General features: G+C 40.8%; 15 protein-coding genes and 1 non-coding gene across 22 annotated transcripts; 11 read left to right on the top strand and 5 right to left on the bottom strand.

The window, feature by feature from the left end:
• Nucleotides 1–858: 858 nt before the first annotated feature.
• LOC148912057 (ribosomal L1 domain-containing protein 1-like) lies at nt 859–4,218 on the top strand (the record flags this gene model as incomplete). Its single annotated transcript, XM_089027932.1, is given in 6 exon segments — nt 859–973; nt 1,425–1,573; nt 2,030–2,128; nt 2,258–2,279; nt 2,755–2,857; nt 3,878–4,218. Coding segments are annotated over 6 exon segments (829 nt in total), but the record flags the coding sequence as incomplete, so codon positions are not given.
• A 14,339-nt stretch (nt 4,219–18,557) lies between these two features.
• Nucleotides 18,558–21,864, top strand: LOC148912056 (uncharacterized). 2 transcript variants are annotated; one of them, XM_089028349.1, is made up of 7 exons: nt 18,558–18,607; nt 18,796–18,885; nt 19,144–19,209; nt 19,441–19,508; nt 20,231–20,293; nt 20,581–20,768; nt 21,017–21,864. In XM_089028349.1, exons 3-7 carry the CDS (start codon nt 19,159–19,161, stop codon nt 21,724–21,726), a joined length of 1,080 nt encoding a protein of 359 aa, XP_088884475.1. In that variant the 5' UTR covers nt 18,558–18,607; nt 18,796–18,885; nt 19,144–19,158; the 3' UTR covers nt 21,727–21,864. The 2 variants fall into 2 exon arrangements, with proteins under 2 accessions (XP_088884475.1, XP_088884476.1); XM_089028350.1 differs by lacking the exons at nt 18,558–18,607; nt 18,796–18,885; nt 19,144–19,209 and having other exon boundaries at nt 19,465–19,508; nt 20,195–20,293.
• A 2,764-nt stretch (nt 21,865–24,628) lies between these two features.
• On the top strand, nt 24,629–25,667 carry LOC148912055 (uncharacterized). Its single transcript, XM_089028134.1, has 2 exons — nt 24,629–25,001; nt 25,363–25,667. The coding sequence occupies exons 1-2, from the start codon at nt 24,669–24,671 to the stop codon at nt 25,474–25,476; spliced, it is 447 nt and encodes a 148-aa protein (XP_088884260.1). The 5' UTR covers nt 24,629–24,668; the 3' UTR covers nt 25,477–25,667.
• Nucleotides 25,668–26,315: 648 nt separating this feature from the next.
• LOC116304097 (uncharacterized) lies at nt 26,316–34,717 on the top strand. The gene is made up of 6 exons (XM_031713754.2): nt 26,316–26,857; nt 26,979–27,150; nt 27,787–27,956; nt 28,227–28,371; nt 28,509–28,565; nt 33,779–34,717. Exons 1-6 carry the CDS (start codon nt 26,489–26,491, stop codon nt 34,555–34,557), a joined length of 1,692 nt encoding a protein of 563 aa, XP_031569614.2. The 5' UTR covers nt 26,316–26,488; the 3' UTR covers nt 34,558–34,717.
• A 701-nt stretch (nt 34,718–35,418) lies between these two features.
• On the top strand, nt 35,419–39,170 carry LOC148912054 (52 kDa repressor of the inhibitor of the protein kinase-like). The gene is made up of 3 exons (XM_089027931.1): nt 35,419–35,818; nt 36,272–36,331; nt 36,784–39,170. Exons 1-3 carry the CDS (start codon nt 35,419–35,421, stop codon nt 39,168–39,170), a joined length of 2,847 nt encoding a protein of 948 aa, XP_088884057.1.
• Nucleotides 39,171–39,451: 281 nt separating this feature from the next.
• On the bottom strand, nt 39,452–41,673 carry LOC148912053 (uncharacterized). The gene is made up of 4 exons (XM_089027930.1): nt 41,366–41,673; nt 40,985–41,132; nt 40,500–40,704; nt 39,452–39,987 (listed from the first exon to the last, which is right to left on the bottom strand). The coding sequence occupies exons 1-4, from the start codon at nt 41,671–41,673 to the stop codon at nt 39,665–39,667; spliced, it is 984 nt and encodes a 327-aa protein (XP_088884056.1). The 3' UTR covers nt 39,452–39,664.
• Nucleotides 41,674–45,736: 4,063 nt separating this feature from the next.
• LOC116291081 (uncharacterized) lies at nt 45,737–54,069 on the top strand. Of its 6 annotated transcripts, none has more exons than XM_089028262.1 (17): nt 45,747–46,252; nt 46,433–46,564; nt 46,845–46,874; nt 47,870–47,914; nt 48,611–48,664; nt 48,770–48,829; nt 49,298–49,354; nt 49,661–49,702; nt 50,181–50,213; nt 50,501–50,567; nt 50,654–50,678; nt 50,782–51,111; nt 51,313–51,339; nt 51,742–51,808; nt 52,217–52,309; nt 52,570–52,597; nt 53,461–54,069. In XM_089028262.1, the coding sequence occupies exons 2-16, from the start codon at nt 46,519–46,521 to the stop codon at nt 52,593–52,595; spliced, it is 1,002 nt and encodes a 333-aa protein (XP_088884388.1). In that variant the 5' UTR covers nt 45,747–46,252; nt 46,433–46,518; the 3' UTR covers nt 52,596–52,597; nt 53,461–54,069. The 6 variants fall into 6 exon arrangements, 4 of the variants coding, with proteins under 4 accessions (XP_088884388.1, XP_088884387.1, XP_088884386.1 ...); XM_089028261.1 differs by having other exon boundaries at nt 48,767–48,829; nt 51,316–51,339; XM_089028260.1 differs by having other exon boundaries at nt 45,748–46,252; nt 48,767–48,829.
• A 3,778-nt stretch (nt 54,070–57,847) lies between these two features.
• Nucleotides 57,848–68,554, bottom strand: LOC116298713 (uncharacterized). The gene is made up of 18 exons (XR_016119388.1): nt 67,913–68,554; nt 67,688–67,799; nt 67,368–67,588; nt 66,730–66,788; nt 66,409–66,481; nt 65,991–66,182; nt 65,479–65,652; nt 65,267–65,388; nt 61,479–61,622; nt 61,234–61,336; nt 61,028–61,111; nt 60,547–60,727; nt 60,275–60,364; nt 59,950–60,015; nt 59,649–59,715; nt 59,460–59,522; nt 58,988–59,175; nt 57,848–58,740 (listed from the first exon to the last, which is right to left on the bottom strand). It is a non-coding gene; the product is annotated as an uncharacterized LOC116298713 (transcript).
• Nucleotides 68,555–69,934: 1,380 nt separating this feature from the next.
• On the top strand, nt 69,935–72,568 carry LOC148912052 (ribosomal L1 domain-containing protein 1-like). Its single transcript, XM_089028538.1, has 6 exons — nt 69,935–69,993; nt 70,205–70,347; nt 70,671–70,785; nt 71,242–71,390; nt 71,846–71,944; nt 72,183–72,568. Exons 1-6 carry the CDS (start codon nt 69,943–69,945, stop codon nt 72,319–72,321), a joined length of 696 nt encoding a protein of 231 aa, XP_088884664.1. The 5' UTR covers nt 69,935–69,942; the 3' UTR covers nt 72,322–72,568.
• Nucleotides 72,569–73,150: 582 nt separating this feature from the next.
• Nucleotides 73,151–76,360, top strand: LOC148912051 (uncharacterized). The gene has a single exon (XM_089028524.1). It carries the CDS (start codon nt 73,661–73,663, stop codon nt 76,151–76,153), a length of 2,493 nt encoding a protein of 830 aa, XP_088884650.1. The 5' UTR covers nt 73,151–73,660; the 3' UTR covers nt 76,154–76,360.
• Nucleotides 76,361–76,388: 28 nt separating this feature from the next.
• Nucleotides 76,389–78,224, bottom strand: LOC148912050 (uncharacterized). Its single transcript, XM_089028539.1, has one exon. The coding sequence runs from the start codon at nt 78,122–78,124 to the stop codon at nt 77,468–77,470; it is 657 nt and encodes a 218-aa protein (XP_088884665.1). The 5' UTR covers nt 78,125–78,224; the 3' UTR covers nt 76,389–77,467.
• An 82-nt stretch (nt 78,225–78,306) lies between these two features.
• On the bottom strand, nt 78,307–79,092 carry LOC148912049 (uncharacterized). Its single transcript, XM_089027929.1, has one exon. The coding sequence runs from the start codon at nt 79,024–79,026 to the stop codon at nt 78,307–78,309; it is 720 nt and encodes a 239-aa protein (XP_088884055.1). The 5' UTR covers nt 79,027–79,092.
• Nucleotides 79,093–79,110: 18 nt separating this feature from the next.
• LOC148912048 (uncharacterized) lies at nt 79,111–81,061 on the top strand. Its single transcript, XM_089028532.1, has 2 exons — nt 79,111–80,723; nt 81,039–81,061. The coding sequence occupies exon 1, from the start codon at nt 79,386–79,388 to the stop codon at nt 80,427–80,429; it is 1,044 nt and encodes a 347-aa protein (XP_088884658.1). The 5' UTR covers nt 79,111–79,385; the 3' UTR covers nt 80,430–80,723; nt 81,039–81,061.
• Nucleotides 80,708–82,415, top strand: LOC148912047 (uncharacterized). The gene is made up of 4 exons (XM_089027928.1): nt 80,708–80,723; nt 81,039–81,208; nt 81,308–81,471; nt 81,632–82,415. The coding sequence occupies exons 1-4, from the start codon at nt 80,708–80,710 to the stop codon at nt 82,413–82,415; spliced, it is 1,134 nt and encodes a 377-aa protein (XP_088884054.1).
• Nucleotides 82,416–101,961: 19,546 nt separating this feature from the next.
• LOC116290437 (uncharacterized) lies at nt 101,962–103,915 on the top strand. Its single transcript, XM_031697468.2, has 2 exons — nt 101,962–102,823; nt 102,981–103,915. Exons 1-2 carry the CDS (start codon nt 101,962–101,964, stop codon nt 103,913–103,915), a joined length of 1,797 nt encoding a protein of 598 aa, XP_031553328.2.
• A 14,764-nt stretch (nt 103,916–118,679) lies between these two features.
• LOC148912046 (uncharacterized) lies at nt 118,680–119,953 on the bottom strand. The gene is made up of 3 exons (XM_089027927.1): nt 119,823–119,953; nt 119,294–119,391; nt 118,680–119,143 (listed from the first exon to the last, which is right to left on the bottom strand). Exons 1-3 carry the CDS (start codon nt 119,951–119,953, stop codon nt 118,680–118,682), a joined length of 693 nt encoding a protein of 230 aa, XP_088884053.1.
• Nucleotides 119,954–129,782: the final 9,829 nt, after the last annotated feature.

Raw genomic sequence — 129,782 nt, 5'->3', positions numbered from 1 at the left:
CTAAAGGTAGAATAATCTTCTTAACCGCAGGGCTATTATAAACGGTTAGGTTCATTCTTATTGATAAAGGTGAGTCCGCTGGTAGACCAAAGGGGGAAAACAGACTTCTAAAATCTGAAAACTATAATTTATTTATGGATTTCATTTTGCACCTCAAGGGATATTGCTTATGCTGGAACAAATATGAGAAAGCTTTATCTATTTATTGTTTACTTGTAGTGCCATCAAAATTGGCACACAGGTCTAACAGAAGAAGAGAAGTTTACTGCCCCAAAACATAATGGAAAACTCGCACAAGCATTAGGCAAATATCACCTCGTGGCTGGAAAAATATCAATCACTGAAAATAACAACTCAATTCAGTGTCTTTACTATTTAAAACTCTCCCAGAAGGACCAATAGCGATATAGTCAGAATGCAACGCACGACAAGCCGAAAAAACCGAGAAGGCCACATAAAAGAAAAGAAACAACAGAAGGAAAAGAAAGGTTAACGAGAAAGAAAATGCATCTGACTCAGAAGGGAAGAAAGCTAGTCTGAATGTGGCTGTTTCGGCATTTTAAAAATGATAATACGAAAAATGAAATTCAAAACATTAAGACAGGGAAGTTAGGATATAATGATTTTCCATAAATTGATTCCATGTCAGCCAACCTATAGGGTAGGATGACAGATGCATGGTGGCCAAGGCGTGATTATTTTACACCTCTGAACCAGGCATGTAGTGGAGATTTACCCCTGGCAGAGTTTCATAGTTTCCATAATCACCATCAACTTTTTGAAAACTCAGGGAAATGGCAACAGTGCAGTTATTGTTGTTAATACGGACAATGCTAACCAATGAAATCTTTATTTCAGAGCCATTAGTAATTCACTGCATCCAGATGACTCTGAGGTCTGTCTTATTACTAAATCTGAAGGCAAACCTGTCAAGGAACTTCTGCAGTCGGCTGGGGTCACTTCTGTTAAGAAGGTATGTTATAATATTATTGACATTATGGGATAATGCTTACTCATTGCTATAGAAATGAAACAGTAATGACAAAAGGGTAAAGTATACACCTTGAAAAGATGAAAAATCTTACTGACGTTTCGGATGCTAGTCCTTCGTCCAAGTAAAAGAAAAAGAGGTGGTAGAAAGGAGTGTTTATATGATGAGAATAAGACAAAAGAAACCAATGAGAACAAGGTAGGCAAGGAAACGAAAAAACAACAAAAGAATGGGATAGTTGAAAGCAAAGCATTTATTATTCCCGTTGGGACTAAGTGTGCCTAATAGGTGAATAATGCCACATTTTTAAATATAAATTAAACTTAATAATTACAAGAAAATAAGGGATTAAGAATTTGTCCATAATTCTATGGGTAAGGTGTTACACTTAATACATATTTATAATATCCTAATTATTGCCTTGGGTTTTTAGGTTATCAGTCTAACAAAACTAAAGAAGAATTACAAGTCTTATGAATCCAAAAGACAGTTAGCAAGCTTGTATGACTTGTTCATTTGTGATGACGTTATCTACCATCTATTGCCAAAGTTTCTTGGGAAAGCTTTCTACACTAGAAAAAAGTGAGTTAACTGAGACTACAGAGGAGGGCCGGTGATCATATCACGCCAGATTTTCCCTTTTGCATACTAGTCTCTTATATTTTTCAATCCTAGTCCTCAATCCCTGACACTATGTGGTACTTGGTTCTAAGATTGCCTGGATTTCCAAAAAAGTATTATGGTTTTAGTTACTAGAATTAGAATGTATTATCATTGACTGTAACATAGGATGCATAGATGGTGTAACAGTGAGAGTGCTTGCTTCTCAGCAAGGGCCATCTGGGTTGAATTCCCTGACTTACCCTCGTGTATATGAAGAATTTTTTGTTGGTTCTCTATCACTCTTCAAGGGTTTTTCTCTGGTTTCCTGTTAGGCTCTCTGTCCACCATGGAGTGGTAAACCTGATTAGATTTAGATAAGATAATACTGCAGAGTGTCGATATTCACAGAATCAATACTATCAAATTACTTTTTAGATTTCCTATTCCTGTCAGTTTGAAGAAGAAAGACTTAAAAGGAGAAATCAATAAAGTCTTACAAAGCACATACATGTCTCTTGGTCATGGCTCTTGTAGGTGAGTAGTCTAAGTCTAAAGGTAGAATAACTCTTTTTAACCTGATCTCAAATGTAATAGCTAGGTTTTTAAATTACTTTGTCCTGTACATGTATTTTGTGTAATTAAAAGCATTTTGGTTTTGTTTAGGACTGTAATGAATTCCACGCAGGTGAGATACAATCTGTGATTAGATCCAAAAGAAAGTCCAAAGTCTTTGACGAAAAAGCTGTGCTTGGAGGAATTTGTTGACATGAATCACCAACTGTTGGATTTATGAACACAAAAGTAGGGGAAAAGTAGGAGTTTTGTGATTTCTAAATCTTAATCTATAATTATAGCTAAAAATTGTGTATAAACTACTTTTTCAGGGATTCATATTCAATTTACATACCTCAAAAATTCTATACAATACTGAAAACTGTGTTACTATTTTTTTAGGATTTCCTTTTCAATTTACTACCTCAAAAATTTTCTAAATAAAAACTCTGGCAATGTGTTTTTTATCTATGACATTGGTTGTATCCTTCATAAACATCTTCAGGTAAAATATCATACCATATACGGTATATGAATTTAATTGCAAGTGTATATAAATAACATTATATGCGTAATATATTGCAAATTCATTTTTCATATTCTTATAGTTATTTTGTTGTCTTGAAGAATGGACCTTTAAATACCATGTTGGACCAAGTTACGCTATCTTTACCGAGTTTTCATTGTTTTGGCCACAAATACTCATGTCAGGTATGGCAATTAATATATGACATCTTATTAATTATTAATTATTAATTACAATGGATTGTTATTCTATGCATACATTTCATTTGTTATCTCATATTTGAAAAATTTCACCTGTCACATTAGTAGTATAGGGGATGGGGGTTCCAGCGCAATCTCAATACAGGGTTTACCTGTGTCAAATATTTCACCACGGAAACAACCCGTCCCAAGTGTGGTTGGGGGCAACAGCGCAACCACTTAAATATGTTAGTCTATATATGGAGTGCGAAGAATGTAAAGAGTTTGCTTATGACTTTTGTGTAAAGTGCTTGAAACCCAAGTTTGTACCCACTAAACCAAATAAGTATATTTGTTGTGGTAAGAAAATGCGAATAGAAGAAGATACTTCAGCACAGTGTTACGAGTGTGGTAAGAATATTCGTAATGCCGTACCAAATGCTACCAGAGAGCAATATTACGCCAATGGAGGTCGTAAGAAAACACCTTATAAGAGAATAAAATACTTTAGGGACTGGATGAGTCATATCCAAGGTTATCGACCGGTATATTTAGACAACGAAGTAAAGAAGAAAATCATAGACCACTTAGAAGAGCCAACCCCGCAAAGTCTACGGAAAACGCTGAAAAAATTAAAGCTAGGGAAATATTACAAAGCTATTCCCTATCTTCTGTCTGAAATTACCGGTAACTCTATTCCTGAGGTTTCTGATATGACAAGAGCTGAGTGGATGTTTTGTTGGTTGGATAAGGATATTCCTTATTACCCTGACGTAATTTACGAAATATTTTACAAAATAGACCCCAATCATCCACTGTTAGCATGGATACCAAGGAGATGACCGGCGCTCAATATGTAAGTAAAAGCCCGCTGCACCCTTTTCAAAGCAGATGCTCACTGAGCTAGCTTTCTTTGAAGCTCTTCTTTTACTTCCTGGTAGATCTTTTTGCGAGATTCCTCGGAAAGATCTCTTACGACTGTTTTTTTGTTGCCAGACTTTAGTTCCTCGTATTTCTTTTCCTCAGCCAGGATCAAAGAGAACTCTACGTCGTCTATTTTACGGTCGCGTAATGCCTTTGAGACAAGGTCGGCGATTGTATTAGCTTTAGCTCTAGACAGAGCTATTGTTGTGTCATGCTTGGATATTTTGCCAGACAACGACTTCATAATGCTGGTGCTAATAGCCGAGACAATGCCGCAGACTGCACCAACGCCGGCCAAAGGAACCCCAACGACGACGCCAGGACCCGTCAAAGAGGTAGCAACGCCGGAGCCTGTTAACGCGACAGACATAGACCCGGTTGTTATTGCGATTTTGTGCAGCGTGCTCCGGGCTCTGGCGTATTTCTTTCTGACCTTTTCATAGTGCTTTGTTTGCCCCTCCAAGTAAGCCAGGATTAAGTTAGCCTTATTCAGACGAAAGTTCTCTGCATTTAGTTCGTTAGGACCCTCCTTGGGTAGATCAGGATACAACTGAGGTGCTGATGGTATAACATCCATTATATATACTAATGTACGAGGCTTTTGGGAATGATATTGAGGAGCAGCCACATCATGACAACCGGGATTACTGGAACTGGAGAGCGTTTAGGAAGATGTTTCCGCATGCAGACCCCAGTAAGTTCGAAAGAAGGCCCGATGGGATTTACTTCAACGGCTCCAGGACGTATAGCAATGCAGACTTGGAGCCAACGAAGGAGGTACCCAAGCATGAGAAAAGGAGAGAGGTGCAGCATTTGTCAATAAAGAAAGAGGCGCAGCCTAATTTTCCAAGGAGTCTGTTAATGACCAACCAGGATTACCCATTTTACGATGCCGAAGGTGGCGTCAATAACTTCGATAAGATGGTAACGCATTTGCAGATTCCAGTGGGTAAGCAAACCTTTGACGTAGTAATAAGGGATATCTTTAAGGATTTTAACCTTACGCACACTTCAGGAAAAGAAGCCCACGAATGGTTAAAGGGGCCTAACTTTAAGTACTGGCCGCAGCAGTTAAACTTTGCCGTCTGGGCGGCTACGAAGGGCTGCGGAGTTGCCGCGGATATGTTCGACATTGCCTTTCTAAGGTTCCACGTTGCCTTTACTATGCGGCGCATATTGAAGGAGCTTAACGTACCATTACCGGGGGAAGAACCATTCAATCGAATGAATAACCACTACGATTCCGCTGCCCTAGAAAGACTAATGAATGAGTTTAAGCCGCAGCAAAGAGACTTTCGTTATCGGGAGGGCGCCACGCATGGCTTGGGCATTATCTATGCTTGGCATGTTGACGGCGTGCGTCCAGCAGACATGTATCATCAAAGATACCCCGGGGTCCTAAAGTTTTACGACTTGGGCGGTCGCAAGAATGACGTTACGCTGATCGATAGGATTGAGACAATTTATCCCAGTCCTTGGGATCCATTCGTATTATTAAGAGGAAAAGGCCTAAGAAACCTAGCCAGGATCAACCGCAGCATTGAAGCATTCGTCTACTGCACCCTGGGAGCGCAGGTAAATACCCGCAGCCCCATTGTTGCTTCCCAAGGTGCTTCGCGGGAAACGCAACAAGAATTCCTAACCCTGTTTGAGTCCGCAATAATAGAAAATGACACATCCAAGTCAGTTCAAAGATATCAATTAGCGGTGCAGCAATCCAAAGTGCGGTTAGATTACGCCTTGAGTCCTGGTTGTTGGTTAATGCCAAGTAATTTGGTCATCAACGCCAATTCCGTTGTGGGTTACAACAACAAACTTCAACGAGCTACTAAGAATATGAAGTTTGGGGTGAATGACGTGAACTCTGACATGACCAAGGGCATTCCTCACTTCGTAGAGAAACCAAAGAAGGAACACGAAACGAAGCTACCCGTAGTTAAGAAACCATCAAAGCATATTCCCGCGTTACCAACCATACCCGAGGAATATGACCATGACTTACTAAAAGCCGGCTTAACAGCCGCAAGCATTGGTCTGAGCTATTATATATGGCGATGAACAACCCCTACGTAGCTGGAGTAGATTGCGTTTACACGACTTACACAGGCGAGAAAAAATACAACCAGGCATCTTGGGTGGACGTCACCGGAATGTCTGTAGATTTGAACTACTCAGGGAAGAAGTTAATCCTTTGTAGTATTTGCATTGGCACGAGTAGTCACGCCAACGTTGGCTTTAGGTTCCTGGATGAGAATGGCATACTGCAGCCTATGAGAAATAAGACAAACAACAGAGAGCCTTCGCATTTCTCCGTAGAGCCCAACCCTGGCAGCGCCGAAAACATCTCGGTTTGGACTTTCCACATGGTTGCCGATTGCCATGGGAAGGTAAAGCTGCAAATGAGAGTAGACGACACGGGCGTAGTAACGATAAATAGCATACATGACCAACGAGATCGACCTCATAATCACGCTACCATTAGCACTCTTACGGTGGTTAGTCTTTAGAAGGTAACTTTGTTGCCTGACCTTCTAACGAAGGGGACTTGTTCCCTGTAATATATGAATCCACATGCGAAGGAAGCTTGGTTTCTTCATTACTTAGAGGATGAAACCTATGCGAAGGACGAATGGTTTGACGCCGGTCTGTGGGTAAAGGTTGGGGGCCTAGGATTAATCATGTGCACTATTAGCATTTCGACGGGGTATTCGTGTAATGTCGGGTTTAGGATCATTGATGAGGCCAACCGACCATTGCTGCCTTACAGAAAAAAGATAAATAACAGGCATCCGGTTCACTTTCCTTCGGAGCCCAACCCGACAAGTGGAGAGGACTTGACGCCGGTATCTTTCCATATGATAGTCAACTGCCAATATGTGAAGCTTCAAGTTCGCCCCAGTGATGCTGACGGCGGGGATCCCAGTCAGTATGCCGGCCGCGTACGAATAAATGCCGCCCCGACCGTTAACCCTCCGACGGATGCTATTTGGAATCATAAGACCATTAGCACCATGAGCGTCCTGTCCTTGATACCAAATTATCAAGGCGGCGCGAATACTATCTTTACTTATCCCAAGTCAAGGACGCCTCGGATGCTTGACGAGAAGGATAAGATTAACCCCGCATCTTCTTCAGGAGTACCACTCCAATAGCGACAACCAAGATCCAAATGTTATTCCCCACGAACTTCAACAGTTTGCCGCCGGCCCTAAGTGCCAGGCCGAGAACACTACCAAGCAGCCCAGGCAAGCCTGGCTGCCATCTTTTTTCCCAAATCCGTCAGTCCTTTGCCTAACCCCTTTACGCCCGCGCCTGTAGCCTTAAGCGTGGACAAGACTACTCCTACTACGCTGGAAATAGCGACCGCAAATGCCAGCGGAAGACCATACTTCAGAAGGGCTCTTTTTACCTTTTCCTTGGTGGTAAACCCCAACTCCTTTTGCAGGTTTTCCTTTTGCGCCTGCAATTCCGCAACTCTTACCTGAAGGGTTTCTAATTCCTTTTGGGCTGCCTCCTTTTCCTCTTCGGAACGAGTTAGGTCATTTATTATCTCTTGCTTCTGCCTTCCTTGTTCCTCCATGTCTTCCAAGGCCTGGGAAACTTGCCTAAGTTGTTCTTCTTTGGTGTTGATTTTAGTAATTAACTGCCGCCGTTCCTCTAAAGAACCGGCTATGGTGACATGCAAGTTTTTGGCTTCTTCCTTACTCATATCCAACTCGCTTAAGGTGCGTCCGAGGTTTTCCTCGATTTGGTTTTTTTGACGCCTAATGTGAGTTAATTCGTTTTCTAATTCAAGTATTCGATTGTCTTTATCCTCGAGTTCTATGTCGTGTATATCGTTGAGTACTTGGACTTTTCTATTGTATTCCGCTTCCGTTTCTTCCAACGTTTCTTGTAGCCCTTTGGCGTGTTTTTCTAACGCAACCCTTTCGTTTAGGGTTGCCAACCTTTCTAACGCACTTCGGGTAGCCTGCTGAAAGCCTTTTAATCTTGCTATGTCGGCCCTAACTTCGCCATTTTCGTCGAAAAGGGGTTGTGGTTTCGTCCAACGGTTAGCATCGGGATATCTCATGTCTTGGACGCTTATGAAGACTCTACCGCTGCGCTCGGTAAGCCTTACTTCGTCTGGGTTAAGGTTAGGATACGTATCTCTTAGGCGCTGCGCGGCTGAGTTTATGGCGCCTAAGTTCTCTAGCTCTATGTGCTCGGACGTTCCCGCCAATATGTTCCCGCGTGCTAGAGGATGTCTTAGGGCCTTTGCAATTCTATTTCTTAGCGGGAAGCAGCGGTTCTTCGTCACCGTCGTTTATGTCTTCCTTACCTTCCTCAGTGGTGGGGTCAAAGTCAGTAGTTTCGTCTACCTCCATTATATATGATAAGCTCAGAGTTAAACCCCAACGTATTACCTAAGCAGGTTGGCGGACTAAAGGCAGAACGCACCTTTCACCGGGTCACCTTTACCCCCAGCAGCGCAAAGCCAGGAGAAACCTTGTACGTAGGCGTACCCCGCCTAACGGATAACCTAGTATTGGTTCCTGGCACCTTGGCTCTAAGGTTTGACCTAACAATACAGCCAAGCACGAAAATAGAAACTTACGCAGTAAATGACCTAGGCCGTAACATAGTCTCTAAGATGAGGGTCAAGTTCGCCGGGGAGACCCTGCTGGATCTAAACAGGTACGATCTGTATACCACGTACAAAGATTTGTGGTTGACGGCCTTCGACCGCGCGCAAAGGATAGAACAAGGAATTGGTAGCGTCATTCTTCGTAAGGTTCGCAGTGATACTAAGACGCAGCCAACGGACTCTGGTGACGCAACCGCAGTAGCAGACGCGACGAGGGTAAAGACCGCCTATGGTAGCAAGTACGTTATCCCTTTGGATTTCGAAGTAATCACGAACCATGGTGCGTACTACCCCAGGCAGTTAAGTGAACTACAGTTTGAAGTAACCTTAGCAGACACTACTAATATCCTAGAGATGGACGCATCTGGGACAGCACTTACCGGAAGTATTCATCCCTATTCTGTTACCAACTTAGAGCTACAGTACGAAACGGTATACAGCGAAGAGCTGGCCCGTAGTGCTGGCATGGAATATAGCGCCGGAAAGGCATTCCTTTACGACCACGTAGTAATGTACAAGCCAATTAACTTCCTGGATAAGACGGACGAGATAATCAATGAAAGCATCAACCTCCCCCGAAGAAGTCTTACGGGGTTAATGCTGGTGTTTGCCAAACCCTACGAGGCTGGTAAGCGCAACTCCGAAGCCTTTCACAACCCCAACATTACTAACGTAAACGTAAGCATCAACGGAGTTACTAACAAGGTCTACTCCCAGGGAATAAAGCCCGCAGACGTGTACAGGGAAGCCGCGCGTAAGTTTGGTGACCAAATTAGCCCTGAGGAATTCTTCACGGATAAGTACGCTCTGTGGATCGACATGCGCACCACCAACGATGAATCTATACACGGTCAAGGTCTGCGGTTGCTCAACACCCAAGACGGTATCACTTTGGAGATCAAGCGCACAAAGAATGCCTCCGCAGGCGATGGCGACAAGATATATGGATATATCTTCGTGGTGTCTTACGCGCAGCTAAGCATGGAAAGGAACCAATTGAAAAGCGTTGCGTATTGATGACTTCGTTCCTCATTTATCCTAAAAAAACTTTAAGATATTCGTAAGATATACGATGTTACGCGTATTCGAACGTGACAATACCAAACTGCAATGCATAACGCAAGGCGACAAACTATACTTCAAAGCGAAGGAAGTGGCAGCCGCGTTAGGTTATGAACGTCCAAAGGATGCTATCAAAGCGCACGTTCGCGATAAGTACAAGGTAAAGCTCAGCGAACTTAGAGTAGAGGCGAATCGCCTCCCACTTCATTCACAGCCGCATTCCCTGTATGTCAACGAATCTGGCTTGTATCAGCTGATATTCAGTTCTAAGATGCCATCTGCGGAGGCATTTCAAGATTGGGTCCTCGAAGAAGTTCTCCCTACGTTACGTAAGACCGGTAAATATGAATTAGACCGTCGTTTTAACAGCGCAAATAAGTTAGTCTTTAAAATAGAGAACGAATTCGATCTGCATAAGAAAGTCGTCAATTACATACGTAGGTTTTACCCCCAAATGCTCGTAACCCCTGGTCTAGGCGAACTGCAGGACTCAGATGGCAGGCGTGTAAAGTGTTGGCAGAAAGGGTACCAAAGAGGTCAACCCGATCTGTTAATACTGAATGCACACATGCGCTACCGAGGTCTCTGCTTGGAGCTAAAGACACCAAAAGGCAACGGGGTATTATCCGCAGATCAACATTCACTCTTACAACGATATGAGGAGAACGGCTATAAGGTGTTAATCAGCAACGACTACGACGTCGTCTGCCGCACCATTGCGGATTACGCACAAGGGCTGCGCATTCCATGCAGATGGTGTTGCAAGCGCTTCAAGTCTACGGAGACTTTAGATACGCACTTAAGGATATTTCATAGGATATATGATCGTTCAAACGCATTGGAGGGAACTTACGGAAGGCAAAGCATATGACATAAAAAATTACGTCGTCTTTGAGGATATCAACCGCTTGCGGCTGGTATTGAAAGACGAAGCAGGTAAGGAATACTCCTTATGGGCGCCTGACAGAGTTAGGTACGTAATTCAAGGCGAAGAATTTACCCACCTGCGTTCGCATGGTAAGCAACAGGGTAGGTGGGTGTTTGACGTCGAAAGGAGGGTTACCCAGTCTCCTCTCTGTGGTTGAACTTCGTGATGAATCAATGCATCTGCAACCGTCCGCGGCACCAATGGTCCATAAAGTCGCCGCCTAAGTAGATGCGCCGGCAGTAAAGACAGTCGTACCTTTCTTCAAAGGAGAGGGTGACTTTTTTTCGATCTTCTTTGGCTGGTCAGCACGCTCTTTGACTACTTTGACCTCTTTCTTAAGGGGCGCTATACAATCTTCTGATATCTCGCAGGTAATGCAATCCATGTATATTCAAAGGGGAGGAACATCCATGCGCAGGCTGGTCTGATTTCCAAGGGCGTTGTTGTTGTTCTTCTAATGATGTTTGCAAGGGCTGATTAAATTATTGAAGGTGTTGTTGTTGTTCTTTGTTAGCATTGTTGGACTTGTTTGCTTGTTTTGTTTTTGAAGGTGTTAACAATATCAAAGGAACATTAATATCATCAAAGAATAACAAAAACAACCCTTTTGGAAAATCAGCCAGCATCACCATAGGCAACGAAGAACAACAACAACGCCCTTGGAAATCAGCGCAGCACTTGCAAACATCATTAAAAGAACAACAACAACGCCCTTGGAAATCAGGCGGGGTCGTAAAAAAGTGCCAGGCAACGCTGATCACTTCTTTCGACCAACGTTGCCAATTCTTTGAGCCTATTCAAAGGCTTTCACGTCCAAATTCTTAAGGCAGTTGACTACATGATCGCCCTTCCTGGGACAACCACACTCGTTACAGATACCTTCCCAGTGAGATCTATTAGTCCACTTTACGCCTTCTTTGAACGTAAAGAAGGGAACTAAGCTACGCAGACGCATCTCGTCCGCACAACACTTCCTTATGTACTTTTCCTTATGTTCGCAGCGCTCCATTATGTCGCCGCATTCGTAACAGTCAATATCTTCTAGATCGTATTTATCCTTATTGCGTCGATAAACGTCTTCGTGCCTTTCCATATGCTCCACCATGTTAGTAACGTTCCTACCGCAAAGTTCGCAGCCGCTACCACAAACGCTGTGTTGAATGTGGTATTCCAAGCGCTGTCGGGAACTAAACTCTTTCTTACGATCGTCGCATTTGGTAATGCACACCTTACAGTCAATATGGTTTTGTAGCCTCTTCGCACTTTTGAACACCTTATCGCACATGGTACACTCCATACATATAACAACATATTGTTTACCTCATATGCGATACGTTAACAAAGTTTAGGGCGGATATTGGATGAAATCCTTCACAGACTCTTTCACCCAACCGGCTAGGGTTATCATAGCACTAAATCGTTCCACGCGCCTTAGACCACACATCTCGTCGTACAGATCCCTTACTTTTTCCTTCAGCCGATCTATCTCCTCCCTTTGCATCTCTATCGTGTCGGACTTATCTTCGAGTTTGTTAACCATCGCTCTGACTGCGTCCACGGGCTCCATATATATCAGGGAATAAATTCCCTTCGAGAAGGCAACTTGTTGCTTGAAATATATGGATGGGTTCCATTAGATATAATGGAACCGAATCACATGCCTTGTAACGCTCTGATAGTAGGACCCACCGGCTGCGGAAAGACCCAGTTCGTAGTAGAGCAGCAGCTATTAGGACCCTTTAGATACCGTTTCGACTACATAGTGCTACTTTGCCCCACATACGTGAATAACCGCACCTGGACGGGCGTGGGCGCGAAAGATGACGACTTCTTCGTGGATATCTTAGACCCCAACGAGTTATCTGGACATCTTAAGTTCTGGCATAGACAATTTCCCAAGAATACGCAAACCTTGCTAATATTGGATGACATTGCCTGCAGGGATGACGTAAAAAGACGCACGTCGGAGCTCGTTAAACTCGCCTTTAGCGGCAGGCATGCCAATATTAGCGTTTGGTTGCTCTCGCAGCAGCTTACCAGCGTCTCTAAGCCTTTTAGAGAAAACATAGGTTCACTTGTCGTATTTTATACTCCGAGCAAGTCTGATCTGGAAACCATCTTAAGCGACTACGGTGGCGAGATATCCAAGGAACAGTTACACGAATACATGCGGCATTTAAAGACGCACCAACATTCCAAGATGATCTTCTCTTTGAGGTTTCCGTATTCCATAAAGATCTCCGATCTTTAACTCCTAATGTATATGGAGATTGAGCAGTTGATAGATGAAGTCCCCACACAGCTAGATGAAAGTAACCTTAAGGAACAACTTAACATCCTTGTGTCTTCTGGTAAGTGCAAAGAAATGATAGGCAAGGAACTTACCCATGAGCAGGTCAATAAGTTGTCAGAGGAGGAGGTTAAGAAGTTCCATAAGAGGTACGAGGCCGCCCTTGCGAGTAAGACCACGGACGCCGTAGCAGACTCCGCTATCCGACTTGCCACCAAGCTTCTTGGACTTGCGCTGCCCATAGACGACGTGGAGCAACTGCGGAAGGACATAAGCGAGGACTATGTCATATCCCAAGAACTTAAGATAACCTGCGGGTGGTTGTCTTTGAAGTGCGGTAAGTTAATGGCAGTCGCCTCTGCGGCTTTGCACGTAGCTCAGCATGTCGACTTGAAGGAGGTACTAGGTTCCTTTGGAACATCTTGGAAGGACTTCAAAAAGGACAGAGAAGTCGAAAAGGTCTTCCAGGCGGCACTTGCTGAGGTACCTGATCGAGTCGCCTCAAGTACTTAGTCAAGTCGTCCTCAGGAATTACCCAGGTCGCCTCAAGTACTTAGTCAAGTCGTCCTTAAGTACTTGCTCAGGTCCTATTAAGTCCTTCAAGTCCTTAGATATAAATGAGTGAAGCTGAATCGAAGGTGGAGGAACCCGAGCAAAAGATTACCAAGGCTAAATCTCCAGGCAGAGTCGCGGCGGGGAAGAAGCTCGCTGAGATGAACAGGAAGAACAAAGCAACGAAAGAAGAAAAGGTGGAGGACGAAGGCGAATCCTTCATTAATCCGGGCTACGTCATCGGCGCGTTAGGAGTTGCTATAGCAGCAGGCAGCCTCTACTTACAATGGCGGGCTACGAAGCCAAAAGTAGAACCCGTGCATGTGACGCAGGAGCCTAGAAGCAAAATACCCGTAATGGAATAGCGGAATAACCTTCTCGCTCTGTAATATAATGTCAACCGCGTTATTGAAAACTGTTGAAGAGGCAGCTATCATTACTTCCATCGTTGCTGGTATTGGTTGGGTAGGTAAGAAAGTGCTCAAAGAAGACTTTACTGAAGACCCAAGCAAGAGCTTCGCTAATTTTGCTAAGATGACCGCTGCCGTGGGCAGGGCTATCATGGTAAAGGATTACCTACGGAAGGAAAAGTACATCCCTAATGTATAAATGGCTACCTTGGTTGCGGGTGGAGTTATTGCAGCTTTAGCATTCACTGGAGCTAATTATGGCGGTCAATATTTGGATAGATTAGTTAGAGGCGATCACAGCAGCGCTGCCGAAAGAAAGAGACACGACTTAGCGCTGGAGAAATATCAAAGGGACGTGGCGGCTTGGAATGAAAAAAGACAAGCTTACAGGGATTGGTTGGACAAGAATTACCAAGACAAAATGCAGGCGGATAAGAACTTCGAAAATACAGACTACGCCTTCAAACTTTATGCTCAGGCGCACCCCGACTTTAGAATTAGAAAGCCCCAGTTTAAGAATTACTACCAGCCTTCTAAGAAACAAAAAGACAATGAATTGGTATTCGTAGGAGTTGCAGGTCTGGCCGGAGGCGTAGCTTTGGCGTATTTAGTCTAAGCTGCCTCTAGTGACGCGAAGCATGAGCGTCTAATATATATGATCGTCTTTTTGGAAAGCGACAAGAATAACTTTACCACGTATTTAAATCCCCCCATCAAAGCCTGTAAGGTCCGACTGGTTAGTTGCTCTTTGTACAATTCTTGGTATAATCTAGTCAATGGTATGGTCACCGTGCATAAGGGGTCTAACAATTATCAAGGCGTACTGCTACCCGATGGACATTACACGCCAATCACCCTTGCTAAGGAGCTCGCCAAACGCGGTTATACTCTCACCACGGGATTGCCGCATGAAATGACCCTCAAGCATAATCTACCAAACGATTTCTCGGAAACCCTAGGAAAATACGACGCATTGGGGTCTTTACTAGGTGTTTCGGGTAAGACGATTACCAACACGGCCATACCTGTGACATGGAAGTCGCATCCTTTTATGAAGTCTATTGCGACTTAGTTTATAGTTACAGCAATGGGAAAAAGTCTTCTCTTATGTCTAAGTTCCTACCCAAAGGTAATCCATTTGACCTGGTAGAATACACCCCCATTTCTTTGAGCTATGACTTGTCTAATTTGGTAGAAAGCATAAACATCACCATCAAAGTGGACGGAGACACGGTGGATTTCAACGGGCGAAAGATCAATCTCGTCCTATCCTTCGATTGAATCAAATTTATATAATGGGTTGAACTGAGGACAAGCTCAAAAGGATTTACTATGGGCCTGAAGGCTATTGGAGAGGAGCGTCAGCTATCAAAAAACTTGCGGCCGCGGCCAGGGTATCAGAAGAAACGGCTAAGAACTGGTTAAAAAAACAAACATTCTGGCAGGTTTATCTTCCCGTGCCCAAGTACATTCCCAGGCCCAGCTTCACCGTAAATGCCCCCAATGAAGTTCATCAGGCGGATTTGCTTTTCTTACCGCACGACAAGGTGAGAAGAAATACCTATAGATACGCTTTGACCGTAGTCGATATCGCAAGCAGATACAAGGACGCCGAACCCATAACCAGCAAGGATTCTTGGGAAGTCGCAGAAGCCCTAGGTAGGATTTATAAGCGCGTCTTGAAATGGCCCAAGCTGCTGCAAGTGGATGCGGGGACGGAGTTCATGGGCGTGGTTACTAAGACCCTGAAAGACCACGACACCAAAATTAGAAGAGCCGAAGCAGAGTACCACAGGGGTCAGAGCATTGTTGAAAGATTCAATAAGACCCTGGCCGAGCGTCTCTTTGGGTACCAGTATTGGAAAGAGCTGGAAGATCCCTCCAAACGCAACAGGTAATGGACTCAGAGGCTCCCCCAGGTCATCGCGGCTTTGAATAACGAGGCGGCCAGGGCTACGGGAATGAAACCCAAGGATGCCATAAAAAAGAAACACGTGGAACACAAGTCCTACGTCAGAAGTTCGAGGGCGGTCTTCCCCCAGGAAAAGAGATTAGGCGATGTCACGGTTCGATATCTCTATGAGCCGGGTGAATTAGAAGGAGGATCCAAAAGAGCTACGGATCCTAATTGGTCTTTGGAAACTTACCAGATCCGAAGTGCGATAGCTAAGAAGGGTCAGCCCATCTTGTATTATCTTCATGATGGTCCCACACGTGGGTTCGTCAAAGAAGAACTGCTTATCGTGTGATGTCCGAATGCTATCGTATGGATACCATCATCACACATCCATCTCTTACCATCAAATGCGGACAGAGACACCTTCTCTTGCCTAACGTTGTGTATCTGATGCCGTAGCTGCGCAGGGAGTTCATTTGGTGGCGCTGCTCCTTGCGCGTGTGCAGCACGTTTAAGTAGGACTCGTGCGTGATGTCCTTCTTAACGACGTACTTTTTTACGCCTTTGGCTTTCTTCTCCGTGCCGTCCATTTTGAGAACGCTGTACATCTTGGGTTTCAGACCCACGTATTCCACAATGGGCTTACCTCACATCTCGTCCTTCATCTTCCCAATTACTTTCTTATTCTTCGCGGAGTAAAGGAAGTGTTCCTTTGGGTAGGCGCTGGTGTCGTACTCATCGAGGTCCTCAAGGCAGTCCTGGTAAACGTCTTCCGTCTGCACTTCGAGGATCAAAGAGTCGGTGTCCGTGTACAAAAGGTGGCAGCGGTCTCCATACTTTAGCTTTAGCTTGTCGTAGTAGAACTCGTACATGAGCAGCTTTGACAGATCCAGCACCGTAAAGCCTGTGTAGACGGGCTTGTTCAGGAACAGGTTCGCCTTCTTCATGTGAATCACGTAGAAGTTCAGCATTTCTACGTAGCGCACGAACCCTGGCTGCGACACGTATGCTTCTGCTTCTTCGCGGGTTCCTGGAATCTTGATGCTAACACGCTTTCGGATGTTTTCCATCGTCTTCCCAAAGACGGAGTTGTTCATTAGTTTGAACAGATTCTTTTCAAAGTCGTTTTTCGCTGCTGTGCGTGTCTGCGTGTTAAAGTCGATGTAGGGCTGCATCCATGGCTCCTGTGTGAACTTCAGCACGCGGTGGATCCTCTTGACGCGTAAGCCGTGGCGCACATAGAACTGCAGGTTGCGGTAATGAACGACGTACTTTCGCTTGTCCATCAGGTTCATCGTTAGCTTCCTGTAGGGCTTGTATTTGGGACACATCTGCTGCTGCAGCGGAGACAGCTGCGCAAATGGTATCTCCACGGCCTCTGGTGCTAAGGGAAACTCGTTGTGGGCATCATGCAGGTGCTCGGGGTATTCCAGATCCACTTCAAGGATGAATCCTTTGCGGCTGTCCGGCCTCACACGCAGGTAGTAGTCTATCTCCCGTGGCTCCACCCATTCAAAGTCCCTTACTGGTAAATGCTGCGACATTGCCTAGCCGTATAGGTTGTTGGCGTCTAAGTAAAAGATGTAGGTGGTTGGTGTGTCTGTAAAATAATCTACTAAGATGCTTAATCCATGAATAGTGCCCACCATGGTAGAAGAGGTGTATGCGCTCTCCTTTACTCTTTGACAACACTAGTGGCACTATTGTTTGATCTCGGACCCCGTAAACGTTAATGGCTAGGTCATTTTCCTCCTCGAATATGGGAATATCTATCAACTGCATTGGAAACTCTACTCCATCCCACTCCAAGTCGTCTGTTGGGTACTTACTTGGTCGACATGGGTCCTTATCTACTGGATACAGCGCCGATCGTATGGACCACATAAAGCATCTGTCGTCGTCGTTCTTCACGTTAACTATGGCTTTCTTCCTTTCTATCCACGTTGGTAGTGGCACGTAACTTCCTCCTCGTATTGGTACGTACCTGGCCATGCTAACCTCCATACCTTCTACCTCCGCTACTATCCAACCTGATCCTTCCCTCGTGTAGTTAGACAGCGTCTCCATTATCGCTTCTAAGGCTTCACTGAGTGACCTGCTCACGTTCGTGGACTCCAAAATAACTAACGACTTCGATCGCAGCATTGCTGTCGTCGTCACCTCGTCTTTTGATAGGCTTACCTCCACCATTATACTTGCTTTCAGCGCTCCTAGCTCATCTAAGCCTTTTCGAAGCGTTCTCTTAACCTTCCTTTCTGACTGACGCCAAAACTGTCTAACGTCAATCTCACCGTTACCGGGCATTGACACCGTTTCGAAGTTGCTTTGGGATTCCATCTATATAATAGGAAATATCTTATGCTTCATTCCAGCTCCTTTTTAAATCATCGTAGTCGTACTCACAGTCCTGGCAGTGCCAAAACAATTTAACCTTAGTCTCAAACTTCTTACCACATCCACAATCATAGCTTGGCAGGCATTTTGTCTTCATCTTTAAATGCTTCTTCAAGTCTGCTACTTTCTTGAAAGTTCTCTTACAATCTTCGCACTCCATATATAGACAAACATATTTAAGTGGTTGCGCTGTTGCCCCCAACCACACTTGGGACGGGTTGTTTCCGTGGTAAAATATTTGACACAGGTAAACCCTGTATTGAGATTGCGCTGGAACCCCCATCCCCTATACTACTCACATTCTGTTATGAAATAAAGTTTAAGGTTTTCTTACGAGTATACCAATTTCTCTAAATTTCATGGTTCATCACAAAATATGTGTAAAGAATGGATTTCCTTCAGTTCTCTTATTCTTAGTTCAATGGACGCACTGAGTGTTGATTATTTCTTAAATGACTTATCTACAGTAGTCTTAATCGCTTCTGTTCAAGGTGAAGTATGGCCCAAAGAGATGCAAAGGAATTGGCCTGTCAGATGGGGAGGCAATGGAGAGGTTATGGTCCTATTTGAGAAGATTTTCTGCAATCACAAAAGAAATGACTGCCTCCCATAGAATAGATATGCTTACCTTGTGCCTTGTACACTACATGGAGCGTTCTAAAGCAAAACTTGGTATAAATTGATTGATAAGATAAATATAAACTACTTTAACTATTTAGTTTACTCATTGTGTTGTTAATGTCATTATTTTATGTTACAACTTAACTTTCATGCATCTGGTGTTATGAGTACAGAGCAATTTGTAGACATATCATTTACCTTTAATCAGAATTATAAATTTTGGTTTTGATTTATTACAGGACCGTTGTTGGTTACCAGAATTAAGAGAGCAAAGAAAAGCTTGAAAAATTCTGAAGAAGAATTAAACAATATACTTGCTACTCTATCAGGTTCTATAGCCAATTATATTATAGAAGTTATAATTCAGCTTTTTCTCCTTAGAGTTCACTCTTAACAATATAAATCTGGACATGTCAACATTGCGAGTGCTTGTCCTAAAATCCAAAAAACATTATCTAGCAGTATGTAGATTGAATGTCAATGTATATTTTTTCACAATAAGAACTCCAGCATATTGTATACGCACCCCTAAATATTTCATTTCAGATTTATCGTTGGTGTAATGTTTTTGTTAATGCTGTCTCTAGGTATTTCAACTACCGATGTTTCACAATGGATTTACAAAGAATCAACTAGTGCCTTGGAACAGAAAGGTTTGCAATTTACTTTGTTTATAGTTGTTTAGAAATAATAAAATACTATGAATTTTATAATCGTATATTTGATGTATAATTATTATGGATCAGTGCATTCCTAATATTATTTTCATCTAGGTCATTGCAACACAACCACTAAGATATACTTTTTTGCAGTCAGTTGCTCAGTACATTAAATTTTACCTTTTTCTATTGCTATATAATAATTACCTATTCTTTTGGTTTCAGATTCATCAAATCCCATGTCCTGGAAGGGAAAACTATGTGTCTAAACTTCTGGAGCTAGAAGAATTAAGGTTTGGCAATAGCTAATTAATGGAAAATAATTTACTTAATTAGTTTATAGTTTCATCTAAGGCTCGTAATTTACTTATTACGCATGTTCTTATTTGATATCCGAGCCCATCCCACACGGCGCACTGCTACATCTATCTAGTACTACTTTTTCGTGGGATTGCCAGCTCACTAGATACACTGTGCCGACGAGGCCCAATACAGGCCGAAACAGCTGTCCACAGTTTCTAGTTGAGCTGGCTCATTTTTTACGCGACTTGAAGTTGTGAAAGGCTTGTATGGCACTCTTCTTCAGTCGTTTCATCTAAGGCTCGTAATTTACTTATTACGCATGTTCTTATTTGATATCTGAGCCCATCCCACACGGCGCACTGCCACATCTATCTAGTACTACTTTTTCGTGGGATTGCCAGCTCACTAGATACACTGTGCTGACGAGGCCCAATACAGGCCGAAACAGCTGTCCACAGTTTCTAGTTGAGCTGGCTCATTTTTTACGCGACTTGAAGTTGTGAAAGGCTTGTATGGCACTCTTCTTCAGTCGTTTCATCTAAGGCTCGTAAGTTACTTATTACGCATGTTCTTATTTGATATCCGAGCCCATCCCACACGGCGCACTGCCATCGTCTATCTAGGAAAATAATTTACTTAATTAGTTTATAACTATATTTTTACTCTTTTCCTTTAGAACGTGATATGCTAAACAAAAATATTTGATTGACAGAAATGAAATGACAAATACCGACAATATTGATTCTGTAGTGGTCTTAGCACGAACCTTTAAAAAGTAAGTTTGAAATTTATTTCTTTTATGACGTGTAGGAGTTTACCATATGTTAATAAATTTCCAAAATGTGTTAGTGCTTTCAAAAAAAAAAGGGCCTGTACTACCATAAAATCGATTTATATTAAAGTAAGTATCAAAAGATCAACTATTATAGGTGAAATATACTTACTTCCCTGACAATAATAGTGTTTCTGGAATATGAAACACCATACTTAATGACATGTATATCATTAGAGAAGAGAGGCACGACTTAATGATTTCCAATTATTTTATATCTATATATTTAGGAAAGATGCAGAGATCAAGAAGCTTGAAAAAGGAGAAAGAATTAAAAAAAGGTGGCTTGTTTCAGATGCACGTTTTCATAGTATTGCTGAAAAGGTTTCTTTGCAGAAACAAAAGGAGTTGAGGGAAAGTCTTCTAAAACTTGCTCAGGAACGCTGGTTTTTGATTAGTTTAAAATCAAAATATGCAGGTAAAATTTTTTGCAAAATATGTATAACATTAAAAATAGTAATAATAAATTACATACTGAAATACTTGCAACTGTACAATGTCACTCTAACAATACTCAGTCAACCAACCACTTCCCCCTCCCCTCCACCCTTTATTTAAACAGACACATATAGACACAAAATATAAACCAAAAGTATATTTATTTGCTGTTAAGTGTTGTACCTCCGTGTATGTTTACCTGTATTTTTTATTTTTTATTCTTTTCAGATGGGCAAAGCATTGACAAAAAGCTTTCCAAGTCTATCACCAAGACAACAAAGGAAATTCGAGTGGTGGTGAAAAAGTTCAACAGCAACATCCCTTTGTTAGCTACTGCTGAATACAAGACCATTGATGTCAAATCTGCTTGTGATCCAACCTCTCCTATCTTCGGCCAAGATCAACAAGAAAGTGCTGCTGCATTTCCCCTTTCAATAAAAAGGAAAGCTATGGATTTCTATCTATTAGCCCAGCGCTCTAAAGAAGAAATTGCATTGCTGACCCAAGAAATGCATCAGACTTTAAGTTATTATAATGACCTGAAGCATTCATTGTCCATTTCTTTAGATCAGCCAGAAGCGAATGTTGGCACCACTTCCTCCCTTGGTGTACTGAGTGCCATTAAGCATCAGCTATTTCTTTTAACCAACATAATTGCCGAACTCACTCATTTGTTCTCCCCCTATATTGTTGTGGATGAGACAGAAGGGCGAAATACTGTAGAGGGTGTAAAAATAAACGATGCCGAAGGAGTGAGTGGTGATGAAGATGATTTTAGTAGTGCTAGTGATGATGATAGTGAGGATGATGATGATGATGATGATGATGATGACGACACTGATGATGATGATGATGATGATGACAACGATGATGCAGATGATGACAACGATGATGCAGATGATGTTAACAATGAAAGTGATGATGATAGTGATGCATGAGTAACTAAAACAATAACAATGTACATAATTCCTTTTATTACTTGCCAATAAATAAATATTGTTAATATAAAACTCTAATAAGGTGTTTAACATTTACATATGGTTGATTGATATTCAATAAATCGATCGAAAGTATAATGTTACTAGTCTATTGGGCAGTGATAGAGTCAGAGAGCAAGGAGTTCATAGCGATTTTACTCTGGAACAGGGTCAGGGTTCAGAGGGCTCAGCGGCATATCCCTACCCTAAACGGGCAACTGTTTTACAGTTCGACGCATGCGTGCAACACCGTATTTCATATTAGTGAACTCAGAGCAGCGACATAACGTATGAACATAGGGAAACTCAACGGAGCATAAAAACTTTTAAATTTACACTCATTTGATATCATCCAAGTGGGTCTGTGTGGTTTTCTACCTCAAAACACAATGAGCACTATAATGTGGTTTTAGAGCATTATAAAAAAACGCACATCACTCTTCCATGTTACAAGGAGAGTTTTTTCTGAGCAAATGTGGCCTCCTTTTATGTTATTTGATTTTTTTTTTAATTATAAACAAATACTTCTATATAGCGGGTCTACAGAGTGGGCCATCGAATTAAGTTATGCATATGTCTATATGTTGGGCCACTCTATAGAAATCCCAGGTGTACGCATGTATGATGAAAATTTGTGTTGCTATATAAACTAGTTTATAGAGTGCGGCGGGGGAAAGGTATGTTAGAACTTGATGGTAGGGTGGAAGGAATTAAGGTGTGTAATGAAAGTGTTTAGGGTTGAGGTGCCATGTGTCCATATCATGAATATATCATCAATGTATTTTTTCCATTCCATTTTTCGTCTTCTACACCCTCTTGAACAATACTTTCCTTCCTTAACTCTCCTCTCATCTCAGTCCTATATAACTAGATAAAGTCAGAGGGCAATCACTTTTCATGATCAGTAGCAAAAGCGGAACATTTCATTCGACATTATTACAAGAATTAGTATAGTTTCGCTCCATTACCTACGGTATTAGTCATAAAAGACATACGTATTAAAAAAAAACGCAATCATATTATATTAAGAGGTTGTGAATACCTTTGCACCGGCAAAGCATCATAGATGTTAATAACAAAATTAACACACACAAAAACAAAATTCGCACAATTAAGATGTAACCGTTTTCACATATAATTTTAATCGATTCGAGTATTTAGCGAAATATTTAAACTAAATACAGTTTTTCAGTACTTTTTTATCGATAACTTGCTTTTTACGCCTCGAAATAAAGAGTTTGTTGAGGACGATAACAAATATCTTGTTCTTCCATATAGTGCTTAATCGGTCATATACTGTTACATAGGCCTTAAGTAATCGTTTTGGACGGGTAACGTTATATGCTGCAAATCATCATTTCCGAGCTAGTCAGCCATAAAAACGCTACAACCTAAATCAACACAGCCTTGTCTTTCCCTCAATAGCATTCAAGGGTCAAAGAACCAGCGTTAAAGGATTTTTGTTTCAGTTTTTTTAATATCAGTAACAAAATTATTAACACATACATAAAAACAAAATTAGCACAACTGATCTTAGTCTATGTTTGAAAGTCAAGTATAATTAGCTATGATTAATTCTTACCCGAATTTTAAAGTAAGCATGTGAGTTCTACATCTGACAGGAGTTTTATTTTCTTGTATAAAATTTAGATGCTTGGCCTATTTAATATATAAGCGCCATGGGTAGGATGCACAGGAAACTGTTAATTTTTACTCACGATTATATTCTGTGAAAAAAAGAATTGTGCTTTTCATAATTCTCTAAGCGTTTCTAAGCAAGCAATTATATAGAACTGTTTGTCATTTTTCCCCTTCTAAATAACACCGAAGTAGTAAAAAACCTATTGAAACCTGTTGATATCTGGAGTCAAACTTGTACGAGTTACCTAAACTTTGCTATTAGATCATTACCAAGTTCATTATACTCGTTGAATCTACTCAAACCGACGACTGCTAAAATAAACGTATACGTACGAGCAATTTCTCTTGTCCGACACAATCTTAACTGAAATTAAATGAACAAACTTGACCTTCTGGAGGGTGTATAGTGTGTTATTTGTGGGATGCGTAGCGTCATTTACGCAGTGGTGCAATCGATGCTACATGGGACACAAATAACATATATTTGCCACGCCCAAGAAAATCCATTCACATTTTTTTTGCCTATCAGGAGGGCCGTTTGTTATTTGGCCTTCCTAGTGGATCAAAAATGAATATTCCATTCCACACGACGCACAAGGGGAATTCCCATTCCATACTTTATCCCTACAATATTCGTCAGTGCATTGAGAGTGAGTAGAAAAAAATGCAGTTTAATTAACTGTGATCACCCCCAAAACATTTTTGTATCCGCTTTATGGGAAACAAGGCGGGGTTACAGAAGCTGATTGTGAAATAATGGTGTATATGGCAGTGGATGAAATGCAATTTATACATGGGAAAATTGAAATGACAACACTTATTTTAGAACATCATCTGTGTACGATTATTAACCTAATACAATAACGCAGTATCAGACATTTTCAGATTTTGCTGATTTTCTTTCTTCAAGCAATCAATCTCTTTATTAAATGTGCCGTTCTACTAGGCCACAAGTGAGCTAAAGTGACAAGTGATACTAAATTGGGGACACCTAAGTAATTGCATTAGTTACAATACACTTAGCCGATTACTGATAGTATAGCGAATATTCTATGGTATTAGAACTGATTATGCATATATTATATTATGTAGTATATTGTTGGTTGACTTATTATAAGATCTATAAATTACATATGGAAAACCGGTGGGGATATACATCGACATAGTAACCGCTTTAATTAAGGTCGCTGACCAGAAGCATAGTAGGCTCTAATATCGATAACACCAGGTGAATTGCTCGTGTGAAGGAATTTCATTTCTAAATGTTCTTCAACTACAGGCCGCGGTTTGAGTACAGTGCTTTCCTTGGGCAGATAAGGGCAGAAGGAAGTGTCGCGAGGGAATTGGGTCTAGAAAGTCGTGCGAAACTCCTTGAAAATGTGGAAACCCTTTTACAGTCTTTCCATCAAGGATATGGTGGCACCATAACAAAAACAAGGGATGCACTCAAGCCTACTAACGGTGATTCGAAAGAAATCATAAAAATGAAAATGAGAAACGAGGCAAAGAAAGTTCTGAATGCGCTCGAAGGCCGAGTTGATGATGATTCTTCGAGCACAGAGGAACTTGATGAACATCAAGAACACTTACATCATGTAAATACACCAGAACATTCCGCTAACGTTAACTCTAAGAAGACGTACAGATACAGCGATCATATAGCGATGATGGTGTTATCATAGAGATAATGCCTCAAACTTTGTTTATAACCTCTTACTGTTACCATAGTGATGATCCCTCTCCATCAAATGAACACCTTGTAATTAAAATCTGTCTTGATTTTGACAAGAGAAAGCAATGATGGAGACTTAATTTATATATCTTTGATAATTTATTAAATTTATATTCATTGATTTTTTATAATGAATGTGCATTCTTTTTGTAATATTAAAATATATAATTACATATTTCTTTTATGTCAGTCATTTTGATTAAAATGGGCACATTGTTTTCCAGATTTGTAAAAAAGACTTCACCCACATTGGAAACCATTTAAAGTTTATTCATAAACTCAATAAGGAAGAGATCAAGAAAATAAGACTTCAAAGGAAGAGAATAAAGATTAGGTGAGATATATATGTTTCTTTTGATAATTAGTGTGCATTAAAGCCTTGTAATTAAGGATGTGTTTATATACAGTTGACTCTCTTAAAACGACCAACCACTCTCGTATGCTACCAGCTCCTATATAAGCGACCAAAACCTTATGAAATTCCTGGGTGGTTCCACAGTAAAATGTCTCTCTCCTACTAATAAGGTGACCATCTACTGTAAGTGATCACTTTTACCTTGTCCCATTGGTGGTTGCTTATGATGAGAGATTCAACTGTATATCATAATTTTCTCTATCATTCTGTACATTTTGGCATTTGTTTTTTTGCAAAATGTTGTCATTACAAAATGCTATAATTCTTCTTTTCAATTTCAAGTTTATAAACAATATTGACATTGCATTCTATGATTATAGTCATTCTATAACCTGAACCAATTAATCATAAGCACTCTTTATGCCAGTATAATACAGTTGTATAACTATTCAATTAATTTTGTGTTATGTTCTAGAAAAGAAAAGGCTGGAAAGAGACGATTAAGACCCTGCCCGATAGAGTCATGTAACTGGGAAGGTTATAGGCTTGATTACCACTTACCCCACAAGCACAAACTGCAAAAAGGTTCAAATAAGTACAAGGCTCTTTCCTCATTATTTGCAAAAAGAGATATGTCCTAATTATACAATATTGTCACAGTAAATATTTTATAGAACAGTAATCTATTAATACTCTATTAAACATACTTATCCACACATAGAGTGGATTACATTTTTAGGTTTCGTATACATGGGGTTTTACGTAATACACATTTGCAATTATTTCTTACAAAATAATAAACAAAATCAAAAATTGCATGTCAGGACTTATCTAGTGTTTCAAAAATCTGCCTGAAGAAATGTGCAAGGTATATATATATACATATATATACAGTCAATGTCATAAATAAACCTTGCCCACCGAAAAAAGACATTTACACCACCCGATCCTCTTCTTGTTAACGGCTAGTAACCGTCTTAGTTAACTAACAAAACATGGTTAATAACCGTGACAGACAACTTCCTCTACTTGCCGGAAGTTACGTTGTTACGGTTTCAGCCGTGTCGGCAAGGTTGCTGAAACTCATCCAAACAGAACAGATTATTTTTACGTATACTTTAGAGACTGCATCAGTTATTGCTGAAACTCATTCAAACAGGACAGATTATCAGCGATTTACGTATACTTTAGAGACTGCATCAATTATGGCAGAGAAACGAAAAAGAACAATTATTTCGGAGAGTATTAAAGAAATTTTAGAAAGGGAATATCAAAACGGATTGAAGTCTTCTGCTGGACCAACAAATAAAGCAAAAATCGCCCGTTTGAGCGCAGAAACTGGCCTTTCAGATAAGCAAATCACGGTAAGTTTTCCTTTTATATTTTCATTATAGAATTCTTTTATAGCCACAAGTCTATAGTTAATGATATTCATCTTATATATAGGTGTGTATTCTTAATATTTTTACATTGGTGGTCTTTTAGTATTGGATCGGGAACTACCGGAGTAAAACATCTAAAGCGGCGAGTGAGCAAGCCAGCGTAGCTGAAGGAGCCGGTGCTTCAAGCTCTGCCACGGACGATCCAGTGTCGAAAGTGCCTTTCTTTCGAAAAGCAAACTCTTGGAATATTTTCTACAGTTATCACGCTAAACAAGGTGATTTTATATATGATCCTTAAACCTAAAATCATCGCACGTGCAGGTCGATAAGTGATCTGCATGATTACTTCAAATTACCTTCAGTTTCAATATAGTTCGAACATTTTTTTTTTTTCAAACGCTACTGTTAAATTACTAAGATATTGGTTGTATCCTATTAAAACATGATTTTTTTAAACCTTCTTACAAGTACTGTGTATCCACGGGCAGTGTGAAACTTAATGTTCTTTTAATTACCCGATCACCAAACTTACTCATTTCAAGCCAGTTGACAAATTGTACTATGCCAAAAGTATGTTTTATAATCCTTAGGTTCAAATGTGTCATAATGATAAATACTGTAAGGAAATCTAGTCAGTGTATCTAGTACAGATCTATAATCAAAAAGTCTTATAAATAGAAATCATATCACTTTTTGTTTCCCCTTTACAAAAATTAATATATCCCACGGTGTATATCCCACATAAATTAGTATTAATAGAATTAGTATCATTACTATTGTTGTTGTCATATTATTGATCATTATTAATTATCATTATTGCTATCCTGAATCACTATCAATATCATTATCAACATTTATTTGATTGATCTGTACAGACTTGAAGTGAAAACTGATTTATTTTAATTTAAAAGATCCCTATGCCTCCATGGAGATGAAGGAGAGAAATGTAGCCATTAAAACACTCTACATTAATCAAACTGAAGAAGAAAAAAAGAGGTGGCAAATGGAAGCTAGAGAGGTCCAACAAAATCCATATAGCCCTGAAGTTGTAAAAAAGATGAAAACACAGCTTCAGTCCCAGGTAACTTTAATTGATCTCATATATGTTATTATTATATAAAAATGTTACCATTTCTTTCTATCATATAAAGGATTGATAAAGGCCTTGGCTCTTCATCCAGGAAGAGAATCAAACTATAATTATTCAATATCTGCCTCAAGCTCATAATATTTCATTCAACTAAATAAACTCAGACAATATTTAAAGCTATCAATTAATTCGTCTTGTCTTGTTTTGCAGATGCTATTGATGCAATGTGTGCATATATTAATGATATATATAAAATTGCAGTTTCAGTTTCTGGAAAAGGCTGGAGTGAGAGCAGTTTGTCTTTTAAACGACCAAAATGACACAATATGGAGCCTTTGGAGTTCAGATGCTGATCACTTTCTAGATAGCCATCCTGAAGTAGAACATGCCTATAGAACATTTTTATGTGAGTTATAAATAATAAGTTTTAAATGAAAATTTTGTTATTTGGGAAAAATTACTATTGACATATGAGCATATTATATATATATGTATTAAAGTATTTTAGTGTGACTGTTTTGTTTATGTATCTTTTCATTTCAGCTATCCCACAAAAGTACTCAAATAACCATGTGAAAGAACTCTTCAACACGAAATTTGGTAACTGTTTAATTAAACTTCTAAAACTCATGTTTATAATTAATACACTTTTACTTTTAGTCCAATCAGCCTTGTTAATTTTGTTCGAGCTAGGACACCAAAGTATGTGATGTATAAAACATAAGTTATATGATGATACACACTTTACTTGGAATGTGTTATTCATCAGATGTTCTATGCATTAGCAAATGTATCAGTTTTACCAGTTTATAATTTACCTTTACTGAAACCATTAATTTGTATTTTTCCTTGGATGCTCTTTACATGTGGGAACCCCAGGGAGGGGGGGGTTGTACTCCCATATATTGACTATGTACTGATAATAGTGATTAATGTACCAAACATTAACAAAAACACTCTTTAGTAATTACTAGTTGTTGGGTTACCTGTGTAAGTGCCTGCCTTAGGTCAGCGGAATCTCACGTTTTGTAACGACGGCCATGTTTGTGTAAGCACATGGTTTACTTGAATAAAGCCTACTTTCACGGCTTAATCGTGTATATTCTTCACTACAATTTATTCAAGTAACCAAAAATGGATAAAGTTTTACGTTCTGAACGTTTCGGCGTCGATCCAAGGGATACTGGAGCATCCAAAGCGTGGATACACTGGAAACGAACTTTCGAGAATTTTCTCTCAGTGCTGCCCGATGAAGGTCTCAATAAATTCGGAGTGTTAACCAATTTCGTTTCACCTGCAGTCTTTGAGTACATCGAAGGATATCCAAGCTACGAATCCGCTATGCAATCGCTTCAAAATGTTTACGTTAGACCGACTAACGAAATTTACGCGAGACACGTTCTTGCAACTCGACGACAACAGCCTGGAGAGACACTGGACCAGTATTTACAAGCTCTAAAGGTGCTCAGCAAGGAATGTAATTTCCAATCTGTTACGGCTGCTAAATACTGTGAAGAGAACGTCCGGGATGCCTTCATTACTGGGTTGCAATCAAATCAAATTCGTCAGCGGCTTTTGGAGAATAAAACTCTTGATCTAAAGACAATGTTCGATCAAGCTAGAGCTCTTGATTCTGCCATGCGAAGTTCTGAAAGCTACGCAGTTTCTCAGCCATTCAATGCTGCAGCCGTAGGTGTGTCACCTGAAACCACATCGCCAGCGTCATCTCAACCTGACCCCAATCTCTTAGCTTCAACACTGACGACCGGTGGTCCCAAATGTTTCTTCTGTGGAAATACTAAGCATCCCCGTGCCAAATGCCCAGCTCGTGATGCTGTGTGCCATAAATGTCAGAAGAAGGGGCATTTTGCACAAGTCTGTCGAGGGAAACCGTCAAAGCCTGGTGACGTCTCTGCGGCCCTCTGGCCACCATCACTTGCCTCAGTTGGGACCCCGCAAGCTCTTAAGGCCTCATCTGCTACTGTCATAGTCAATTCAGGATGGAATGTGAAGGCGCTCTTTGATAGTGGTAGCAGCGAAAGCTATATTCACCCAAGTTTAGTAGAAGCAGCTGCTATTCCTGTTAATCCTTCTTCTAGTACAGTGTCCATGGCGGCATCAGCATTATGTACAAAAACCGAGGGATTCTGCACCGTCAACCTTAACTACCAAGGACACAGCTATGAGGAATTTCGCCTGTCAATAATGCCCGGCCTATGCTCTGATCTCATTTTGGGACTTGACTTCCAGTCTCAACATGACCACGTCACGTTTGAGTATGGTGGAACAAAGCCACCCCTATCTGTCTGCGGCCTAACTACGTTAAACATCGACCCGCCCTCACCCTTTGCAAACCTTACATCAGATTGTCATCCAGTTGCTGCTAAATCCAGACGCTACAGTGCAGAAGATCTCACATTCATCAGTGGAGAAGTGGATCGATTGCAAAAGGAAGGCATCATTGAACCCAGTCAGTCTCCGTGGCGAGCCCAAGTAGTTGTAACTAAAGACGAGAACCACAAGAAACGTCTGGCTATAGATTACTCACAGACCATCAACCGATTCACACAGCTTGATGCATTCCCATTGCCAAGAATCAGTGACACTATCAACGAAATCGCTCAGTTTAGAGTTTTCAGTACCCTTGACCTGCAAAGTGCCTACCACCAGATACCGTTGAAAAACGAAGACAAGCCTTACACTGCCTTTGAAGCTAAGGGCAGACTCTATCAGTTTACCCGGTTACCTTTTGGAGTAACCAACGGGGTAGCATGCTTCCAAAGAGAAATGATGAGACTAGTCGAAGACCATAATCTGAAAGGAGTATTTCCCTACCTGGATAACATAACTATCTGTGGAAAGGATCAGTCTGATCATGACATCAACTTGAAATCCTTCATGGATGCTGCACGAAATGCCAATCTTAAGTTCAACGATAGCAAGAGTGTCTTCTCCACGCGCCGTCTTCCTTTACTTGGTTACGTCATTGAAGAAGGTACCATTAGTCCTGATCCTGAAAGGTTACGGCCCTTGAAAGAGCTTCCTCTGCCACACAATTCAAGATCCCTCAACAGATGTCTTGGACTTTTCTCCTATTACTCACAATGGGTACCAAATTTCTCTGATCGAATAAAGCCCATCACAAGCTGTAAATCCTTTCCATTGCCTCAGGAAGCCAAAGAGGCATTTCAAGGAATAAAGAAGATCATCGCAGAAGCCATTGTTTCAGCCATAGATGAAAGTATCCCCTTTGAAGTTGAGACAGATGCTTCGGAAGTAGCACTGGCAGCCACTCTCAACCAGAATGGGAGACCAGTGGCCTTCTTTTCGCGTACTTTGCAAGGAAGTGAGCTAAAGCACTCTGCTGTCGAGAAGGAGGCTCAAGCTATCGTTGAATCTGTAAGACACTGGAGACATTTTCTCACCGGTCGCCACTTCGCTCTAAAAACTGACCAACAATCAGTTTCTTACATGTTTAACCAACGACAGAAAGGGAAGATCAAGAATGACAAGATAATGCGTTGGAGAATCGAGCTCAGTTGTTACAGCTTTGACATAGTCTACAGACCCGGTAAAGAGAATATGGCACCAGACACCTTGTCCCGAGCCAGCTGTGCTACGACTACTCACGATTCCCTCTACAAGCTTCATGAATCACTATGTCATCCAGGCGTTACCAGACTCTGGCATTATGTTCGAACGAAAAACTTACCGTTTTCACTAGAAGAAGTCAAGAAAACAGTAAGCGCCTGCCCTGTCTGCTGTGAGTGTAAGCCCAAGTTCTACCGGCCAGAAGAAGCTCATCTCATTAAGGCTACCCAGCCATTTGAAAGAATAAACATTGACTTTAAAGGCCCTCTACCCTCCAACAACAAGAACAGGTACTTTCTAAACATCATTGATGAGTATTCTCGTTTTCCGTTTGTCTTCCCATGTCCTGATGTATCCACTCCCACCGTTGTGAGGTGTCTTACCACGCTGTTTTCTCTTTTTGGCATGCCGGCCTATGTGCATTCAGACAGGGGAGCATCATTCATGAGTCGAGAGCTACGAGAGTTCCTGACTAGCAAAGGTATTGCGATGAGCCGCACTACAAGTTACAACCCCGCCGGGAATGGACAGGTGGAGAAATACAATGGCACTGTCTGGCAGGCTGTTACAGCTTGCCTGAAGTCCAAAACCCTCCCAGCCGAGTACTGGCAAGATGTCCTCCCTGATGTCTTACACTCAATCCGTTCTCTGCTGTGTACTGCAACGAACGAGACGCCTCATGAGCGTTTTCTGGGCTTCTCTCGTCGGTCCTCTACTGGCAGCTCCATCCCTACTTGGCTGTCTGTACCTGGTCCTGTATACATCAAGCGTAACGTTCGAAACAGCAAAATGGACCCCCTCGTCGATGAGGTTGACCTGCTCCAGGCGAACCCACATTATGCTCATGTTCGCTACCCTGATGGGCGGGAGACAACAGTGTCTACGAGAAGTCTCGCTCCCCGAGGTCAGCCGATAAGTGAAGTCTCACCTGTGCAACCAACACCAGCTGAAGCACAATCTGCCACACCCCAACCGGCTGAAGTCCAACCTGCAACAACGCCGCCCGCTGAAGCACTCTTACCTGACAACGGTGCCAATCACGGAACTACCCATGAAAGTAAACAGGCCCCCATTGTACTGAGACGCTCTCAGCGGGGAAGTCATCCCATTGATAGGCTTAATCTTTAGGAAGGGGTGAATGTACTGATAATAGTGATTAATGTACCAAACATTAACAAAAACACTCTTTAGTAATTACTAGTTGTTGGGTTACCTGTGTAAGTGCCTGCCTTAGGTCAGCGGAATCTCACGTTTTGTAACGACGGCCATGTTTGTGTAAGCACATGGTTTACTTGAATAAAGCCTACTTTCACGGCTTAATCGTGTATATTCTTCACTACAGACTATATGGGAGTACACACAAAAATAGTTATATTCAGGGTTTCTACTTTTGTATTGACCAAGCAAAACTGGTTTATATTATGAAGATATAACTAGCTAAAAACTAGTGTGAGCTGCGTCGGTGTTTCTAATGAAACAGTAATGATGAAAAGGTAAATTATACACCGTGAAAAGAAGGACGAAGGACTAGCGTCCGAAACGTCAGTAAGTTTTTTCATCTTTTCACGGTGTATAATTTACCTTTTCATCATTACTGGTTTATATTATGGTTGACAAAAATAAAATATGCTAGCTTACATGATAAATGAAACAGAAACTCAGTACAATTAATGATATCTTTTGTTATAAACAGGATCTTCAAACTTTTTGTCATAAACAGGGTACCCCTTTCAGAATCCCAGCAGAACACCCCTACCCAAATCCTGGCAGATACCCCTAACCCCCACTTGTTGGAAACACAAAAATGGTGCCTTCAACTTGCATTTATAAGTATAAACTCAGTTATTCCACATGTCATTTAGTTGAGTGTAAATTTTCTGTAACAAATAATCTGTCATAATAAATAAATATACTTTATATGTATAGTTCTATATAATTGTTTAACTCCATTCTTGTTATTAGTCCATGGGTTATTTTTGAGTGTTTCGATTAAATGTAGCCTGCATTGAGGCTAATTTAATGGTGTGTACATGAAAATACTTTACACACTTTTCTAATGGCTAGTATTAATGTCAACATGGTGTAACAACTAATAATTATTGCTAATTTGGAAATATTTTTTGATTTAAAGTATTTGATTTATATATAGATATTCTTGCTTCTGATTATTTTAACAATAAAAAACCTATAATTGATTATCTATTTTATGTGTTGTTCTTCAGCCGAGAGTCTTAATAAGCCTGGAGCGGTAGTTTCTTACACAAAGTACAACCAGGGAAAGTTTACAGTGGAGGGCATGCCAGCAGGAGTACCATTCCAAAAGCCCAATGTGTATGGTGCTACCCAAATTAGCAAAATAATGGAAAGTAAAGAGGCCATCAGGTTCATAATAAAGGATAAGGATTCACTGTTGACAAGGAACAGAAAGCCATGTGAAAAAAAAGATTTTATTCATTCTCAACAAAGCCAAGTGCTATTGAAAGTAGTTGACGAGGAGGTGGTTCGTAGTCTATTAAATAATGAAAGAAAAGGTTGCGAAAGTGACTTAGATGTCACTATTGCACTCTCCCTTGCTGAGAAGAAAATCTTAGCTTCTTGCTTAGAATATTTTGACACTGATGGTCAAATACTAATTAAGGAAATATGTAAAGTAAATAATCAGTCTATCAGTGAAGAAGATATAGTCGTAATACCATGTTATGCAGACACAACAACAGAAGAAATATTCTGGTTGTTTCAAACAAAAGAAACAGAGTTACACAAAAAGAAAATTTCAGGACGATGGCTGGAACTAGTTAGTGAACCTATGAGTTATAAAATATGGTCATCACAATTTGAGGAGATAGAAAAAGGAAATGCAGTCCTAAGAAAGGATGACTTTATAAGGTTAGTACCAGGAAGAGACTTTCATGTCAATCAGTCAACTCATTACGTAACATTCACTTCCCATAGTTTAAATGATATAGATACATTCATGCGTTGTTTATTTAATCTAGATTGATTTTATCACATATATGTCAGGCACAGATCCTGCAGGCAAGTTCAGAATTGATTCATTGTATTTCTTCACAAACAAGATTTCAAATACTTATTAAAAATTTAGACACAAAGATTCGAAATAATTTTCAATAACATGGAAACTTTTCAACATTATTGGAGAAAAAAACACTCAAAAATAATGATTTGTAAATATTATAATATAACTGGTCCTAATACATCAAACATCTTAATGTAAATCATTATAAAACATTTATGCAGGATCTATGCCTAATATATATATACAGTCAATGTCATTAACATTGTTCACCGAAAAAAGACATTTACACCAGTGGCGGATCCAGGGGTAGTGCGACGGGGTCCGCTGCACCCGTTTTTTTTTTCAATTTTTTTTTTTTTTTTTTAATTTTTTATTTTTTGGTTTGAATTTTTGGATATCAAGGAAAAAATATTTTGTAAATTTTTATTAAAAAGATTACAGAAGTTTTGGGTTGTATCCTGTAGTTATAGCTTGTTTTTGGCGTCGCACTGGTAGCTCGAGTACTCCAAACAGTTCGAGCCATCGCCTTTCCGGCCCGATCCCCGACCAACTGTTTGGACTACCTGTGTTGAAATACAGCGCGCATGCGTAGTCTACTTACAGTCTTGTCAGAACTGAACCACCATATTGGAATTCCCGAAAATCAAATTAATCAATGTAATCAGATGAGCAAGCGAAAATCCAACGAAAAACTTCAAGCAATCACATCATTTTTCAAGAAAAAAAGCGAAGGTAAACAAAGATTGACAATATTATTTGTATTTTCATCTTATTCATCAACAAGAATATTGTCCTGAGTAAAGCTTGCCGCCAAAAGGACTCGTGATGGCTGAGATGTTGAGCTTATTTATCAACCATCGGTATATTTGCAAACAGCACTTCGAATCTCTTCTCGTGGAGCTCACACTTAACAAGGACAATCCTGAAACTGACATTTATAATCTAAGATATCTGATAACTGTTAAAATTGTGGAGCATTTCATGACTGGAGAAACACATATACCAGGCTTGGTTCACCCAATTATTCGGCCATTTCTTGGAAGGCCGGATGAAATTGGAACCGTATTGTACGATGGCATGACGATTTCCCTACCAGGAAAAGAGGAGATAATAAATCCGCGAAATCAATTAGTGGAAGGTGGAGACGTGTTTATACGCTTCGAAGACACAGATGAGTGGGAGCCGTCAGACAATGAGTCAAGTGACTGTGATACAGAGATTTTAAGTGACAGCGAGTAAACATATACATCCGGTTATCGTTTACTTAATGACAGCTAGAGATGAAAAAACATCGTTAGTACTAGTTTTTAAACTTTGTTTTATAATCACAAAGGATGTCGTTTAGAGTGTTGTGTTAACTTTGTTGTTTTATAATAAGTTTTACATTAAGAATGCAATTGCAATTGGGGTGCTGCATAATCATTACCGTAAATGATCTATTAGACGCCTATTAAATTTTCGTATACGAAGGGTGCCGTGGGCGTTTAATAGATAAGAGGCGTTTGTTACTTTAGAGAGGGGCGTTTATTAGACAGTGGGCGTCTAATAGATCATTTACGGTACATGAATTATCTCTAGTAAATAGGTCTATTATAGAATTATACTCCCAAAGATTTTGAATTTATCATGCACACCAGCATGATTCGCTGAATTTTCACATTCAAACATTTAATTATAGATGAAGAAACAAATGCAAGTTTTAAGAAAAATGTAACGACACCATCATCAGATCAGGACAGTAAGTGCAATCCTAGACAGTGACTTGCTCCAAGTCTCTCGCGCTGCTTACTCTAGAGCGGCGCGATCACGGATGGCGAAATTACCGAACAATGAACCGTTATTCCGATTGGAAATCTCTTCGGAATAACGATAACTTTTCGGAAAAACGTCGTTCGTCGTTCGGGAGTAAAGAGCAAGAAAGACTTGGAGCAACTCTTGTGCAATCCTAACAAATTAGTTAAAAAATAATGTAACCACACACTTTGCTGTAATTATTTGGAGCACTTTGACTCTTAAATTTTAGAGTTAGCACTTAGTTAGGTATGAGCGCAATAAAGAAAAAAATGTATAATTTCCAGAGTCTACGCTTTATCAATTTGTCAGATTTAATATTTATTGTATTCAAGTGTCGTTTAAAAGTATTAAATGTCCCCATTTTGAAAGTATTTTCACATTCTATACTGTTTATAGATCCTAGTGGGGAGATTTCCATGGACGAGGAAGTCAGTAGTATTTCGTTGCCTTGTAAATCGTATGATATTGGTTTGCTCTTTGAGTCACATACTGACATTCGAAGCATCAGTAGAGACGATTTATACAACATTCTTACCAAAGAGCCTGATCCCAATGTATCGTCTTACCCGCGTACACGGCTTTGTAACACGTCATCCACTTTACGGCAGTTTCAACCGTCTTGGCTGTTAAAACACCCTTGGGTTCACTATAGTTCTCACATTGACGGTGTATTCTGTCGTGCTTGCGCAATGTTTGCTCCAGAGCAAGTAAAAGCACGTGGTGCTGGTTGCTTTGTGAATAAACCTTATAAACAATGGAATAACATATGCGAAAAGATGAACGGCCATGCAACACAAGATTACCATTTAACTTCTATGGCGAAAATGGCTGAATTTCTTTCTCGTTACAAAAACCCTTCGCAAGCAATCAACAACATCTTAGACAGCGAAGCCCAGAAAACAATTGAAAAAAATAGACGGGTAATTCAATCATTATTAAAGATTGTAATGTTGTGTGGGAAACAAGGCTTTGCACTACGTGGACACCGCGACGATAAAATATGCTGGACGGAGCAAGAAGAGGATAAACATTCAGCTGAAGGTAACTTTATTGAACTTGTTCGTTTTCGGGCAGAGACGGATCAAGTGCTCGCTAAACACCTGGAAAATGCGCCACGCAATGCGAAATATACATCGAAAACCATACAAAATCAACTAATTGAAGTTATTGGCAAGAATATCCAGAAGGATATACTGGACGAAGTAAAGGAAGCAAAGTACTACACCGTAATAGCAGATGAAGTAACGGATGTCTCAAACAGAGAGCAGATGTCACTATGCCTCCGCTATGTTTTTGATTCTGCCGTTAAGGAAGTATTTGTGGACTTCGTTGAAGTAGAAAGAATCACTGGTGAGACATTGGCAAAATCTATTTTGCAATGGCTGACAAGCAATGGTTTGTCTTTGGCCAATCTCAGAGGTCAATGCTATGATGGTGCTTTCAATATGTCAGGCGCAAAGTCAGGATGCAAATCAATTATACAAGAGAAGGCCCCTCTGGCAATTTACTTTCACTGCGCAGCTCATCGATTAAATCTTGCTGTAGTTTCTGCCTGCAAAGTTCAAGAATTCAAGAACGCAGAGTCGTATGTTGGTGAAATTGCTAGGTTCTTTGGCTACTCAGCAAAGAGGCAGCGTCTTTTGGACAGAGTTCTTGAATTAAAGAATCCACAAGGAACAAAAGCAAAGAAGCTAAAGGATGCTTGCCGAACGCGTTGGGTTCTACGCATTGATGCTTACATTGTTTTCGTAGAAATGCTTCCCGCCATCCATACAGCATTAGAGGCCATGGTGTACCCAAACCAACATGAAAAGCTCGGTACAAACTGGATGTGGGATAGCGAAACTGTGACAAAGGCAAATGGATTTTTGTTTCAAATTGAGTCATCGACATTCCTTTTATGCATCATGATTCTCCAGCAGGTCCTTTTCTTACTGAGAGAACTAACAGTTAAGCTGCAGATGCAAGCAATTGATGTTGCATATGCATACCGGCAAGTACATTCTCTTGTATCTACACTAACAACTATGAGAGAAAAGTCTGAAGCAGAGTTTAAGAAGATTTTCCAGGAGACGACAAGGCTTGGACAACATTTCTATGGAGAGGAGTTCCAGCTGGAGAAGCCTAGAATTGTGAGACGGCAGATGAATAGAAACAATCATAACGTATCTAGCTCAGAAGATTATTTCCGAGTTACATTGTATAATGAGTTCATCTCGCATGTGATTGCCGAGCTGCAGGAACGATTTGTACATAACCCTGCTCATGATGTTACACTTAGCCTACTTTTCCTTCTTCCAAGTGAATGCATCAATAAAGAAGACGATGCTGAGCTTCCAGTAAAACTTGCTGAAACGGTTAAATTCTATAATGATGATCTGCCTTATTCGCAAATGTTTCCAACAGAGTATAAGATGTGGATTCGAAAGTGGAAACAGCAATCAAACGGCAATCCTTCTAAGGTTCCAAATAAATTGGCTGATGCCTTTCAATCCTGTAGCAGTTTGCAGTTCCCAAATATACACATATTGCTTCAACTGGCTTTAACTCTACCCATTACTTCATGTGAAAGCGAGAGAAGTTTCAGTCAGCTGAAACTTATTAAGACTGATAGGCGTTCAACGATGTCAGGGAATAGGCTATCTGGTTTGGCCCTGATGAAAGCTCATCAAAGTCTTTGCAACAAACTAGCTTTTGATGACAATAAAATGGTAGAGCTGGTAAAAGCTTTCGAGCAATTCCATCCCCGAAAGATGAGGTTGTCCTTTGTTTTGGGCGATTGAATAAGGTAAGGGCCACCTGAAAATTATCATTTATGGTAACGGTGTTACCCTGTCTAATAAAGTTGTTATTATTATTATTATTATTATTATTATTATTATTATTAAGACAAATTTTATAATTTTTATTCAAACTAACAGCGCTTATATAGTAGGTAAAAGCAACGAAACAATTAATACTTTGACATCATATGACGTCAATATGACGTCATAGCAATCTATTCCCCGATCTGGACCCCGTTTTGAAAAACCCTGGATCCGCCACGATTCGTATATTTACGAATTATAGTATCACCAGATGTACTGGATCTATAGCTTGATATGTTCAAAATATAAACACCATTATTATCATGGAAGCAACTGAATTCTGAAATCAGATGCAGTAAAATATGCAGTTTTTTTCAGCATTATATTTTTTGAGTGATTATGTGGTGTATACAACATTAAGGAGTTTATCATGCCTTGAGAGCGACCTTTGAAGTAAGGATTCAGAAGAATCAGTGGCTATGATTCAGTATTGAAGAGTAGTGAAGTGTTAAGTTTCTGAAGACCTTCACTGCATCCCTAAACATTGATACATCACTGTTCACAAGTCTCTGGAAAATGATATCGATGTTTGGAAATAGGTGTTCGAAATCCCTTTGACGTGCTATCTGCATTTCAGAGGGCAAGGGGTCAGCTCCAAACTCTGACCAGTAAGTCAGTTGTCCCCCATCCTCTTCATAAACTTTGACTGCTTGCTCAGCAGTTGGAAGGAGGTGTTGTGGCACAACTTTTGTTTTATCCTTCTTTGCTTGCAACTCCTTCGGTATACCTTTTCCTGTTGAGATATTAGAAAAGTTAAAATAGAAATAACACACAGAGGGAAATATAAACCAAGAAAGCAAACAATAATAAACACTCTAAAAGAAAAATCATGTGACATGCAGTTCAGTGCTATTGATTGTTTTCAGTTCATTTACTAAACTTGTTTGGATCATTCATTCAGTTGACCTATATGGCATCACAGCTTGTTTAAAATAATGGTGAAGAATAATAAAGTGAATTTATGCTAAATTAAGTGTTTTTTTTTAATGTTTCATAATTTGACCAGTGCTTATCCTACAAATTATATTTCAGTTATGTATGGTATTTAGTGAACTACATATTTTGCTTTTTTAGGTTCTAAAAGAATACAATCTTCGGTAGTTTTCTTTTGTGTTGTTGCTGTTCTGACTCCTTTTACTGAACCATGCATATGGTACATTCATAGCATTAAAACCAGGCAATGATTTTAAATTTACAGCTAAACAATAATGTACACAAACACTGTAATCCATTTTATTATCCAACCTGGAATTCTGTGTGAGTTCCAGGAGTCAATAACCTGACAACAGCCAGCAAAACAAACCCGCATTGAAACCCAGGAAACACAGAACTTAGTTGAATCATCTTCCATGTCCAAAGATTCATCATCCACCATTGAGTTCAATGCTCTCTTAACAGGATAGTTCACTCTGAGATTGATTTCGACCCAAAGTCTTTCAATTCTGTGGTTCTAAAATAGATGAGCAAACAGTTAAAATCAAATAATAATTATTAGGTTAACTAAGAAAGCTAGTGATATTATTCCTATGCTCATGAGCAGACATAGCTTGAAGCAAAACATCTTTACATTGTAATGCGCATGAACCAGGCCATTATTTTTTTTACACATTTTTTTCCAGATCTCTCCGTGAATCAAAAAACAACAACAACAATGGAAAATGAAAAATAAAAATAGTGATACAATATTGAGAAATCATACAGAGTAAGATATCAAGTCCAAAATCACTTACCTCTTTAGAGGTGGTCTGTATATATGGGAGGCGAGTAGGGTTTGTCCTATGCTCTTTCAACAGTTCTTGCACAAAGAGCATCAATGAAAATTCTCTGCCTTTATCAACTCTAATTTGATCCCACAGGCCATAAGTAAGCACTGATTGTCTAGAACAAATATAACACATGAAGGAAAGCCAAAAAAGATCATAACCATGAACGAGTTGTATAAACTGTAACTAGGATTTTATCAGTTCAAAACTTGATAGTTACTCTCAGAACATTTTTAGGGGGACATGACATTAAACACACACATTTCACATTTTATATAAACATTAGTGACAATGTTTAGGGAGAAATGCAAATTTGACACTCAAAATCAGCTGTGAGATTCGTCTAACACCGAATTTTTCTGGGCCCCCATTTTTGAGCGTCCTGGATCCACCCCTCTTCCCCTTCCTTGGCTCTCTAATGATGAGTAGCCACGTATTACCTTTGAAACAACTTCGCGAACCACGACATCTAGATCTTCATCATTAACGCCAGATTTTCTTGTTATGTCATTTTCCTTGCAAAATCGTCTTACAGATCGTTCGCTGAAGCCTTTTCCACCAGGGTATCGCTTCTTGAGAAGCTCACTTATCTCCAAATGGGTTTTTCTCTGCTCACATACCAGACTTTTAACGTATTCTTTTGACACACGCTCCATCTGTTGCTATTCGTATATATATATTGACAGTAATAAATGCCAGTTAAACAGCCGGAACGAAATAATTCGCGCCAATTTTGGAACTGATGGGTAAAAACCGCAGGCCAACGACAACGCAAATTCAGATTTGAGGTGTGCACGTGCGAGGGAAGGTTCATTTGACCAGAGTTAATATAGGGAATTTGACAGAGTGACTTTTGCGTTAGTTAGAATGGCAAGCTCGAGTCAGAAGAACTTTGATTTCAAAAGAGATGGGAAAGACCTTCGATTGTCCATATCGTCAGCTGACGTTACGGTACTCAGATTAAGTACTGCTTTTGAGGTGAGTATTGGAATCTCAGTTTAAAAAAATCACATTCTTGCAAATGCCACTGACCTAGTACAAAGGGTACCGTACAAAGTTACGCTTTTCTTTGAAACAATTGATGCAAAGAAAGTACGAGGGAATTTTTGATTCGACACAAGTCGCAAATCTTATTTATTTTTTTACTGTAAAGCGAGCCCCCCGATTATTTCTACATTTTCACGTATCCATGAGTTAAAAATTACGCGCTCACCTAACCTAGTAGCGGCGCACTAGTCGCCGCAAGTTTTTTTCCTGTCAGAAGTTAAAATGACAAAACTGAAAAACGTTTATTGCAAGAAAAAGTTTATCATAGTTCTGAAGCCTTCTTTCCGCGGGCTGCTCATATTTAGTTCTTATATTTTGTTAGGGAATATTAGCCGGTATTTTGACTCGACGAGTTCAACGACGTTCCGACGGACCTTTGACCGTCTTCTTCAGTTGTCCTTTGTGAATAATATCGTCGAAACCTTCGTTGAACACATCGAGTCAAAACGCCGCCTGAATATTCCCTAACTTAATACAAGAACTAAATAAAGAAAAAGCTTAATTAAAAGAATCTTGGAAAGCAACCTTAGCGTTTAAGAAAATACTTTAATTTCAGTGCATTGATCGAAAGGAAATAGCTAATAATAATCCAGCTAATAGAAAGCCCCATGCATTCACACGGTGAAATTGATTACTCGTACTAAAATGTGCACTGTGTCTATTCCGCACAGCAACCTCTTTGGCGTCAGAAAAACACATGAGACTCGTTGGACCCGAACATAGTCTCAGTATATTTTGCTTATCATGAATTCCCAATAAAGTAAAACTTTTACCCTTTTACAGGTGAAAGAGGAAACTTTGTACTTGAAGGAGGAATGGGATGACAGGACTGTCTGGCCATGTGAGAACGGCAGATTCAATTTTAGCAACTTCAGGGACGGCACCGCCTTCTTTATTATGGGTTCAAACAAAGAATCAGAAAATATACAGGGAAAATGTCTTTCGTATGCCTATGCCAACCCAATCTCATCCACATCTGGGCTATCCAGCAAAGTAACAAGACCATTTACCAAGAAGTCGTCGGCTGTAGGTGTCCCTATAAAGATTGTACTGGCAGAATCGAAGCGTACACCCAAAGGGGTGCAGTTCGAAGAAAAGACACAAACTTATATCAAAGTGACAGAGGAAACAGCGAATGTTTCTTTCATCAAAGAAAAGATGAAAGAAAAGGTCGGAGAAGAAGTTAATCTTATGTCTGCGAATGGACTAACTGTTGACGAGGAGGAAGGAACAAGCGGGAAGTCAATTAATTTTTTTAGGACGTTTTTGAGCATTCGTTTTTCGCGCTTCTTTTTTTATCTATATAATTCCCCTATGGGGAGGGAAGGAGAGGGACAAAAGGCTCCGAACCTGCCGGTATGTAGGCTAAGATTTTTGTTTATTTTGCATATTTACATTTTTTTTTTTTTTTTAATTTTATTTTTATTCTTTGATTTTTATTCTGAAACTTCCAAAAGCCTGCCTAGAAAATATGTATTAAAAGAAAAAAATATGAATAATGAGAAAAGTAGCCTATTATGATTAATTAAACTCTAGAAATTAATCAAATATTTACTAATTAACACGGTTAATTAAGATTTCTCAGTTTAAATCTTATTTCCTAAAAGCATTTCAATGCATATGATTCGGATTTTTACTTTTTTATACATGATTATAATGTTAACTTATCAACTTGTCCAATGCTTAGGCTTTAAATATAATTTCTCGATTTTTTCAGTACAACATCTAATTAGTTTTTACAGGACCTTCTTCAAAACCAATTTAGTGAAGAAGCATCCTGTTAAAATATCATCGTAAATTAAATTAACTAAATATACAACATTATTAAACCTGCGAAACAAACACTAACTTTTAGTACTAAATAGTGATATCTAAACAAAAGAAAACAAAGGATTCTGTATGAATTAGTACTAATTAGTACTGTTTATTTACAGGTTTAGTGCATGCACTCTAGATCTATTTCAATTTGATAAAAAATCACTTAAGCTTATCCCATCCACCACACTAGATGACATTACATGATATTTTTTTCTGTTCCATTACTTTGTCATTAGGTCTCAAGTTCTGGAAATGTCCTAGCAGAAAAATATTTGCTGTTCCCATTTATTCTGGGGAGCGAAAGCGTCGCAAAAATAACTCTGATGCTGATTCAGAATCTGAAGAAGAGGTACCAAAGAAGAAATCAACCCAACTTTCAAGAATGAGTATAAGCATTAAGGGTTTAAAGGAGGATTTGATGGCTATAAGATATGACCTGTCAAACTGTATTGAAATGGTCAAAGATCTCACAACTGTCAACAAAACAATGCCTTTACCAGTTTCAGTTGTCAAACTAGTAAAAGATGGCTTTAAATGCAAAATTTGCTTAAGTGTGCCTATGGCCCCACCTATTGTTGCAGCAAGATGCTGCAACACTATTCTAGGTTGTACCCCATGTTTAAATGACTGGTTTAGTGGAGGAGGGGCCCTTGATAAAACCTGTCCCAACTGCAGGGAGCCTCAAGGTTATGCACAAACTTATCAGCTAAAAGGGCTTGATGAATTCCTATTGGAGTTCAAAAAAGTACTAAGTGATGATTAAACATGTCCAAATTGCGAAGAGCCAATGGCTTTAAATGGATTTCTATGTATAATTGTTTAGTTTACATTGCCACACAGTTAATAAAATCTTGGTTGGGCATGATAAAAGTCCAGACACATCAGCTCTAAGGACTTGACAGACTAGATGGGAAAAAAAATGCTGATGAACTGCATTTTCATATATATTTGTTGAGTTCTCAGCTTGTATATCAGTTAATCATAACTTGGTTGTACAATCAGCCAATTTTCAAATCACATAATACATCAACATTATAATACCCTTAGCCATGAAGCAGGATTTCGTTTTCATGAATCCCTTTGAGTCTTGGTAGATTGATTAGGATGTACTGCATAAAGTTGTAGTACTACTGTAGTAAATGCTAATGAACTTTTTAAGCATTTTGATATATACCTGTTGCGTTCTTGCCTTGTAAGCTTATATTTCCCACACAGTTAATCCAAAATTATTAGCAATAAAAAGGAAATTGTTGTTGTTATAATTTGTCTTGTCTTGTCTTGCGTAAGCTTACTCCAAATAAACCCACACACAAAAAAAAGCCAAATCCAACGATTATACTCTTTAAAAAATGCTTTGATTCTTGCTTGAAGCATCTCCAATGCTGTATCTCGCCGGCCAATGACATATAATACAAAAATCTGTTAAAAACCAAGCCTTTCCTTTCACCGAACCATCGAGACGATTATAATGTTTGGCAGAATATTCAGGTTCCAGCGTTGAATTACATTGTGCCAACTATTTCGGTTCCAGCTGTGTTTAAAATCCACGAAAAACTTTCCAAGATTAATGCCAAATAGTAAAACATACGAATGACACCTCTGTTTGACAACAGTGCGGCCATTTTTAATCAGAATGCACATTATACATTGTCAGATAAGGTCCTGGGATAGAGTCACGACTTGTCTTACCCCTCCCCCGTTAGAGTAAATTTTGTACGATTCAATTTTTGTTTTTTTCAAAAATTGAAAATTGATTTCAGTTTTTAGATTTCAATCAAAAAAAGCTAATTTCTTATTATCAAGAATTTTAAAAATGCTATTTTTGGTAATTTCTTACTCTCAAAACAACAAAATCAAAAAAATTGGTGAACGAAATTCAATTTTCTTATTTTTAAAAATCAAATGGCCGGAAGGTACACGGACCCTGGATAGCATTTGTGCAGTGTAATATGAGATGTCCTATATGCCAGGAAACGCAGGTATACGCCATTACTAGGGGCGGCGCTTGAAACGCTTTGTCACTGTTGTAGAACAGTCTTTCGAAACTTCGCTTCACCTAAAAAACATCGACTCTACTCTGAACTCTACTGCTAATACCATGGACCCAGCAACGTCTTCGAGCTCTTCCAGCTCCGGTAGCTCTAGTGAGAGCGAAAGAGAACCAAGTCCCCTGAGAACCAGGTCTGTGAAGAGAGAATTTAGGCTTTTAAAGCATCGGGTAAAGTGTATACCCAGAGGTGTATTAGAGAAAGAAATGAAGAATTCCGGCAGGACAAGGTGGATTTCATTTTCCCCAAAGTTAACAAAAGATCAATTGGGGGATCTCCTGAAATCTTCCATGCCCCGCCTGGCTAATGTGTCATTAGACCGGTAAGTGACCTTGCGAACGAACATTATAAGACGAATAGAACTCCGATCTTGTAACTTAATATTTAAGCTAAACAATAAACAAAGAATCATTATCAAAACCATTTTTTAACTGACATGCATTAAATTGTTTATTGTTTGTGCACTCAAAATATTCGTATTTGTCCGAATTATATTCACCAGATTGCAAGTGATTAGATCCACTTCAAGAGGGTCGAAAATGGAAAGGGTAGCAGACTCTCCCTAGTGCGAATGAGCTGCTTTCGCTGATGAAAGGAACTAAATCCAAGAAGATTTTCTTGTATCACAAAAAAGGTAATTGATGCAGGGGGAAATAATAATACCATGTAGGCCGGTTACTGTTTAGATGATCCTTTACAAGCAATTGTTGTTAATTAATTGCAATAAATTAGATAATTGTAAATATCATATAGGGGTTGTTTTAAGGGTTGGAAACATGGGATAAGATTTTTATTGGTTTTATAGGGTTCTAGATAGGTGTCCCCAATTAGTTTATTTAAATAAGCTAGAACGACATGACACAGTAATAAAGTTTATTATTATTATTATTATTAATTGTTGTTTTTTATTACAGATTCCAATAAAAGGTTATCCAGAGGCAAAGGTATGGGTATTTTGCATCGTGTTACAGTTCGCAGTGACGTCAGACTAATTACCACAGGAAGCCCAAGCAAAGAGATTTTGTAGAAACAAAGAATGTCAGGGAAATATCAAAACACTCCAAATCTTAAGAAGTTTTTGATCAAAATTGCTCTGCTTTATCTCATGTTTTCATGTTCTTTTTGGGTTCTGTATGCGATTGCAAGCCATTTGAAGACTTTTTTCCCTAACAATAAAAAATGCCTCAGTTGGTCTTGAATTTGGGTGCATAACCAAAAGAGAACCCGAAGAGGACAAAATAAAAAAGTAAAGCAGAGCAATTTTGATCAAAAACTTCATAAGATTTTGAGTGATTTAATATTTTCCTGACATTCTTTATTGTTTATACAAGATTTCTTTGCTTGGGCTTCCTGTGTCACAGCTCAATGATTCAGTAAATATGGGTTGCCTTTTGTAAACAAGGACTGAACCTGTTATCAACACGGTCTTCTGAATACTATGCTATGAATGGACTGCAGTATAAAATCAGTAATTCTTTCGATCAACAGAAGTCTGAAAGCAATCACATATACAGTTGTTGCAGGAACTCTTTGAAGAATTATTAATTCATAAAGTTCTAAGTTTAAGTCTTTATAATACATTAACTTGATAAGAATATATGCATTAGCTTGGGTTCAGATGTCACATGTTTGCTGCATCAAGCCTAATTACCTTTGTATCCAGCAGCTAAAAAACAGCAAGGATTACAATATAAGAATTAAATCAGCTCTTTTGCTTTGCACCAGGAGATGGCATGTGATGTGTTAGGCTTACATACTTCTAGCAGTTACAGGGCAAACAAATGCAAAGGACATTAGATTCGAAGCGGAAAGTTCGATGTCTGATCTGGCTGGTCAATAAGCTTGTATATCAATTAGTCTAATGGGGGAGTATAGGGGTGAATAAATATTGTTCTTAAATCTGGTCAATTTGGTTATGGACTTTTTGCTTTATTTTCAGATGAGCAGCAAGAACAGGATCAGTCTGGCGATGACTTAGGAAGTAGTGAGTATATTACTTTGATTGTCAAAATATTGAGACTTCTTAACCATTTTTAGTTTTGGATTTGTAATCCAGTTGGTCATTAAATTGCTTGAGAATTTAAAGGCTCACACTCTTGCTTCACTTCTGAGGAGACAATATTAGTGCAAACAGTGCAGTCCCCCCCAAAAAAACCCTTGAAGGAATAATGTGCTCTATCTATTAGGGGAGGGTTCATGAAATTTTTCATTACCATGCAGCGACATAATTGTATATCATGCAGCAGCACATTCATATTATTGTAAATTATTGTAATATCATGAATGTAAATTGCACTCATATGCTATGTGTAACTTTATTTATATTTGGAACAAATTTGGCTTCAGAGAGGCGGGTTTCAGGACTTCTGACCATATTCTAGTTCTTAAAAGATTAATTAATCATCAATATTATTAATTATCTAAGGGTAAACCACTGTTTGCATGCTTTATTGGTTTCAAAAAAGCCTACATGCAATAGTGTATGGCGAGAAGGTATGTTTTATAAACCGATCAGTTCGATCTGGCTGCAGTAACTTTTGCATGCATGCAGTTATGATTTGCATATCATTAAATATACTGAATAAATTAGATATTTACATAAATGTATACTACGATGTTTCTGCAATCGAGTGTATATATATTATATATATATATATGATTATTGTTATTGTTTTTTTAGCATCAGCAGCATCGCCATCCATCAAACCAAAAACCGACAAGAACCACACACCATGTAAGTTTATGGATGCAAAAAAAGGAATGTATTTAACTTCTAGTGTATGAATGCAGTTATGATTTATATATACAATTACTGTTGTTGTTTTTTTTCCCTCAGCAGCAGCAGCATCATCACCATCGCCATCTTTTAAACAAAAAACTGACAAGAACCACACACCATGTAAGTTTATGGATGCAAAAAAAGGAATGTATTTAACTTCTAGTGTATGAATGCAGTTATGATTTATATATATGATTATTGTTATTGTTTTTTAGCATCAGCAGCATTGCCATCCCACACACAGAAAACCAAGAATCACACACCATATACGTTGCATACAAAAGTGTAATGAGTGCATGAATGCAGTCGTTATTTTCTGTTATGTTTTGCTCATTTATCATATATTCCTAAGTTTTGTGAGATTTCTAACAAATCAAAGTGTCTGTGTTCTTATCGAACATAGAATGTCAGCAAACAATCCAAACTCAAGTGGAACCACGAAGTAGCATGAAATGTACAGTGTGAAATGTATTCATGCATGTATGTTTTGAATGCCACTGTGAATCATCCACCCATGCATCCATTCATCCATCCATCTTTCCATCCAACCATCCATTCATCCACCTATTTATTGAATATATTTTTCAGCAACATCAGCATCAGCATCAGCATCAACACCAAAGCTTTTCATAAAGCACACACCATGTAAGTTGCGTGGAAAAATGTTTAATGTGTTCAAGATGATATTTGGTTTCACATATGATCATGATGTTATTTATTTTTAATTTTTCTTCAATAACTATTCAATGTTCAATAACTATCAATGTATTCTCACATGCACAGGACTAGCTGTTACATTATATAAGTAAATATATTCACTTATATATTGTATACTGGTCACCAATTAATACCAGTCTTTCAATTGTTTGACTGACTGGTCTTAATCAGTTTAAATAAAGTTATTATTATTATTATTATTATGTTGATTTATATAAAACATTTTTTTTATAGCAATGGTTGATACTTCATTCCATGAAGGTGGTGGAATCATAGGTAAGTAAATTTTATTTCATTCTTTATTTTATTTATTTATTTTTTACAGGCCCTTTTTAATGTAATCATTTGATTTTGTGTTGATAATCTTTAATTTTTAATGAGGGAAACCTACTCACTAAGCGTGGTTTTCATGATCAGTAGTGCCCTAAATAAGAATATACAACGACTAATTTTACAATAATACAATTAAAGAAATATGAATAAACAAAAATATGGATAAAAAGATAAATATGATAAGATAAGAAAAATGTAAAGTTATAAAATATAAAAGAGTGATCTAAAAAGTCTTATGATATATACAAAATATTAAAAAGCTAATAAATATTTTTAAGAGATCTCTTGAAACTATCGACTGATGTTATTTTCTTATGATCTAAGTTTAATTCATTATATTCTATTTCATTATATTCTATTCTATTTCATGCAATAAATTGAATTTACTGCATTGAATTAATTTAGCTTTTTCTATTTACAGTTGGAAAGTTTCACCGCGGTGAAGAAGAGCCTGGTAAAATAACAAATAACTATCAATGATTGTTTTTAATTATTGCGCACAGTTGGCTTTTAAAGTTAGAATCTTGTGGGGCCATGTTAGTATCCTCCATACATGTTCCTTATTGGAAATCGAATATTCTATAAATACAACTCTAGCTCAACCTGCATTGTAATGTTTATGGAGTGAATGGCAATGTTTTAGCACAGTGCGCCACCCATCGTATATCCACATTTTAAAGATTTTTAGTGTAGCTGTACATTAGTATGTTATGTAGTTCTAACATGATTTTATTATTACAGTGGAAGAACTTTTTAGTGGTATTGACATCTGCCAAAAAGACCTTACGGTTTACAAGCTGATGTTAAGGTAAGAAACCAATTTTATCGGATTAAGATTACTGAATCAGAATTAAAATATGCAAATTCATACCATTTCCTTTTCTTTTACTTTAGCAATAGCCAGCAGTTTTCAAAACATGTAAGCAATTAATGATGATGCCACTTTTTTTGTTTTACTGTTTCTGTTTTACATTACCTCCATTCATCTTGTGTATATTAATTGTACTTTTTCTTCACCAAAGTCATCCATGCAACACACACCACAGCAACTACACCAAGAGCGCCATCAACAGCAGCAGCAACAGCAACTACACCAAGAGCACCACCAACAGCAGCAGCAACAGCAACTACACCAAGAGCGCCATCAACAGCAGCAGCAACTACACCAAGAGCGCCTCCAACAGCAGCAGCAACAGCAACTACACCAAGAGTGCCATCAACAGCAGCAGCAACAGCAACTACACCAAGAGCGCCTCCAACAGCAGCAGCAACAGCAACTACACCAAGAGCGCCTCCAACAGCAGCAGCAACAGCAGCCACTTGACAGCAAATACCACGAAGTTGCATACGAGGTTTTCGGGATGATTTTATTTTTGATATTGTATATTATTGTTTGATTTATTCAAATTTAAATTTATACATTTAAATTTAATTAATTATTTTATTTTATTTATTCATTTTAATTTATTTTCAACTAGCAACTTGTTAAAATTCATGATTGAATAACAATTTAAAAAACTGGTTTAATCATATTTTATTCCATTGTTATTCAGCAATTATTACAAGATTCAGATGATGAGGTAAGTAAGTTTACATGTATGTAAGTGCATTAAGCTGGACATGTACATTATACAATTGTAGGAAAAATGGAATGACCTTTTTGTAGTCCAACTATTAATACCACTAAAATGCTTTACTGCTGATATATTTGCACAGTGTTAGCCTCAATTGCACTAGAATGTTTACAAATGCCAACGGAAAGCAAACATTGTTAAACTAGAATGGTACAAATACTTTGAATTTCCACGAGCTGTTCTGTTAATTATGAATTTATTGCATGCAGTTGAGGCTAACACCATAGGAAATGTGTCTACCATGCAAGCTGTAGTCACTATAACTGCACTGTGTATCATTGTGAAGACTGAAAAGGCATATAAGTTTGATAGCTCTTTTTTTTGTGTGTGTTTGTCTGTTTATTATAGGTTGTTTTTGGTGCAAGTGCACCACTAAATGCTCATGGGAATGACTCAACATTAGTAATTGACAATGGTTAGTTGAAAGTATAAATTTTATGCATGTAATGTAATTGGTTAAATAAAAAATGCTGATACTGCTGCGTTAGATTACCCACCGAAATGTATATAATTGGCATACTGGTATTGCAAACCTTAGGTAAGTGCACCAGTAAATTAGACTGTTTCTATACTATATGAGATGCTGTACATAAGGAATTTTGATATACAGTCAGCCCATATATAAGACAAAACCATTTTTTCATTCATGCACATCATTAGGAATTCCAGTTCAAACCATTGTTTGGATTCATTTGCGTTAGGTTATGTGAAGTTTGGCATCTTGATCTGAAACAAAAACCCTTTAATAATCTACTATAAATCCAACCTATGAAATTCAGCAAAAGTTCTATATCTATCATGAGGACATACTCTTTTTTTTTAGAAGAAAAGCTGGTGACAAATAAAAAACAAGAAAGAAAGAAGAGGCAGAGGATCAGGAGAAGGCAAAATGAAGAAGAAAGGAAGAAAATGAGAGGTCTGTTCCTGCATTTTTTTTTCTTTTTCAAATAAATCCAAACAATAACAACTCAACGAACCAAATATCAAAGAAAAAGAAAAAAGAACGGAAAAAAGAAAAGATTGATATAATCCATGTTGATAGCCTTGAATGCCATAGAGATAGTTATTGTGTTTGGGTTTTCATTTGTCAATACATCTTAGTATAAACACATTCTGTTTCAATTTATTATTTCTCATATCTTATCAATGTCAATTTTCAATATCATTTTTTTCCAGCTCAGTGTATTAAAGACTTTAACTAAAGGTAAGTACTGTTGTACTTACGGGACATCATCTTAAGCCTGGTTCACACAAGCAACAAAAAACAAATGCAAACCCAGACAACATACGTAGATTCAGTAGTGTTCTGCCCATTGCCAGTACTTGTTTTTCTCTCACCTCAGTGAAAACTGCAGTACTGAGGCTGCGTATGTTGCGTTTGTTGAGTCTGCGTATGTTGCGTTTGCGTTGCTCATATGATCCAGGCTTAAAGGGAAAACTGGGAAAGCCATAATTACGCCATACCCTTATGCAAAAAAGTACTATTTGGTTTCATCATCATCTCTTATGCCTGGGTGGCATTAGTATTTGGTTTGACAAGCAATAAATGACAGGCCAACCCATCTCAATGGGATGGTTTTTATGAGCTAAAAATTAAAAGCTTAGTTATAGCATCTGCAAGGGAAAAGCATGCTAGGAGCTCTCATGCTTTGCCTGGAAGGTGCTTAGGATAGTTACGCATCTGTGAGGGGAAATAGCCATGGTAATTCCATGCCTACCACCCGGAAGGTGCTTTAATTAGTTATAGCATCTGCGAGGGAAAAGCATGCTAGGAGCTCTCATGCTTTCCCGGAAGGTGCTTAGGGTAGTTACGCATCTGTGAGGGGAAATAGCCATGGTAATTCCATGCCTACCACCCGGAAGGTGCTTTGTTATGGCATCTGCGAGGGAAGGGCATATATGTCTGAGCCGGAAGGTGCTTAGGATTAATTTTGAAATGAATTAAAATCTGTTTTGAACATCAGTGCGTTGGGGATTATGTGTAATTGGGGTTGATATTAGCGCCTCTTACACATAAACCCAATCAAATGAATATGATGCTCTGTTTTTCCTTCTTTTCCATTTCAGATTGACCCCAGCAAGCAAGTATTTTTGGCAAGAAGAATAGATATATGTAAATAAGTAAATAATAATATGCAAATATTTAAATGTGCAAATGGCATATGAAAGATATGAAACTATGATCAAAAATGGAGTGCAGACAATATATCCATGAAACAGATCTATATAGTTAGCACTAAATAGCACTATAAAAACACTAGAGTGCATTCAGTAAACCCGTGAAATACGCGTAGTTATTTAGCCGTACATGCCTGTAACTAATGCTACTTACGGTTACGCGTATATTTCACGGGTTTACTGACTGCACTCTGGAAAACACTGAATAGTGTTTGCACTATCCTTTCACTTCGATTAAAACTTACTTTTTGCCGGCATAAAATCAATTGGGGTAGATGTTGACTCTCCCTCTTCCCCTGGACCAGTGTTGTTGGTATAGAAGTTTATGCGTTTGTTCGTTACCTTTATTGAAATTTGTAAGATAGATTTTGTAAGTTCCCTGTTTGGATAATATTCTGGTTTGACGTCTTTTGTAAAATATATCATTTTCTGTGTGTGAGTATTTGTATATATACATTGTTAACACATACTGCTACCAATAAAAGACGTTATTTCTTATTGTGATGATATCCAATTGCAATGTGTGGAAAAGGACATGATCGGTGCATACGATTAGTGAATTATAAAACTATCTTGAAACGCATCTTCGAACAGACATTACAAAATAACTGTTATGAATGTCGCGTTCTGATTGGTTTGGAGCGCGTGCTTTATGAGAGCACATTGCACGCGTGCGCACTTTCCGTTGCGTCATTCCTATCTATTATTGTAATTTGTATTTTATAAAAGAAATAAAAAACTTGCTTGATGTGCTATGTGCAGTCATAAAGCACTTTAAGATTGGCAGAACACTCAAGAAGTGTCCAGAAGCACTCCACTACGCGTTGTGCTTCTCCTAACACTTCTCTCGTGTTCTGCCAACCCTCGCGTGCATGCAGCACGCGCGCGCGTTTTCTATTTCTTCAACATTCGAAGTACTGCTTGCATTTGCACAATATTTTACAAACTTTTCTCGAAGAATGAGTACGGTGCATACGCAAATAAAAAATCAAAACCGTACACAAATTTAGGCAAAATTATGTATGAAATATGAATGAAAAGTAAAATTTCCCACTGCTTGCATTTGCACAAGCCGCGCGAACTTTATTGTACATGGTTTCTTTTAAATGATATTGTGATATCAAAAAAAAAATGTAATAATCTGAATTACTTTGTCATTGAAAGAACAGCTATGTTGTCGCGAAGTCACAGGATTTTCAGGTTATTTATCACGAATAAACACTTTTCTTATTTTTCTCCTTTTTGCTTTGTCTAATTCTTAGGCACCCTCGATTAACCTTCCCTCGATCGTAGGCACCCTCGATAGGAAACGAGGGACGTTTAGGAAATCGAGAGACGTTGCCGTAAACGTCCCTCGTTTCCCAGCATCCTTGAGAGATCCTGAAATTCCTTCACACGAGCAATTCCGATCACCTCGTGTTATCGATATTAGAGCCTACTATGTATCTGGTCAGCGACCGCAATTAAAGCGGTTACTATGACGATATATATCCCCACCGGCTTTCCATATGTAATTTATAGATCTTATAATAAGTCAACCAATATACTACATAATATAATATATGCATAATCAGTTCTAATACCATAGAATATTCGCTATACTATCAGTAATCGGTTAAGTGTACTTATTAGGCGTCCCCAATTTAGTATCACTTGTCACTTTAGCTCACTTGTGGCCTAGTAGAACGGCACATCTAATAAAGGGATTGATTGCTTGAAGAAAGAAAATCAGCAAAGTCTGAAAATGTCTGATACCGCGTTATTGTATTAGGTTAGTAATCGTATACAAATGATGTTCTAAATTAAGTGTTGTCATTTCAATTTTCCCATGTATAAATTGCATTTCATCGACTGCCATATACACCATTATTTCACAATCAGCTTCTGTAACCCCGCCTTGTTTCCCATAAAGCGGATACAAAAATGTTTTGGGGGTGATCACAGTTCATTAAACTGCATTTTTTTCCTACTCACTCTCAATGCACTGACGAATATTGTAGGAATAAAATATGGACTGGGAATTCCCCTTGTGCATGCGTCGTGTGCGAATGGAATATTCATTTTTGATCCACTAGGAAGGCCAAATAACAAACGGCCCTCCTGATAGGCAAAAAAAAAGTGAATGGATTTTCTTGGGCGTGGCAAATATACGTTATTCGTGTCCCATGTAGCATCGATTGCACCACTGCGTAAATGACGCTACGCAACCCACAAATAACACACTATACACCCTCCAAAAGGTCAAGTTTGTTCATTTCAGTTAAGATTGTGTAGGACAAGAGAAATTGCTGGTACGTATATGTTTATTTTAGCAGTCGTCGGTATGAGTAGATTCAACGAGTATAATGAACTTGGTAATGATCTAATAGCAAAGTTTAAGTAATTCGTACAAGTTTGACTCCAGATATCAACAGGTTTCAATAGGTTTTTTACTACTTCGGTGTTATTTAGAAGGGGAAAAATGACAAACAGTTCTATATAATTGCTTGATTAGAAACGCTTAGAGAATTATGAAAAGCACAATTCTTTTTTTCACAGAATATAATCGTGAGTAAAAATTAACAGTTTCCTGTGCATCCTACCCATGGCGTTTATATATTAAATAGGCCAAGCATCTAAATTTTATACAAGAAAATAAAACCCCTGTGAGATGTAGAACTCACATACTTACTTTAAAATTCGGGTAAGAATTAATCATAGCTAATTATACTTGACTTTCAAACATATTTGTGCTAATTTTGTTTTTACGTATGTGTTAATTTTGTTACTGATATTAAAAAACTGAAACAAAAATCATTTAACGCTGGTTCTTTGACCCTTGAATGCTATTGAGGGAAAGACAAGGCTGTGTTGATTTAGGTTGTAGCGTTTTTATGGCTGACTAGCTCGGAAATGATGATTTGCAACATTTAACGTTACCCGTCCAAAACGATTACTTAAGGCCTATGTAACAGTATATGACCGATTAAGCACTATATGGAAGAACAAGATAATTTAATCGTTCTCAACAAACTCTTTATTTCGAGGCGTAAAAAGCAAGTTATCGAAACAAAAAGTACTGAAAAAATGTATTTAGTTTAAATATTTCGCTAAATACTCGAATCGATTAAAATTATATGTGAAAACGGTGTACATTTTAATTGTGCGAATTTTGTTTTTGTTTGTGTTAATTTTGTTATTAACATCTATGATGCTTTGCCGGTGCAAAGGTATTCACAACCTCTTAATATAATATGATTGCGTTTTATTTAAATACGTATGTCTTTTATAACTAATACCGTAGGTAATGAAGCGAAACTATACTAATTCTTGTAATAATGTCGAATGAAATGTTCCGCTTTTGCTACTGATCATGAAAAGTGATTGCCCTCTGACTTTATCTAGTTATATAGGACTGGAGATGAGAGGAGAGTTAAGTAAGGAAAGTATTGTTAAAGAGGGTGTAGAAGACGAAAAAAGGAATGGAAAAAATACATTGATGATATATTCATGATATGGACACATGACACCTCTACCCTAAACACTTTCATTACACACCTTAATTCCTTCCGCCCTACCATCAAGTTCTAACATACCTTTTCCCCTCCGCACTCTATAAACTAGTTTATATAGCGACACAAATTTTCATCATACATTCGTACACCTGGGATTTCTATAGAGTGGTCCAACATATAGACATATGCATAATTTAATTCGATGGCCCACTCTGTACACCCGCTATATAGAAGTATTTGTCTATAATTAAAAACAAAATCAAATAACATAAAAGGAGGCCACATTTGCTCAGAAAAAACTCTCCTTGTAACATGGAAGAATAATGTGCGTTTTTATATAATGCTCTAAAATCACATTATAGTGCTCATTGTGTTTTGAGGTAGAAAACCACACAGACCCACTTGGATGATATCAAATGAGTGTAAATTTAAAAGTTTTTATGCTCCGTTGAGTTTCCCTATGTTCATGCGTTATATCGCTGCTCTGAGTTCACCAATATGAAATACGGTGTTGCACGCATGCGTTGAACTGTAAAACAGTTGCCCGTTTAGGGTAGAGATATGCCGCTGAGCCCTCTGAACCCTGACCCTGTTCCAGAGTAAAATCGCTGAAATTCATACTAGAGCACGATCGCTGAAAACCAAACCCTGTTCCGGTATTGCGAAAATAGATACCCTCCTCCAGAGAGAAGAGAGCGTAATTTCATATACCCTGTTCCAGAGTAGAATCGCTATGAACTCCTTGCTCTCTGACTCTATCACTGCCCAATAGACTAGTAACATTATACTTTCGATCGATTTATTGAATATCAATCAACCATATGCAAATGTTAAACACCTTATTAGAGTTTTATATTGACGATATTTATTTATTGGCAAGTAATAAAAGGAATTATGTACATTGTTATTATTTTAGTTACTCATGCATCACTATCATCATCACCACTTTCATTGTTAACATCATCTGCATCATCGTTGTCATCATCTGCATCATCGTTGTCATCATCTGCATCATCGTTGTCATCATCTGCATCATCGTTGTCATCATCTGCCTCATCGTTGTCATCATCATCAGTGTCGTCATCATCATCATCATCATCCTCACTATCATCATCACTAGAACTACTAAAATCATCTTCATCACCACTCACTCCTTCGGCATCGTTTATTTTTACACCCTCTACAGTATTTCGCCCTTCTGTCTCATCCACAACAATATAGGGGGAGAACAAATGAGTGAGTTCGGCAATTATGTTGGTTAAAAGAAATAGTTGATGCTTAATGGCACTCTGTACACCAAGGGAGGAAGTGGTGCCAACATTCGCTTCTGGCTGATCTAAAGAAATGGACAATGAATGCTTCAGGTCATTATAATAACTTAAAGTCTGATGCATTTCTTGGGTAAGCAATGCAATTTCTTCTTTAGAGCGCTGGGCTAATAGATAGAAATCCATAGCTTTCCTTTTTATTGAAAGGGGAAATGCAGCAGCACTTTCTTGTTGATCTTGGCCGAAGATAGGAGAGGTTGGATCACAAGCAGATTTGACATCAATGGTCTTGTATTCAGTAGTAGCTAACAAAGGGATGTTGTTGTTGAACTTTTTCACCACCACTCGAATTTCCTTTGTTGTCTTGGTGATAGACTTGGAAAGCTTTTTGGCAATGCTTTGCCCATCTGAAAAGAATAAAAAATAAAAAATACAGGTAAACATACACGGAGGTACAACACTTAACAGCAAATAAATATACTTTTGGTTTATATTTTGTGTCTATGTGTCTGTTTAAATAAAGGGTGGAGGGGAGGGGGAAGTGGTTGGTTGACTGAGTATTGTTAGAGTGACATTGTCCAGTTGCAAGTATTACAGTATGTAATTTACTATTACTATTTTTAATTTCATACATATTTTGCAAAAAATGTTTACCTGCATATTTTGATTTTAAACTAATCAAAAACCAGCGTTCCTGAGCAAGTTTTAGAAGACTTTCCCTCAACTCCTTTTGTTTCTGCAAAGAAACCTTTTCAGCAGTACTATGAAAACGTGCATCTGAAACAAGCCACCTTTTTTAAATTTTTTCTCTTTTTTCAAGCTTCTTGATCTCTGCATCTTTCCTAAATATATAGATATAAAATAATTGGAAATCATTAAGTTGTGCCTCTCTTCTCTAATGATATACATGTCATTAAGTATGGTGTTTCATATTCCAGAAACACTATTATTGTCAGGGAAGTAAGTATATTTCACCTATACTAGTTGATCTTTTGATGCTTACTTTAATATAAATCGATTTTATGGTAGTGCAGGCCCTTTTTTTGAAAGCACTAACACATTTTGGAAATTTATTAGCATATGGTAAACTCCTACACGTCATAAAAGAAATAAATTTCAAACTTACTTTTTAAAGGTTCGTGCTAAGACCACTACAGAATCAATATTGTCGGTATTTGTCATTTCATTTCTGTCAATCAAATATTTTTGTTTAGTATACACTAATGTTTAAGAAATAGTTCTAAAGGAAAAGAGTAAAAATATAGTTATAAACTAATTAAGTAAATTATTTTCCATTAATTAGCTATTGCCAAACCTTAATTCTTGTAGCTCCAGAAGTTTAGACACATAGTTTTCCTTCCAGGACATGGGATTTGATGAATCTGAAACCAAAAGAATAGGTAATTATTATACAGCAATAGAAAAAGGTAAAATTTAATGTACTGAGCAACTGACTGCAAAAAAGTATATGTTAGTGGTTGTGTTGCAATGACCTAGATGAAAATAATATTAGGAATGCACTGATCCATAATAATTATACATCAAATATACGATTATAAAATTCATAGTATTTTATTATTTCTAAACAACTATAAACAATAAAGTAAATTGCAAACCTTTCTGTTCCAAGGCACTAGTTGATTCTTTGCAAATCCATTGTGAAACATCGGTAGTTGAAATACCTAGACACAGCATTAACAAAAACATTACACCAACGATAAATCTGAAAAGAAATATTTAGGGGTGCGTATACAATATGCTGGAGTTCTTATTGCGAAAAAAATATACATTGACATTCAATCTACATACTGCTAGATTTTTTTTTTTGGATTTTAGGACAAGCACTCACAATGTTGACATGTCCAGATTTATATTGTTAAGAGTGAACTCTAAGGAGAAAAAGCTGAATTATAACTTCTATAATATAATTGGCTATAGAACCTGATAGAGTAGCAAGTATATTGTTTAATTCTTCTTCAGAATTTTTCAAGCTTTTCTTTGCTCTCTTAATTCTGGTAACCAACAACGGTCCTGTAATAAATCAAAACCAAAATTTATAATTCTGATTAAAGGTAAATGATATGTCTACAAATTGCTCTGTACTCATAACACCAGATGCATGAAAGTTAAGTTGTAACATAAAATAATGACATTAACAACACAATGAGTAAACGAAATAGTAGTTTATATTTATCTTATCAATCAATTTATACCAAGTTTTGCTTTAGAACGCTCCATGTAGTGTACAAGGCACAAGGTAAGCATATCTATTCTATGGGAGGCAGTCATTTCTTTTGTGATTGCAGAAAATCTTCTCAAATACGACCATAACCTCTCCATTGCCTCTCCATCTGACAGGCCAATTCCTTTGCATCTCTTTGGGCCATACTTCACCTTGAACAGAAGCGATTAAGACTACTGTAGATAAGTCATTTAAGAAATGGTCAACACTCAGTGCGTCCATTGAACTAAGAATAAGAGAACTGAAGGAAATCCATTCTTTACACATATTTTGTGATGAACCATGAAATTTAGAGAAATTGGTATACTTGTACGAAAACCTTAAACTTTATTTCATAATAGAATGTGACAGGTGAAATTTTTCAAATATGAGATAACAAATAAAATGTATGCATAGAACAACAATCCATTGTAATTAATAATTAATAAGATGTCATATATTAATTGCCATACCTGACATGAGTATTTGTGGCCAAAACAATGAAAACTCGGTAAAGATAGCGTAACTTGGTCCAACATGGTATTTAAAGGTCCATTCTTCAAGACAACAAAATAACTATAAGAATATGAAAAATGAATTTGCAATATATTACGCATATAATGTTATTTATATACACTTGCAATTAAATTTATATACCGTATATGGTATGATATTTTACCTGAAGATGTTTATGAAGGATACAACCAATGTTATAGATAAAAAACACATTGCCAGAGTTTTTATTTAGAAAATTTTTGAGGTAGTAAATTGAAAAGGAAATCCTAAAAAAATAGTAACACAGTTTTTAGTATTGTATAGAATTTTTGAGGTATGTAAATTGAATATGAATCCCTGAAAAAGTAGTTTATACACAATTTTTAGCTATAATTATAGATTAAGATTTAGAAATCACAAAACTCCTACTTTTCCCCTGCTTTTGTGTTCATAAATCCAACAGTTGGTGATTCATGTCGACAAATTCCTCCAAGCACAGCTTTTTCGTCAAAGACTTTGTACTGATAATAGTGATTAATGTACCAAACATTAACAAAAACACTCTTTAGTAATTACTAGTTGTTGGGTTACCTGTGTAAGTGCCTGCCTTAGGTCAGCGGAATCTCACGTTTTGTAACGACGGCCATGTTTGTGTAAGCACATGGTTTACTTGAATAAAGCCTACTTTCACGGCTTAATCGTGTATATTCTTCACTACAATTTATTCAAGTAACCAAAAATGGATAAAGTTTTACGTCCTGAACGTTTCGGCGTCGATCCAAGGGATACTGGAGCATCCAAAGCGTGGATACACTGGAAACGAACTTTCGAGAATTTTCTCTCAGTGCTGCCCGATGAAGGTCTCAATAAATTCGGAGTGTTAACCAATTTCGTTTCACCTGCAGTCTTTGAGTACATCGAAGGATATCCAAGCTACGAATCCGCTATGCAATCGCTTCAAAATGTTTACGTTAGACCGACTAACGAAATTTACGCGAGACACGTTCTTGCAACTCGACGACAACAGCCTGGAGAGACACTGGACCAGTATTTACAAGCTCTAAAGGTGCTCAGCAAGGAATGTAATTTCCAATCTGTTACGGCTGCTAAATACTGTGAAGAGAACGTCCGGGATGCCTTCATTACTGGGTTGCAATCAAATCAAATTCGTCAGCGGCTTTTGGAGAATAAAACTCTTGATCTAAAGACAATGTTCGATCAAGCTAGAGCTCTTGATTCTGCCATGCGAAGTTCTGAAAGCTACGCAGTTTCTCAGCCATTCAATGCTGCAGCCGTAGGTGTGTCACCTGAAACCACATCGCCAGCGTCATCTCAACCTGACCCCAATCTCTTAGCTTCAACACTGACGACCGGTGGTCCCAAATGTTTCTTCTGTGGAAATACTAAGCATCCCCGTGCCAAATGCCCAGCTCGTGATGCTGTGTGCCATAAATGTCAGAAGAAGGGGCATTTTGCACAAGTCTGTCGAGGGAAACCGTCAAAGCCTGGTGACGTCTCTGCGGCCCTCTGGCCACCATCACTTGCCTCAGTTGGGACCCCGCAAGCTCTTAAGGCCTCATCTGCTACTGTCATAGTCAATTCAGGATGGAATGTGAAGGCGCTCTTTGATAGTGGTAGCAGCGAAAGCTATATTCACCCAAGTTTAGTAGAAGCAGCTGCTATTCCTGTTAATCCTTCTTCTAGTACAGTGTCCATGGCGGCATCAGCATTATGTACAAAAACCGAGGGATTCTGCACCGTCAACCTTAACTACCAAGGACACAGCTATGAGGAATTTCGCCTGTCAATAATGCCCGGCCTATGCTCTGATCTCATTTTGGGACTTGACTTCCAGTCTCAACATGACCACGTCACGTTTGAGTATGGTGGAACAAAGCCACCCCTATCTGTCTGCGGCCTAACTACGTTAAACATCGACCCGCCCTCACCCTTTGCAAACCTTACATCAGATTGTCATCCAGTTGCTGCTAAATCCAGACGCTACAGTGCAGAAGATCTCACATTCATCAGTGGAGAAGTGGATCGATTGCAAAAGGAAGGCATCATTGAACCCAGTCAGTCTCCGTGGCGAGCCCAAGTAGTTGTAACTAAAGACGAGAACCACAAGAAACGTCTGGCTATAGATTACTCACAGACCATCAACCGATTCACACAGCTTGATGCATTCCCATTGCCAAGAATCAGTGACACTATCAACGAAATCGCTCAGTTTAGAGTTTTCAGTACCCTTGACCTGCAAAGTGCCTACCACCAGATACCGTTGAAAAACGAAGACAAGCCTTACACTGCCTTTGAAGCTAAGGGCAGACTCTATCAGTTTACCCGGTTACCTTTTGGAGTAACCAACGGGGTAGCATGCTTCCAAAGAGAAATGATGAGACTAGTCGAAGACCATAATCTGAAAGGAGTATTTCCCTACCTGGATAACATAACTATCTGTGGAAAGGATCAGTCTGATCATGACATCAACTTGAAATCCTTCATGGATGCTGCACGAAATGCCAATCTTAAGTTCAACGATAGCAAGAGTGTCTTCTCCACGCGCCGTCTTCCTTTACTTGGTTACGTCATTGAAGAAGGTACCATTAGTCCTGATCCTGAAAGGTTACGGCCCTTGAAAGAGCTTCCTCTGCCACACAATTCAAGATCCCTCAACAGATGTCTTGGACTTTTCTCCTATTACTCACAATGGGTACCAAATTTCTCTGATCGAATAAAGCCCATCACAAGCTGTAAATCCTTTCCATTGCCTCAGGAAGCCAAAGAGGCATTTCAAGGAATAAAGAAGATCATCGCAGAAGCCATTGTTTCAGCCATAGATGAAAGTATCCCCTTTGAAGTTGAGACAGATGCTTCGGAAGTAGCACTGGCAGCCACTCTCAACCAGAATGGGAGACCAGTGGCCTTCTTTTCGCGTACTTTGCAAGGAAGTGAGCTAAAGCACTCTGCTGTCGAGAAGGAGGCTCAAGCTATCGTTGAATCTGTAAGACACTGGAGACATTTTCTCACCGGTCGCCACTTCGCTCTAAAAACTGACCAACAATCAGTTTCTTACATGTTTAACCAACGACAGAAAGGGAAGATCAAGAATGACAAGATAATGCGTTGGAGAATCGAGCTCAGTTGTTACAGCTTTGACATAGTCTACAGACCCGGTAAAGAGAATATGGCACCAGACACCTTGTCCCGAGCCAGCTGTGCTACGACTACTCACGATTCCCTCTACAAGCTTCATGAATCACTATGTCATCCAGGCGTTACCAGACTCTGGCATTATGTTCGAACGAAAAACTTACCGTTTTCACTAGAAGAAGTCAAGAAAACAGTAAGCGCCTGCCCTGTCTGCTGTGAGTGTAAGCCCAAGTTCTACCGGCCAGAAGAAGCTCATCTCATTAAGGCTACCCAGCCATTTGAAAGAATAAACATTGACTTTAAAGGCCCTCTACCCTCCAACAACAAGAACAGGTACTTTCTAAACATCATTGATGAGTATTCTCGTTTTCCGTTTGTCTTCCCATGTCCTGATGTATCCACTCCCACCGTTGTGAGGTGTCTTACCACGCTGTTTTCTCTTTTTGGCATGCCGGCCTATGTGCATTCAGACAGGGGAGCATCATTCATGAGTCGAGAGCTACGAGAGTTCCTGACTAGCAAAGGTATTGCGATGAGCCGCACTACAAGTTACAACCCCGCCGGGAATGGACAGGTGGAGAAATACAATGGCACTGTCTGGCAGGCTGTTACAGCTTGCCTGAAGTCCAAAACCCTCCCAGCCGAGTACTGGCAAGATGTCCTCCCTGATGTCTTACACTCAATCCGTTCTCTGCTGTGTACTGCAACGAACGAGACGCCTCATGAGCGTTTTCTGGGCTTCTCTCGTCGGTCCTCTACTGGCAGCTCCATCCCTACTTGGCTGTCTGTACCTGGTCCTGTATACATCAAGCGTAACGTTCGAAACAGCAAAATGGACCCCCTCGTCGATGAGGTTGACCTGCTCCAGGCGAACCCACATTATGCTCATGTTCGCTACCCTGATGGGCGGGAGACAACAGTGTCTACGAGAAGTCTCGCTCCCCGAGGTCAGCCGATAAGTGAAGTCTCACCTGTGCAACCAACACCAGCTGAAGCACAATCTGCCACACCCCAACCGGCTGAAGTCCAACCTGCAACAACGCCGCCCGCTGAAGCACTCTTACCTGACAACGGTGCCAATCACGGAACTACCCATGAAAGTAAACAGGCCCCCATTGTACTGAGACGCTCTCAGCGGGGAAGTCATCCCATTGATAGGCTTAATCTTTAGGAAGGGGTGAATGTACTGATAATAGTGATTAATGTACCAAACATTAACAAAAACACTCTTTAGTAATTACTAGTTGTTGGGTTACCTGTGTAAGTGCCTGCCTTAGGTCAGCGGAATCTCACGTTTTGTAACGACGGCCATGTTTGTGTAAGCACATGGTTTACTTGAATAAAGCCTACTTTCACGGCTTAATCGTGTATATTCTTCACTACAGACTTTGGACTTTCCTTTGGATCTAATCACAGATTGTATCTCACCTGCGTGGAATTCATTACAGTCCTTAACAAAACCAAAATGCTTTTCATTATACAAAATACATGTACAGGACAAAGTAATTTAAAAACCTAGCTATTACAGTTGAGATCAGCCCCTGGCTAAATACAATTGCTGTGAAATTTGTTGTCTCTGATTTAAAAACTTTGATCTGTTTGATTTTTTTTTAGTTTGTGCAACACAAGTCAGTGGTAAATGGGACGTAGAGGAGAATGTTTAAATCACTATAGAAACCCTGACTAAACAAATTGGAATAAATTTACAATTATTGTAAAATCATTTAAATAGAAACAACATATTATCTTTACCCAACTAAATTGATATAGCATAGAAATATTACTTACAGATGAAACCTTGTTTCCTTTTTGGGACACTGAATTTGTTGAATAGCTTTCAACAAAATCATCAACATTCTTTTGTGGCAAGAAAAAAATTCCCTCAAGTGAAGGTGGATGAACACTTTCGCCTGAAGATTTCTTCCTTACAAGGCCAAAGCAGGCATCAAAGGAATGAATGGTTGGTCCTTCTGTTGGGCCCTATGAATCCAATGAAATAACTTCAGAATTGAGCAGTTTCATTGAACTTTGTCAATCATTCTGAGTTTTGTATTAACAAAACTTTAACTTTAGCTACGGCTCGTGGATCCACACTACTTTGACAATGTGATGTGTGATGACCCAACCAATTTATCGTTAATAATAGAACAGACACATAAAAATCTGAACAGATGTCAATTTGTTAAATAATGATTAACATGCAAACCTTTGGACATGCTGGGCAAACATTACCAGGATCACATGGTGTGACTTTGTATTTAAGATGGTATCTAAACAGACTAAAAATTGAAATAACAGACAAAAATATTAATCAGACAATTGTTGAACAGTGAATACCCATTAACATTATGCATACATCCAAATGTCCCTTTTGAACTGCCACTTTAAACTAGCTTACAGTCATCCATACAGGTTGTAGTCACAACCTTGTAAATGAACACAAAGGTTACTTTTCAAGATATTTGCTTCAGAAGTACTGAAGACAACACAATAAAATTACAGTATATACATATAATGATCTATTTACCAGTACTGTTGGTATGATTCATTATTAACCAGACTCTTATATACATCAGGAACATTGACCTGTCAAAAAAAAAACACAGGATCTATATAACTATAATTAAACATCACATTTAATACAATATCATAATGGTGTTTTTTCCCCCTCTAACTTATACATAATACGTGTAATAATATCACATCTACTGTACATAAATTGTGTGAATGAAGAAAACACCCTAGTACGTACACATACAGGGAAATACACTGTAAAATGAGAAAACTTACTGACGTTTCAGACACTAGGGTCCTTTTTAGAAGTAAAATAGTAAATAAAGGTATATATTTGTTTTTTTGTTGTTGTTTATTACACAATATTAAAACATTCATGTAGTACAACCAATCATGATGGGTATTAATATAAATATATAGATATAATTTTATGCTCCCAGGGTAGATGTCTTAATTTATAAAACATGGAAATATATTAACTGATCTTAACCTTGGAAGATCTATTTAGCTAGTCTGATTTATTAAAATTAAATATCAATTATAAAATAAATGTCAAAATGGAATATTTTAAATACGTGCTTCCAAATTAAATGAATGTAAACATTGATTAATTATAATAATTTATACAAATACACTTAAATTATGTTTAACCTTAGTTTGGTGAAAAGGATTAGATAGGAGCCCGATCACGGCACAAGAGCGTTTCAGAGAGACTTGGCATTCCATCATGTACAGATACACGATATTTAACAGGTTAAGGCTGATGGCTGTTTGGGGGTTTTGTGGAGAAAATGGCCAGAATCCATGGCGAAGAAGGGTGGCTGCCTCCGTTTCGCAAGAGCAGAACTTGAACTCAACTTCGTTGTGAATACCTATATCAAACAATACATCTCATAAATCACAATTACCCAAATTCATATAGTCTTATTATCATTTATGACTTTCAAACTGATATATATGTAGCTACTTACCTCTGTCATCAACCAGGTTTAATATCTTTTCTTTCCTTATGCACGTTGGTTTATGCTGTTCTGGAGGTGAACCCATGCACTTTCGGATAAAAAATGGTCTGTAAAACCCATTCTATAGAAATAATGAAAATAAAAACTTATAAAAACACTGTCTATGCTTATTCGTAGAGTATGAAGATTCATTTCAATAATTTTTGCTAGCTCACATGTAAACCCTACACTCACCTCCCATTTTTCAAGTAGATGAAAGCAGCATCTCTCTGAGTGAAGTCTAACTGCACAGTCTTCACAGAAAAATTGGTAAGGGCCACAGTCTTTACAACGAACTGTGCCAATAACTTCACGGCCCAGCTCAACACACTGAACGCATGCTTTCCCTTCTATGGCGGCCTCCTGCGTAAGCCACGTTTCCTGCAGATCATCCCTCAATTTCTGCCATTCCTCAACACTCTTACTCTTCCGATCTATCCACTTCTGTTTTTTTACCTCCTTCCCTCTTTCTGTTGGCTGGAATAAATCAATGCTTACGCCATCTGAAGAGGAACCCTCGTCTGTGACAAAGCTTGAGGCAAACGACGTAGTAAATGCATTTCTTCTATGATCTTTGATCGGGAAGTTTACATTTCGATTTCGATTCGAAATCAAAGATCGAACAGTGAAAGAACTGCGATTCTTTGGTTTGGGAATGAACGAGCGTCGCGTTTTGGGCATCGATAAAGAAAAGTATAATTAGATGAGCTAACACTACTAGTAGTACAAAATCCGTAAACAATGTTTGGATGAGTTTCAGCAACCTTGCCGACACGGCTGAAACCGTAACAACGTAACTTCCGGCAAGTAGAGGAAGTTGTCTGTCACGGTTATTAACCATGTTTTGTTAGTTAACTAAGACCGTTACTAGCCGTTAACAAGAAGAGGATCGGGTGTCCTTGATAACGGTTTCCATAGTCAGTTTTATGACTGGGTTGCATGGTAGTGATAGATTGGTTCTGCGACACCAAAGTAGAACAGTCCAACACCAATGCCAGCAGCGAACAGCATAGTGAAGTAAGTAGCGTCACTGTACTCTGGTTTATCATTGGGCTTGCCGAGCTTTAACTTGCCATACTTGGAGAAGAGCAGATAGAGGATGAATATTGCCCATATATCTTGTGTCCCGATGTACAGCCATGTCCAAGTTAGAGTTATCCAATCCTTCCATGTTGGGATTTCTTGCTTAGATGTGTCCGTCCATCGCAGGCAAAATATTACGAATCCCCAGATTATAGCCGCGGAGACAAATGTGACCACAGGATTGAAGTCTACTCGGAAGAAGCGAAATATTTTGAACTTAACATTACGCCATTTCCTTCGTATTTCTTGTTCACCTTCGATGGCCATCTTCCTCGAAGCGTCACTCTGAAATACATCCGATTGAACTGAAGGAAAACTGTTTGAATATCTTAAGGCATTTATATTCCTATCTTAACATATTTTCGTGGGTTTTCAAATTCAAAAACTAAAGAATGCTTTTGTCTAAAATTGAAAGTCACATCTTGTAAGTATTTCTTTTATTTGTCGTAAAAATAGAAAGTACATGTATGCGTAGAATGAATTAAACTGTACAAGCCCGTGAACATAGGATTAAGAGAGCATTTACGAGGACAAAGCGAGGACAAATCATTAAACGTCCCGAGAGATTTAAATAAATTTATTCCAGGTTATTCAGTTACTAACAAGCAAGAAGCAAACAAGTTGAAATAATAAAAGTGTAACTGCATGACTCGAAGAACAAGTCTCAAATTATCACTTATGGACCCGAACAGAAACAATATTAGAAAAAAAGAAATAAGGTGCCAAGCGCTGATACTTACGCTAAAACCAGTTGTCATATAAAAATAATGTGCAAAGTTTGGATTAAGAGAAAACTGAAAATAATCGTAAAAAAAAATTGTTACTAGAAATTTTATTAAAAAATAAACAACTAAATAATTATTTTGCAATGTCATTATAATCTGTTTAGGACTATTTATTTATTTATTTTTTTATTTATTGTCGTGATCGTTAATTTCGAGTGTGCGCGCTTTGGCGTTGATGAAAGAAACAAAAGGAAGGAAGGAAGGAAGGAAGGAAGGAAGGAAGGAAGGAAGGAAGAAAGAAAGAAAGAAAGGAAGAAAGACAACTTTGTGTACTTGAATCTCGAAAGAGCTTCTGGGAAAGTATGAAGCTGCTGTGTTTTATGGTCAGCGGTATTGTTTAGCAGCACGTGTTCCAAGATGGCGGACAAAGTGAAGGTTGTTCGAGAGAGTGTTCTAAGCGAAAAACAGGTTTGAAAACTCCAAATGAAACTATTAGTAATAACAGAATGAATATCATGAACCCTACTTCCAATGGAAATTAAAATAATGTGATATTTATGGAATCAGTAGCTTGATTTCGGCATAAAATGTTGTGTACGAAAAATTGTGTAAGAACTACATTTTTCAGACATAAGCTTAATTTCTTTCATTTAAGACGTATTTTGCCTTATTTATGCAGGTTGATTTGGCTGTTTCTGCTCTCATGAAGAATGTTCAAGAGAAGGAGAAAAGTAAACCAAGCTTGCTTGGAGACCAACAGGTGTTATGGCTGATTCTGGCTCTGAAGAAAATCCCAGCACCAGATAAAAAGCCTAAGAGAATGTGAGTACTAAACTCTGGAGATACTGGGTGATAGATAATAATGGGCTGAGATCATAGAAAACTCGAGCCTTTGGCTAGGAAGGTGGGGGGTTTGTATCCTTCATTTTTAAGGTTAAAGGGACAACATCATGGAAAAGAGGGGGAGAGAGGTGGGGTTGGAGTTATTTACACCTCTGAACCAGGCATGTAGCGGAGATTTACCCCTGGCAGAGTTTCATAGTTTCCATAATCACCGTCAACTTTTTGAAAACTCAGGGAAATGGCAACAGTGCAGTTATTGTTGTTAATACGGACAATGCTAACCAATGAAATCTTTATTTCAGAGCCATTAGTAATTCACTGCATCCAGATGACTCTGAGGTCTGTCTTATTACTAAATCTGAAGACAAACCTATCAAGGAACTTCTGCAGTCGTCTGGGGTCATTTCTGTTAAGAAGGTATGTTATGATATTATTGACATTATGGGATAATGCTTACTCATTGCTATAGAAATGAAACAGTAACTGACAAAAGGGTAAATTATACACCTTGAAAAGATGAAAAAACTTACTGACGTTTCGGATGCTAGTCCTTCGTCCAAGTAAAAGAAAAAGAGGTGGTAGAAAGGAGTGTTTATATGATGAGAATAAGACAAAAGAAACCAATGAGAACAAGGTAGGCAAGGAAACGGAAAAAAACCACAAAAGAATGGGATAGTTGAAAGCAAAGCATTTATTATTCCCGTTGGGACTAAGTGTGCCTAATAGGTTAATAATGCCACATTTTTAAAAATATAAATTAACTTAAATAATTACAAGAAAATAAGGGATTAAGATTTTGTCCATAATTCTATGGGTAAGGGGTTACACTTAATACATATTTATAATATCCTAATTATTGCCTTGGGTTTTTAGGTTATCAGTCTAACAAAACTAAAGAAGAATTACAAGTCTTATGAATCCAAAAGACAGTTAGCAAGCTTGTATGACTTGTTCATTTGTGATGACGTTATCTACCATCTATGGCCAAAGTTTCTTGGGAAAGCTTTCTACACTAGAAAAAAGTGAGTTAACCGAGACTACAGAGGAGGGCCGGTGATTATATCACGCCAGATTTTCCCTTTTGCATACTAGTGTCTTATATTTTTCAATCCTAGTCCTCGATCCCTGACACTATGTGGTACTTGGTTCTAAGATTGCCTGGATTTCCAAAAAGTATTATGGTTTTAGTTACTAGAATTGGAATGTATTATTATTGACTGTAACATAGGACGCATAGATGGTGTAACAGTGAGAGTGCTTGCTTCTCAGCAAGGGACATCTGGGTTGAATTCCCTGACTTACCCTCGTGTATATGAAGAATTTTTGGTTGGTTCTCTATCACTCTTCAAGGGTTTTTCTCTGGTTTCCTGTTAGGCTTTCTGTCCACCATGGAGTGGTAAACCTGATTAGATTTAGATAAGATAATACTGCAGAGTGTCGATATTCACAGAATCAATACTATCAAATTACTTTTTAGATTTCCTATTCCTGTCAGTTTGAAGAAGAAAGACTTAAAAGGAGAAATCAATAAAGTCTTACAAAGCACATACATGTCTCTTGGTCATGGCTCTTGTAGGTGAGTAGTCTAAGTCTAAAGGTAGAATAACTCTTCTTAACCGCAGGGCTTATTATAACGGTTAGGTTGCATTCTTATCTGATAAAGCTGAGTCAGCTTGGTTAGACCAAAGGGGGAAAACATGAACTCTAAAATCTGAAACTATAATTTAATTTATGATTTCATTTTGCACCTCAAGGATATCTTATGCCTGAACAAATAAGAAGAAAGCTTTATATATTTTCTTGTTTACTTTTAGTGCCATCAAAATTGGACACACAGGTCTAACAGAAGAAGAAGTTACTGCAAACATAATGGAAACTGCAAAACGCATTGCAAATATCACTCCTCGTGGCTGGAAAAATATCAAATCACTGAACATAAAAACCTTCAAATAAGAACATGCGTAAAAAAGCTTCAATTCAGTGTCTTTACCTATTTATAACTCTCTCCCAGAAAAACCAATAGCGATATAGTCAGAATCGGTCAAGAAACTGAAGGCCACAATAAAAGAAAAGAAACAGAAGAAAAGAAAGGTTAACGGGAAAGAAAATGAATCTGACTCAGAAGTGGAAGAAAGCTAGTCTGAATGTGGCTTTCTCGGCATTTTAAAAATGATAATACGAAAAATGAAATTTAAAAACATTTAAGACAGGGAAGTTAGGGATATAATGATTTTCCATAAATTGATTCCATGTCAGCCAACCTATAGGGTAGGATGACAGATGCAGTGGCCAAGGCAGTGATGCACCAGATGATGATAACTTGGTTTTCTTTGCTCTGAGTAATGTTGTTGTTCATGCGGTGGAAACCGCTATTAAGTTGGACGACCCCGAAACCAAGACTAGTGCAAACACCGAGCATGGTGCAGACCACGCCCAGGATGTCGATGAAGTCACCAAGTGTACCAAAGATGTTGTCACCAAGAAGAGAATGGAAACATGATCTCATGGTCATGGGCATGCCTTTACAGTGGGATAAATATCCGAGGATGAGTCCAATGAGAGTATAGACCACCCATCCATGTACACCCCAGTGAAAAAGGGTTAGATTCAAGGCATCTTGTGCGCGCTGGTTATCTGAATACCTACGTGGAAAAATTTGCAAATTAGAAGATATCATTATTGAAGAAAACTTTTCATTTCATTTTATTAGTGCAGTACTAGCTTTTATTTAAAGCTATTTCAAAAAACGTTGAAGGGGTGTACAATGATAGGTAATTCTCGGTTTTCACTTTACGTCATAGGGTATCGTATTTCCCGTCGTCGGCCATATTGGTGTACGGACGGCTAATTTGCATATGTCAAATTGCAATGTTTTGGCTTAGGTTTTAGTATGTTTGAAGGTTGTAGCAAGGAATCTGACGAATCTGCTCAAGAAATATTAGAAAAACCCGATGAAAAAGATTGCCCTATTGTTCCTCTGTTATCGGAATACTCTAAAAAGCTAGAAAGTCGTGTAAAACGTCGCTATATAGAGAAAATTTCAGTGATTGGTATCGACCCGGCTACCCTGTGGAATGCGAAGTTGGATCCGGAATGTTTACCTCCTATTGAAGCTACGGATCTATTATCCTATTTGGTTTTGGATACCAGCTTTTATACAGCTAAGCAGTTCAAAGCCTTTAAGAGTTTGGAAGCGTATAATCAGATGGTTTCTGGTTTTATCACCAGCGTACAAGGGAAGGCTATCGCGGGAAAGTACGTGGTCTTAGCATAGGTGCGACATTCCCAGCGTATGAATGACCCTCCAATCCCCATTTGGATTATTTCAAGTGAAGAAGGAACTGCTTTTTCGGCCCACCGCATGGGATGTAAGGCAGGTTTAGCGGAAACGTGTTCCCGTGTTGCAAGCGTGCTTTTTTATATCGAAGCATGGACACGAATCAACGGAAAACTAGCGTGTACCCAAGTCAAATGCACGTGGCTTTTGCCGACCTATGTGAATGAAGTTCCCTACGCTAGAGCTCGGGATATCAATTTTAAATCATCTAAGAAGCTAAAAGCTGAGTTGGACTTTAAGATAGATGCCTGCGTTGGGGAGAAACAGTCAGAATCCAGCGCTCAAGCAAGGCCTTGCAAAACATCAAACGTTTTAAGACCACCAAATGAGGGTGAAATGAACGCTCAGCTGGAAAAGTTGAATGGTTTGAATGCAAAACCAGTCATCCTAAGTGTCTTTAAACCTTATTGTGATAGATTTATATCAAGAAGCCAACATGTTGCTACAATACCAGATTTATATGACCCTGGTTACCTCAACCTCAGCTATCCAGACCTGCTAAAAAAATATTTCGAAGTCAATTTAAAGCTTGATGATAGAACACTACATGCCATTGAAGCAGACACAAGAAAGCAATCCAAGGGTAACCTCTTCTACCGACATCGGGCTGGCCACAATGGTGCTTCAGTCAGTTGGTCTGTGGCACACAGTAATCCAACGCAGCCTTCACAATCTTTGATAACGTCTCTCTGCCACCCCCACTTGTTTAAAGTCACCTCAAAAGCTGTTACCCATGGCAAGAAACATGAGGAATCTGCTGTTGAGGCATATGTTTCTCTTATGAAGCAGACTCACAAAGACTTTCAAGTTAGGTATTGTGAAATTATTGTGGATAAAGACCATCCCTGGTTGCATGCCACTCCTGACTTCATGCCTTCTTGTTCCTGTTGTGGAGATGTTTGTGGGGAGGTTAAATGTCCCTATGGAATTGAAAATGGTGATCTTAATTCCTACATCTCAAAGAAGACCTCCTGTCTTGAAAAGGTAAATGGTCAATTCAGGATGAAGAGAAACCACCAGTACTATTTCCAAGTCCAGCAGCAGCTGAATATAACTAAGATGAAGTACTGTGACTTTGTTGTCTTTGCCTTCAATGCTAGTAATCAACCAGTGTTTTATTATGAAAGGATATATCCTGATTGCATCCTGTGGGAATCACTACAACCAAAGCTGACCAACTTTTGGAGGATTTGCATTCTCCCAGAAGTTTTGAGTCGATGGTACACAAGAAAATGCCACATGCCAAGTCTAACACAAGTTTCAGTAGTTTGCAATGACAATTCTATTTGTTATTGTAGAAAAGCTACTGAAGAGGAAACCATCACCTGCTCCAACCCCAAGTGCCCTTTTATAAAGTTTCATTCGTCATGTCTGGGAATAAGTGATCAAGTCCCGAGGATTTGGTATTGTCCTACCTGTCGTCTATTGCCAGAATCCAAAAGAAGTGCAAAAACCAGGAATGCAGCAGAGCAGGATACATGTAACAAAGCACTCAGCCTGGATAGCATCTGCATTTGTAAGTCCAATCCAAGATCAGATCAAAGGCTTCTTGAATGTCACAGTAAAGACTGTAAAAATGGAAAGTTCTTTCATTTAGACTGCCTTAATTATAAAAGGATGCCAAACAAAAGCAGGAGTACATGGATTTGCAACAGCTGCAAAGGAAAGCCCCACAAAGAAAATAAACCTAAAGCATCCCATGCCACCACCACACCACAAGCTGAATGTAATGGTTCTACGTCAACTTCTTCCAAACAATCTACCACTTGTACTTCTTTGAGTCCACAAGATCTTACTTGCAGTGATGACGATAACTGTGTTTATGATCTATCTGACATCAGTGATGATGACCAATTTGATGATCCATCTGACAGTGATGATGCTTTAGAGGTAACTAATGTTATTCAGGGAAACACTGATAAGACTGCCTCTTTGGGAAATTTAACCCAGGCTGACTATGATACCATTGAATCCCCAAGTGGATGTCTAGACTACACCATCGTTCAACAAGCCCACATTTTCCTGAAACAGGTAAATCCAATGATTGATGGTTTTCAAAGAACCACCTTGGGACCAGTAAGGAACTTTGATGTGACATCAAGCGAATTTGTGCAAATTCTTCATACAGGAAATCAGCATTGGGTATGTACAAGTTCTGTAGGCTGTTTACCTGGCATAGTAAACTTGTATGACAGTTTATTTCATGACGTCATTGTAGATGAAGTAGAACAACAAGTGAAAAATCTAATGGCAGACAAATTTGTAAGAATAGATATTGTACCAGTCCAGCAACAAAGAAACGGCAGTGATTGTGGTGTTTTCTCTATCGCATTTGCAACATGTATTGTGCATGGCCTCAACCCTGGTACAGCCAAATTTGATATACCACAAATGCGGCCACATTTATCAAGATGTTTAAAAACTGGAGTGATCACCCCATTTCCATAGAGTTGAACAGCTTTTATAAACTGGTATAAATTTTACATTTAAAATAATATTAACCAGAAGTGTAATAGTGTATACAAGTTTATTATTATCAAAATATAACGGAAGAGTACCCTACCACTAGGATATAAAGGAGCATTCAAAATTTGTCTAGAGGGGGGACTATGATGATTTTGAGGGGGTACCATTTTTCCCCTAAATGATTTTTTGGGAGGGTGGTAACAAAAATGTCCCCAGGAATAAAATAACTTTACCTTGATTGATTGACATCTTTTGAAGGGAAAAATAAAAAATTCATCATAGATCCCCTTCTGGATAAAATATGAACACTCCCTAAGGGTGATCAAGTCATTACCTAATATTTATTTAAGCATAAAAATGCTTAAAACATAATAACATGTTATTGTTTATCTTAATTGAGATATGAGATTATTTATTATTCACTCAATGATAATTATGCAATGGTGTGATTAATAATTGGAAACTATATAATCTTATGAAAATTTTATTAGTTATCAGCTGAGTTATTTTTCAACCTTTGATAAGCTTATTAGTCAGCCACCATCAATGGTGGAATGGTTGAATGTAACATTGTTATTACTGTGCATTCCTGACGATGGACACTTAGCTTGAAATTAATTTATTCAAGATCGAAGGAAGAACTCAGCATTGCTAATATCACATCAAGAATTAATAAAACGATTGTTATATTTTATATTTAAAGTTTTTAAAGTGATACTATTTTATTAGCATTTGACTGAAAATGCTGTCATGAAGTACATCAGAACTACATAATGAAGAAGAAGGTAGAAAAAAATGCAGTTCGTAAGTAAACCATGTAGAGAGAAACTGAAATGAAAGCTCTGCTGAAATCTACAAATGGGGGCTATACATAACCATTTAATTTGAATTTTGATTTTAAAACTGCAAGTCCCTGTAATAATCCATTTACAATAAATACAGCATAGCCCCCTCCACTGTGGGTAATATCAAATAATTAGGTCTTGTTATTTCTATGATTTGTTTCTGTCAGCAGTGCAGGCACTAAAAGTGGGACAATTTTTAAGAGCAAAAAGAAAACAATGCATTCTCAATAATTGTAGAATGTAGGTTTGTGGAAGTGCCTTAAGCTTGGATCCATTTTTTTTAACTAAAACATATTTTTATCAGGATTAACTTCAAGAGCATGATGTTCATCATTGCAGGGAGACTATGACAAAAATTGAATGCATTGTTTTTTTTTCTAAATTCTGATTGCTCATCACTGCCTGAGTGACCCCAGCTAGCTTCATTCCACATGAAAATAACTGAAATTGCCTAGTCAAATGGTACTATAGCAGGGCATAAATTAACCAGAGCAGAGCAAACCTTTATGATTCGATCAAGTGCTGGAATTCTATCTTCAGTAGGTCCATGAGGATTACTCATTAAAAAATCAGTTTGCAGTGTTCCCTGTAACATTGTATACTTGCTGCGCAAAAGACCAATGACTCTTTCCACATGGATGCGAACTTTGGCAATTCCCCTTGTGGTTTCAACATCAACAGGGTCAAGCTGCTCTTTGCCTTTGGTGAAAGCTGGAATTACCAGCTTTGCCCTCCTGAATGCCACACTATCATGTATCGTGATGCCCCGATCATCCATCACCATGTCACCAGGAACCAACTTGCTTAAAATCCCACAGTTCTCTGTCAAAAACTTATCTGAGGTTCTACCACCCCATGCCTCAGAAACAAATGAAATTGTGCCTTGTGGAGTTATTCCAATCAAGACTTTGATGGTGTTGTGATGTTTGTAGGAACTGAATGTTTGTGCTCTAGCAAGTAAGTTTGTAGGTTTCTCGATAAAAATCTCGAAACAGTCAATTATTACGGTCGTTTTAGTTCCAAAGCTGAACTTAAAACATTGTGGCATTGGTCGTATCAAGCTTTCACGGTCTGGCCAGTGGATAAATGGAGTTAATCGTATGTCCATAGTTGTCAACCAAGAATGAAATGTTCTAGATACTGTGGGCACTGAGATGTTGAACCTATAAGCTAGGTCTTGGTATGGCACATCCAATCTTAACTTTATCAAGACCAATACATATTCTTGAAAAGGACTCAGGGTTTGGGAGCGACGGGAAGCAAACGGTGACACGAGTTCAAACACAAAGTTCAGGATTTCATAGGAGGGAAGGCCAGTATAAAACAGTACTCTATCGTCGCTATTTCTGAAATAATCTTCGGTAAAATCGGTGACTTTCTCGCTTGACTTAAATAAATAATCAAATTCGTAAAAAATTCATAAAACTTAATCTTTGGCGTACGTGCCAACCCTTCGGTCTGAGTGCTCATCTCGGCAAAGCTTTTGACCTCAGTCTGCGATGATTTTTCGTTTTCATCAATGTATTGATCCGCGAACGACACATCAATTTCTTCTGTTGTCGAAGATGCAAAAGAGATAGTAGAGACTTGAGTCCCTTCATCATTCAACCGAAGTCTTTTCTCTTCGATCGTTGTTTTTGTGTCTTCAAGCTTCTTCTTTCTTCTAGCTTTGGCTCTCTCTGCTCGTTCCTGGACTACTTTCCCCTTGTCTTTGTTGTTACTTTTCGTGTGCCCAAGGTTGAGTGTAGGCACCCAATCAGCATTATATTTATCCCAGGGTTTTGCTGGACGTCCGGAGATAAAATGACGGCTACAAACACGGTCGTTTTTCAGGAATTGTTCCGTCAAGTCATCTCTGCTTATCGCCGCGATCCACTTCGTTCGACGCTTTATTGAAAGCTCTTCTGCCTCTTCACCGTGATTGCTATCAATTACTGGCACTGTGAAGAAGGAAACATCTTTATCTCGACCACTTCTTGCGTGGCAATCCACAAATAAGCACAGAACCATCTTAACTTTACTTCATACTACGAGCACCTCAAGTGTTTGTTTGTACACCACTATGGCGGATAGCAACGGTTGTCAAGGATTTGGTCACGTGAGTGAAAACCGAGAATAAGCAATAGGCGATAAGTGATAGGAGATCGTTCAAATCCACCGCGAAAAACAGGCTCGTGCGGTGCGGCCTATACTACTAAAGTACCACTCCTAAAACCGTTTATGTACTTTTATGAAAAAACAATTATGAGGAGTTGGAGAAACATGCATTTATTATAAGTTAAACACATCATGTTTTCAGCTTTCTCACCATTAATGTTTTTTATCATAATTCCATAAATGGGAAGTTAATATATTCAAGGCAATCAAAGATGGCGGTGCCTTTTGAGTCTCCCGCCAAATTTAGAAATGCTTGGTTAATACTACTTATTTTATTCATTGTAATGTCCTATAAAAGTCCTTTGGATATAACTGAAGAATCTTCATTACTTTTGGATGGCCCAGAATTTATTCGTGACAAGATATTTACACCAAAGTCTCGTCCGTTACTCCAAGAGCTATCGAGTAGCAATACAAGAAAGAAGAAGTATTTTGGAGCGAAGATAAGTCGTTATTCCAATAGTGATTCATGCTTTCAGCTCTTAAGAATCGCTAAAAGCGGTGATGTAGCCTTAAATCCTGGTCCACCTAAGAAGAATATTCAAACTGACGGACTACGTAAACCGAAATGTCAGCATTGCACACGAACCATTGCTAAGAATCATAGAACTGTCCAATGTAAAACGTGCGAGCTTTGGTTTCACATGAAGTGTGCAAGTATACTACCGAAGGACTATAAACCGTCCTTATCATGGATGTGCTCTAAATGTTTACTGAATGCTTTGCCATTTAACCTTAGTATAGCTTCTGATGATCTCGAAAATGATGTCCGGGTCTCGTCCAGTAACTCTAGTCCATCGAGACAAGTACCAAGTATCCTATTAGAACGAACGAAGAATCAAAGTGACCTTCTACTTGTGCATTTGAATATTAACAGCATTCAAAACAAGTTTGAAGAGCTGAAACTTCTTAACAAAGATCTAAAATCACAAATTATATTCCTTACTGAAACCAAGATAGATTCCACCTATTCTGACGATCAATTTGCTCTTCAAGGATATAACATCTACAGGAAGGATAGAAAGAAGGGAGGTGGTGGTATAATGGCATACGTATCTTTGTCAATAACACCTCAGTCCAGAGTCAAGATTCCGGGAAAATTCAACCTTATAGAAACTCTAGCAATAAAAATAAAAACACCAAGCAATAGGGACATTCTGGTTGTTGGCATCTATCGCCCTCCAAAAGTGGTAGGTAAAGATTACTACAATAAGCTGAAAGAAGAATTGAACACAATTGGTATGTGGCAACAATAGATCACGTGTCAAATTCCCCCATAGCAACAAGTCTCTGGCGGGCAAGCTTTCCAGACATTCCTTGACAACAACAAGAGTTTAAGTAGCGGAGCGTGACCTTTCCAGAACTATAGTGTCTGTTTTATCCTTATATTCTTTCTCAAAGCCGTTGATTTTCCAGAAGTACTTTGTTCGGATATTTTTCTATCTTGTGAACGTGTTTTAAACGTTTCAAATCAAAAACAGAAGGTTTTTTAGCGACTTGAAGACGAAGCGTCGAGGGTGAGACGCACGTGAAAATGGCGGATTTCACGGGTAAGTTGTTTACATGAGTTTTCTGTTATTCCAGAAACTAATGTTGATTATTTCATAGAAATACTTTAAACTATGTCATACGAGTTTATTTTCGGACTCTTAACTATGGTTTTGCTAAACATCGCCGAGTTTAAGCCATTTTAAGTCCCAACAAACTGCCTCTTGTGCTTGTTATATTCTCGGCGTAGCTAGAGGTGTTATATCAGTAATACACCGGATAGCCAAGATCTACAGTATATATGAGGCAGTTCTTTTTTTAATATGGATATGCAAAGAGCATAATTTAATTTTGTTTCAATATTTATTGCGTTTTAGCTGAGTATATGACGTACGAAACCTCGAATAGGGACTATGGAAGCACTGAGTCCAAGACACGATTTCACTGCAGTGCTCCTTTGTGCAATGGGGATTCGCGCTACAACCCAGCACTTTCTTTTCATCGATTCCCTAAAGACGCAACACTAAGAAGTGCCTGGACCACAAAAGTAAGGCGAGACGAAGGACCCTATTTCAAGGCAAATATGAAAAATTGAATGGTCTTTGCTTTCTTCAGTAAGATAATAATAGTTTTGGTCTCTTTTCAGATAACACACAGCACGAGGGTTTGCTCGAAACATTTCTTAGACAGTGGTTACCGTCCCCCAAACAACTCAGGAAAAAGACTTCTCAAACCTGGCGTCGTTCCTACAATGTTCGACTGGTCTGGTAAAACCACTCAAAGGAGAAAATTGATACGACAAGTTGACAGGTATATATATTTATATATAAAAAAGGAAATGTGCCTAATTTACTGTTGTGAAAAATCCAACAAATAAATTGTATGGATATGACTGTTATGAGGGGAAATAATGATAATTCATTCAGAGTGCTGTCTTTGCCATTAATTTTACTTATTACTTCTGTTTTAGTGGGACTCAGACTGACGAGAGTGAGGATGAGAATGATAATAATGTACCTGAGCCCTGTCCTGATTCTGAAGCAGCACCACAGCCTGAAAGAACTCCTGTTGAAGCAGAAACAGAGGCCCTGAGAGTAGCATATGGTGCAGCTCAAGTTGAAATAGAAGCCATCAGAGCCCAAGTTGCAGCCTTAAAATTGCACAAGTTTGGTATAGAAAAATTTTCCTCTGATGATGACCTCATAAGGTTTTACACTGGTTTTGCTACCTATAATCATTTTTACAGTTTTTATGATTTTGTCGCACCTTCTGCTCAGTACATGAAGTATGTTTATTCTGCTGGTATTCAAAAAAGCAGGCCTTCAGCTCGCACTATGATTTTGATTGATGAGTTGTTTTTGTTTTTAGTTAGAATAAGACTAGGTTTGTTTGACCAAGATTTGGCCGATAGATTTCTTATTAGCACATCATCTGTTAGTAGAAAAGTGACCACTTGGTCTAATTATTTATATTTTATCCTTGGCACCCAGCCAGTTTGGATGTCCAGGGAGGCAATAGATGAGTACATGCCACAGTCTTTTAAGGACATGTACCCAACCACCAGAGTTCTTTTAGATTGTACTGAGTTGTATGTTCAGACCCCTTCCTCACTTTTGCTACAGTCACAGTTATATTCTTCTTACAAAAGTAACACCACTCTAAAGGGTCTGATTGGAATAGCACCTCATGGTGCTATTACCTTTGTATCTTCTCTGCACACAGGGTCTATTTCAGACAAGGAAATTACACGATGATCAGGTATACTAGATTTATTGGAAGATAATGACTCGGTAATGGCCGACAAAGGCTTTGACATAGAAGACCTCTTATTAAAAAAGAAAGTCAAGCTAAATCTCCCCCCATACCTTCAAAGCAAAGGCCAGTTTTCCATTCGTGAAGCCCAACAAACAAAGTCAATTGCTAAATTACGAATTCATGTGGAAAGGGCAATACGTAGAATTAAGGAGTACCACATATTTGATTCTGACTTTCCATTGAACATGCTTGGTACAATCAATCAGGTTTATACCGTTATTTGCCTATTGACCAACTTCCAAGGTGCACTCATAACGAGCCACAGCGAACAAACTTTGCGAACAGCAGGGGTACCAGTTGATAAGGTGTGACGTCATAATCTGGTTATATTGTGGTTTCAATATTTCAAGATCCTAATATAATTTGGCGCGAATTACGAAGTAGAACGTAGGTCAAGAATTCAACTACCAAAGTGGCGCACTGGTCGAAAGCCTGCTGCTGGCTTGAAGGAAGGCTGTTATCCAAGGAGAAAGGGATTTCCGTAACCTGCCAGAGTTTTTGCAGCACTTTTAAGGCAAAGAAAGGAAATAGTTCTTGAAATACAATAGATATCAACGAGAATAACAGACTTTTTGATTTCCCGCCAAACTGTGTTTATGCCCAGGCACGACATAGTCCGAAGGCATTTCGCAAAGGCCTGATAAACGCTCATGTTTAAATCTATAATTTACTTTAGGTAGAACAACCCAGAGGTAAGTTTCTGATATGCGGTTCTCATGACTTTAAAGGTCAAACTTAATTTTATTCAGTATTAAAATCATTTTAGCATACATCTGTACCTGAGTGCTTTGGGCATATTGATTATGCTTAGCTGGTTCATCCAGCATGAAGTCCTGGTCAATTGTGATTTTTTAGAGCCTGAGTGCTTCGGGTATGTTGAACTTAACTGTTCTCTATACTTAGCTGGTTCATCCAGCATGAAGTCCTGGTCAATTGTGATTTTTCAGAGCCTGAGTGCTTCGGGCATATTGAACTTATCTGTTCTCTATACTTAGCTGGTTCATCCAGCATGAAGTCCTGGCCTGAGTTTGTTATTTTGTCGAAGGAAATCAAAGCATTTCGTCGTTCAAAAAATGATAATTTAATTCAGGTAGATTGCAGTAAGAATTTTTTTTCAAATTGTTCGAAAAACATCTAAAATATGGTATTTATTCGACGCTTAGAGAAGAAAAGCTATTATCCCTCAGGTATACCTCGAGTCAGTATGATCTGGCCACGGGGACGGCTGGGGTCAAACGAGCAGCAGTAAGGGGGACTCGCGGATGGGGTACCGGGAGGCCCGGGTATTACCCCCGCCAAGTACCATGCGAGTCCCGCGGGTATTACCCACGCGATGATTCCCTTACTGCTGCTGTGTTTGCGAATCTATGATAAGAGTATATTTTTTCCCCCTTGTTTTGGGAAGATACGCCAAACTACGTGTAGCGTCGCAAACGAAGGTTAAAATATTTCCTAGATATAGATGGACGACATCAGGAGCATTCGAAACAAAACTGTGCGCAGGCTGCGAACTCAGGTGTTGGATCGTTTGGACGCCGACTTCGCCTTCACGACATTTACAGAAGGAGACATAGAAGAAATCATGGACGACGAAAGAGCTGAAAGAATAATCAACTTGATGCCAGAAGGTAACTACCGTCTTGAATTGACGTTCATAAAGTATTTAGATGGCGATTGGGTGATAGAGAGGGGTCGTTATCCTATCCGGGCGTCTGGTAAGCAGAACCTGTTTGTATTGAACAAGGATACGAGACCTGGTGCGATGGTGGGTATAGACGCGTTATTCTATGAAGTTGCTTATCCTGTTACTGTAGTTATCTACGGCGCGTATAAGATTGAAGAGCCAGACGTTAGAAAGCTCAGGCCGATGAGACATCCCGGCAACTGCGTGGGTAAGTTGGTGAGGGAGTTCTTTGAGGATTCTTCCCGTGGTGGTAAGTTAACCCCAAAGAGAAAAGAAGCCATAAGAAAATGGGAGCATGCTACTCATAGGGCTGGAGCGACGATAGTTAACATCAAGAAGCTAGAAACCCTCTTAGAAAGGCGCATACATGTGAAAGATATCACGGATGGGTACATTTATCCTGGGACGCATAAGTATGGCGGTAGGGGTGCTCCTATTGTCATTTACCAACACAATGCGCATGCTTGGAGAGAACTAAGATTTCCTAAGAAGAAAGAGACAAAGGTCTACGAGAATTCTCCATTGGTGGAGTTAATCCATGAGAATTCTATTTGGCTGATGGATTCAGAAGGAAGTCAGTTTATGACGCAAGATGGTACTCTTTACCGCCCCGAAATCGAACATCTACGCATCCAGAGCGCCTGCGAAACCCTTGGGGAAGACTTCTCAGATGAAGTGCTCAGCTCTCGCAGCTTGGACTTCTTAGCCGCGAAAAAGAGAAACGGCTGGAAACCAACCCCAAAAGAGTTTAAAGATATCTCCAAGGCCTGCGTAGAACACGGTCATGGAGGTCTTTGGAACATGGAATACAACGAAGACGAGTAGTGTCTCGTTAGATATGAAACATTGTTACCCAGCATCTTTCAAGGGTTTAGGAGATTGTAAGGAATATTACGATAGATACGGACATCCGGACTCTCAATTCTTTAGGGTGTCTCTAGACGGCAGCTACGACGCGCCAGCAACGGGGTTCGTCAGATTAACGTCTTGGAAGTTGGCTAAAGACTTGCACCCCATAATTTACGCATGGTACGTGAAGCATCTACAAGAGAAAGAATGGATACCAGTGCCATTGTTAAAGTTCTTAGAAGAGCGCGAACTCTTAAGATACACAGCGCATGAAGGCATACTTTGCCATAGCGCCTACATGAAGTGGCTCCCAGAGCACAACCCAACCGCCCGAATTATCAGGCAAATTTACCCAGGGCGCCAAAGAAGGCGAGAAACACATGCAACGGCGTTTAATAACAGACGAAGGAGAGTTAAGCTTCCTCATAAAACGTGCCCACGATCAAGGAACAATGGTGTCTGTAGAGAAATGGGATTACCTCGTAGATGATGAGCTGCATAAATGGAATGCGCTGTGTTATTACCAGGACCATCGACCGCAGTATTACCATTTACGTGACAGCATGTTAGCCTACGCGCACATTAACCTTCTCGCAATGCTCTTGCGGTTTGACAAAGAAGACATTCCACGCGTAGCCACGGATTCCCTATACGTGAAACCGCATGTATTGGAAAAGATGAAGGAATTATACACTGCCGATGAACTCGCAGAAAGTGGACAATGGCGCGTTAAAGATGAGGAGATAAGAGCCTGGAGGGCACGTGTAGAATATCACGGAGAACACACCCGCGGTTCCATTACGCCGACGGAAGAGCCACTGCCCTCAGTTGCGGGCCCTATTTCCTACCAACGCTTCTCTTACCTTTACGGTACGGAAGGCAGCGGTAAGACGACGCGTGTGTTAGAACTCTTTCCTAAGATAAAGGTGCTAACGCCAACGCATCGTTTGGAAAGAGAACTCTGCGAAATGGGCCACGACGCGCAGACTTACCACAGCTTCTTTCGCTGGAATGGCCAAAAGTGGGTACTAGAAGCTATTCAGGACATACTTCCCGTGATACTTTGGGATGAAATCTGTACCGTGCCCTTAGAAATCTTGCAGGAGTTCGTAGACTTCCTCCGCGGGAAATGCCAAGTTGTATTTGCCGGGGATCCATGTCAACCACCTCCTATAGCCGGAGAAATGCCCCATGAATGGTTAAAAGAAATGGTAAACTATCATGAAGAAATTAACACAGACTACCGTAGCAAGGATCAAGTGAGAAAATTAAAGGCAGAATTAAGGGGCCTTAGCGACGCCGAACAATCTAAGGTGTTACGTAAGAGGGTACGAGCAAAGTCTTACGAAGACTTCCTGTATTCTTGGCATCCTGAGGATTTGGTGTTAAGCAGTAAGCGAGCAGCACAGTCGCGCATACAAAAAGATCTACTGAGAATACACCAGGAGCGGTTCCCTAGTCATTTGGTGCCCGTTTGTTATAAGCCGCGTGACAACCGCATGCAAAGAAGAGATGTCTTAGTACCCGGTACCGACATCCAACTGCAGAACGCAGTAACGCACGATAAAGCCTGTGCACCCATAGAAAAGGTGGATAAAATAACCTCCCATCCAGACTGGCGCTTGGGCTATTGTATGACAGTCCACAGCGCGCAAGGGCTTACCATAAAAGAAACCTTATGGATCATAGACCAGCGGCTGTGTTGGAGCAACCTTATCTACACCGCCGTAAGTCGCGTAGAATATGCCAAGCAACTAAATAGAGCCTGGGGTCCGCAACTGCGCTACGATAAGACGCCAGAGGACGTAGCCAAAGAGAACATTGCTAAGAAACTCCTTCGCTACAAGCGGCACGACGAAGAAAAAAATATGACGTTCGACTTATGTGTAGACGACGTCTATAAGAAAGGGGCGCGGTGTGCCAAGTGTAACATACCTCTACTATGGAGGTTTGACCCAAATGACGATCAGCAGTTCTCCGTGGATCGCATAAATAATAAACGCGGCCATTGCAGAGGTAACGTAAGACTGACATGCCTAGAGTGTAATCGGGCGCGTGGAGCAGCACTACTCTGAGTCTTTGGGGACTATGAGCAGCTCTTCCTTGACAAATCCACGACTTCGGCCATCTAGGTAATACAACATGGGTTGCCCTTCCTTGGTGACGGACTTCGAGATCTCATACGTTTCCAGGGACCAGTTAGGATCCGTGGATCTCTTACTGCCACCTTCGAGTTCCCCCGGCTGATAGAGGTATCTAACCATTATGTTGCGGGGTAGCTTTTTTTCCTTCAGTCCGACCGCCCTTGAACTTCTGACGTAGGACTTGTGTTCCACGTGTTTCTTTTTTATGGCATCCTTGGGTTTCATTCCCGTAGCCCTGGCCGCCTCGTTATTTAAAGCCGCGACGACCTGGGGGAGCCTCTGAGTCCATTCCCTGTTGGGTTTGGAGGGATCTTCCAGCTCTTTCCAATACTGGTATCCAAAGAGACGCTCGGCCAAGGTCTTATTGAATCTTTCGACAATGCTCTGACCCCTGTGGTACTCTGCTTCGGCTCTCCTAATCTTAGTGCTGTGGCCTTTCAGGGTCTTAGTAACCACGCCCATGAACTCCGTCCCCGCATCCACTTGCAGCAGCTTAGGCCATTTCAAGACGCGCTTATAAATCCTACCTAGGGCTTCTGCGACTACCCAAGAATCCTTGCTGATTATGGGTTCGGCGTCCTTGTATCTGCTTGCGATATCGACTACGGTCAAAGCGTACCTATAGGTCTTTCTTCTCACCTTGTCGTACGGCAAGAAAAACAAATCCGCCTGATGAACTTCATTAGGGGCATTTACGGTGAAGCTGGGTCTGGGAATGTACTTAGGCACGTGAAGATAAACCTGCCAGAGGGTTTGTTTTCCTAGCCAGTTCTTAGCCGTTTCTTCTGATACCCTGGCCGCGGCTGCAAGTTTCTTGATAGCTGACGCTCCTCTCCAATAGCCTTCGGGCCCATAGTAAATCCTTTTAAGTTTGTCATCTACGCGGCCCATTATATGAATAGAATCGCGCTTCGCTTGATTCAAGCGAAGGATAGGACAAGATTGATCTTACGTCCGTTAAAATCCACCGTCTTTCCGTCCACCTTAATGGTGATGTTTATGCGTTCTACCAAATTAGACAAATCATAGCTCAAAGAAATGGGCGCGTATTCTAACAGATCAAATGGATTAACTTTGGGCAGAAACTTGGACATAAGAGAAGACTTTTCTCCATTGCTGTAACTATTGACCAAGTCGCAATAGACTTCGTAAGAGGATGCGACTTTCCATTTCACGGGTATGGCCGTGTTGGTAATTTCCTTGCCTGAGACACCTAGTAAAGATCCCCATGCATCAGCTTTTCCTAGGGTTACCGAGAAATTGTTAGGAAGATTATGTTTGAAGGTCATTTCGTGTGGTAATCCCGTGGTGAGAGTATAACCGTACTTTGCTAATTCTTTTGCCAGTGTGATTGGGGTGTAATGTCCATTGGGTAGCATTACGCCTTGATAATTGTTAGACCCCGTATGCTCGGTAACCATGCCATTAATTAAATTATACCAAGAATTGTACAAAGAGCAACTTATGAGCTGGACCTTACAGGCTTTGATGGGGGGATTCAGATAAGTGGTAAAGTCATTCTTGTCGCTTTCCAAAAAGACGATCATTATATTCTAGGCACCAAAGGCGCCACTGCTTAGACTAAGTATGCCAAAGCTACGCCTCCCGCCAGCCCTGCAACTCCTACAAATACCAGCTCATTGTCTTTTTGTTTCTTAGAAGGCTGGTAGTAATTCTTAAACTGAGGCTTTTTTAACCCCGTCGATGCCGCGGGGTGTGGTTGCGCATAGAGCTTAAAGGTGTAGTCTGTATTTTCGAAGTTCTTATCCGCCTGCATCTTGTCTTGGTAGTTCTTGTCCAACCAATCCCTGTAAGCTTGTCTTTTTTCATTCCAAGCCGCCACGTCCCTTTGATACTTTTCCAGCGCTAAGTCGTGTCTTTTTCTTTCGGCTTCGAGACTACTTCCACCAGTTACCGCTTTTTCTATGTACTTACCTGCGTAACTGGCGCCAGTAAATGCTAAAGCAGCAATTAGTGAACCTCCTATCATAGCAGCCATTATACATTAGGGATGTACTTTTCCTTCCGTAGGTAATCCTTTACCATGATAGCCCCACCCACGGCAGCGGTCATCTTAGCAAAATTAGCGAAGCTCTTGCTTGGGTCTTCAGTAAAGTCGTCTTTGAGCACCTTCTTACCTCCCCAACCAATACCCGCAACAATGGAAGTAATAATAGCTGCTTCTTCAACAGTTTTCAATAAGGCGGTTGACATTATATTACAGAGCGAGAAGGTTATTCCATTACGGGTATTTTGCTTCTAGGCTCCTGCGTCACATGTACGGGTTCTACTTTCGGCTTCGTTGCCCGCCATTGTAAGTAGAGGCTGCCTGCTGCTATAGCAACTCCCAACGCGCCAATTACGTAGCCCGGATTAATAAAGGATTCGCCTTCGTCCTCCACCTTTTCTTCTTTTTTGGCTTTGTTCTTCCTGTTCATCTCCGCGAGCTTCTTCCCCGCGGCAACTCTGCCTGGAGATTTAGCCTTGGCAATCTTTTGCTCCTCTTGGGTCTGCTCTACCTTCGACTCCGGTTCACTCATTTATACTACGGACTTGAAGGACTTGATAAGTAACTTATGGATGACTTGGGTAAGGACTTGATAAGTACTTAAGGGCGACTTGATAAGTACTTATGAATGACTTGACTAGGTACTTAAGGTAACCTGAGTAACTCCCGTGGATGACTTAACTAGGTACTTGATCAGGTACCTCGGCAAGTGCCGCCTCGAATACCCTTTCGACTTCCCTGTCCTTCTTAAAGTCCTTCCAAGATGTTCCGAAAGAACCTAGTACCTCCTTCAAGTCGACATGCTGAGCTACGTGAAGTGCCGCGGAGGCGACTGCCATTAACTTACCACACTTCAAAGACAACCACCCGCAGGTTATCTTAAGTTCTTGGGATATGACATAGTCATCTTTTATATCCTTATGCCGTTGCTCCACGTCGTCTATGGGCAGCGCAAGTCCAAGGAGCTTGGTGGCCAACTTGATAGCGGAGTCTGCTACGGCATCCGTGGTCTTACTTGCAAGGGCGGCCTCGTACCTCTTATGGAACTTCTTAACTTCCTCGTCGGACAACTTATTGACCTGCTCATGGGTAAGTTCCTTGCGTATCATTTCCTTGCACTTCCACGAAGACACAAGGACGTTAAGTTGTTCCTTGAGGTTACGTACTTTCGTCTAGCTGTGTGGGGACTTCATCTATCAACTGCTCAATCTCCATATATCTTTATGGAATAGGGAAACCTCAAAGAGAAGATCATCTTGGAATGTTGGTGCGTCTTTAGATGCCGCATGTATTCGTGTAACTGTTCCTTGGATATCTCGCCGCCATAGTCGCTTAAGATGGTTTCCAGATCACTCTTACTTGGAGTATAAAATACGACAAGCGAACCTATGTTTTCCCTAAAGGGCTTAGAGACGCTGGTAAGCTGCTGCGAGAGCAACCAAACGCTAATGTTGTCATGCCTGCCGCTAAAGGCGAGTTTAACGAGCTCTGAAGTGCGTCTTTTTACGTCGTCCACAAAGGCAATGTCATCCAGTATGAGCAAGGTTTGCGTATCTTTAGGGAATTTGTTATGCCAGAACTTAAGATGTGCAGATAACTCGTTAGGGTCTAAGATATCCACGAAGAAGTCGTCATCTTTCGCGCCTACGCCCGTCCAGGTGCGGTTATTCACGTAGGTGGGGCAAAGTAGCACTATGTAGTCGAAACGGTATCTAAAGGGCCCTAATAGCTGCTCTACTACGAATTGGGTCTTTCCGCAGCCGGTGGGTCCTACTATCAGAGCGTTACAAGGCATGTGATCTGGGTTCATCATTTACTAGGATTTCTTACGAAATCCACTAGAGGCATACTTGCTTGCCGAACTAGAAGCACATTTATTTGCTGGTATATAAATGGAGCCCGTGGAAGCAGTAAAAGCAATGGTTAACGTCGTCAAAGAAAAGTCAGACTTGGAGAGGACGGTCGAAATGCAAAGGGAGGAAATAGATCGGTTGAATGGACGCGTAAAGGAGCTATATGAGGAAATGTGCGGTCTGAAGCGCGCAGAGCGGTTTGGCGCGCTGATAACGATGGCAGGTTGGGCGAAAGATTCCATTAAGGATTTCATGAGATATCCCATGTAGAATGTTAAGATGCGGTTAAATTATTGTTAAGGAAGGTCGGAAACCCTCCCAGAAACCCCCTCAGAATGTTAAATGGAGGTTAAAGTATTGTTAAGGAAGGTCGGAAACTTCTCCAAAAAGATGCCTCAGAATGTTAAATGGAGGTTAAAATATTGTTAAGCATATATGGACTGCTTGAAATGTAAGAAGGTATTTAGTACCAAGCAAAGACTGCAATACCATGTTTGGCATGGGGTTTGCACAAAGAAGCCAATTAGTAAGGTCTGCAATCACTGTAATAGGGAGTTCAGCACTCTTCAGAAGCTGCAGCAGCATGTCAAAAAGGGGGTTTGCCGTAGAACAACGGAATGTAATTACTGTGCTAAGGTCCTTAGTAGCCGCCAACGTCTTCAGACACATAAAAAAAGACACGAGAAGCAATACCAATTCTTTGCAGAGAAGTACGATCTGGAAGGAGTGGATTGTTACCAGTGCGGCGATCTGATGAGTCGTTGTGAACATAAAGATGATTACCTAAGGAATCGAATAGACTACTTTAGGAAGATAAGTAGGACGCTACCCCGTTTTGACGAGTTAGAAGACGTCCCATGGACTAACAGGGAATACTGGAGGCAGCAGTGTGGGAGATGTGAATGTGTAAGAGAGGAGGAACACATATTCAACTGTCTCTTAACCAAGTCTTAACCTCAGCTTAACATTTTGAGGCATGTTTTGAAAAAGTTTCCGACCTCCCTTAACAAAAACTTAACCTCAGCTTAACATTCTGAGGCATTTCTCAAAGGAGTTTGATGGGGTCCTTAACGAAGTCTTAATCACCATTTAACATTCTGGGATGGTTTCTAGGAGGATTTCCGACCTTCCTTAACAAAGTCTTAACCGCCATTTAACATTCATCTTTGAATATATGGACTGTATTACATGCGAACCCCCTGCTGACTGCATCGTTAAAAAAGAGTCGCCGAGCAGAGATACGACTGCCGACGACCCTATTTTGAATGCGCCTAACCACATAGAGGCGAAGGAAGGACGCACTTTGCGACGTCAAAGGCTCAGCGGCCATCCTTCTTCCCATACGACCTCAGATGCGTGAACTCCTGTCCTTCGATGACGTAACGAACGCGATCCGGCGCCCACAGGCTGTACGTGACACCCTCGTGCGCCAATAACAACCGTAGCCTGTCAATATCTTCAAAGGCTACGTAATTTTTTATTTCGTAGGTAACGCCCTCCTTTAAGTCTCGCCAGTGTATCTGCCTCACAGCCTCAAATGCCATATATCCTATGGAATATCTTTAAGTGCGTCTTTAAAGTGTCCGTGTTCCTAAAGCGCTTGCAGCACCACCTACAAGGCAGGCGAATTCCACGCGCATACTCCGCGATGGCTCTGCAGATGCTGTCGTAGTCGTTGCTAATGAGCACCTTAAATCCATTTTCCTCGTAGCCGTTTAAGAGGCGGCGCTGATCCTCAGACAATACCCCGTTGCCTTTCGGAGTCTTTAACTCGATGCAGAATCCACGGTAATGTTTATGGGCGTTCAAAATAAGCAGATCAGGCTGGCCGCGTTGGTAGCCCTTCTGCCAGCACTTTATACGCTTGCCGTCCGAATCCTGCAGTTCGCCTAGGCCGGGTGCTATGAGCATTTGTGGGTAAAAGCGGCGGATGTAATTTACCACCTTCTTATGTAAGTCAAACTCATTCTCGATTTTGAATATCAATTTGTTGGGGCCGTCAAAGCGCAGCTCTATCTCATACTTACCGGTCTTCCTTAATGCTGGCAAGACTTCCTCAAAGACCCAATCCTGAAACTCCACGGCCTTTGGCAGCGTGGAGCTAAATATCAATTGATACAAGCCAGGCTCGGTTATAAACACGGAATGTGGCTGTTCATTAAGGGCGCGGTGGTTTGTGACCCCCCTTACTTCATCCAACCTTTTCTTGTATTTATCAGAAACGTGATCCCTAATTGCATCTCTTGTGCGTTCATATCCTAACGCGGTTGCCACTTCCTTTTCCTTAGAGTACAAAGTTTCGCCTTGCACTATGTATCGCAGCTTGGTGTCGTTATTTTCAAATACGCGTAGCATCGTATATATTGGAAATATTTTATCATCGATTCATCCGCTGCGCCTCTAGAATGACTGAGGAACGAAGTCGGTGAGCAAATTAATATGCGACGCTCTTAAGTTGATTCATTTCTACGCTCAACTGTGCGTCAGACACGACGAAGACGTAGCAGTTTATCTTGTCGCCGTCGCCTGCGGAGGAATTCTTTGTGCGCTTGATCTCCAAAGTGATGCCGTCTTGAGTGTTTACCAGCCGCAGACCCTGACCGTGCATAGATTCATCGTTCGTCGTGCGCATGTCAATCCACAGCGCATATTTATCCTTAAAGAATTCCTCAGGGCTAATTTGGTCGCCAAACTTACGCATTGCCTCCCTGTGCACGTCTGCGCGTTTTATTCCCTTGGAGTAGACCTTGTTTGGAACGCCGTTGACATTCACCCCCACGTTAGTAATGTTGGGGTTGTGAAAGGCTTCGCTGTCGCGCTTACCAGCCTCGTAGGGTTTGGCAAACACCAGCATTAACCCCGTGAGACTTCTTCGTGGGAGGTTAATACTTTGATGGATAACCTCGTCCGTCTTGTCCAGAAAGCTAAACGTCTTGTACATCACTACGTGGTCGTAAAGGAATGCTTTTTCGGCGCTATATTCCATGCCAGCGCTACGGGCCAGCTCTTCGCTGTATACCGTCTCGTACTGCAGCTCTAAGTTGGTGATAGAATAGGGGTGAACGGCTCCACTAATTGCGCTGTCCATGCCTCCAATGACGTTCGTAGTGTCCGCCAAGGTTACTTCAAACTGTAACTCGGATAACTGTCTGGGGTAGTACGCACCATGGTTCGTAATCACTTCGAAATCCAAAGGGATAACGTACTTGCTACCATAGGCGGTCTTTACCCTTGTTGCGTCTGCTACTGCGGTTGCTCCGCTGGAGTCCGTAGGCGCTGGGTTGGTATCACTGCGAAGCTTACGAAGGATAACGCTGCCAATTCCCTGCTCTATCTTTTGTGCACGGTCAAAGGCTGTTAGCCACAGATCCTTATACGTGGTGTACAAATCGTACCTATTCAAGTCCAAGAGGGATTCCCCGGCAAACTTTATTCTCATCTTAGAGACGAGGTTCCTACCTACGTTATTGACGGTATGGCGCTTGTCCTTGGTGCTGGGTTGCACCGCTAGGTCAAACCTTAAAGCCAAGGTGCCAGGAACCAACACTAGGTTATCCGTTAGGCGGGGTACGCCTACATACAAGGTTTCTCCTGGCTTTGCGCTGCTGGGGGTAAAGGTGACCCGGTGAAAGGCGCGTTCTGCCTTTAGTCCACCAACCTGCTTAGGTAATACGTTGGGGTTTAACTTTGAGCTTATCATATATAATGGAAGTAGAAGGAACGGATTTTGACCCCCTTACCGAAGAAGGCCAAGTCGACATTAACGACGAGGAATACGATGCATGGACTAAAAGCACGGAGACCAACCCCCTAATTTACGACATGGCCTTGGCAAGCAAGTATGGCAATAGGTGGAAAACCTTCAAGGCAGCCTTGAATCGCATGTGGCAATCAAAGAACCGCGGCAGCCCCGTCCCTGAGTACTTGGAACTTCGAAACATAGACGAGCAGGGAGCAACCGCGCGGGAAACCGTAGAGTGGGCAACGCAAGAGCTAAGGCAACGCTATCCCCATTTCGAGGCGGACGACGTAAGGCTCACAGAACGCGGAAACAAAGTCCTCATAAGCGTTAAAAACATGAGATATCCCAATGATGACCGTTGGACTAAACCACAACTTCTCTTCGATGATACTGGTTTAGTAAAGGCCGACGTCGCAAGATTAAGAGGCTTCAAAGAGGCTACCAGGAGCGACTTAGAAAGATTGGAAACCCTAAACGAAAAAATTGCGTTAGAAAAACGCGCCAAGGGCCTGCAAGAAACGTTGGAGGAAAGGGAAGAAGAATATATGAAGCAAAACCAACTACTTGCCGATGCTCATAAAAGAGAACTTGACGACAAAAGTCAGCAAGTAATAAGAATGAGAGAACAAAGAGACGATGCCCTACGTGAAAGAGACCAAGTTCGAAAGGCCTTCGAGCTCGCCCTGCAAGACCTGGACATGAGCAAGGAAGAAGCCAAAAACTTGCATGTCACCATAGCCGGCTCTTTGGAGGAACGGCGGCAGTTGGTTGCCGAAATTAACACTAAAGAAGAGCAAAACAGACAAATGAGCCAGACTATTGAAGACCTGGAGGGGCAAATAGAGCGGCAGCAGGAAATAATCAATGACCAGGCTCGTCCCGAAGAGGAAAGGGAGGCTGCTCAAAAGAATTTAGAAGCCCATGAGGTGCGCCTTGCGGAATTACAGGCGCAAAAGGACAACCTGGAAAAGGAGTTGGGGCTTACCACCAAGGAAAAGGTAAAAAGAGCCCTTTTGAAGTATGGTCTTCCGCTGGCATTCACGGTTGCTATTTCAAGCGTAGTAGGAGCAATCCTTAACGCGCTTAAGGCTACGGGCGCAGGCGTAAAGAAACTGGGTTCTGGTTTGACGGACTTAGGGAAAAAGATGGCAGCCGGCTGGCCTGGGCTGCTTGGTAGCATTCTTGGCCTGGCACTTAGGGCCGGCGGCGAACTGTTGAAGTTCGTGGGGAATAACATTTGGATCTTAGTTGTTGCTATCGGGGTGGTCCTTCTTAAGAAGATTAGATGATTTCTTGTCCTTCTCATCGGGCTGTGCCCTGCTTTGAGGATAATGAAAGACAGTATTAGCGCCGCCCTGTTAATTCGGAACCAACGGCAACACGCTCATGGTAGAAATGGGTTTATGACTCCAGGCTGCATTCGTAGGCTTACGACCTATGCGATTTATCCCAAACTTGCCGTCATCAGAAGTGACTTGCAACTTAGCATATTTACAATTGGCTAGCATATGAAAAGTCACTGGCGTTAGGTCTTCAGCGGACCTTGTGCAGGGCTCCATCGAAAAATGGGTAACTTTCCTAGCGTTTGTTGAAGTTCGATAAGGAAGCAGGGGCTTATCATTCTCATCGATAAGCCTAAACCCCACATTTGCATGCGTATTTGCATTAATGCTAATAGTGCAAATGACCAATGCAGTTCCCCCAACTTCAACCCACATTCCAACATCATGCCAGGCACCGTTGTCATATCCCTCTTCATCTAAGCGATGGGTATAGCGCGTTTCCCTCACGTATGGATTCATATATTTCAGCAAATAAATTCCCTTCTAAAGACTTATTACCGTCAAAGCGCTGATGGTCATGTGGTTATAGACCGTATCCCTTTGATTTTCTATGCTATTTATGCAAACGCTCCCGGTGTCATCTACGCGCATTTGCAGCTTTACTTTCTCATGGCACTCGGCAACTAGGTGAAAAGTCCAAACGGAAAGATTCTCGCCGCTATTCGTTGGCGGCTCTACTGAGAAATGCGTAGGCTCTCTGTTGTTTGTCTTCGCGCGCATGGGCTGCAATACTCCATTGTCGTCGCAGAAACGAAATCCTACGTTTGCATTACTAACAGCTCCTAAAGAAAGACTGCATATTATCAGCTTCTTTCCTGAGTAGTTCAAATCCACGGACATCCCGGTGACGTCCGCCCAAGATGCCTGGGTGTATTTTTTCTCGCCTGTGTAAGTCGTATAGACACAATCTACTCCAGCTACGTAGGGGTTGTTCATCGCCATATATAATAGCTCAGACCAATGCTTGCAGCTGCTAGGCCGGCTTTTAATAAGTTATGGTCATATTCCTCGGGTATCGTAGGCATAACATGGGCCTTCTTTGATGGTTTCTTAACTACGGGTAGCTTCGTTTCGTGTGACTTTTTTGGCTCCTCTACGAAGTGAGGAATGCCCTTGGTAGTATCAGAGTTCACGTCATTCACCCCAAACTTCATATCCTTAGTAGCTCGCTGCAGCTTGTTGTTATAACCCACGACGGAATTGGCGTCGATAACCAAATTACTTGGCATTACCCAACAACCAGGACTCAAGGCATAATCTAGCCGCACTTTAGATTGCTGCATCGCAAGTTGATACCTTTGAACTGACTTAGAGATCTCATTCTCGATAACAGCGCTTTCGAAGAGGACATGGAATACTTGTTGTGTTTCCTGCGACGCACCACTGGCATCTACGATGGGGCTGCGAGTGCTAAACTGTGCTCCTAGAATGCAGTAAACGAAGGCTTCAATGCTGCGGTTAATCCTTGCTAGGTTTTTCAGTCCAATGCCCTTTGCGGCAAAGAAAGGCGCCCAAGGATACTTCTCTTTGCTTTGAATAAAGTAGATTAGATTACCCTTTGTTCCGCTGCCTCCTAAGTCTGAGAATTCGTAAGAGCTAGGATATCCCATGCCCGGCGTTTCTATGGTGGCACCAACATACGAAGCATAGGTGTAAGTTTCTCCTAAACCATGGGCGGCACCCTCTTTGTTGCGACAATCAGGGTTGGTAAGCTTAAACTCATTCCTTAATCGCTCGCATGCGACTTTGTCATATTTGTTATCCTTTGGGTTAAAGACAGTGTCACCAGGAAGCGGCGCTCCTAACTCAAACAATATCCTACGAATAGTAAAAGCAACGTGCAATCTTAGGAAAGGAATATGGAACATGTCCGCGGCTATGCCACATCCTTTGGTAGCAGCCCAGACAGCAAAGCTTAACTGCTGCGGCCAATACCGCATGTTGGGACCTGATAACCATTCTCTGGATTCTTTCCCTGAGTTATGTTTCATGGCAGTTTCTCTGAAGATGTCTCTGACTTTTTTCTTGAAGGTGGTAGGACCCACGGGGATTTCTAAGGAGGTAACCATTTTAGCAAAGTCATCCGCTCCGCCTTTAATGTCGTAAAATGGGTAATTCTGTGTTGCCGGTAATAGATTCTCTGGAAAATTAGGTTGCCTTTCTACCGTCTTAGGATGCTTGGCGGTCGCCTTGGCAGTCGCCTTGGCAGTCGCCTTTGCAGTCGGCTTTGGCTCCAAGTCCGCATTGCTGTACATTCTTTCGCCGTTAAAGTAAATCCCATCGGGTCTGCGCTCAAACTTACTAGCGTCTGCATGCGGAAACATCTTCCTGAAGGCCCTCCAGTTAGCATAATCCCGGTTGTCGTGATGTGGCTGCTCCTCAATGTCATTCCCAAAAGCGTCGTACATTAGTATATATAATGGATGTTATACCATCAGCACCTCCACTTTATCCTGAACTTCCTAAGGAACCTAACGAATTAAACGCTGAAAACTTTCGCCTTAATAAGGCAAACTTAATCCTGGCTTACTTGGAAGGGCAGACAAAACACTATGAAAAAGTTAGGAAGAAATACGTCAGAGCACGGAGTACGCTACATAAGATTTCGATAACTTCAGGATCCATATCTGTTGTGTTAACGGGCTCTGGCGTTGCTACTTCGCTTACTGGACCGGGAATAATTGTTGGAGTTCCTTTGGCCGGCGTTGGGGCAGCCTGTGGTATTATTTCGGTTGTTGCTACGGGCATTATGAAACAGTTGTCAAGCAAAATATCCAAGCATGACACGACAATAGCCCTGCCAAGGGCTAAAGTAAATACAGTTACTGACCTTGTCTCAAAGGCTTTGCGTGACAGAAAGATAGACGACGTAGAATTCTCGCTTATTCTGGCCGAAGAGGAGAAATACGAGAAATTAAAGTCGGACATAAGAAACAAAAAAACAGTCGTAAAAGATTTATCCGAAGAGACACGGAAAAAGATCTACCAGGAGGCAAAAGAGGAGCTTCAAAGAAAGCTCGCTCAGTAAATATTTACTTTGAAAAGAGCGTGACAGGATTCTATTTACATATTGAGCGACAGTCTAGAAATTATGCAGATTAAATAAAATAATTTTTACATACGTAAGCGTCCTGTGTGTCTGGCGTTCGCTTGTGATCGCGGACTTTGGATCTGAGGAGGCCCAGAGTCCCGAGTTCAAGCCTCGCTGCAGACGCATTTGGACCGGTTGCTGTGAGTAAAAAAAAAGCCTCCCTCACTTAAAGCAACCGTAAAAAAAAAAAAAAAGATAAAAAAAACAATTCAAGAAAGAAAGAAAGATATATGTGTGTACTAAAAGGCCTCTGGCGCGGGATGAAATAAGCCCCGTAAGCCTAAAATGTACAATTCAAGAAAGAAAGAAAGAAAAGAAGAAAGATATATGTGCGTACTAGAAGGCCTCTGGTGCGGGATGAAATAAGCCCCGTAAGCCCAAAATGTAAAAACACCCCACTGAGAAATGTATCACGCAGAACACCAAGCTATCCCCAGTGGGGTTTCTGGCAACGCCAGTTTTGCATTTTTATTTTCTCGGAATCCATCCTAACAGGTGGTGGTTGGGGTCTCTTTTGTAAAATATTTCGTAGATTACGTCAGGGTAATATGGAATATCCTTATTCAACCGACAAAACATCCACTCGGCTCTTGTCATATCAGAAACCTCAGGAATAGACTTACCGGTAATTTCAGGCAAAAGATAGGGAATAGCTTTGCTAGCTTTAATTTTTTCAGCGTTTTCCGTAGACTTTGCGGGGTTGGCTCTTCTAAGTGGTCTATGATTTTCTTCTTTACTTCGTTGTCTAAATATACCGGTCGATAACCTTGGATATGACTCATCCAGTCTCTAAAGTATTTTATTCTCTTATAAGGTGTTTTCTTACGACCTCCATTGGCGTAATACTGCTCTCTGGTAGCATTTGATACGGCATTACGAATATTCTTAGCACACTCGTAACACTGTGCTGACGTGTCATGTTCTATTTGCATTTTTTTACCACAACAAACATAGCTTATTTGGCTTAGTGGGGTACAAACTTAGGTTTCAAGCACTTTACACAGACGTCATAAGCAAACTCTTTACATTCATGCATATATATTTCATAGATCTTGTAAACACAGCAGCAGTAAGGGAATCATCGCGTGGGTAATACCCGCGGGACTCGCATGGTACTTGGCGGGGGTAATACCCGGGCCTCCCGGTACCCCCTCCGCGAGTCCCCCTTACTGCTGCTAACGTTCGGTCACGACATTATTGTATAGTAGTGTTGTAGTGTTGGAATAATAGCGCATTGCAGCTATGCAAAATTTGAACTCATATCTATTTTTAAAATGTTTTATCATGCCATAAAATTAGAAAAGAAAGATGAAATCTCGAAGTATTACTATTCTTTTAACATTGCATTACCATATGCATTTACAAAATCTGTCATCGGAGTATCACTTATATTCAAGCGGGAATGTATAGACCCCCAACAGATGGGCATCTAAAAGATGCCCATCAGTTGCGGGTCTTTTGGTTGCTAAGAACGTGTTGCTCGTTATGTAAGAGACAAAACCAACACCTAATAGTATAATATATACTACTCATACTTATCAGTAATGGAATTGTGAATGTAATTACCAAACAAGTAACAGAACAACAATAAATATTTCTTAGTGTCACCATATTCTTTCATGTAAGTTTATATAATAATTTTAAATTCTTCAGAACTGCAGCTGTATTTATTTTAGAAAATAATTAAAATAAAAAAGATCAACTTTATCTTTACTTTGCTCAAAAAATCCTTCATCAAAGACAATTCTTTCACAATGAAATACTGGTTCATTGATGAAACTAAAAAAATCACACCATGGTAGACCTGTTAATGCCAGCTGACACTGTACCTGGTAGTAGTAATAATGTGCTCGTTTGAGCTGTAGATTACCATTTTGTCCAACAGTCATATACTGTACAGAACTGAAGTCAGTTGTACCCTCTTTATCGACTTTGACTTCAAGAAGACCGAAAGGCATGTCATCTTGTTCCTCTGCATCCATGTCATACACCTTTCGGTCTGGGGTACATCCAAGCCAGGGGCATGCAGGGTTTATGACCAGTCCTGATGGATACAAATTCACTTTTCCATCCTTAGCAGTGCTTGCATATAATGAGGCAGCAGTGGCCTCTATGTCTATACCACGCTGCATATCTGCAGTCACAACCCTTCTCGAAGGATTCATTTGTTTTACAAGATTTTCAAAACCTGACAATCGTTTTGCTAAAAGTCCAAACTTACTTGCAGTTATGCGTTTCTCTCTCAAAGAGAACCAAAGTTGACTATCAAATTGTGATAGAGTTGCATTCTCCAGCTCAACAGCTTTATCATGAGATATGATGAGAGAATCTAAGCTTGCCTGTTTCTCTTGTGGTAAACAGATGCTGACTTTGTTTTTAATCCTATCTACAGCGCTCTCCAAAGGCAATGCTGGAAACTCTGTGCATGAAAAGTCATTAATTACATACTCTTGAGAGAGCTTTTGTTGATATGCAAGAACTAAATTTCTAGGGACATTTCCAAATTTAGATGGTACCATTTCAAGATGTTGCATGTCTTCTCAGTAGTATAGGGCATACCAGTCCTGATTTACCCGACCTTGCCCCATGATTCCCTGAGTTAATCAAATTCGCGTAGTAATGAAATTCCAAAAACGCAGTAAAAGCTACGACACCAAAAATGGTCCCCGGGGATTACAGGGGTCTCAAAAAGCGGGCATTCATGGGGTCAAGAATGATCCTACGGGTATTCTCCATGTTGCCTTCCAAAAAATATTCCTTATATATAGACAATGGACTCGCAATACAATTTCGAAACTTACGCCATCGCCGGCAGTTCTGCGATAGATTTGCGGAGGTATTGGAATACGAACGCGAGACGCATACAGCGATTGATAGAGAGAGGTATAGAAGAGTTAGGAGCCGCAAAAGTATCTATTGTGGTGGAGGTTAATTTGATGAAAGATGAAACGGAAACGACAGTTTGGTTGCGCACCAAAATGCTAACAGTCTTAGAGTCGACGGATTTGGATCAAAGGGTGTCCTCACAAGTCGAACCAATTTCGGAATCACTTGCCAAGTACACCCGAGAAGGATCCGGATGGACTGTAACAGCCATTAAGGGTGCTACGATTAGCATTGCCCGTTACGTACCGACTCGTGGTGGTTCTTACGTGCCACTGCCAACTTTCATAGAGGGTAAGAAGGCAATTATCAGTGTGCGTAACAAAGATAACAGGTGTTTTCAATGGGCACTGCGATCAGCGTTGTATCCAGTGAATCAAAATCCATTCAGAACGTCTAAGTATCCACACGACGACCTATATTGGTCTGACGTAGAGTTTCCAATGGAAATACGATGCATACCCGACTTTGAAGAGCGAAACGAGCTTGCTATAAATGTTTATGGTGTCCGAGAAAAGACTATAGTTCCCCTACATGTTCCATGTAACAGAGGAGAGCGCATACACCTTTTCTACCACGGTGAGCATTACTCATGGGTAAAGTCGCCAAGCCGTCTATTTGCAATGCATAGTAAAGACGGACACAAAAGGTTTTACTGCGATGCCTGCCTGTTACCATTTAAAGATTTAAAAGCATTGAAGAAACACGACCAAATTTGTCGAGGAGCCAGTGCAAAGAATTCAGCTGCCAGTAAGAAACGATTTACGATACGACGACCACAAACGCCAAAACAAAGTGCCGTACGTGATTTACGCGGACTTTGAGTCCTTGATTACCGATGAGTATGAGGAAGCTGATAACACACAAAAGAAAGGACTACACGAGATTTGCTCATATGGTTACGTAGTTGTTCGCTGCGACGGCGAAGCGGATGAGCCAGTGCTTTACCGAGGTCCTAACGCCGCACGGAATTTCCTCACAGCTTTAGAAGAAGAGGAAGAATACATCCGACAGCGCTTAGTACACAAGAAAAAGGCCAAGTTAACCAAAGAGCAGTTAGAGGCATATCACGCAGCACAGAAGTGCCACGTGTGTGAGCTAGGTGTTCTAAAGTACGGACGCCGAGCAAAGAAAGCCTGGGATAAGGATGGGGCTTACTTAGGAGAAGCGCACCCCACATGCGGGCGATATGCAAAAGACGGAGAAAAGCCCGGCAAGCCATCCACGCACTGCTTTCACTGCGGCGAGCCATTAGAGGAAGACTTTTACACAGACAAAGTGATGGATTGCTGTGAAATCACTGGTGAATATAAAGGCGCAGCGCACTGGAAATGTAGGCACCGAATAGACCCCAACATGGAGATTCCCGTATTCTTTCACAATCTTCGCGGGTACGACTCCCACCTCCTTTTACAAGGCGTAGAGGGTCACGAAGTAAAGTGCATACCCAACAACAAAGAGCGTTACATGTCCGTGACGATAGGTAAGCTAAAGTTCCTAGACTCCCAACAATTCATGGCGGATTCCTTAGCCAACCTTGCAAAATACAATGAGGATTCCCCCATTTCCGACGAATACGGCGCGGAAAGAAAAGGAGTGTACCCATACGAATACATGAATTGCTGGGAGCGCTTCGAAGAAACACAGCTTCCACCTCAAGAGTCTTTCTACATCACCCTAAATGAAGCGGGAATATCCGACGCCGAATACTCCTACGCGCAGGAGGTTTGGGTAAAGTACGACTGCAAGAACATAGGGGATTACCACGACGTTTACCTGTTGTCTGACGTTGTCCTACTAGCCGATGTTTTCCAAAGCTTTCGTAAGATGGCTATGTCTTAATACGGATTAGACCCAGCGAATTTTTACACAGACCCCGGGCTTTCCTGGAGCGCACTGCTGAAGAAGACAGACGCACAACTGGACCTCCTAACCGACTACGAAATGTATCGATTTATGGAAGACGGCATTCGCGGTGGAGTTTGCGGGCCCAGTCGCCGTTACGCGCGCGCCAACAATCCCCATGTAGAGGGCTACGACCCCGAAAAGCCAACGACGCACATCTTTTACCTGGATGCTAATAACCTTTACGGTTGGGCAATGTCCCAGCACCTTCCAGTTAGGGAGTTTGAATGGACGGAGCCACGCGAACCGGAGTATTACATGCGAATAAAACCCGACAGCCGCAAAGGCTTTGTCTTAGAAGTCGACTTGGAGTACCCCGAGCACCTACACCACCTCCACGATGATTACCCACTTGCCCCGGAATCAATCGAAATACCTTTTGAGCAGCTATCTCCACTACAAAAGAAGCTGTGCCCCAACTATAAGCCGTACCGCAAGCTAACGATGAACCTAATGCCCAAGAGGAATTACGTTGTTCACTATCGCAACCTGCAATTCTACGTGCGTCACGGAATGCGCGTGACAAAGGTTCACCGCGCCATGAAGTTCCGTCAAGAACCGTGGATGCAGCCATACATTGACTTTAACACCCAAAAGCGCACAGCCGCCAAAAACGATTTCGAGAAAAACCTGTTTAAGTTGATGAATAACTCAGTCTTCGGCAAAACGATGGAGAATATTCGTAAGCGGGTTAGCATAAAGATTGCTAACACGCGCGAGGAAGCGGAGAAGTACGTATCGCAACCAGGGTTTGTCCGCTACGTAGACATGTTGAACCTCTTTGTGATACACATGAAGAAGGCAAACCTTTTCTTAAACAAGCCTGTATACACCGGTTTTACCGTCCTGGAGCTGTCTAAGCTTCTGATGTACGAGTTTTATTACGACAAATTAAAACCAAAGTACGGCGATAAGTGTCGACTCCTTTACACGGACACCGACTCTCTGATAATGGAGATAGAGACCCCCGATGTTTACGCGGACTGCTTGGAAAACCTTGATGAGTACGACACCTCCGGTTACCCACGCGACCATCCCCTCTACTCAGCCAAGAACAAGAAAGTAATTGGGAAGATGAAGGACGAAATGTCAGGCAAGCCTATCGTGGAATACGTTGGGTTAAAGCCAAAGATGTATAGCGTCTTGAAGGCAGACGGCGCAGACAAGAAAGCAAAAGGTGTAAAAAAGTACGTGGTGAAGAAAGACTTAACTCACCAATCCTACGTAGACGTCTTACTTACGCAAAAGACGCAGAAGCACCTCATGAACTCGCTGCGATCATTTCACCACCAAATACACAACGTTACCCAAGAAAAGGTGTCCCTGTCCGCATTTGATGGTAAGCGTTGGATGTGTGACGATGGTATCCATACGCACGCGTTTGGTAATCACACGATAAGCATTTCGTCTTTGACGAACCCACGTGTGGGGCCATCATAAAGATAATACAAGATGGCCTGGCCCTTCTTAGCTATCGCACTTCGAATCTGGTAAGTTTCCAAAGACCAATTAGGATCCGTAGCTCTTTTGGATCCTCCTTCTAATTCACCCGGCTCATAGAGATATCGAACCGTGACATCGCCTAATCTCTTTTCCTGGGAGAAAGACCGCCCTCGAACTTCTGACGTAGGACTTGTGTTCCACGTGTTTCTTTTTTATGGCATCCTTGGGTCTCATTCCCGTAGCCCTGGCCGCCTCGTTGTTCAAAGCCGCGACGACCTGGGGGAGCCTCTGAGTCCATTCCCTGTTGCGTTTCGATGGATCTTCCAGCTCTTTCCAATACTGGTATCCGAAGAGACGCTCAGCCAAGGTTTTATTGAATCTTTCAACAATACTCTGACCCCTGTGGTACTCTGCTTCGGCTCTCCTAATCTTGGTGTCGTGGTCTTTCAGGGTCTTGGTAACCACGCCCATGAACTCCGTCCCCGCATCCACTTGCAGCAGCTTGGGCCATTTCAAGACGCGCTTATAAATCCTACCTAGGGCTTCTGCGACTTCCCAAGAATCCTTGCTGGTTATGGGTTCGGCGTCCTTGTATCTGCTTGCGATATCAACTACGGTCAAAGCGTATCTATAGGTCTTTCCTCTCACCTTGTCGTGCGGTAAGAAAAGCAAATCCGCCTGATGAACTTCATTGGGGGCATTTACGGTAAAGCTGGGCCTGGGAATGTACTTCGGCACGGGAAGATAAACCTGCCAGAGGGTTTGTTTTCTTACACAATTCTTAGCCGTTTCTTCTGATACCCTGGCCGCGGTCGCGAGTTTCTTGATGGCCGACGCTCCTTTCCAATAGCCTTCAGGCCCATAGTAAATCCTTTTAAGTTTGTCCTCTACGCGGCCCATTATATGAATTTCAAAACAAGATTGATCTTACGTCCGTTAAAATCCAGCGTCTTTTCGTCCACCTTAATGGTGATGTTTATGCTTTCTACCAAATTAGACAAATCATAGCACAAAGAAATGGGGGTGTATTCTACCAGGTCAAATGGATTACCTTTGGGCAGAAACTTGGACATAAGAGAAGACTTTTCTCCATTGTTGTAACTATGGACTAAATCGCAATAGACTTCGTAAGAGGATGCGACTTTCCATTTCACAGGTATGGCTGTGTCGGTAATTGTCTTGCCCGAGGCATATAATAAAGATCCCAATGGGTCAAACTTTCCAAAAGTTACTGAATAGTTTGGCATATTATGTTTGAGGGTCATTTCGTGCGGGAATCCCGTGGTGAGAGTATAACCGCGCTTGGCGAGCTCCTTGGCAAGGATGATTGGCGTGTATTGTCCATCGGGTAGCATTTCACCTTGATATTTGCCAGGCGCCTTAAGTACGGTAACCGAGGCATTGACTAAATTATACCAAGAATTGTACAAAGAGCAACTAACCAGCCGAACCTTACAGGCTTTGATGGGGGGATTCAGATAAGTGGTAAAGTTATTCTTGTCGCTTTCCAAAAAGACGATCATATATATTAGACGCTCATGCTTCGCGTCACTAGAGGCAGCTTAGACGAAATACGCCAAAGCTACGCCTCCCGCCAGCCCTGCGACTCCTACAAAGACCAACTCGTTGTCTTTTTGTTTCTTAGAAGGCTGGTAGTAATTCCTGAACTGAGGCTTTCTCATTCTAAAGTCGGGGTGCGCCTGCGCATAGAGCTTAAAGGCGTAGTCTGTGTTTTCGAAGTTCTTATCCGCCTGCATCTTGTCTTGGTAGTTCTTGTCCAACCAATCCCTGTAAGCTTGCCTTTTTTCATTCCAAGCCGCCACGTCTCGCTGATATTTCTCCAGCGCTAAGTCGTGTCTCTTTCTTTCGGCGGCTAATTCTCCGCTTTTGTCGCCTCTGACTAATCTATCCAAATACTGACCACCATAATTAGCTCCAGTGAATGCTAAAGCTGCAATATCTCCGCCTGCGATTAAACTAGCCATTTATATATTGGGCAGGTACTTTTCCTTCCGTAGGTAATCCTTTACCATGATAGCCCCGCCCACGGCAGCGGTCATCTTAGCAAAATTAGCAAAGCTTTTGCTTGGGTCTTCAGTAAAGTCTTCTTTGAGCACTTTCTTACCTACCCAACCAATACCCGCAACGATGGAAGTAATGATAGCTGCCTCTTCAACAGTTTTCAATAACGCGGTTGACATTATATTACAGAGCGAGAAGGTTATTACTCCATCACGGGTATTTTGCTTCGGGGCTCCTGCGTCACATGTACGGGTTCTACCTTTGGCTTCGTAGCCCGCCATTGTAAGTAGAGGCTGCCTGCTGCAATAGCAACTCCCAACGCGCCGATGACGTAGCCCGGATTAATAAGGGATTCGCCTTCGTCCTCCACCTTTACTTCTTTTTTGGCTTTGTTCTTCCTGTTCATTTCTGCGAGCTTCTTCCCCGCGGCAAGTCTGCCTGGAGATTTAGCCTTGGTGATCTTCTGCTCCTCTACTTGAGGGGTTTCCTCCGCCTTCGATTCAGCTTCACTCATTTATACTAAAGACTTGAAGGACTTGACAAGTAACTTAAGGTGACCTGAGCAAGTACTTAATTAGGTACTTGAGGCGACCTGGGTAATTCCTGAGGATGACTTAAGTAAGTACTTAAGAAGGACTTGAGGCGACTTGATCAGGTACCTCAGCAAGTGCCGCCTCGAATACCCTTTCGACTTCTCTATCTTTCTTGAAGTCCTTCCAAGACATCGTAAGTTCCTTCAAGTCGACATGCTGAGCTACGTGCAAAGCCGCAGAGGCGACTGCCATTAACTTACCGCACTTCAAAGACAACCACCCGCAGGTTATCTTAAGTTCTTGAGATATAACATAGTCGTCTCTTATGTCCTTCTGTAGTTGGTCCACGTCGTCAATGGGCAGCGCAAGTCCAAGGAGTTTGGTGGCAAGTCGGATAGCGGAGTCTGCTACGGCGTCCGTGGTCTTACTTGCAAGGGCGGCCTCGTACCTCTTATGGAACTTCTTAACTTCCTCTTCCGACAACTTATTTACCTGCTCATGGGTACGTTCCTTGCCTATCATGTCCTTGCACTTCCCAGATGACACCAGGATGTTAAGTTGTTCCTTAAGGTTCCTTTCATCTAACTGTGTGGGGACGTCATCTAAGAGCTGCTCAATCTCCATATACATTAGGAGTTAAAGATCGGAGATCTTTATGGAATACGGAAACCTCAAAGAGAAGATCTTCTTGGAATGTTGGTGCGTCTTTAAATGTCGCATGTATTCGTGCAGCTGTTCCTTGGATATCTCGCCGCCGTAGTCGCTTAAGATGGTTTCCAGGTCAGACTTACTTGGAGTATAAAATACGACAAGCGAACCTATGTTTTCCCTAAAGGGCTTAGAGACGCTGGTAAGCTGCTGCGAGAGCAACCAAACGCTAATATTGTCGTGCCTACCACTGAAAGCAAGCTTTACTAACTCGGAAGTGCGTCTCTTTACGTCGTCCCCGCAGGCGATGTCGTCCAGTATGAGCAAGGTTTGCGTATCTTTAGGGAATTGTTTGTGCCAAAACTTAAGATGTCCAGATAACTCATTGGGTCTAAGATATCTACAAAGAAGTCATCATCTTTCGCGCCTACGCCCGTCCAGGTGCGGTTATTCACGTAGGTGGGGCAAAGTAGCACTATGTAGTCAAATCGGTATCTAAAGGGTCCTAATAGCTGCTCCACGACGAATTGGGTCTTTCCGCAGCCGGTGGGTCCTACTGTCAGAGCGTTACAAGGCATGTGATCTTGTTCCATTATATCCCTTCTTTCGGAGGGAACTTGTTCCCTGACATATATTTACCCATCGTTTCGGCTACCTTTTACGCTGATATATATGGAGGGTGTACCCGTGGAAGCAGTCAAAGCAATGGTCAACGTCGTCAAAAGGAAGTCAGACCTGGAGAGGGCGGTCGAAATGCAAAGGGAGGAGATAGACCGGTTGAACGAACGTGTAAAGGAGTTATATGATGAAATGTGCGGCCTGAAGCGCGTAGAGCGGTTTGGCGCGCTGGTGACGATGGAAACGTGGGCAAAGGAGTCCGTGAAGGACTTTATGAGGTATCCCATTTAGGGCTTATTAAATCCTTATTATATATGGAGTGCGTGCACTGCAACAAAGAAATTAGCTCTAAGCAACTGTTAAAATACCACGTCGAAAAGAAGGCTTGTCAAAAGACGCGGGAGAAACGCTGCAAACACTGTAGAAAGGAGTTTAGCAGCAAGCAGATGTTAAAATACCACGTGAAAAACAGGGTTTGCTTAAAGGATACCTGTGAGCGCTGCGAGGAGAATAAGAAAGACGATTGGCACTCCTTCCGCTGCTTGACGCGGTACGAATTAGACGGCATAGCATGTGAAGACCACGGCGATATTGCGGCGCGCTGTTGTCCAAAGGAGACCATAACGCGGTTGATACGTCAAAAGAAGGAAATCGACATGCTCTTTGCCATGTTTGACGAGGCGGAAGGCGTGCGGTGGGAGGATAGGGAATATTGGGAGGCGGACTGCGAACGCTGCGGTTGTAGAAGGGATGGACAACATATTTGGCAGTGCTTGTACGTGCAGGCAAACCCCACTACGTTCGAAGAGTACATGGAAGGAGTTAGGAGACGACATGATAACGCCGTGATAGAACAGCTAACACGCTACTAAGGTTCCCGGAAACTATTTTGAAAGAAGTCTGATTCTTATTTATTTATTATTACAACCCTCGGAAACTATTTTGAAAGGATCCTAATTCTTATTATTTTATTATTAAGGTCCTTGGAAACTATTTCCTAAGGAATCCAATTCTCATTTAATTATTATTGTGGAAGTCTGATTTCCATTTTCTTATCCATTAATAAAACAATAAGAATTCCAATTCTTTCAAAATAGTTTCCTGGGCGGTTTATAATAAAATAATAAGAATTAGGATCCTTTCAAAATAGTTTCCGAGAAGCGTAATAATAAAACAATAAGAATTCCAATTCTTTCAAAATAGTTTCCTGGGCGGTTAATAATAAAATAATAAGAATTAGGATCCTTTCAAAATAGTTTCCAAGATATATGACAGCCTACACAGCAGCATTCCTAGGAGGATTCCTAATAACCCTTTCAATATATGGACTGTATTACATGCGAACCCCCTGCAGATTGCATAATTCCCAAACCTAAGACGAGAAAAAAATACACCTGCCTTTATTGTGGCAGTGCATTCCTTGATCATTGGTGCGCAGCCGACCCAAAGGCGCAACCTACGAATGCAGAGGGCTCTCTGGCTCATACTTAACTACATCAAATACCCACCTGCCATCCTCTTTACCATGACTCATAACATGGGTAACATCCTGCCCTTCAATGGCGTACCTTATCCTATCAGGCGTCCAAAGGGTGTATATCCTTTTTTTATTCTTTAAGACCAAACGCAGGCGGTCGATGTCTTCAAAGACCACGTAATTCTTTATCTCGTAGATTTCCCCCACCACCAAATCCCTCCAGTGCGTTTGTACGAACTTTAACTCGTTGAATTTGTCCTCATTCATATATTCTATGAAATATCTTTAAGTGCGTTGCCAGCGTTTGCGTGTTCCTAAAGCGCTTACAGCACCACCTACAAGGTATGCGTAATTGTTCCGCATACTCCGCAATAGCGCGACAGATATCGTCGTAGTCGCTGTTGATCATTGTCTTGTACCCATTCTCTTTATACCTTTGTAAGAGCTGCTGTTGACTTTCAGATAATACCCCATTGCCTTTCGGGGTCTTCAGCTCTATACAGAAACCGCGGTATCGCACGTGCGCATTCAACAGCATCAAGTCAGGTTGACCGCGTTGGTAACCTTTCTGCCAGCACTTTATGCGCTTCCCATCCGAGTCCTGCAGTTCGCCTAGACCAGGGGTCACGAGCATCTGAGGGTAATACTTGCGAATGTAGTCCACCAACTTTTTATGCAGGTCAAATTCGTTTTCGATCTTAAATACCAACTTATTTGGGCTGTCAAAGTGCTTTTCTATTTCGTATTTACCGGTCTTTCTTAGTGCGGGTAGCACTTCCTCGAATACCCAATCTTGTAATTCCACGGCTTTAGGTAGCTTGGAGCTAAATATCAGCTGATACAAACCAGGCTCTGATATAAATAAGGAACGTGGGTGCATAGTAGAAGCATAACGATTCGTTATGTTCATCTCGCCCAGCCTTTTCTTGTTCTTATCTGAGACGTGGTCGCTAATGGCCTTAGCCGTGTTCTCGTAATCTAACGCAGCAGCCACCTCCTTTGCTTTAAAGTAGAGGGAATTGCCTTGCACTATGCATTGCAGTTTGGTGTTGTTGTTTTCGAAGACGCGTAACATGGTATATAAACGATATTTTTTTATCAAAAATATCCTAGACACTAGGAAGAGGGAGCGCAGCGAGCGAATCAATAGGCGACGCTTTTCAATTGGTTCCTTTCTACGCTCAGTTGCGCGTCAGACACGACGAAGACGTAGCAGTTTATCTTGTCGCCGTCGCCCGCAGCAGCATTCTTTGTGAGCTTGATCTCCAATGTTATGCCATCCTGCGTATTTACTAGACGTAGACCCTGCCCATGTAGGTCTTCGTCGTTGATGGTGCGCATGTCGATCCATAACGCATACTTATCATTAAAGAATTCCTCAGGACTAATTTGGTCGCCAAACTTGCGCATTGCCTCTCTGTACGCGTCTGCGGGTTTTATTCCCTGGGAGTAGACCTTGTTTGGAACGCCGTTGACATTTACCCCCACGTTCGTAATGTTGGGGTTGTGGAACGCTTCGGAGTCGCGCTTACCAGCCTCGTAGGGTTTAGCAAACACCAGCATTAACCCCGTGAGACTTCTTCGGGGGAGGTTAATACTTTGGTTTATAACCTCATCCGTCTTATCCAAAAAGCTGAACGTCTTATACATCACTACGTGGTCGTAAAGGAATGCCTTCCCGGAGCTGTATTCCATACCGGCGCTACGGGCCAGCTCTTCGCTGTACACGGTTTCGTACTGCAGTTCTAAGCTGGTGATAGAATAGGGATCAAAAGCCCCACTAATTGCGCTGTCCATACCTCCAATGACGTTTGTAGTGTCCGTCAAGGTTACTTCAAACTGTAACTCGGATACCTGTCTGGGGTAGTACGCACCATGGTTCGTATTCACTTCGAAATCCAAAGGGATAACGTACTTGCTACCATATGCGGTCTTTACCCTTGTTGCGTCTGCTACTGCGGTTGCTCCGCTGGAGTCCGTAGGCGCCGGGTTGGTATCACTGCGAAGCTTACGTAAGATGACACTACTGATTCCCTGCTCTATCTTTTGTGCACGGTCAAAGGCCGTTAGCCACAGATCCTTCTACGTGGTGTATAAGTCGTACCTGTTCAAGTCCAAGAGGGATTCCCCAGCAAACTTGATTCTCATCTTAGAGACAACGTTCCTGCCCACGTTATTGACGGTATAGCGCTTGTCCTTGGTGCTGGGCTGCACCGCTAGGTCAAACCTTAAAGCCAAGGTGCCAGGAACTAAGACTAGGTTATCCGTTAGACGGGGTACGCCTACGTACAAGGTTTCTCCTGGTTTTGCGCTAGAAGGCGTGAAAGTGACCCGGTGAAAGGTGCGTTCCGCTTTCAGTCCGCCAACCTGCTTAGGTAATACGTTGGGATTTAACTTTGAGCTTATCATATATAATGGAAGTAGAAGGAACTACTGACTTTGACCCCCTTACCGAAGAAGGTCAAGTTGATATTAACGATGAAGAATTCGATGCATGGACCCAAGGCGCGGAGACCGACCTCCTAATGTACGACGCAGCCCTAGAAAACAAGTACGGTAGTAGGTGGGAAAGCTTCAAGGCAGCCTTGAATCGCATGTGGCAATCAAAGAACCGCGGCCCCATCCCTGAGTACTTGGAACTTCAAGACATAGACGAAGCAACCACGCGGGAAACCATAGAGTGGGCAACGCAGGAGCTAAGTCAGCGCTATCCCCGCTTTGAGGTTGACGACGTAAATCTCACAGAACGCGGCAACAAAGTTCCTCATAAGCGTCCAAGACCTGCGATTTCCCGATAAGAACCGCTGGACGAAAGCACAGCTTCTCTTCGATGAAAATGGCGAAATTAGGGGCGATGTGACAAGATTAAAGGGCTTTCAACTAGCTGCCCGAAGTGACTTAGAAAGGTTGGAAACCCTAAATGAAAAGGTTGCGTTAGAAAAGCGCGCCAAGGAGCTGCAAGAAACGTTGGAGGAAAGGGAAGCGGATTACATGAGACAAAACCAACTGCTTCTCGATGCTCAAAAGAGAGAAGTCGACGACAAAAATCAAAGAATAATGCAAATGAGAGAACAAAGAGACGAAGCTTTGCGCGAAAGAGACCAAGCCCAAAAGGCCTTTGAGCTCGCTCCAAGAGACCTGGACATGAGCAAGGAAGAAGCCGAAAACTTGCATGTTACCATAGCCGGCTCTTTGGAGGAGCGGCGGCAGTTGGTTGCCGAAATTAACACCAAAGAAGAGCAAATCCGGCAAAAAGATCAGGCCTATTGAAGATCTGGAAAGGAGCTTAGCCGAAAAGCAGGAAATAATCAATGACCTGACTCGACCCGAAGAGGAAAGGGAGGCTCTTCAAAAGGAAGTAGAAGCCCTTAGGGCGGAAGTTGCGGAATTACGGGCGCAAAAGGAAAACCTGGAAAAGGAGCTAGGGCTTACCACCAAGGAAAAGATAAAAAGAGCCCTGGTGAAGTATGGTATTCCTCTGGCATTTGCGGTCGATATTTCAAGCGTAGTAGGAGTAATCTTGTCCGCGCTTAAGGCTACGGGCGCAGGCGTAAAGAAATTAGGCAATGGACTGACAGACTTGGGGAAAAAAATGGCAGCCGGTCTTCCTGGGCTGCTTGGTAGTGTTCTTAGCTTGGTGCTTAAGACCGGCGGCGAACTGTTGAAGTTCGTGGGGAATAACATTTGGATATTAGTCGTAGCTATTGGAGTGGTACTCCTGAAGAAGATGAAGGGTTGATCTTATCCTTATCGTCGGCAGACCTCCGAGGCGTCCTCGACTGGGGATAAGTAAAGATAGTATTCGCGCCGCCTTGATAATACGGAACTAGCGGTATGGCGGTCATGGTGCTAATGGGCTTATGATTCCAAATAGCATCCGGTGGAGAAGGTCCCACAGCATTTATTCCTATGCGACCACGAGTTGCTATGGTCTTACCTCCATCGCTGGGACGGATTTGCAGCTTTGCATATTGGCAATTGGCTATCATATGACAAGTCGCCGGCCTTTGATCTTCTCCGCTTACCGGAGGGGGCTCCGAGGAAAAATGAACTGGGTTCCTATTGTTGTTTTTTTTCCTGTAAGGCAGTAATGGATGGTCATTGTCATCAACGATCCTAAACCCAGCATTGCACGAATACACCGTATTAAGGCTAATAGTACACACAAGTAATCCCACGCCTCCAACCTTCACCCAAAGTTCAGTGTCAAAACATTCATCATTTACGTACTCCTTCTCCTCTAAGTAATAAAGGAACCAGTCCTCTTTTATGTGTGGGTTATCCATATATTTAAAGACTAACCACCGTAAAAGTGCTAATGGTCTTGTGGTTATAAGCTGTGTCTCTTTGATTTTCTATGCCATTCACGCAAACGCTCCCAGAATCGTCTACGCGCATTTGCAGCTTTACCTTCCCATGGCAATCGGCGACCATATGAAAAGTCCAAACCGATAAATTCTCAGCGCTGCCAGGGTTGGGCTCTACGGAGAAATGCACGGGCTCTCTGTTGTTCGTCTTTCTCGCGCATAGGCTGCAGTATACCGTTGTCATCTAGGAGCCTAAAGCCAACGTTGGCATGGCTGCTCGTGCCAATGCAAATGCTGCATATTATCAGCTTCTTTCCTGAGTAGTTCAGGTTCACGGACATCCCGTGACATCAACCCAAGAGCTCTGGTTGTATTTTTTCTCGCCTGTGTAAGTTGTGTAAACGCAATCTACTCCAGCTACGTAGGGGTTGTTAATCACCATATATAATAGTTCAGACCAATGCTTGCTGTGGCTAAGCCGGCCTTTAGTAAGTTATGGTCATATTCCTCGGGTATCGTAGGCAGGACCTTCTTTGATGGTTTCTTAACTGCGGGTACCTTCGTTTCGTGTGACTTTTTTGGCTTCTCTACGAAGTGAGGAATGCCCTTGGTCATGTCAAAGTTTACGTCATTCATCCCAAACTTCATATCCTTAGTAGCTCGCTGCAGCTTGTTGTTGTAACCCACAACGGAATTAGCGTTAATAACCAAATTATTTGGCATTAACCAACAACCAGGACTCAAGGCGTAATCCAGCCGCACTTTAGATTGCTGCACCGCCAATTGATATCTTTGAACTGACTTGGATATGTCGTTCTCTATTATTGCGGACTCAAACAGGGTTAGGAATTCTTGTTGCGTTTCCCGCGACGCACCTTGGGAACCAACAATGGGGCTGCGGGTATTTACCTGCGCTCCCAGGGTGCAGTAGACGAATGCTTCAATGCTGCGGTTAATTCGAGCTAGGTTTCTTAGACCTTTTCCTTTTAATAATACGAATGGATCCCAAGGACTGGGGTAAATCGTCTCAATCCTATCGATCAGCGTAACGTCATTCTTGCGACCACCCAAGTCATAAAACTTCAAAACCCCGGGGTATTTTTGATGATACATGTCTGCCGGACGCACGCCGTCAACATGCAAAGCATAGATAATACCCAAGCCATGCGTGGCGCCCTCCCGATAACGAAAGTCTCTTTGCTGCGGCTTAAACTCATTCATTAGTCTTTCTAGGGCAGCGGAATCGTAGTGGTTATCCATTCGATTGAATGGCTTCTCCCCTGGCAGTGGCACGTGCAGCTCCTTCAATATGCGCCGCATAGTAAAGGCAACGTGGAACCTTAGAAAGGCAATGTCGAACATATCCGCGGCAACCCCGCAGCCCTTTGTACCGCCCAGACGGCAAAGTTTAACTGCTGCGGCCAGTACTTAAAGTTAGGCCCCTTTAGCCATTCGTGGGCTTCTTTTCCTGAAGTGTGCTTAAGCTTAAAATCCTTAAAGATATCCCTTATTACTACGTCAAAGGTTTGCTTACCCACTGGAATCTTTAGGTGTGTTACCAGCTTATCAAAGTCGTTTATGCCACCTTCGGCATCATAAAATGGGTAATCTTCCTTGGTTATCAATAAATTCTCCTGGAAATTAGGTGGCGTGGGGTTTGACTTAGGGGGCACAGGCTCTGGCTCCTTCCTTACAGGTTTTGGCTTAGGCTTCGGATTGGTATGCACAGGCTTCGGCCGATGCTCGAACATCTTTCCGACATCTTTCCGACTTAAGTAATCTCCATAATGTGGTTGCTCTCCAAAATCATTCCCAAAAGCGTCGTACATTAGTATATATAATGGATGTTATACCATCAGCATCTCCACTTTATCCTGATCTACCCAACCCTAACGAATTAAACGCTGAAAACTTTCGTCTGAATAAAGCAAATTTAATTCTGGCTTACTTGGAAGGACAGACAAAACACTACGAAAAAGTTAGGAAGAAATACGTCAGAGCCCGGAGTACGCTACATAAGATTGCGATAACTTCAGGATCCATATTTGTTGTGTTAACGGTCTCTGGCGTTGCTACTTCGCTTACTGGACCGGGAATAATTGTTGGAGTTCCTTTGGCCGGCGTTGGGGCAGCCTGTGGTATTATTTCGGTTGTTGCTACGGGCATTATGAAACAGTTGTCAAGCAAAATATCAAAACACGACACGACAATAGCTCTGTCAAGGGCTAAAGTAAATACGATCACTGACCTTGTCTCAAAGGCTTTGCGTGACAGAAAGATAGACGACGTAGAATTCTCGCTTATCTTAGCCGAAGAGGAAAAGTACGAGAAATTAAAGTCGGACATAAGGAATAAAAAAACAGTCGTAAAAGATCTTTCCGAGGAATCTCGCAAAAAGATCTACCAGGAGGCAAAAGAAGAGCTTCAAAAAAAGCTCGCTCTGTAAACATCTGCTTTGAAAAAAGCGTGACAGGATTTCATGTACGTATCGAACGCCGGCTGTCTGGTTCATATGCAGATTAAATATAATAATTTTCACATACATAAGCGTCCAGATGTGTCTGGCGTTCGCTTGTGATCGTGGACTTTGGAGCTGGGGAGGCCTAAAGTCCCGAGTTCAAGCCTCGCTGTAGACGCATTTGGACCGGTTGCTGTGAGTGAAAAAAGCCTCCCCCACTGACAGCAACCGTGGGGGGAGGTGTGCAAATGCGATTCAACCCCGCGATGGGGGGTTTCGCGAGGAAAAGTTGGAAAAGTCAGGGGGTGTCTCGGGACGCTGTCCGGAGTTCACCCTCTGGTGGGTCGTAAGAAAGATATATGCAAAAAACCCCACTGGGAATAGCTTGGTGTTCTGCGCGATGCATTCCCCAGTGGGCTTTCTGGCAAAATAAACGCCAGTTTTGCATTTTTATTTTCTCGGAATCCATCCTAACAGGGGGTGGTTGGGGTGAATTTTGTAAAATATTTCATAGATTACGTTAGGGTAATAAGGAATATCCTTATTCAGCCGACAAAACATCCACTCGGCTTTTGTCATATCAGAAACCTCGGGAATAGGCTTACCGGTAATTTCAGACCAGAGATAGGGAATAGCTTTGTAATATTTTCCTAGCTTTAATTTTTTCAATGTCTTCCGTAGACTTTGCGGGGTTGGCTTTTCTAAGTGGTCTATGATTTTCTTCTTTACTTCGTTGTCTAAATATACCAGGTGTAAACCTTGGATATGACTCATCCAGTCCCTAAAGTATTTTATTCTCTTATAAGGTGTTTTCTTACGACCTCCAATGGCGTAATATTGCTCTTTGGTAGCATTTGGTACGGCATTACGAATATTCTTACCACACTCGTAACACTGTGCTCACGTGTCATGTTCTATTTGCATTTTCTTACCACAACAAATATACTTATTTGGCTTAGTAGGTACAAACTTGGGTTTCAAGCACTTTACACAGAAGTCATAGACGAATTCTTTACATTCATGCATATATATCTAGCATATTTGTGCCCGCTTTTTGAGACCCCTGTAATCCCCGGGGACCATTTTTGGTGTCGTAGCTTTTACTGCGTTTTTGGAATTTCATTACTACGCGAATTTGATTAACTCAGGGAATCATGGGGCAAGGTCGGGTGAATCAGGACTGGTATGCCCTATACTACTCTTCTATCTTTGATGCCTGGGTGAACATCAGTAGCTGAGGATCTAGGTTCATTAACTTTTCCCTTTCCATTATGGGGTACATTTCAGCAGGCGAGTACAATGTGCTCTTGATAAATCTGGAGTAGTTTGCCCCAAACCGTGGCTTCTTCACCCAAAGTTCCTGGATGGCTTTATTTGCTATCTTTTTTTCTCTTGGAACGCTCCATCTTTGTGGCAGGCTAGTGCAGGTAAGATCATCAGGTATTGACTTCAGACCAAGTTGCTTGCAGTGGGATATATAAAAAAGCAATCCAATGACATGATGGCAGAATCCTCCTGTACCAGCAACACAGGAACATCTACCTTTTATTGCTTTAGTAGCAAGGTTGATATCTGATTCCAGTGTGTGAGGTGCCTCTGACTTTTTCATGGACCTGTAGCATCTGCATGTCACTTTTGCAATATTTGGAGAGTAAGCCACTAGAAAACAATAAAGGACAATAAGCCACTAGAAAACAATAAAGAACAAAATAAAGAACAATAAGGCTTACAATATTATGCGAATAGTTTTGAAAAATATCTAGACGTCAGCGAACACGAAACATCTAATAAAAGTCAATCGAAAATTACCTTTGACTTCGTGCAGATAGCCAGGCTCAGCGAAGAACTTATAGGCTTTAGAAGTGTTGTCACAGCCAGATTCCTTTTTAGAATACGCCTCTATTTCCCTAAAAGTGATCAGAGGAATGCCTTACAGATCACTAGATGCCACTACGAAAAAGAAAATTTCATTTCAATGAGTCATAGTATGTTCCAACAAGAGTGATGGCGATCTCAACTACACAAGCACAAGAGGTAGTTTGTTGGGACTTAAAACCTTCTGTTTTTGATTTGAAACGTTTAAAACACGTTCACAAGATAGAAAAATATCTGAACAAAGTACTTCTGGAAAATCAACGGCTTTGAGAAAGAATATAAGGATAAAACAGACACTATAGTTCTGGAAAGGTCACGCTCCGCTACTTAAACTCTTGTTGTTGTCAAGGAATGTCTGGAAAGCTTGCCCGCCAGAGGCTTGTTGCTATGGGGGAATTTGACACGTGATCTATTGTTGCAAAAGGCCTATTGTAGCTCTGTTGCCATTACTGGTGATATTAACCTTGATAAACTCAAACCTTTGGAGAAAGAGGGTAAAATTCTCATTGATCTAGAAGATGTATTTAACTTAAATTGTCTCATTAGTGAACCAACTCGAGTTACAAATACTACAGCATCGTTATTGCACGTCATCCTAACTAATGATAATGAACTTTTTAAGGACAGTGGGGTTTTAAAACCAGAGATAAGCGATCATCATATGGTTTACGGTTTAATGAACGAAAAAGTTTATTATAGAAGAAAAGTTGTCACCTTTAGAAGTACAAAGAATGTGAATATAAATGAGTTTCTAGAAGAGCTGAAAAATGCCCCGTGGGATGTTATGGATACCTTTGACTCTTGATGATGCATTTGATTATTGGAAGGTTTTGTTTAACTCGATAGTTGACAAACATATGCCATTGAAGAAAATGAGATTTAGAGAAAAGGACGTACCATATATGACACCTGAATGGAAACCAAACCTCGCAAGTTCTTCCAAACGTTTAAGCCATTTATGAACAACAAAGGCAAAAGTCAAGGACAAAGCGCGAGTTGTATTAAAAATGATGCAGACGGATCCATTGAATCTGATAAAACCAAAGTAGCGAACATCTTGGCAGATTATTTTTCAACTATGGCCAACGACATAGGAGGTCCAAATGCTAACGATCTTACGGAACAAGACCTTACTAATCATCCAAGTATTGGAAGTATAGTACTCTCAAGTAAAACTACCTGGAGTGGATTCCAATTTGAGACAGTAAACACCGATGAAGTCAAGTCTAGCATTGGGAAGTTGAACACAAGGAAAGCGTGTGGCAACGATGACATAACTTCTATGATACTGAAATCCGCAGCTAACGGAATAGCAGCACCGTTGACCAAACTTTATAACAAAAGCATACAGCAAGGGATATGGCCTGATTCATGGAAAAAAGGAATATGGTGTCCTGTCTTTAAAAAGGATGATCCGCTAGACAAGAAGAATTATCGCCCCATTACATTACTTAATACGGTAGACAAAATCTACGAGAGTTTGTTAAGTAGTCAAGTCAACAAACACTTTGAGTCTGTATTAGATCCATCTCTATCTGCGTATCGCAAGCGGCATAGTTGTGAAACTACACTAATTAGACTAACTGAAGAATGGAGAATGGCGCTTGATAGAAAGGAATGTATAGGTCTATTGTCAACAGATATGACAAAAGCCTTTGACTCTCTTCATCCATCACTGATGCTCAATAAGTTGAAAGCCTACAAGTTCTCTGATAGATCCTTGGAATTGATAAGATCCTATTTTCAAAATAGACGGAACAGAGTCAAACTGCAAGATACCTACAGTGAGTGGAAAACATCAATCAGAGGCTGTCCTCAGGGATCTTCCTTTGGCCCGCTATTATGGAACTTATTTCAAAACGACATGGCATATATAGTTAAAAGAGACAACCTTTCAAGCTATGCGGATGATCACCAAATATATACCTCAGGAAATTCTATTGACAATATACAAAGAACACTTAATGAAGAAGGACAAATTATATCTAAATGGTATAATGAGAACTTGCTGCAAGGAAATTATGGAAAGTATAATGCTATGCTAATTGGGGATAAAACTAAAACTAACTTAACATTAAATGTAGATGGGGTTGATATCAATTCCATAAGGGAATTGAAGTTATTAGGTGTCACTCTAGATGACGGTCTAAAGTTTAGTGCTCATATAAGCATTACTTGTAAGAAGGCGGGAATGAAGATTGGAATACTTTCACGATTAAGAAATCTAATACCAACACAAGCCAAGCTATCACTATATTTATCTGCCATTTTACCTTACTTAACATATTGTCATGTTGTTTGGCATTTTGGGAAGGCTACAGACTATAAGAAATTAGAGCGGGTACAAGAAAGGGCGTTGAGAGCAGTCTTTAATGATCATAATGCAAATTATAATGAACTACTTAAATGGGCCAAATTGCCAACTTTGCTTAATAGGCGTCTACAGGACATTTTAATTTTAATGTACAAAGTGAAGAACAAATATGTTCCTGATTATGTAGATAATATTTTTCAGAGTCAATCAAATAAGTATAATTTACGTCATTCTGATTTTTCTATTCCGGGTTTAAGTACAGTTAGATATGGTAAGCATTCAATCAGATATTTAGGTCCATATTTATGGAATAAGATTAGTAAGGACTTACGGAACAAACCCAGCACAAATGCCTTTCGAATTGCTATAAGAACAGTTGATGTCTCGGGATTGTTGGATGGATCCTGCAAGTGAATAGCATGCTCAACCTAGAGACTTATGGTTGAGCATGTTGTTCACTTGGTTGTTTAGTTTCATCTTATCCATCCAGAAATCTATCGAGAGATTGTCTGTTCTCTACTGAAGTTACATTTTAATTAAATGAGAATTGCGGTTGGGCTTGGATCTTGGGATATGAGTAGGGTAGGGAAAATTTTAGATAGCACTTAATTTTAATCACTATTTACATATTTATATATCTTAGAATACATATATTCTTAAATATTTGTATATTTGTATATTTTTTATTTAGTTTTTGTATTAATTTATTTGGTTCTTTTATAGTGTCCTTAATTAGCTTATATCTTAGCTAAATAACTTGACACTTTTAATAAAGTTTATCTATCTATCTATCTATCTATCTATCTATCTATCTATCTATCTATCTATCTATCTATCTATCTATCTATCTATCTATCTATCTATCTATCTATCTATCTATCTATCTATCTATCTATCTATCTATCGGTCATTCCAAGATGCAAGAATAGCTGGACTGACTTGTATTTGTAATTGTTATTCTTGCCAATAACACAGATGTTGTCGTTGAAATATGTAATGGTTTTTGTATTCCACGAAACACCCTTTATATGTTTTTTGAAATAGCTGTATCGAGTAGTATAGGGGATGGGGGTTCCAGCGCAACGACCACAGGAGGATTACCCGTCTAAAGTAAAATACTCGATTCGCGCCGTTATTACCCGCATCCCGCGTCTTTGTAGTTAAATATGTTAGTCTATATATGGAGTGTGAAGAATGTAAGAGAACTTTTAAGAAAGAAGTGGACTTAAAGAAGCATTTGAAGATGAAAACGAAATGTATGAGCAGCTATGATTGTGGATGTGGTAAGAAGTTTGAGACTAAGGTTAAATTGTTTTGGCATTGTCAGGATTGTGAGTATGACTACGACGATCTGAAAAGGGTCTGGAATTAGGTATAAGATATTTCCTATTATATAGATGGAATCCCAAAGCAATTTCGAAACGGTGTCAATACCCGGTAACGGTGAGATTGACGTTAGACAGTTTTGGCGGCAGTCAGAAAGGAAGGTCAAAAGGACGCTCCGAAAAGGTATAGAAGAATTAGGAGCGTTGAAAGCAAGCATAATGGTAGAAGTGAGTCTATCAAAAGACGAGGTAATGACGACAGCAGTGTTGCGATCGAAGTCGTTAGTGATATTAGAGTCCACGAATCTGGATAGGTCACTTAACGAAGCCTTAGAAGCAATAATGGAGCCGCTGTCTAATTACACGAAAGAAGGATCAGGTTGGACAGTGGAGGAGGTAGAAGGTATGGAGGTTAGCATGGCAAGGTACGTCCCAATACGAGGAGGAAATTACGTACTCCTACCAACGTGAGTAGAAAGGAAGAAAGCCATAGTCAACGTAAAAAATGATGACAACAGATGCTTTATGTGGGCAATACGATCTGCACTGTATCCAGTAGATAAGGATCCATGTAGACCAAGCAAGTACCCAACAGATGATTTAGAGTGGGATGGCGTAGAGTTTCCAATGCAGTTGATAGACATACCGATATTCGAGCAGGAAAATGACCTAGCCATTAACGTTTACGGAGTCAGAGACCAAACGATAGTACCACTAGTGCTGTCAAAGAGTAAAGGAGAACGAATACACCTCTTCTACCACGGCGGACATTATTCGTGGGTCAAACATGTTAGCAGACTATTTTACAGACATACTAAGCATAAAGGTAAAAAGTACTTCTGCGACTGTTGTTTGTTATCCTTTACCAGCGTTAAAGCTCTAAAGGATCACGACGAAATATGTCGCGGAGTCGAAGAAGTGGCGCAACGGATCCAGATGCCCACAGATAAGAACCTATCCTACTCAGACCATCAAAAGCAGATGCAGGTGCCTTACGTGATAGATGCAGACTTTGATGCGTTGATAACTAAGGAAGAGCAGAAAAGTGGTGCCCCGGATAAGGTGTGATTACACGAGATCTGCTCCTTTGGTTACATAGTAGTCAGATCAGATGCTAAGGCCGACCCTCCTGTGATTTATCCAGGTGAGAACGCAGCTAATAAGTTTCTAGAAGCATTGCGAGAAGAGGAGGAAGAGATAAGAGAACAATTAAGACGTCCAAAGAAGATGGTATTTACCAAAGAGAACCAGGAGGCTTTTACCAAGGCAAAGAAATGCCACATTTGCCAACATACGCTTCTCCAGTTTGGAAGACGAGCCAAGAAAGCGTGGCACGAAAGTGGAAAGTATCTAGGAGAAGCTCATTTTAAATGTGGTAGGTATGCAAGGAAGGGGGGAAAGCCCAACAAGCCTTCCACCCACTGCATTCATTGTCATAAAGCATTCGTTGAGGATTTCTATGTGGATAAGGTTAGAGATCACTGCCACATCACGGGTAAATACAGAGAAGCGTCTCATTGGAAATGCAATATAAACTTCAAAGTAGATCCAGAAATGGAAATACCCGTATTCTTTCACAATTTAAGGGGTTACGACAGTCACTTACTCTTACAAGGAACAGACGGCTCCGACGTCAAGTGCATACCCAACAACAAAGAGCGCTACATGTCTGTAACTGTGGGCAAGCTAAAGTTCTTAGATTCGCAGCAGTTTATGGCGGACTCCTTAGCAAACTTGGTTAGATACAACACGGAGTTCCCCATTTCCAGCCAATACGGCGCGGAAAGGAAAGGAGTATACCCATACAAGTATATGGACTCCTGGGATCGATTCGAAGAACCCCTACCACCTAAAGAGAGATTCTACAGCACCCTAAACGAGTCCGGCATAAAGGACGAGGAGTACCAGCATGCGTTAGATGTGTGGGAAAAGTACTCCTGTGAGAATATGCGAGAATACCACGACATCTACCTACGTTCAGACGTAGTGCTGCTCGCAGATGTTTTCCAAAGCTTTCGAAAGATGGCAATGGAATACTACGGGTTGGATCCAGCGAACTTCTACACGGCTCCTGGGCTTAGTTGGAGTGCGCTGCTAAAGAAGACAAACGCACAACTGGATTTGCTAACGGAGTACGACATGTACCGCTTCATGGAAGACGGTATTCGCGGCGGGGTTTGCGGGCCCAGCAGACGATACGCAAAAGCGAACAATCCCACGGTGGAGTACGACCCGAGAAACCAACCACATACATATTCTACTTAGACGCAAACAACCTCTACGGCTGGGCAATGTTGCAGTACTTATCTGTACGTGACGTTGAATGGGATGACATAAAGCCCATAGACTTCTACATGCAGGTAGACAAAGAAGCCGAGAAGGGTTACGTGCTGGAGGTGGACCTGGAATACCCAGAGCACCTACACGACGCCCACGACGAGTTTCCACTTGCCCCAGAAGCAATAGAAATACCATTTAAGCAGCTGAGTCCGCTGCAAAGGGAAATGTGTCCTGGTTACAAACCGTACAGGAAACTAACTATGAACCTGATGGACAAAAAGAAGTACGTGGTGCATTACCGCAACCTGCAGTTCTACGTGCGACACGGAATGAGAGTAACGCACATACACCGCGTTTTGAAGTTCACGCAGTAACCATGGATGCGCTTCTACATTGACTTTAACACACAAAAGCGTACGCAGGCAAAGAATGACTTTGAGAAGAACCTGTTCAAACTAATGAACAATAGCGCATTTGGTAAGACCATGGAGACCTTCCGTAAGCGCGTAAGCATAAAGATAGCCAGCACCAGAGAGGACGCAGAAGCATACGTGTCACAGCCTGGATTCGTCAGATATGTAGAAATGTTAAACTTGTACGTGATTCACATGAAGAAAGCGAACCTATTTCTGAACAAACCCGTATACACGGGGTTTACAGTGTTAGACCTATCAAAGTTGCTCATGTATGAGTTTTACTACGACAAGCTAAAACCGAAATACGGTGATAAGTGCCGCCTCTTATACACCGACACCGACTCTTTGATCCTGGAGGTGCAGACGGACGACGTTTACAAAGACTGACTACCCGACTTAGATGAGTACGACACCAGCGATTACCCGCGCGACCACTTACTCTACTCCGCGAAAAACAAAAAGGTAATAGGTAAGATGAAGGACGAAATGAAAGGAAAACCCATAGTTGAGTACGTGGGGCTGAAACCAAAGATGTACAGCGTGCTGAAGCTGGACGGCGTAGAAAAGAAAGCCAAAGGCGTAAAAAAGTACGTTGTTAAGAAGGACATTACGCACGAGTGCTACTTAAAGTTCCTGCGTACGCGTAAGGAGCAGCGTCACAAGATGAACTCCTTACGCAGCTACGGTCATCAGATACACAACGCTACGCAGGAGAAGGTGTCACTGTCCGCATTTGACGGTAAGAGGTGGATGTGCGACGACGGCATCCATACGATAGCATTCGGACATCACACGATAAGCAGTTCTTTTTTGACGAACCCACGCGTGGGACCATCGTGAAGATAATACAAGATGGGCTGACCCTTTTTAACTATCGCACTTCGGATTTGGTAAGTTTCCAAAGACCAATTAGGATCCGTAGCTCTTTTGGATCCTCCTTCTAATTCACCCGGCTCATAGAGATATCGAATCGTGACATTGCCTAATCTCTTTTCCTGGGGGAAGACCGCCCTCGAACGTTTGACGTAGGACTTGTGTTCTACGCGTTTCTCCTTTATAGCATCCTTGGGTTTCATTCCCGTAGCCCTGGCCGCCTCGTTATTCAAAGCCGCGATGACCTGGGGGAGCCTCTGGGTCCATTCCCTGTTGCGTTTTGAGGGATCTTGCAGCTATTTCCAATACTGATACCCAAAGAGACGCTCGGCCAGGGTCGTATTGAATCTTTCGACGATGCTCTGACCCCTGTGGTACTCAGCTTCGGCTCTTCTAATCTTGGTGCTGTGGTCTTTGAGGGTCTTGGTAACCACGCCCATGAACTCCGTCCCCGCATCCACTTGCAGCAGCTTGGGCCATTTCAAGACGCGCTTATAAATCCTACCTAGGGCTTCTGCGACTTCCCCAGAATCCTTGCTGGTTATGGGTTCGACGTCCTTGTATCTGCTTGCGATATCAACTACGGTCAAAGCGTATCTATAAGACTTTCTTCTTACCTTGTCGTGCGGTAAGAAAGGCAGATCCGCCTGATGAACTTCATTGGGGGCATTTACGGTGAAGCTAGGCCTGGGAATGTACTTTGGCACGGGAAGATAAACCTGCCAGAGGGTTTGTTTTTTTAACCAGTTCTTAGCCGTTTCTTCTGATACCCTGGCCGCGGCTGCAAGTTTCTTGATAGCTGACGATCCTCTCCAATAACCTTCGGCCCCGTAGTAAATCCTTTTAAGATTGTACTCAGTTCGACCGATTATATGAATAGAATCGCGCTTCGCTTGATTCAAGCGAAGGATAGGACGAGATTGATATTGCGTCCGTGGAAATTTACCGTCTCACCGTCCACTTTAATGGTAATGTTTATGCTTTCTACCAAATGAGACAAGTCATAGCCCAAAGAAATGGGAGTGTATTCTACTGGGTCAAATGGATTACCTTTGGGCAGGAACTTGGACATAAGAGAAGACTTTTTCCCATTGTTGTAACTATGGACCAAGTCGCAATAGACTTCGTAAGAGGATGCGACTTTCCATTTCACGGGTATGGCTGTGTCGGTAATTGTCTTGCCCGAGGCACATAATAAATACCCCAATGGGTCAAACTTTCCAAAAGTTACTGAATAGTTTGGCATATTATGTTTGAGGGTCATTTCGTGCGGCAATCCTGTGGTGAGAGTATAACCGCGCTTGGCGAGCTCCTTAGCAAGGGTGATTGTTGTGTAATGTCCATCGGGTAGCATTTCACCTTGATAATTGCCAGGCGTCTTAAGTACGGTGACCATGTCATTGACTAAATTATACCAAGAATTGTACAAAGAGCAACTTATGAGCCGAACTTTATGGGCTTTGATGGGGGGATTCAAATAAGTGGTAAAGTTATTCTTGTCGCTTTCCAAAAAGACGATCATTATATATTAGACGCTCATGCTAAATACGCCAAAGCCGCGCCTACTGCCAGCCCTGCAACTCCTACGAATAGCAGCTCATTGTCTTTTTGTTTCTTAAAAGGCTGGTAGTAATTCTTGAACTGAGGCTTTCTCATTCTAAAGTCGGGGTGCCCCTGCGCATAGAGTTTAAAGGCGTAGTCTGTGTTTTCGAAGTTCTTAACCGCCTGCATTTTGTCTTGGTAGTTCTTGTCCAACCAATCCCTGTAAACTTGTCTTTTTTCATTCCAAGCCGCCACGTCCCTTTGATACTTTTCCAGCGCTAAGTCGTGTCTTTTTCTTTCGGCAGCCGATTCTCCGCTGCGATCACCTCTAACTAATCTATCCAAATATTGACCGCCATAATTAGCTCCAGTGAATGCTAAAGCTGCAATGACTCCACCTGCAACCAAGCTAGCCATTTATACATTAGGCAGGTACTTTTCCTTCCGTAGGTAATCCTTTACCATGATAGCCCCGCCAACGGCAGCGGTCATCTTAGCAAAATTAGCGAAGCTCTTGCTTGGGTCTTCAGTAAAGTCTTCTTTGAGCACCTTCTTACCTACCCAACCAATACCCGCAACAATGGAAGTAATAATAGCTGCTTCTTCAACAGTTTTCAATAACGCGGTTGACATTATATTACAGAGCGAGAAGGTTATTCCATTACGGGTATTTTGCTTCTCTTAGGGGGCTCCTGCGTCACATGCACGGCCTTTAATTCTACCTTTGGCTTCGTAGCCCGCCATTGTAAGTAGAGGCTGCCTGCTGCTATAGCAACTCCCAACGCGCCGATGACGTACCCAGGATTAATAAAGGATTCGCCTTCGTCCTCCACCTTTTCTTCTTTTTTGGCTTTGTTCTTCCTGTTCATCTCTGCGAGCTTCTTTCCGGCAGCGACTCTACCTGGAGATTTCTTAGTCTTGGTGATCTTTTCCTCTACTTGAGGGGTTTCCTCCGCCTTTGCTTCGGTGTCACTCATATATCTAAGGAATTGAAGGACCTGACAAGTAACTTAAGAACGACTTGGAAATGACTTGACGATGACTTGAGTAAGTACTTGGAAACGACTTGAAGATGACTTGACTAAGTACTTGCAGCGACTTGAGTAAGTACTTAGGCATGACTTAACTAAGTATTTGCGGCGACTTCATCAACTTCCTTGTCGACCGCAGCAAAGACCTCCTCGACTTCCTTATCCTTCTTGAAGTTCTTCCAAGATGTTCCAAAGGAACCTAGTACCTCCTTCAAGTCGACATGCTGAGCTACGTGAAGTGCCACAGAGGCGACTGCCATTAACTTACCACACTTCAAGGACAACCAGCCACAGGTTATCTTAAGTTCTTGAGCGATGACATAGTCATCTCTTATGTCCTTCTGCAGTTGATCCACGTCGTCTCTATGGGCAGTGCAAGTCCGAGGAGTTTGGTGGCCAGCTTAATTGCGGAGTCTGCTACGGCGTCCGTGGTTTTACTTGCAAGGGCAGCCTCGTACCTCTTATGGAACTTCTTAACTTCCTCTTCCGACAACTTATTAAACTGCTCATGGGTAAGTTCCTTGCCTATCATTTCTTTGCACTTCCCAGATGACACAAGGATGTTAAGTTGTTCCTTAAGGTTACTTTCATATAACTGTGTGGGGACGTCGTCTAAGAGCTGGTCAATCTCCATAAACATTA

The sequence above is a fragment of the Actinia tenebrosa genome, unplaced genomic scaffold, assembly GCF_029948245.1.
Source record: "Actinia tenebrosa isolate PJP-AT-01 unplaced genomic scaffold, QUT_ActTen_1.0 PGA_scaffold12__29_contigs__length_12842862, whole genome shotgun sequence".
Lineage (NCBI taxonomy): Eukaryota > Metazoa > Cnidaria > Anthozoa > Actiniaria > Actiniidae > Actinia > Actinia tenebrosa.
This window is presented reverse-complemented; position numbering and strand designations above follow the sequence as displayed.

Excerpts from the sequence above, each read along its gene's own strand:
- LOC148912056 (XM_089028349.1), top strand. The coding sequence starts at position 19,159 with ATGTTTCACAATGGATTTACAAAGAATCAACTAGTGCCTTGGAACAGA. Across the intron at positions 19,210-19,440 it reads TAGTGCCTTGGAACAGAAAG|ATTCATCAAATCCCATGTCC; the intron begins GTTTGCAATTTA and ends TTTTGGTTTCAG. Across the intron at positions 20,294-20,580 it reads TTAGCACGAACCTTTAAAAA|GAAAGATGCAGAGATCAAGA; the intron begins GTAAGTTTGAAA and ends CTATATATTTAG.
- LOC148912055 (XM_089028134.1), top strand. The coding sequence starts at position 24,669 with ATGTTCTTCAACTACAGGCCGCGGTTTGAGTACAGTGCTTTCCTTGGG. Across the intron at positions 25,002-25,362 it reads ATCAAGAACACTTACATCAT|ATTTGTAAAAAAGACTTCAC; the intron begins GTAAATACACCA and ends ATTGTTTTCCAG.
- LOC116304097 (XM_031713754.2), top strand. The coding sequence starts at position 26,489 with ATGGTTAATAACCGTGACAGACAACTTCCTCTACTTGCCGGAAGTTAC. Across the intron at positions 26,858-26,978 it reads TTTCAGATAAGCAAATCACG|TATTGGATCGGGAACTACCG; the intron begins GTAAGTTTTCCT and ends GTGGTCTTTTAG. Across the intron at positions 27,957-28,226 it reads AAACACAGCTTCAGTCCCAG|TTTCAGTTTCTGGAAAAGGC; the intron begins GTAACTTTAATT and ends ATAAAATTGCAG.
- LOC148912054 (XM_089027931.1), top strand. The coding sequence starts at position 35,419 with ATGGCTGAGATGTTGAGCTTATTTATCAACCATCGGTATATTTGCAAA. Across the intron at positions 35,819-36,271 it reads CTGTGATACAGAGATTTTAA|ATGAAGAAACAAATGCAAGT; the intron begins GTGACAGCGAGT and ends ATTTAATTATAG. Across the intron at positions 36,332-36,783 it reads ACCATCATCAGATCAGGACA|ATCCTAGTGGGGAGATTTCC; the intron begins GTAAGTGCAATC and ends TACTGTTTATAG.
- LOC148912053 (XM_089027930.1), bottom strand. The coding sequence starts at position 41,673 with ATGGAGCGTGTGTCAAAAGAATACGTTAAAAGTCTGGTATGTGAGCAG. Across the intron at positions 41,133-41,365 it reads GGGGCCCAGAAAAATTCGGT|ACAATCAGTGCTTACTTATG; the intron begins GTTAGACGAATC and ends TATTTGTTCTAG. Across the intron at positions 39,988-40,499 it reads GAACTCACACAGAATTCCAG|GAAAAGGTATACCGAAGGAG; the intron begins GTTGGATAATAA and ends ATATCTCAACAG.
- LOC116291081 (XM_089028260.1), top strand. The coding sequence starts at position 46,519 with ATGAAAGGAACTAAATCCAAGAAGATTTTCTTGTATCACAAAAAAG. Across the intron at positions 46,875-47,869 it reads AAGGTTATCCAGAGGCAAAG|ATGAGCAGCAAGAACAGGAT; the intron begins GTATGGGTATTT and ends CTTTATTTTCAG. Across the intron at positions 49,703-50,180 it reads TGAAGGTGGTGGAATCATAG|TTGGAAAGTTTCACCGCGGT; the intron begins GTAAGTAAATTT and ends TTCTATTTACAG.
- LOC148912052 (XM_089028538.1), top strand. The coding sequence starts at position 69,943 with ATGGCGGACAAAGTGAAGGTTGTTCGAGAGAGTGTTCTAAGCGAAAAA. Across the intron at positions 70,786-71,241 it reads GGGTCATTTCTGTTAAGAAG|GTTATCAGTCTAACAAAACT; the intron begins GTATGTTATGAT and ends TTGGGTTTTTAG. Across the intron at positions 71,391-71,845 it reads GCTTTCTACACTAGAAAAAA|ATTTCCTATTCCTGTCAGTT; the intron begins GTGAGTTAACCG and ends ATTACTTTTTAG.
- LOC148912051 (XM_089028524.1), top strand. The coding sequence starts at position 73,661 with ATGAATGACCCTCCAATCCCCATTTGGATTATTTCAAGTGAAGAAGGA.
- LOC148912050 (XM_089028539.1), bottom strand. The coding sequence starts at position 78,124 with ATGGACATACGATTAACTCCATTTATCCACTGGCCAGACCGTGAAAGC.
- LOC148912049 (XM_089027929.1), bottom strand. The coding sequence starts at position 79,026 with ATGGTTCTGTGCTTATTTGTGGATTGCCACGCAAGAAGTGGTCGAGAT.
- LOC148912048 (XM_089028532.1), top strand. The coding sequence starts at position 79,386 with ATGGCGGTGCCTTTTGAGTCTCCCGCCAAATTTAGAAATGCTTGGTTA.
- LOC148912047 (XM_089027928.1), top strand. Across the intron at positions 81,209-81,307 it reads GAAGTGCCTGGACCACAAAA|ATAACACACAGCACGAGGGT; the intron begins GTAAGGCGAGAC and ends GTCTCTTTTCAG. Across the intron at positions 81,472-81,631 it reads TTGATACGACAAGTTGACAG|TGGGACTCAGACTGACGAGA; the intron begins GTATATATATTT and ends CTTCTGTTTTAG.
- LOC116290437 (XM_031697468.2), top strand. The coding sequence starts at position 101,962 with ATGGACTCGCAATACAATTTCGAAACTTACGCCATCGCCGGCAGTTCT. Across the intron at positions 102,824-102,980 it reads TGCAAAGAATTCAGCTGCCA|TTGTTCGCTGCGACGGCGAA; the intron begins GTAAGAAACGAT and ends ATGGTTACGTAG.
- LOC148912046 (XM_089027927.1), bottom strand. The coding sequence starts at position 119,953 with ATGACGTGCAATAACGATGCTGTAGTATTTGTAACTCGAGTTGGTTCA. Across the intron at positions 119,392-119,822 it reads AAAGGTTTGAGTTTATCAAG|GGAAATAGAGGCGTATTCTA; the intron begins GTTAATATCACC and ends GATCACTTTTAG. Across the intron at positions 119,144-119,293 it reads CTATCTGCACGAAGTCAAAG|TGGCTTACTCTCCAAATATT; the intron begins GTAATTTTCGAT and ends ATTGTTTTCTAG.